At 39.7% G+C, this 144,179-nt stretch overlaps 1 protein-coding gene across 9 annotated transcripts; it reads left to right on the top strand.

Moving 5' to 3' along the window:
- The first annotated feature begins 35,647 nt into the window (after positions 1-35,647).
- ELAVL4 (ELAV like RNA binding protein 4) lies at positions 35,648-139,699 on the top strand. Of its 9 annotated transcripts, none has more exons than XM_056122443.1 (8): positions 38,838-39,120; positions 42,781-42,844; positions 82,193-82,433; positions 109,228-109,331; positions 129,671-129,824; positions 131,449-131,674; positions 133,630-133,668; positions 136,700-139,699. In XM_056122443.1, exons 3-8 carry the CDS (start codon positions 82,205-82,207, stop codon positions 137,067-137,069), a joined length of 1,122 nt encoding a protein of 373 aa, XP_055978418.1. In that variant the 5' UTR covers positions 38,838-39,120; positions 42,781-42,844; positions 82,193-82,204; the 3' UTR covers positions 137,070-139,699. The 9 variants fall into 9 exon arrangements, with proteins under 9 accessions (XP_055978414.1, XP_055978415.1, XP_055978412.1 ...); XM_056122444.1 differs by lacking the exon at positions 38,838-39,120 and adding an exon at positions 39,577-39,893; XM_056122439.1 differs by lacking the exons at positions 38,838-39,120; positions 42,781-42,844 and adding an exon at positions 35,648-35,857.
- Positions 139,700-144,179: the final 4,480 nt, after the last annotated feature.

The following is a 144,179-nucleotide window of genomic DNA, read 5'->3' as shown; positions in this document are numbered from 1 at the left end:
AAAGGTTTGGTTTCTCTTAAAATGCTCTCTTTTTAAGCACTACTATAGATGCAAGGAAAAGTGAGTGAAAGGATTTAAGCAGGTAAAAGGCATTTCTCGCAGCTGGAGCGATAGCACAGCGGGTAGGGCGTTCGCCTTACAAGCGGCCAACATGGCCAATCCGAGTTCGATTCCTCCGCCCCTCTCGGAGAGCCTGGCAAGCTACCGAGAGTATTCGATATGCCAGACACAGTAACAACAAAGTCTCCAATGGAGACGTTACTGGGCCCGCTCGAGCAAATCGACGATCAACGGGAGGGCCTTTACCTTTACCTTTGGTGAAGACTTTTATAAAGGATAAAGAGGGGGAAGTGTGAACACTACCTTAGTTCCATCACTTAGGGCCATTGTAGCAAAGTTTTGGGGGTTTGGCAGGTTCCACAGGTGGAGCAGGTACCAACCTGCTATGGACTTTGTGGATCTGATCAGAGTGTATGTAGGCTATGGGGAAGTACTTCAGTTGAGAGAAGGTTGATCATTTTTGCATATTTGAAGCATCCTGGAGACATCCTTTTGTGGGGAAAGGACTGAATAGATCTGGGGTTAGGAGGTGACTCTGGAACTTTTAATGCTCTTGAATAGGGAAAATAAGTTGTGCCATGTAGAGTTAGAGAAAAGAAGAGATTGAGAGTAAGGGGTTGGACTTAAAGTTATGTTTGGATGAAATGCCTAGCTCATAGCACTTTCTTAATAAAACACTTGTTGAATGAATAAAAATACTCATGAAATCTTGGGGGTGGAGTCTATGTTATGAGTGATAAACTTTATAAGTTACTGAATCCCTTTGAGTCTCTGTTCTTCACCAGTAAGATTAAAAAGATGAGAATATTTCCTGTATTAACTAATTAGGGTTCTTCAGAGAAAGAGAGCCAATGGTATGTACATGTATAAAAAGAGACTCACTATAAAGAGTTAACTCGTGCCATTATAAAGGCTGCATTTCTGAAGTCTGCAGTCAACTTGCAGGAGACCAATGGTGTCCTTGTGCTTTCGTTGAATACGAAGGCCTAAGGATTAGGAAAACTAACTAACAATGGTGTTTTAGTACAGATATCATCAGGCTCAAGACCCAGAGGAGATGATGATTGTTCAAGTTTGGAAATAGGAAATCTAAAGGTATCCAGTTCAAGATAGGCAAACAGGAGGAATTCCCTTTCTCTCCCTGGAAAGTGTGTCCTTTTGTTCTTTTCTGACCTTCTACTCATTTAATCTCTTCTGGATCAAATTCCCAGGTACATTGGGAAGGGCAGCTGCTTTACTCATTCCACTGATTCAAATGTTAATCTCATCCAGATACACTGACACAGACACACCAGAATAATGTTTGACCAAACATTTGAACTCACTGAAACTCAGCCAAGTCAGCATATTAATTAACTATCACATTTCCACTGCCTGTTGTGTATTTGCTGTGTAACTTTTGAAATACCGTATAAATGTAAGGAAGTTCCACTATTTTATTCACAGGTAAAAAGTTATTCCTTAATGATAATGCCAAAGATAATGCTAGAGCATTCCATGTGCCAACTGTTCTGTTGTCTTGACCTCTCATTTAATTTTCATGACAGTCTTATCTAACCTTTTGACCCCTTGGAGGGGTCCATGTCTACAGTTGTTGCACATGGATCGCCTGCACTGTGACATGTTGCAGAGAATTGCAGACTCTGGTGCCAGTCTGTAGTGGTTTGAATCACAGCGATGTCACTGATTGCACAACTCTAGGGGCAAGTTTTAACTTCTGTGTTCCCCAGTATTCTTTTACTATTGGAAGAAGTGATAGTGATTCCATAGAGGAAAACACTCATATGCCTTCAGGGACCAGTCAGGAACATCACTGTGTGAAGCAGCAAGGGTAAGTCAATCGAGAGTGGTGGGGTAGAGAACAAGAGTGTCCTTTTTAACTTGGAGGCAGAAACATCAGAATTTTAAAAGACTAGTTGAGCCTCTATCCATTTTCAGTCCCTAGACTGCCATATATTAAGCTGTGTAACTAGTGTTTTGGAAGTAATTCCCAGAGCAATACTACTAACAGGATGGTCCATTAAAGTCATCAAAATCAAAGCTCACTTACCAGATAGTATGAGGAACTGGCACTGAACTAAGGGAACAGTGGCTTGACTCCAGAGCTTTTTTTTGACTTAACTGTATATTTAAGAGACTGCTGGGTGAGTAGAACTATGGCTCTTCAGTCTTTTCTATGGGGTGGCTGTCATCACTGACCCCCTCTGCATATGCTCTCCAGTGATCTGCTTCTTTTGCTTGTATCAGTAACTCAATAGAAAGAGTGAAGCCTTCCCTGTGGTGTCCCTGGAATGGTCCTTTTGACACATCCCACATCCTGTTGACACCATTCTTCTCTATCCTTATGCCTAACCCATGAGCTTCCAATGGTGACTATGCAGGTTTGAGAGTTGTGTCTATTTGTACTGCTCTCTCCATCATCAGTTCAGAAGGTCGGGGTGGATATTATTTATTATTTCACCCCCTGCACCTACTCCACTTATGTCCTTTACTCTGCTAGCTGAGTTCTGATTGTCCCTCTTGTCAGATAGTGAATGTGGCTTTAGTTTACCATCTAAGATACTCAGGTTCTGTGTCTTCAGAATTGGAATAATAGGGGCTGCAGAGATAGCATAGTGAGTAGGGCGCTTGCCTTATACTCTGCTGACCTGGATTTAATCCCTAGCATCTCATTTGGTCCCCTGAGCCCTGCTAGGAGTGATCCCTGAGCACAGAGACAGGAATAATCCCTGAACACAACCCCAAAAATTAAAAAGCAATTAAACAAAAGAGCATAAGCAAAGCAACCCAGAATTGAAATAATAACTGTCAAAGTTGGATTTCCCAAGAGGCTAGTTCTGAGATGTGGACTGGAGTGCAAGAGGGTGTGAGGGTGGGCAGGGGAAAGAAGTAGGGCCTTGAGACAGTCCCAGGAAGACGTCACTGTCCTGTGCCTTTAATGCATCATGTCCTTCAAAGTCTGCTGGTTCAAGGTCAGGGCACCAGGTCTTTGCTATATTTTATGTCAATCAGTCACTGGATATAGGGTATCCCAAGAAGGAAGCATGACCTTGGGAGAAACAATTCTCTTGAGTCAGCTGAGTATTAAGTATTAATTATTAAGGGACTAAATAAAGGTCTGGGTGGCATATCTTAGCCTTTACCATAGTAGCAAGTTCTAAGAGTTACTGGGAATCTGATACATGTAAAATTATGCATCTGTGAAGTGCTAAACAGATGTAAGATTTTTGTTGTTATTTTTATCTTAATAGTAATGTTACTTCACTCAGTAATATTTCTTCATGACTTGAGTCCATTTTCTTAGAACAGGTTATCAGTAAGAATCATGAAGCAGTCTATACCCTTGTTTTTATTCCTCTCACTTCCCCCAAAGACAGCCTTTCCCCTCTTGCTTTTGTTATTAATCTAGTCGTAAAAGTGCTTATGCCATCCTATTTTAAAACCTCTAGGCTTGGTTTGATTTGATTTCCTTTCCACTGAAATGACTGTTCTGAACTCTGACCTTTATCTGGAATGGGTAGAGCAGCTTGAAGCACTTTCTTGACTCTCTATCTATCTTCAAACGTTATATTCTGTATAGGCTCAGAGAAATTCTAATTTCAAGTCTAGTTTTAAAGCATTGCTAACATTAACTATCCCTGTAAGTGAGGTTAATTAGATGCAGTTGAGTGCAAGCTTGGGCATTCCTAACTTTGAACTGACCCTGGAATTTGTTTTGTCAGCTAGTAGGGCTCAGATATGAGAACACCTTGGCAAGAGTCATCATCATGAAAGATGAATGTTTCAGAGATCAAGAATATTGAACAGCTCATTGTGGGGACAAGCTGCTTATAGAAAGAACTGTATTCGATGGGAGTTCAAAGGTATAATGTACTATAGATTACTCTCTCTCGAGCACACACACACACACACACACACTCACACACGCTAACACACGCACAAACATAGAAATACATACTCACACAAGTATTCTGTGAATTTTGTCATCACATATCTATTTCAAATATATATGTATGTATGTTTATATAATATACATACACATAAAGATAAATATAGCACTGTAAAACTGTAGCACTGTCCTCCCATTGTTCATCGATTTGCTTGAGCAGGCCCAGTAATGTCTCCATTGTGAGACTTATTGTTACTGTGTTTGGCATATTGAATACATCACGGTAGCTTGCCAGGCTCTGCTGTGTGGCTGGGATGCTCTCAGTAACTTTCTGGACTCTCCGAGAGGGGCAGAAGAATTAAACTCGGGTTGCCCGGGTCGGTCACATGCAAGGAAAACGCCTTATCCATTGTGCTATCGCTCCAGCCCAATGTAAGTTTAATATAAATATAATACACACAAAATAAAAAATTCAAAATTTTCTTCTCTACCTTGCTGAAATATCTTCTGTGGCTTACTAACATCTGTCATAAAATCTAAAGTCTTAGGAAAACTCTCTGAGTTCCTTGGATATGCCAGGATCTGTGTGTTTAGTACATGTCTTTTTCTTTCCCCAGAAATCCTCCCTGCTTGTGCACCCTTCAGGTCTCAGTTCAAATGTCACCTCCACCAGGAAGCCTTCTTTGGCCTTTCCAGACCCATTTTTGCCGTTCTACCCTGCCTTTCCTTCTAGTGAACTGCCAAATGGGAGGGAAGTTAATTCATGGATCCCTCAGAGAGGTGAGAGGATCAAAGTGAAGGAAGTTTATACAAAGCATTTCTATTTAAAACATCTGTAGAGTCAAAACTCAATTATATGTATTTCAAAATGTGTGACTAATATTATCTGATATTTAATTTTTCTCTTCGTTTTAAGAACAAAGAACTATCTTTTGATCCAAAAATTTCAAGTTTCTAAGGAGAGGCTTCCTGACAGAAGTAAAACTTTCCCCTGACTGCCCTCTTGTGGAGGTGCTGAAAGAACCCAGAGATGAGATTGAAATGTCACAAACCTGTTCCTCTATGTGAAAAACAGCAGTGTTCTGAACTGCCAGTTGTTAGTCAAGCTCCATATATAGGTAACTGCACATTTTTAAGAAGAATTTGGATATGGTGAGACATGCTTCAAAGTGATTTCAGTGAATCGAATGGTTAAGAATGTTGCAATACCCAGAAAGAAGGCTGTAAACATTCTGTGGAGAAAGTCCATTATTTGGTTTGGAGAGATCCATGCTAGATAACATGCCAGATGCATACAGATCTTGTTACTATGTTTTCACAAACTGAGGAGAGCACCTTCAAGAATACTTACATTTTTTTCCCATTGACCCAGTTGAGTTGACAAGAATTGCCTGGTCTGCTGAGCTATGCCAAAATGCTGATTTCTCAGCCTCTCACCTAAATTCTGATTGAGTATATAGGGGCTAAAGCCAGGAATATGCATTTTAATAAGCATTCTAGGATGAGTCTAATGATTTTGACTTTCTGGTAGTGGGAAGAGATTTTATAAAGTCATTTATATATGTTTTCTGGGATGAGGCAACTTTCTGTACAAATCATGATCACAGATATACTAATCCTTATGAGGAACACACATTTTTTAATACCTCATGTCCAGTATTTGGCTTGAAACAATTAGCAACCCATTTTTTATACATGGGTTGCTAATTAGAATTAGGACTTGATTTTTAATTGCAAAATAGACATTTCTTTCTCCTCCTCCATCTTGCTTTTTTTTTTTTTATACCTACCTTCCTGACTACCTGACTCCAATATGCCTTTATACCTACCAGTCTAGGATCAAACTGTGCTCTTTGCCATGTGCCTTATAAACAATATATATCACAGAAAGAGCCAGCCTATTGCAACAGAGGTTGTTACCTTGGGAATTTGGCTTTTTTGGGGGGGGAAATTTTCCTTACCTTGGGAAACTGGTCTTCAAGAGATACAGATCAGAAAGTAATACTAGGTATTGATTTGCGTGAAAAAAATTTTTTGAACATTTCTGGACCCCCCAAAATGACTTACCAAATCATACCAAATAAAAATAGTCTACTATTAGAGACAATTGGAGAAAGGGGGTAGGGGGAAACCTGTACCTATTTCTTTCTCAGTAAAGTAATTCATGGTGAGGAAACTGGAACCTTGGAGAGATTATGCTAATAATTGCTTAAGCTTAATAATCATTTAACTCATGCCTAGTCATGGGGGTTGGGTTATACTTGAGTGCAGGTATGTTTGACTTCAGTGACTCCTGACCCTTCTCTTGGATGAAAGTGCTTCTAGATCTTTGCAGGTAGGCACCAAAATAGTAGAAACTTTCCTTGGTTCACCAGTGAGTTCTCATTAAACATAATACTTTAGGAGAACAATACATTTTCAAGGCAGTAAGCTAACAAATCAAGAATCTCCCCAAAGTCCTACTACTAACTTTTCCCTAGATTCTGGGAAATTAAAAAATCTGTGACATGGAGGTTAAAAGAAAAATGTTTGTTGTGACTTTGGAAGAGGTTTTTGAAGATTTCTGTAGGAGGACTAATCTGACAGCCATGTTTCTTAATTTTTTATTTTGGAGACAACCTGTAGCATTAACACCCATGAAAGGTCAATAACAACTTGTTTGATATTTCAAGTTAATTGTGAATCTCTGCATGTTTGCATAGCTGAACCTTTCTAGCTAAAGGTCCCTTATAAATGTTGCATTGCCCTCAATATTTAGGTCCACAGTGAATGCCTTGTACACCACTGGAATTCAGTTGTTGCATTGGAAAGGCATTTGATTTAACAGAGTGTAATCCATTTTCCTTTAGCCAGTTGAATATTTTAAAATATTTTTTCTTTTGTTATGAAAGAAACATTTATGTTCAAAATTAGAAATATATGAAACAACATAAAGACAATAAATCAGCCTTAATACTTTCATCCAAGAGTAATGGTAGTAATTTAAATTTCTCCTTAAGTAAGGCATCCTTACCATGTGGCATCCACTCTTGTGGAGAGATGACATAATTCTGATTTTATATATTTGATAATGAAGGCTTAGAAAGTTTAAATGACTTTCCTAAGAGTCCTCCTAAGTGGTAAGTAGTGAAGCTGGGTATAGCATTCCTTTTTTTCCTACTTCCACCGCCAGTACTCTTTTTGTACCTCTCCCACATAACCACAGTTAACATTCTAGTATGTTTCTTCCAAGTCTTTTTTTATGCATGTTTTTTCATGGCTGAGATCAGACTGTGAACGCAATTTTCGACCCGCCCGTTTTCACTTAACATAATGGTAACAAGCGGTTTCCTTAGATTATCTGGCTCTGCTTCCTTCTCCACTGCATCTCATACCTTCTTCCGCTTTTCGTGCCACACTCTAGCCACACTGGCCTTCTGTTTGTGCCTGAAATAAGCCTAGAATGGTCTTGCCTTGGGACCTTTGCACTGGCAATCCCCTCTGCTTTAGCCTCTCTTCTCTTATCTCTCAGTGGTTACTTTGTTCTTGTCTTTCAGGCCCAGTTAAATGTACAGGCTTTCTCTGAATGTCTAGTTCATATAGGTCTCTTTCTTAGTCCTTATGGATTTCTTTCACCGTAGTGGTTACAACTTATCATTAGTTTACTTTCCTCTTTTACTTTTTTTTCTTAACATCTTCACCTTCGTAAGTCTAGCTCTTCCTATATATGATTCTGCACTGAAAATTTTTGTCAGAAAAGACTTTCTTTATTATTAGGATGATTATCTAGCAGTTCAAATATTGGGTCAATGTGAAGGAACATTTTTGAGGCTTTTGCTTTGTTTTATTTTAAAACTTTGATACCAGCACCCAAATACACATACATATACACACACACATGTGCATCCACACACAGACAGACAGATAGACACACACACACACACACACATACACACATCCTCTGTGTGAGATTACTGGTCTCACTGCATCCTTGTAATTGATACCAGCACCCAAATATATATATATATATATATATATATATATATATATTCTTTGTGTGAGGTCTTACTGCATTCAATAACATCTGTTAATTAAATTGATAATCACGCCCAAATATTATTTGGCATTTAGTATGTTCACTAATGTGCTTATTTTTTAAGACACTGTAACTTACAAAGTTATTCATAGTTAAATTTTAGGCATACTATGTTCCAGCACCAGTCCCACCACCACCAGTGTCAACTTTTCTCCATCAGTATTGTCAGGTTCCTTCCCACCCCCAACCCCCGCCCTCCAACCTGTCTCGTTGACAGGTTTTGACATTTTTCAGTTTGGTTGCTGTGGTTTTGTTTCAGTTTGGTTCCTGCTTTTATTGTTATTGACTCTGCAGTATATATATATGTGTGTGTGTATATATATATATATATATATATATATATATATATGTAAAGTAAGTAAAGGCCCTCCCGTTGATCATCGATTTGCTCGAGCGGGCCCAGTAACGTCTCCATTGGAGACTTTGTTGTTACTGTGTCTGGCATATCGAATACTCTCGGTAGCTTGCCGGCTCTCCGAGGGGCGGAGGAATCGAACTCGGGTCGGCCATTTTGGCTGCGTGCAAGGCAGACGCCCTACCCGCTGTGCTATCGCTCCAGCCCATATATATATATATATATATATATACTACTCCTCTATACCACTAATGTACTCGAGACCTTTGACCCTGCACCCCCCACCATTACTTTCTGTCTGCCTCTTCTTACTCTCCTCATTGATTTCTTTTCTTCTCCGTCTTTCTCCTCCTTATACTCTGGGGTCAAGGGTGATGTAGGCATCCCCCTTTACTACATTGCATTCCTTCATCCAGTTAATCTATATACCACAGATAAGTGAGATCATCCTTTGTCCTTCTTCTGGCTTACTTCACTTAATGTACTATCTTCCAGTTTCATCCAAGTTGCAGTGATTACATGATTTTATCATTCCATGCAGCTGTGTAGATTCCACATCTTCATAGTCTAGCATCTGTCATTGAACACCTGGGTTGAGACTATATTCTAGCCATTGTACTCAGTGCTGCAATGATAATGGTTTGCTTATGCCCTTTTGAAGGAATGTTTTGCGTCCAGAGGGTAGATACTTACAAGTAGAATTGTTGGGTAATATACCAGCTTATTCTTAGTGTGGACTGGAGCGATAGCACAGCGGTAGGGCATTTGCCTTGCACGCCAACGGCCCGGCCGGCCTGGGTTCAATTCCTCCGCCCATCTCTGAAAGCCCGGCAAGCTACCGAGAGTATCTCGCCTACACGGCAAAGCCTGGCAAGCTACCCATGACGTATTTGATATGCCAAACACAGTAGCAATTGTCACAGTGGAGACGTTACTGGGCCTGCTCAAGTAAATTGATGAGCAATGGGAGGACAGTGACAGTTACAGTTTTTCACTATGTGGTAACCATTACACTGAGTGTTCTGTTTAATTTTTCCAGAGTTACTAAGGAATAATTGACAACTAAGTTTGTAGGATACTTAAAGTACAGACTCTGGTGACTTGTTACACATATATATTATAAAATGATTCCTTCCATCTACGTACTTAGCATATATTTATCTTTTTTTTTTTTTTGAAAAGAACATTTAAGTTCTACTTCCATGCTTTCTATCATCTATTCCTTTGAACAATGTGATCAGAGAGACATTACCGCTCCATTTACAATCAAGGGGACTGATGTACAGAAGCCTCAGGTTCTGAAATTCCAGTTCATCTAGCTTCAAAGTCCATGCAGGGTTTTCTTTGTAAAAATTTTCTTTCTTTTTTCTTCCTTTCTTCCTTTACTTTCTTCTTTTTTTCCTTTCCCTTTCCCTTTCCTGCCACACCTGGAGTTATTCAGGGCTTACTCCTGACTCTGTAGCCTGGCAGCTACCGGTGACGTATTTGATATGCCAAACACAGTAACAACAAGTCTCACAATGGAGACATTACTGGGTCCGCTCGAGCAAATCAATGAACAACGGGAGGACAGTGCTACAGTGCTATTCTTAATGTATTGAAATATGCATTTTAAAAAGTATACTAGATATTTTCTACTTGTTTGTTAACCAGTTGTGAGTCCTCTTTTAAGTTTTGTTTAAGTCTGTTTGATGTTGTTTATTTGAATGGTTAAACATTGTTTATACCCAAGGTAAATATTTTTGAGTGTTTATACCTGAAGTAAATATTTTTTCAGCTTATCTTCCGTATGAATTTTATGTTTTATATTTACTGAAATTTGAATTTGCACCTAGTCAATTTTGTCAATATTTTTCCTTGTTAGTTGCTTTTAAGCTTAGAAAAGCCAGAGATTAGATAAAAGGTTTGTTGTATGTTTTCTTCTTTTATGGCTTGATAAGCGTGTTTTGCTTACAAGTGCTTTTTAATTATATACCAGAACACTGAAATTTTTTCAATTGTAAATACTGGTTCTATATAATAGAGTCCCCAAATCGGTGTGAACTCCTACAATTTGGCATTGAAAAAATAGAGTTAAAAATGAAGTATAGCTAGATGAGCTTTAAAGGTATTTCTTTGTTTAGTTGCTTGGAATCACTCATCTTTTTTTTTTTTTTAATGCTCTCCTTGCTATTTCCTGGAATTGTACGCAGAGGAGCCCTTTAGCATACTAATATAATAAGGATGCTTTTTATGGCTTAAGAGATCTTGGGAATCCTTGGGAAAATTGTTCAGTGACTCTCTACAACAGAATTAATGTTTTGAAGCCAGAATCTGCAATGAGAGATACATTTTCAGAGTTCTGTCTGTGAGCTTGCCTGCCCAACCCCTCTTCTATTATTCTGGGAGCCCCAAAGGCCTCTCTCTTCCCCCCCACCCCTCCACAACCACCCCAACACCACCACCACCATCAATACCTCCCAGATAATTGGATTGTGGCCAGTCTTTCTTTGTTGTTTGTCTGTGCATTATATTCCAGAAGGAGTGGGGGCTGCTGTCGTCTGAGTGCATTGTCCCAGGAGCTCTGCAGATCCAAGGCCAGCCCTTCATTCTGGAATCCTCAAGGCACTCCCTGGCCTTTGTCTGTTCTTCAGCTAGAGGGAGAGATTTCTAAGTGGTACTGATTGTTTTCATTTATTTTTTTTTTCAAATAGAGAATGCAAGTATCAAGGAAATGTACAGGCATAAGTAGACAATCCATTATCTTGTGGGCTTAAAAACTATTTTACCATTTGTTATTTGGTGGTCAGGAGATTAATTTTCTAATCACTGTACTGATTTGGATTCCCACATCAGAACTTTTATGGGCAGAATTGTATCCATTTACAATTCTTATGATAGGGGCCGGAGTGATAGTGTAGTGGGGAGGGCATTTGTCTTGCATGCAACTGACCTGGGTTCGATTCCCGGCATCCCATATGGTTCCACAAGCACTAACAGGAGTAATTCCTGAGTGCAGAGCCAGGACATTGCTGGGTGTGACCTCCCCAAAAAAGCAAAAAATAAATATATAAAAATTAAATTAAAAAATTAAAGGGGCTGGAGCGATAGCACAGCGGTAGGGTGTTCGCCTTACAAGCGGCCAACATGGCCGACCCGAGTTCGATTCCTCCGCCCCTCTCGGAGAGCCCGGCAAGCTACCGAGAGTATTCGATATGCCAGACACAGTAACAACAAAGTCTCCAATGGAGACGTTACTGGGCCCGCTCGAGCAAATCGATGATCAACGGGAGGGCCTTTACCTTTTAATTTAAAAAATTAAAAATAAATAAATAAAATTCTTATGGTATACCTAACCCCCCCCCCCCAGGGTGACTCTAAAAATAGGACATAAAGGGGATGAAATTCATGTTAAATAAGGTTTTATATGTAGAGTCCTAACTCAATAGGATCAGTGGTCTTAAAGGAAGAGTAAGAATGAGCAAGAGCACTCTCTCTGTCTCTGTCTCTCTGTCTCTTTGTACCTCTCTCTCTCTCTGTGTCTCTCTGTGTCTCTGCTCTGTATCTCTGTCTCTCTCTGTTTCTCTCTCTCTCTCTCTCTCTCTCTCTCTCTCTCTCTCTCCCTTTCTCTCTCCCCTGTAAACTTGACACTTGACAGGCAATTGCATCTACAAGTCAGAAAAACCAGCATCATCAGAGCCCCTAGCACTCTGTTCTTGAGCTTTCAGTCTTCAAAATTGTTAGGAAATCAATTTTCTATTGTATAAGTAATGCAGTTTATGGTATTCTATCATGGCAGACAGAGCTAATATAAACCCTATATTGTCTTTTAAAGTTCTGGTTTTTAGATCTAAATTACAAGATCATTAAGATTGTCTATGTTTGAGAAAAGTTTGTGATGCTCTGGGTACCTTTAAAAATAGTTGAAATTGGCGCCATGCCTCCCCAGGAGGGAAAGGGTGTTGCTCCCTTCCGCCCTTCCCCCCCCTCCCCGCAGCAAGGTGGCCACCTCCTCAGAGCTTATTGGAAAGCCAGGTATGAGCCGGTGGTGACGGGGCAACTGCAGTCTCATGGGAATGGGGGTGGTACCGGCTAGTCCTTCATGCCCTACTGAGGTCACAAGTTGCCTCCCATGAGCGGCTCTCCGGCAAGGCCATGGCTCCAGAGGCAAAAGGACTTAATCCAGAGCCCAGCAGCTTGCGGTAGAAAAGTGAATGGACCCTGCGTTAAACTATGACGCCATGCCTCTCCAGGAGGGAAAGGGTGTTGTTCCCTTCCGCCTTTTCTCCCCCCTGGCAGCAAGGTGGCCGCTGCCTCAGAGCTTATAGGAAAGCCAGGTATGAACCAGCGGTGACAGGGCAACTGCAGTCTTATGGGAAGGGGGGCAGTACCGACTCGTCCTTCACGTCCTACTGAGGTCCTGAGTTACCCCCCATGAGCGGCTCTCCGGCACAACCATAACACCAGACGCATAGAAACCAATCTCTAAATTATCTGGCTCTTTGCAGAAATCCAAAATTGCATGGCCACAATAGCGGCCGCGAAACATTATATGATTCTCATAACCAGCTATAGAAAACAAAGTATTTCACAATGCCCTTTCAGCAATTCTGATTGTTGTGGGGGGGAATTCTAAACAATAATGACCCATCATTTGTCGAAATGATGAATGTAATCAATGTAGAGAAGAGTTAAATAGAAATCATCTTCCTCACAGGCATTGGGTGGGGTGGGAGGGGGGGGTATATTGGGGTTCTTGGTGGTGAAAAATGAGTACTGGTAAAGGGAAAGGTGTTTGATCATTGTATGACCGAGACTTAAACCTGAAAGCTTAGTAACTTTTCCCACAGTGATTCAATAAATAAATATAAGATGAAAAATAAGTGAAACTGTGAAAAAAAAAGTAAGGTGGAGTTCATGCTTAATTCAATCAGCTAATCAGTGGCTGAATAAATGGCAGTACTCCTACATAAAAAAATAGTTGTAATGAAAAAAATTACGATAGTTAAGGTAACATTCCAATAGTGTTAATGTTAATAGTTTGGGTGTAGGAAGTTTCTATACCTTCCCTACCACCAAGACCCTCCACTACTTGTCAGTACTTTAGAACACTTGCTTTATTTGGAAGATATAGCTCATTTTTAACTGCAAATTCCCTGGCTAACAAAAGAAACAGGTGGATGGAAACTGGCCTGTCTTCCCCTGAACCATGAGGAGTAATGATGCATTCACATTGGAATGTTACTGCAGCTAGAGATCTTTGTGGGCTGAGAGCTGGCTTCTGGACTCCTTGAAATCAAGTAATTAAAGTGAAATGCACATAAATTGAACATCATTGGTGGCTGTTTTTCCCCTGCTATGCTGAGTTATTATTATCATTTGTGTGGAAGTTCTGAATCAGAATCCTTTTGGGAGGTCATCTAACTCATCCTTTCTCAAGAAAGACCAGCTTTCCACAAGCATCACTAACAAAATTCTGAGTCTGTCATCATCCCCACCACAGAGCCCTTGTACTGATAGATCCAGCCGATGTCAAAATTGGAAACAATTATTTAACAACTATTATTTTTATTTGACTAAGTCAGATCTAAATATGTATCGCCCTATGCCTCTTAAAGTTCTCAAAATAAAAGAAAACTAGTTACTCCTCAGGAACTTTTTAGCAGAGTATTAAGACCAATTGCATAATTTCAGCTACCAAATGTCCTTTACTCCTAGGGTTCCAAGGACAGACAAGCTCCTTGGCTCTTTCATGGACCCTCGAAACCAGAAGCAAGAAAGGACACCCACTCACATAGCCAGTAGCATCTTTCACATCCTCCCACAGATCTTTTCTCCAAATGCTAGATGGTAGAAGTCAGTTAAATGTTCCTGAATGGCAAACATGCTTCAGGTAGTTCCTGAGGCATATGGCTCTTGCTCAAGGTTGGTAGTCATAGTCCAATTTTACACTCTATGATGCTGACCCAAAGCAAGTTTTGAGGGCTACACAGCAAAATAATTTAGCTTTTCTTTGACTATGTCCACCTTAAAAGTGATTCAGCTCAAGAATTCTCTAGCACACTGCCAAGAATTAGATTAAGTGGAGAATAGCCATGGTCCCTGGCTTTGTAGAGCTTTAGACGCGTAGAGGGAATGTAAATTTTGTACATAAATTCTTGCAATGTGAAAAAACTAGAATGGGGGGTATGGTGCCGCCAGCAGGTCAATCTGTTCCTGTGAGGCGAGTGCATCAGCAGCCTGATGGCACCGTCAGGCTTTCAGATACCCCAAAATTTCTGCTGTGCCTTTGGCCAGACCCCAAAAACTTGGGGCCAAGTTTACCAAGAAAGTAAACGGCCAAAAGTTAGGTATGTGGGAGACACACCCACAAACCAGCTCCAGCTCAGCTATATAATTGGAGGCATGGCCTCTCTGGTTCCTGATCGAACTGATTAATAGCCATGATCCCAGAGACTCAGAAACGAATCTCAGAACCCAAAAGCTTTTGGCAGAAATGCTTCCTGTTCCTGCGGTAGGTTACTGGGGCTGAGCCACTCCAGGTGGAAATAGGTTTCGTGCCTTGGCCTGTTCCCCTTGGCAGCATGGTGACTGTCATCCTCCGGAGGCCACAGGACAGTCAGGTTTGGGCCTGCAGTGATGAGACACGTGGGGCCTCACCAGATGGGGGTGAAACTGGCCCATTCCTCCCCATCCCAGCGAGACCTCGAGTCGCCGCTAACAAACGGCTTCTCTTGTTCCTGATCAAGCTGATTAATGGCCATGATCCCAGAGACTCAGAAACAAATTTTGAAACCCCGTGGCTTTTGGCATAAATGCATCTGGACCACATACACGGCCATGGCTCCAGAGAAAAAAGGACTTAATCCAGTGCCCGGCAGCTTGCAGAAGAAAAAGTGAATGGACCATGTGTTAGACTATAGCACCATGCCTCCCCGGGAGGGAAACGGTGTTGCTCCCTTCTGCCTTTTCTCCCCCCCGCAGCAAGGTGGCCACTGCCTCAGAGCTTCTTGGAAAGCCAGGTATAAGCCGGTGGTGACGGGGCAACTGCAGTCTCATGGGAAAGGGGATGGTACTGGCTTGTCCTTCATGCCCTACCGAGGTCACAAGTTGCCCCCACGAGTGGCTCTCTGGCACGGCCATGGCTCTAGAGGCAAAAGGACTTAATCCAGACCCCAGCAGCTTGCGGTAGAAAAGTGAATGGACCATGTGTTAAACTATGGTGCCATGCGTCCCTGGGAGGGAAAGGGTGTTGCTCTTTTCTGCCTTTTCTCCCCCCTGGCAGCAAGGTGGCCGCCGGCTCAGAGCTTATTGGAAAGCCGGGTATGAGCCGGTGGTGACGGGGCAACTGCAGTCTCATGGGAAGGGGGGGGGGACGGTACTGGCTCGTCCTTTACGCCCTACCAAGGTCCTGAGTTGCCCCCTACGAGCAGCTCTCCGGCACAGCCATAACACCAGATGCACAGAAACCAATCTAAATTATCTGGCTCTTTGCAGAAATCCAAAATTGCATGGCCGCAGTAGCGGCCGTGAAGCATTATATGATTCTCATAACCAGCTATAGAAAATGGAGTATTTCACAATGCCTTTTCAGCAATTTTGATTGTTGGGGGGGAACTTCTAAACAATAATGGTGCATCTTTTGTCAAAATGATGAATGTAATCAATGTAGAGAAGAGTTAAGTAGAAATCATCTGCCTCACAGGCATTGGGTGGGGTGGGAGGGTATATTGGGGTTCTTGGTGGTGAAATGTGAGTGCTGGTGAAGGGAAAGGTGTTTGATCATTGTATGACTGAGACTTAAACCTGAAAGCTTAGTAACTTTTCCCACAGTGATTCAATAAATAAATATAAGATAAAAAAAAGAAAATATTATAATGGGGGACAAAAAGCAGAGAAGAGGATATCTATTGTGAGTTATTAAAAACTAGCCAAATTGAGTTAAATTCACAAGACCTGGGGATAGAGAGATAATACTGGGGTTAAGGTGCATGCCTTGCATGCAGTCAACCCTACTTTGATTCATAGCACCCCAGAGCCTCCCTGCTTTCTCAGCATTAATACTAGGCACCACAGCCCACAGCCCAAGTAGTACTATATCCTCAGGCCCTTGCATTGAACCACTGGTCCAGCTGGCTGAGAATAACCAGGAGTGGTCCTCAGTTCCCTGAACACTGCTTGGGAGTAACGCACAAAAAATGATAAGGCTGTGTTATTTTGAAGGTTTTCCTTTTACAATCAAAATCTCCATAGTTTCCAAGAGGAATAAATATCAGAAAACACCAAATTACTGGTAGATTTTTAAAATTTTTTATTTAATTTCTGCATTATCCCATGTGTTGGCTTTTTCAAAACGCCTTTTTTTTTTTTTTTTTACCTTCCCTGTAGTCAGATCAGGGTAGGTGTCTTTTCTTCCCATTCATCAGGAATGGGAAGGAGCTTAGGGGGTTAGGGAGAGCTAGGTATAGGAGAACCTGTAGAAGAACACCTAGATAGGTGAAAGAGAGACTTAGTGTTTATGGGCTCATTTTTTGGTTTTAAGAATCATGTCAAAATTTGGCATTTGACGTCCCAGCTTGAAAATAATAGCAGCAAGGATTTTCAAGTTGATAAGTTTGGGTACCAGAGCAGCAAACAGAGGCTGTTGAACAGGGCTGTGCACCAGAGGCACTTGGAAGTTTCTGGCACAGAAATTACAGTAAAGGAGAGGAGACTGGTCCTTGATAAAACATGGCCTTCCCCGCCTCTCTTTCCTTCCTGTTGCCCTTTCCCATTTTTTTCCAAAACACCCATTTCAGAAACCATTGGGTTATACTAAAAATGCTCTATACAAGTGTGCCACTGAGGCTTCAAGGGAGATGGTGATATAGAAACTGCAGAGACATTTATTCTAGTGTATTACCATTGAGAAAATGGAGGAATAGACTATATATGTCAGAATAGGTGAATTCTCTAGCAAGCAGCCCTTAGATCTTAGAGACGTAGCACAGTCAAGATTATTTATTGTTCATAACACAGTTTGTCATAGGTCTATAGGAGCCTGCTGCATGCAGTCACTTAGGAACTCAGCCAGCCTCACCCTCACCAATCCACTGGCTCTGCTTTCTTTTGGAGTCATGTGCCTTCTGTGACTACTTCTTAGGCAAGCAAAGAAAAAGAGAAAGTGGAACATCAAACTGAAGTTGTCAGGGTATAAGACTTAGTGATCACTCCCACTCCCATCCCAATGGTCAAAACTAAAATCACTTATTCAATTCAGTCTATATGGGTATCCAGGCCCAAAAGGAAACAATTTGGTGGTTCGTGGTAGTCCCTGCACCATGATCAGAGATCACCCCAAACCGGGCAAATTATTGGAAGGTAGTGAATAATTCCCTCCTCTCCAAAGGTTTGTAAGCCCAGTGACCTCTTGTTTTCAGACGTCCTGGGTGAGTCAAGGTGAGGGAACATTCAAGTTAGAAGAATTTAAAGTATGTTTCTCTGTGAGATTCTCTGATTCAGTAAAGCAGCAAATAATTAGATCCAAATTACGCAGCCGAATTTCCGATGCTTAAACTGAGCTCTTGGAGTAGAAATAGAACGTTGAATTCCATTTCATAAATTGTTCTTCCAGCTTGACGTATTGGAGATTTTTAGCACGCACGCTCACACCTGGCTGCCCGCCACCTTCTGCCATTGCAGATACGCTTACAGGAAACCGTAAGTGGATCTGCTTTTGATGCTGGCAGCATCTTACTAAAATGCTTTTGCTGGCATCATGGAACAGGAGCAGAATTCAGCTGGGACCAATAATGAGGCTATTTAGAAAGTTCTTTCCTCTACCCCCTGACAAGGCAGATGTGGTGGGGATTTTTCCACTACCATTCTGTTGACGGTGGCCAAAATTAGTTCAAGGCCATCAAAAATGTTTAGACCTAAACAGTTGAAACCCCAAATCCATGAAGAGGACAAATCCTTTTTCTCCTATCTAGAACCAGAAAAGGAAACCCACTCCAGAGACTCCCAACACAGACTTTTTTTCCCTGCTTATTCTGTCAGTGGACCTATGGGGGGAGGGGTGGTGGTGGGAGGAAGCCATGTTTGGCTTTGAAAAGAAGAAAAATACGGGCTTCCATTAAAAATATCTCCAGGTAGCCAGTCTCACGTGCTGGGGGGGAAAGGCAGCTAGTATAGAGAAGAGACCACGAAGTAAATGATGGTTGGAGGGTTTGCCCGGGATGGTAGATGTGTGCTGAAATTAGACTATGGACCAAACATGATGGCCGCTTAGTACCTGTATTGCAAACCATAACACCCAAAAGGGGAGAGAGAGAGAGAGAGAGTAAGAGGGAATGTGCCTGCCAGAGAGGTAGGGGGTGGGAAGGGGTGGGGGTGGCAGGAGGGATTCTGGGAACACTGGTGGTGGAGAATGGGCACTGGAGAAGGGATGGGTACTTGAACATTGTATGACTGAAACATAATAATGAAAGTTCGAAAGTCTGTAACTGTATCTCATGGTGATTCATTAAAACAAAATAAAATTTTAAAAAATCCTGCAAAAAAAGTATAGGGAAATTTTGGGCAGGACAGATATTACAGAAGTTAGGGGACCCTTGCTCTGCATGCAGCCAACCAGGGTTGCATCCCCAGCATTGTATTTGCTCCCCTGAGCAATACCAAGAGTGACTCCTGAGCACTGCTGGAATGACCCCCAAAACAAAAACAAAGAAAAGTTTAAAAATAAGGAAATTTAGGGGAATAAATAATTAAATTTTTGTCATAAAAATAAAATATCCCCAGATAACTTGTGTGTGTGTGATGAACCTTCCCCTATACCCCACAATCATGTTACTATTTAAAACATTTTCTTCTAAGCATTTTCACTTCTATCATCTTATTTAAAGCTCCCAGTGATCTTTATGTGGGGTAAGGATTTCATTCTTTGTTTCTGTTTAATAGGTTAAACTACTTGAGCTCCAGAGAGATTAAGTGATTTACTTGAGGTATGTGAGATAAAATTTAGGACCCAAATCTCTCCACTTCTAGATTCTTTCACTATATCATATAACATATCTTTTTTGGGGGGGTGGGATGGGGTAGGAGAGTAGGATGAAGTAATCCAGCTCATTCTAATGGACTTCAGTATGTCTCTTGTTATCTCTGCCCACAAAAGTTTTTACAGGTATTGTATTTGAGAAGCAGAGATGAATGAATGAGGTTTTTTGTCTTCAAAAGATTATAGCTTAGAAAAGGGAATAAATTTATAGCTAAATAAATAATGGATACAAGTGAGTATATATATTGGTTGTGATGGGAAGTGTAGGGGAAAGGAGCAGGGTTGAACACGTAGTAAAAGCTTAGTGAATTCTTTCTGGAAGGCCAGGCTAGGGATGATATCACAAAGGACATCGTTTGCTGAAGCTTAATGATCACCAGACATGGAGGTAATGGGCATCTCAGGCAAGAGCATAAAGATTAAAGAAAGATATGAAGAAATATATGAGTCTTATATAAAGATATTCTAGCACATTTGAGGATTTTTGTTGTTTGGCTTTCTGGGCCACACCAGGTGGTGTTTTGTGCTTAACTCTTGGCTCTTTGTTCAGGGATCACACATTTCTGGTGTTAATATGTGGTGCTAGGGATCAAACCTGCAAGCACCTTAAACTCTGTATTATACCTCCCCACACCTTGAGGATGTATTTGAAGTCATGAGCATTTAAAGGACACACAAACAGCATTTCTTCTCTAATGTTAAAGATATTATTCTGTAGAACTAGTATTCATCTTTGTTCCTGCTCGCAAGGTGACATCTCAGTTCTCTGAACTAAGGGAGTATTTTGGTCCTGACCCACACAATGTAGCCATTTTTAATGCGCTCCCCTTGTTCTGTTCTGTCCTTGTTCTCATCGATAAGCCTGCTCTCTGTTCTGATTGTAAATGTTCTAAGATATCGAACCATGTCATATTCTTGCTGAGTCTCCCAACCCATGACTAAGAATAGTATATTACTGGTGCCAAGGAACGGCATGGTGATTTTAAAACACTCAGAAATCAAGCAGTGAGCTCAGGGGAATGTTAGCAGGGTGTGGCATCTCAAGAGGGAAAACACGTGACCTTTAGTTCAGTTAGTCAACTCGGTCCCTTCTGTGCCTATAATGGAGGATGCAAATGAAAATCTCTCTTGCCTTAAAAGAGGTCACAGTATTCAGTGGAGGGTCGATATGGAAGGAGGTAACTAGTTTCATGAACCATGGAGTTATTTAAGGAGCAAGTTCTGTGAATGGCCATATAGGAAATTGTTCATTCTGCCTGGTGGGGTGTGAGGGGGTGGGGCGGGGGTCGTGCATAGAAATTGGGGTACTTTGTTCCCAGTACAGTGTAAACTCCCAAGTCAAGGAATTCATATTTAATTCCAAGTATATGACACATCATATGTGGTTAATAATTACTAAATAAATTTTGGGAAATAAATACTTCAACTTGATTTTGAAGGATAAGGTGATATTCACCAAACAGAAGGAACAAGGGAAATTGTGTTTTAGGAAGGTAGACTACCGTATACAAAGACACAGACTTAAGTGCATGATTTTGTTTATCTAAATATTGTTTCCCTAAGTGTTATTCTAGAGGGTATTATTGTAGAGCGTGGGTATTAATTGGATTTCTGGAAAATGACTTTTCTTTTTTGTTTTTTGACAATGCTCTTCACACATTGCTGAACCAAGTTTCTTAGCAATGATCATACCAGCACATATTAGTCAGGACTTTGTCAGTGAATCTGATTAGTTATCCGATGAGTTCTGTCACAGATAAATGTGACAATGTAACCTGATTTACTTTGGACCGTGCTTCTTTATGCCTGTCACCTTGGTGTAATTGTTAGCAGAATCTTCTTACACTCTCAAAAGTGTCTGGTCTTGATCAAGAGCAGAAGGAGGGTTCCTTCTTTCAAGCATCAGTCAAGGAAAGTAGTTGATGTAGGAAGCCCCACGACCAGATTTCAGGAGCACCAAATTTTAGTTTAAATACCAATTTGTCAGAATTTATATTGAAACCTCATACTAAATCTAATGTATTTGGGGGATACTTTATTTTTTTATTCATTTATTTATTTCATCACCATGAAATTACAAAGTTATACATGATTAGGTTTCAAGCATACAATGGTAACACCATCCCTCCTCTTCCTTTCACCAATGCTCCCTGACCCACAACCCCACTTGCATCCACCAAATAGTCTGCCAGTCTACTATTAGAGGCTCTTTTTGTTGTTGTTGTTGTTATTGTTGTTGTTTTTGTTTGGCTTTTGGGGTCACACCTGGCGATATTCAGGGGTTACTCCTGGCTCTGCACTCAGGAATTACTCCTGGCGGTGCTAAGGGATGCTGAGGATGGAATACTGGGCCAACCATGTTCAAGGCAAATGCCCTACCTGCTATACTATCGCTCCAGCCCCTCTAAAAATACACACACACATACACACACATATGTGTGTGTGTGTGTTTTCACCGTGGTTTACAGTGTTATTGTTGATATGCTTTCTTATGGAACACTTTACCACTTTTCAGCACCACCTCCTCCTTCCGGTTGAATGCTTCCCTCCACCATAGATGTTGCCCCAGTCTGTCCTATCCCCCAGTTCCCTCAAATGGCATGTTTCCTTCTCATTACCAGATCTCATGTTCTTTGTTTCCATTGTCTTCAGTCTACTATTATGTTTCTTTATATCTTGCATATGAGAGTGAGTGAGAGATCATTCTGTGTCAGATTCTAGCCTTCTGAGTAATTTCACTCAGCATGATATTCTCCATCCTTCCATGTATCAGTAAATTTCATGACTTTATCTTTTCTTATGGCTGAGTACTATTCCATACATAACTATGGTATACTATGGTATAAACCATAGTTTATTTATCCAGTCATCTATTTTTGGAATCTTGGGTTTCCAGATTTTGACTATTGTGCATAGTTCTGCAAGGAACATAGAAGTACAAATGTCTTTTCTCCGTTTTTTGGGGGTTTTTTGGTTTTTTTGAACACTTGAGGTATATTCCAAGAAGTGGATTTGCTGGGTCAAATGGAAGCTCAATTAGGAGATTACTTAGGGATGTTCATACTGTTTTCTGCAAAAGCTGGATCAATCAATATTCCCAACAGTAGTGAATGAGAGTCCCTTCCTCTCATCATTCACTCTAGGACTGGTTGTTCTGGGTTTTTTGTTTGTTTGTTTTTAATGTGTTCCAGCCTCTGTCATGTGAGATAATATCTCATTATTGTTTTGTTTTGCACCTTCTTGACGGTTAGTGATGTGCAGAGCCATTTTTTTCATAAGCTTTTTGGCCATTTGTGTTTCTTCTTTGAGGAAGTTTCTGTTCATTTCTTCTCCCCATTTTTTGATGGGGTTGCATGTTTGGTTTGGTTTTGTAAAGATCTACCAGTGCTTTATATGATATCAGATAAGTGTTGGGTAAATAATTTTTTCCATTCCGTGGACTGTCTTTGTATCCTGGTCTTCATTTCCTTTGAGGTGCAGGCTTTTCGTAATTTAATCTCATCCTATTTATTTATCTTTGCTTCTATTTGCTTGGTCAGTGGTGTTTCATCCTTGAATATGCCTTTAGCTTATATGTGATAGACAATTCTGCCTTAATGTTTCTCTATGTACCTCTGGATTCTGCTTTGATATCAAAATCTTTTAATCCATTTTGATTCGACTTTTGTGCATGGCATTAGAAAGAGATCTGAATTTGTTTTGTTCTGTATTGTTGCATTTTTTTTTGTATTGTAGCAGACCAGTTTTCCCAGCACCACTTGATGAAGAGATTTTCCTTATTCCACCTCATTTTTTTTTTTTTGGTTGCGTGCAGCCAGCCCGGCCGAGCCGGGTTTGATTCCTCTGCCCCTCTCAGAGAGCCCGGCAAGCTACCGAGAGTATCTCACCTGCACTGCAAAGCCTGGCAAGCTACCCTGTGACATATTCAATATTCCAAACACAGTAACAACAAGTCTCAAAATGGGGACGTTACTGGGCCCGTTAGAGCAAATCGATGAACAACGGAGGACAGTGTTTGTTTGTTTGTTTGTTTGCTCCTTTATTGAAGATTGGGCTGGAGCGATAACACAATGGGTAGGGCATTTGCCTTGCATGTGACCAACCCTGCCAACCCAGCCGACCTGAGTTCGATTCCTCTGCCCCTCTTGGAGAGCCCGGGAAGCTACTGATAGTATCTCTCCCATATAGCAAGGCCTGGCAAGCTACCCATACATATTCAGTATGCCAAACACAGTAATAACAAAGTCTCACAACGGAGACGTTACTAGGCCTGCTTGAGCAAATTGATGAACAATGGGAGGACAGTGCTACAGTGCAGTGCTATTAAGATTAACTGATCAAATACCTGTGGGTCTGTCTTTTTCTGGGAATCTGTCTATTATAGGATATTATTTCCTGGAAATTCTAAGGAACTCTAAGAATGAGCAGAACATAGCCTCTTGCCCCATTTATTGTAACTATTCTTTTTTGTGAATATTTTCTTAAACCAAAGTAAACATTCTGTAAATGATTCAAGTGAATCAATGTATATTACTTAACCTCTCTCTGACTTACTTGTCTTTATCTGTCAGAGTAGAGATAATAGTAATAATAGATACCTTATAGGGTTATTATAGTATTAAGTATGCAAAGAGCTAAGACCAAAGTCTGATACAGTAAGTGCCATATAGATAGTAGTCATTATGTGAAAGCACTTTGTAAATGAAATAATTGCTTGTAGCTTTCTGCAACTTAAAAATGAGAGAAGCAGTTATTCGGAAGCTTTGGTTAAACAAGATTGCATTTTCAAAATTTATTCCATAATAATTTTTACATATGAGCCAGACCCTCAAGTCTAATAGGAGAAAAAGACTTGGAAAAGAAGAATATGAGCACACATTTATGTTAGAATAATACCTTATAAGATTGTGAGACTGTTAGAGATTTGTTGAAATCCTATCCACAGCCTACTCATTGAAAATCTCAATAGAGGAGGCAGTGGACATTTATTATCAAGGAAGCGATGAGATTAGATTGGAATTTTTAAAAGGTCACTGTGCCTGGTAAATGGGATTCAGTCCAAAATTGGAGGTAAGATATTTTGATGGTAATCACCCAGGAAAGAGATACAGAGACTTGAACTAAGGTAGTAGCAGTATCTATAAGAAAAGTTGAGGAGGGATAATACACTAAGGTAGTTGGCAGGACTCTTGAGAAGCTCACACATCATAGAGAGAAGCTTGCACACAATAATAGATAGAGTTATATCTTAAAGGACAAGATCAAGACACCATGTTTATTTTCTAGTTCTTCTCTTGGTACTCGTGAAATCTGACCTTGAGTGCTTCCACTGCTTTTACTTTGAGTGTTTTACTTTGTGTTTCTATATGTAAAGAATGATTGTCAAGTAGATTGATTACAAAACTTGAAAGTGCATAGAAAGTATGAGAGAAAAAATATGTTATCCTGGTGCTTGGGAAACCTCCGAAGCTGAGGCATTTCATTTGGAATCTTGGATTGATATTTACAAATGTTTTGAATTAAAAGTAATGGACAACTTGGACCAGATGTAGGTGCTTTTGTTTTAGTACCCAAATCTTGACTCTCAATTCAGTTTTTTCTCCTGTGCTATCGTTTAGACTAGATTAGATTGTTTTCCTCTCTGTTTGCTGAGTTCCTCAGTACTCCAAGAACTAAGTGGGTGAGGAATATAAATTAGGTGGATACACCCATCCCCATTTATTTCATTATTTCTGTGTTAGGGATATTCATGGCTTTACTTACAAAGAAGCACAACTGAAAAAAAGTTTGAAGGAATTATAAACTGGATAAATAGCTGATAGTGCAGAACCATTACTTTTTTTATTTACATATATGATGATATAACTACATGCATATACATATTTATGGATTAAATATTAGCTAATGTCACTGATAATATGGTTAACGTTTATATAGGCAGTGACATTAGCTAAATAACATTTATAATATACTTTTAGCTTATTTAATCTAAGTATTTATTTAAGCACTTGCTACGGTTCTAGAGTCCTGGCTGCATAGACCTTTGCTTCTTAACCTGTGGGTCATAATCCCAAAAATAGATCATACAATTGAAGGGAGGGTGCAGAAAACTTGGAAGTACTTAAAAGTTTGTGAATGTATGACCAAAAATTAATCTTAAATCAAACACATAATGAATACCATGTTATATGTCTTGGGTGAAAGAGTGTCTCAAATGGAAAAATTTAACAAGCCCTGGCAAAGAGCATGGAAGTAGGGCAAGTGATGAATTCATACTCAGCCACATCATCAGCAGTGTCCTCTTTGCATACCATCTCCATCCTCCAGGCCCATTGGAGTTCTCTGTGTTGAAGATCTCTCTAGCTGTAGAAGCACAAATTCAGCATGCAAGCCCTCAGATTATGTTTACTAATAAAGGTTGCAGACAGAGTATTCCTTTCGCTAGCAATAAAACAATGTCTCTACTGAAAACCTTATGACTTCAACTTGACAAATATATCTTGAAGAGTGAATTTGGTTTTCAGTCACTTGAATATTTCTAAAGGGTAAAGCCTTCCTTTTGAGGAGAATTATCATGTCAGAAAAAAGATTCTATGAAGGGGTGGATTTCCAAAATTAAAACATTTTTGGTCTCATCGTTAAGATTTATCAATTTACCATATACTTCTAAAAAAACCTATTGTAACTTGCTGTGTGTATATATTACGTTTTCTTTAGCTGTTTTCCAAGCATGTTCCTTTTGCTTTAGATATTTCCAAGCTATTTTACAAGCACACTATACTCATCTGGAGGGACAGAAAGATAGATAAGAATGATCCTTGGGGAGAAAGACAGCCAGACAGATAGACACACACACACACACACACACACACACACACACACACACACAGAGACAGAGAAGAAAAGTGTTTGCCATCGTGTCAGGCAAGGGGGCGGACGGCAGGAGGGAGTGGGGACTATAGGTAGTGGGAAAAGAACACTGGTGAAGGTCTTGGTACTTTGTCTGAGTATATCTGAGTATATCTGAGCATGAAATATAATCATGAACAACTTTGTAAATGTGTTTATCACTCTGATTCAATTTTAAAATATTTTTTAAAAATGATCTTTGGCATGGACCACCTTAAAAACTGCTCAAGGAGACAGCTGTAAACAACAATAGTAATACTCTGCTGCAATTGAGTAGCAGAATTCTGGCATGAATTCTAAGGAGGCAGGAAGAAGGTGCTATTAAAGTTAAAGATTCTGAAACAACTAATATTTTTTAGTGAGGTTGAAGCCTAAAGTATATCTGAGCATGATTTTCCAAGGAGAAAATGCTTCCAAATGGAAAACGCAGTAGGAATAAATGGACTAGAAAAGCTGAGCAATATGGAAGAATAGACGGGCATGTTTAGAGCTGTCTGTATGAAAGGAAGTGTCCCAGAGGAATCAGGATGCTCTCATGAAGACCAGATTGTAAGAAACTTTAAATGTCATCCTGATTAGTTTTAGTTGATATAAGTAGGGAAGGTTTTATGCAGAAAAATTGTGGAACCTAGGTCAAATTACATAAAATTGACAGAATTTAATTGCCTTTGACCTATGTAAACAATTTTATGTATTTTCCCTAATATAAAAAGATACTTAACATTTTGGATACTAAACCAGCATGACATATATTCAGTAACACATATCTTATACGTATCATTTAATTTTCACCACCTTAGGTATTAGTATTGCCCTCACTTTAAATATGATGATACTGAAGTTCAGAGAATATTTTTGACTTGATCTACTTCTAGTCAAAGACTTGATTTGGATTATTTTAACAAAGCATCTCCAATTCTTTATTCTATTAAAATAACTTTGGTAATCAGATTGGTTATTGGAGGACCGTGATACAGTGAGGAATTTGCTCTTCATTTCAGACATATTTTTACTATCTCCTTCAAATGCTTTTTATACCTTTAGCCAGCATTCTTATAACTGTAAAGTCAGTTGAAAATCTGAATTAGCCTTATTGACAATTTTGCTTGTGAATTTAAAACTATTTATGCATAGGCTTTGATATATTAGATCTGGCAAAAACTTCAGAAATAATCTACTTTCATTTATTATTCATTTATTATTAACTCATGATGATTCTAGTTCAAAAAGAAATGACAGACACAAGGTCATAGAATTATTAGTGGTAGAGATGGAATAAGTCTTGAGATCTCTTTTTGTGTCTTCCTTCATGATTTAAAACTGATCTTTCTTATTTTTTGCTTTCTGGGTCACACCTCACCATGCACAGGGGTCACTCCTGGCTCTGCACTCAGGAATTAACCCTGGTGGTGCTTAGGGGACCATAGGGATGCTTGGAATTGAATCCGGGTTAGCTGTGTGCAAGGGAAATGCCTTATCCACTATGCTATTGCTTCAGCCCCTAAAACTGATCTTTCTTTCACAAACATGTTTCAAGCCTGTACTATGTATAAGAACCATTGTTCTAGAAATATTTTTCAGTAATAACTCAAAGGTGGAAATGTGTTAAAACATCATGTCAGGTGGATGGTACAGTTTGGCTGTCTACTGATCCCAAGAAAGAGAGTAGGGGACTGGAGAGAGTATAGAGACAGGGTTTTTGCCTTGCATACAGCTGACTCAGGTTCAATCCCTGGCACTGCAAAGGTTCCATGAGCAACACCAGGATTGATCCCTGAGGACAGTGCCAGGAGTGAGCCCTGAGCATCACTGACTATGGCCCATAAAAATAAAGAGCAGGAAAAAGGTATGTTTTTTAGCTATTATATCTTTAAAGGGCACACATAGATTGGTCTATATAAATTTTAGCAGTGATTAAGTTTAATGAAATGACTGATTTAGGCCTTCATGTGCTTTGTTTACTTATCTCCCTGTGCTAACACTAAAGAACACATTTCAAGCAAAGAGTATGTGTTTTCTGAATGGAATACCTCAGTTTCAAAATTCTTGAAGATGGATATGATAGCCTTTATGAATGTATGATGCAATTTACACCCTAGCACTTTTGAAGACTTGTAAACCCTTTGTAATTATTTCTTATGTCAACAATAAAAACAAATGTGATACTTATTTGCTTATAACATGATTTTTTATTAATAATTGAATCGTAAACTTAGCCTAGTTTGGGACAAAGTTGGAATTTGTTTTGTATTATTCTTTCTACAAAATCTTGGGTCATATGTAACACAGTTTGTAAGTCACAGACATAGATTTATAAAACTGATTTAGTTTTGTTCATTCTTCTCAATAAAAGAGAATCATAAGATCAATATCAACAATCCTTTTGAAAGAATTAAGTTGTAATTTGTATAAGAATCCAGTGTTGATGGTGACTTGAAAAAAATCAGTTACGTGAATAATTGAGAAGTAGGACTTTTCAGGGACTGAATATCTCTGGGGCCCAGCTTCATTACGGTTACCACATAATAGCCTAAAAGAATGTGTGAAGTAGATGTCTGTATCCTATGAGGCTTTGGGGGTTACAATGTTTAAACTTATGTTCAAAAATTTTGCATTAAAAAATACTAATTTTTGTTAAAGATGTGATCCTTTTCAAGGAGGTATTTTGAACTTGAAGCTGCCGTTGCTAAGGAGTTGCTAAGGGAAATGAGCTACTCAGCACTAATGTGTAACTTTACTCTTCCATTTAAAAGTAGTTAAATTATTCCCTCACCTTCAGAATAAGGGGAGAGGAACAAAAAATGGGGTCAAATGGAGAGTTACCTCTTTCCAATAGTTAGATAGCAACTCCTTGTTTTGCTTATTTTTCTTTACTGACCAAAGAGAAGGGAAGCAACCTCCCTTGGCATAAATAGGTTGAAAAGGTAACTAAGTTTCTGAGCAGGGCAAGACTGATAGTGACCGAGGACTGTTCCTGCATGAGACAGACAGAGCCTGAGCATAGAGAGAAATGGCTCTGCTGATGACCATCCCCAAATAAGACTATAATAATCCAACATAAGGATGACCCAATAAAGAAGATTACACAATAAACAACAAATAATTGTACCCTAAGCATTTTGTTTAAAACATTTTCTAAAATATTTGGAATACATGTTCAAGTTGTTTTACTGAGTGCCTCTATATTCCTGCACATAGGTAATTAAAATATAAATTTTCTACCTTGCATGTTCCCAGTATAGTGTGAAAGTAGCGAAGAACTTTATTGTAATCTGTACTGGATTGTGTTTGAAAAGTGTTCAAGTTTAGAGTCATACTCAGTTTGAATTTTTGACAATAAAAATATTTAAATATTTGGAAAGATTAATGACTCGAGGTAATTACTGTCTTAGATTAAGATTAATGTTATAGCAGCTAATTTCATTTGAGGATCAGGCATTCTTTCCTGCACTTCTTGAGATGGATTTAGGAATCTCACACACACAGAACAATAGCTGGCAAAAACGTGACCCTCATGATCCTCCAAGGACCTGGATTCTATCATTACCTGGTAGCAGAATACAGAAATCACAGGCAGAGCTTAGTTGTTTGTTTTTATGTTTTTAATGTCAACCAATGTCAGAATATTGCTCTGAGTTTTTTTGTTTCAATGCATAAAGTAAACCAGAGTTAAATAAATCTTAAACTTCTTTCAATCTATATCTTTCTATGCCATATAGTGAGTAGAATGTAGGCAATGATTGGACATATGTAATTCTGAAACCAAACTTTGCCTCTTACTACCTGTTTGATTTTGAGAAAAAGCATTTAAAGTCCTAATCCTTAGTTTCCTTATTGGAGACTTCAGAGTTTTAGAATCAAATGAGATTTGTAGAAAAAGTATCTAGTGCAATATTTGACATATAGTAGATGCTCAGTAAGTAGTAATCCTATTCCTTTTATAGAAGTACTTACTGATACTAAAAAGTTTGCCCTATCACAGATTTCATAGAATAATATTATTCTTTATACAATTTTTAACATGCAAGATATTAGAATAGATTAAAATAGACCGCAGAAGAGGTCTGGCTAGAATTGCAAACATTTCCGCCTGATGTCCTCTCTTTGATCTGACATGAAATTTCCTGCATTTTTCTATACAGACCCTATCTCCCTTTCCCTGACCCCGAGATTTTTGGCCAGTGGTTCAATATGAGAGCCCAACGTTGTTGTTCTCAGGTCTATTACCCAGCATTGCACATGGTCCTATGTGGTGCTAGGGATTGAACCCAGATGGGTTATGTGCAAGGCAAGCACCCTTGTACTATCTTTCTGGTCCCCGAGGCCATTATTGAACCTTAACCTTAGTTCCAGCATCTCCGGTGGTACCTTTCCCCATGTTGTAGGTGGAAGTCTCACCATCAGCTCCCTTTCAGTATTTAATTTGATTATACCTTTTACACTTTTCCTTACACTATTAGAATTTTTGCATAAAAGGGGCATCTTCTTTCACAGCCAGATTGTAAATTTAAAGTACTAAGTAAATTTTATTACTGGGGGGAAAGTTTTACCTGCAGCAGATATTTTTCATTAGAACCAGAGCGGACAGTTCAGCCTTTTTGATTTATTTATTTTTTCCTTCCCTTCTGTTATTTTCATAAACAGGATCACACATATTTGGTTTTTCCCACCCTTGGTTGTGATGCTCACTGGAGCCCTCACATTTTGTCATAGTACACCAGAAATCACAAACTTTTGAGGGTTTGGGAAATTTAAAAGGCAGTGCCTTCAGCATATCGGGTTGTGCCAGGGATCAAATAGTAAGCCCATGATTCCAAATTAGGTGCTGTACCACTGAGCTATCTCTGGGCTCTCTCTTATCTTAGCCTCTAAGTTGAAAGTTTTTATATTTTCTTTAATAAAATTGAAATATAGCAAAGTATTAATTCATAGTTTTTCCCAATTAGTCACATTTTAATAATAACTAACGGGGCTGGAGCGATAGCACAACGGGTAGGGCGTTCGCCTTACAAGCGGCCAACATGGCCGTCCCGAGTTCAATTCCTCCGCCCCTCTCGGAGAGCCCGGCAAGCTACCGAGAGTATTCGATATGCCAGACACAGTAACAACAAAGTCTCCAATGGAGACGTTACTGGGCCCGCTCGAGCAAATCGACGATCAACGGGAGGGCCTTTACTTTACTTTACTTTACTACTTAAGAGTTCAGTCTCCATCAAGTCAGTCTTAATTCTGGTATCAAGTACTGTGCCCATTTCACAGTTGAAGAAACTGTTTTAGTGACTGTAGCATATCACTTTTCCCAAAAGAGGTGTTCAACAACCTCTAGTGGAATTAAATAAGCTTTGGGATAGTATTTGAGGAGATGCTGAGTGGGATTATTGATCTCTGTTCATTCCTGTAGCTGAGTGCTGAGTGATTCCAGAGTCAGAATCTGTGCTATAAAGGACTAAGGATATAGTTCATCAACTAATGTTTGTTGACCGGCTACTCTACATACAGGTTTTTTTCAGATATAGAGGGTGAAGGAGGACAGGGAAGAAGGAACTCAGGTACTCATCCTGCTTCCTTAGACTTTATAGCTTTAATCATTGGTATCTTTGTTATTACAATTTATAAACTGATCATAATGATAGATTTACAGGAGATACATTTTGGGAACACATCTGATTTAGATGCACATCATAACGTAATCTCTTAGTCAGTTTTACTTGAGAAATAAAAATAGAACAAACCTTCGCTCTTCCTTTTCCTTCCTCCTCCTGTTCTCATCTTTCTGCAAATATTTACTAACTATATTCCTTTAAGAAGGGATGGAGAAAATTCTTCTGAGTAAAACAACTTTCTAAAATACTTGTATATAGTAATTGTTGTTACTGTGGTCTTAGATGTGATTGAGATCATGCATGTCAAATTCCTAACGTGGGCTTTGGTATACAGTAGTCTCCTAGTAAAAAGACAAAAGTCCTTATTTGTACTTTACAAGTCCATTCAATTCTTAATTTCTTTTTCTCCTTAATCCTCCCTCCCCATTACCTTCTCAAGTTCTGTCCCCCCACCCCCACTGTCTTTATCCTTCCACAAATTATCTTTCTTGTCTTACAATTGATCTGTTTCTTCATTTGTAGTTACACATTTGTATATGACTAAAGATTTCAAAGATAACTGTGTTATCATTGGAAGCTGTATTAATCTGGTTAAACACTATATTTTTTTAATGACATAAGTAGCTACTCCATACTTCATCTTACTCAGTGGCTTTTTGATTTGCAGATAATCATATTTATACTAGGGTTTGTTTTTCTTTGTTTTCATTTTTAATTTTTAGTAAAGCTCTTCTGAACTGAAATGAAAAGGCCCTGATCCCATAATGCAGAAATTCTTATAAAAATCTCTGTGTTTGCATGTTTACCCTGCTAGTTTCCTTAGGCTGTAATGAGGATTCTGTCAGTAAAAAGTTCAGACAGGGATTCTACCTAAATTAGATTTCTTGACTCAATATGTATTGCCTTTTTCAGAATTATCTAAGTAAGGCAGTTTTACTATCCTTTACATTTTCTTTCCCAGAAAGACACTCTAGTATTTTAAGAGTGTGGTAGCAGAAAACACATTTGAAAATCCGTACGTGTTTCTGGAAAGAAACCTGCTTTCATAAGAGGAATATGTTAAAATAATGGGAGAAACAAAGGTAAATTGACCTTTAAGTTAACTTACCTACACTCTTGGAAATTTAAGGGTATGCTACATTCCAGAACCCCCCCCCCCCTCACCCCCCACCCCACCCCCACTCCCCGCCCCAGTATTCTTGCTCTTTCCCACAATATCCATTAGATGAAATTACTTAGGAAAGAGAAAGGCATCACAAGGTCAGGTTATATTTCTCTAATGAACAGGGACAGTGATTTCCTGTCCTTCTATTAGTCTCTGTGTCATTCTGGTGTGTCTTTGCTGCCTCTATGGTATGTTTGCATGTTTCTATACAATTTTATTTAATGTTTCTGCAGAGAGTGGGGGGAAGAAAAATCAACACAATTCATCAGTTGAAAATTAGGCTTTAAATTCTTTTTTAAGTCTTCAAATAGAGTATGCCTTTGTCTGGATACTGATTGTATTTTCACTAAAGGAAGAAATGTCAGCTGTTTTGGTTTATTTTTCAAGGGAAAGCGGGGGGATAAAAAGAAATTGAACCATAAGAAAATGTCAGGTCATAGTCACTGATGATACTATTTAAATGGTGTGCCATAATCATATTAGGGCAGAGCACATGGAATTCCCGATTTCTGCATGACAGTGAAAAAGGGCTTGCAATTATCAGTGTGTGTGTGTGTGTGTGTGTGTGTGTGTGTGTGTGTGTGTGTGTGTTTCAGTATCCGTACACTACCTTACCACCTGACTTTGCTAATTCAATTCAGGGGCAAGAAGGGGTAGGTAATCCAGACACCCGGAATTGGGGAAAAGGTCTGCAGCTGTGTTCAGAGGGACTGGTGTGAAGAGAGAGGCTCCGTCTGACTTGGGGTTTTGTGCTATTGCACGTGAATGCTCTGGAAATGCCCTAATCGACTGAAAATGAGCTGGCTACGGTCATATGGACCAGGTCTGTTTAGCCACATCGCTGGGTAGCATGGCAGATGGTAGGCCGTCAATGTGTGGTATTGATTGGCTGGATTTGCCTTAGGGTAACAAGACTATGGGTCCTTAAAAATCTGCTTCATCTTATTTTCCTTTGTGCAGCTACATACAGTTGTGGTTTTCTCTCTCACTACTCCAGCCCCCAATATCTCCTTTTATCCCTTTTAAAATCAAAAGCCTTCTTTGGTAATCAAAATAGAGAGGTTACCTTGAGATAAACACTCTTTAAATTATCACCAAGGCAAGAAAACTCGAGAATATTTTATTTACTAGGCTGATTACATTTTAATGTTTGAAGAAAGTGACATTTTTTAATTAGTGTTTAAGACATATGGTGAGTGTACAAATTAGCTTATTTCATACAACCAGAATTTGATGAGAGCAACTCCTCCTTCTCACTCCCCAGTTAAAAATTGTCACTTGAAACCTAATATATTCTAGGAGGTTAAATGGTATTAAGTGATGCAGCCTTGACTTAAAGATGAAGGAGACAGTCACTGCTGTGTGTGGCTAAATGTTAAAAATACTACTATCGACATTGTATTTGCAAGAGGACGAGAGGACGTGGGAGTTCCAGGTTTAAAATTTTGTCTGACCAAGAAAAAAAAAATACCAGGTAACTGTGTATGTTGGTTTCTCTTTTAGAAATGAGGTGACATAGAACAGTGCATGAAAGCTCTGTAAATAAAATCCTTCTTAAATCAGGCCACATAATAATATAAGGGAGAGGCTTATTTTTCTCCAGGATTGTTCTTTATTATTTTAACATTCTCTCACCCTGAAACCCCTACCCCCCACCCCCACACTCCACTTATGCCATTTGGAACTTTCAGCTTGGGGTATCCTATTTATTTCTCGCAGAAAGGCAGATTAATTGAATACAGTTGTACAAAGGAGATGGTAATTTAACTCTACACCTGAAATAGTATAGAACAAGCATTTTCTACTTCAAGACAGACCTTAGGGAAATAGAATGACACTCCAGAAAAAGATGCGATTGGTTTGCTCTTGTGGTTGTTTATTCCCATAACTGTATTTTTAAAGAAGATATTTATGGGGGTTTTTTTTCCAACATTTTTAAAGTTTGGGGCTATTTTCTGTTTATATTATTTTAAAAAAAAAGTAATGTTAACCTCAGAAGGAAAGTTGTGCCCTTAAACTCTTGCCTCTATTTTGCACAGCTTTATCCATTTGCATACTTTCAAATTGGGTTTGTGCTGGGTGTGTTCATATTTTTGTCTTTTGCAAAAGAAAATATTTCCATGGAGTTTTTGTTTTCCCCCTCCTCTGTTTTGATTGGGTTTGCCTTGTTCATCCTTTGATGAATGAAACAAAGCTTGTTTGTGTTTCATCCTTCACAGTTCTTGTTAGAAGTGGTTATGTTGTTTTATTTTGTTTCCTTGCTCTGTGTCAGGAGGAGGAATTTTATTTATTTATTTTGACAAGATGCGCAAGGTACAATTCAGAGTACCTGCTAGGATGCTGACGATTCTTGTGTCACATTCTACAACCCAAAAGCTATTCCAAGAGGGGAGGGAAGGAAAAAACAACACACAATCTTTTAAGATGGTTCGTTTGAATCTGTGCACTCTACCCACCTGGTGGTTGTATAGTGAACTGTTACTTTAAAGAGTAGTTTAAACACCAGCCATGTTTGGGGCAGGCTGCTCTTGCAAAGAGAGCAGTACATATAACAGGAGTCTACTGTGTGGGAGATAAGGGGAAAATTCAGCTCACTGACTAGAGGTTTTAATGTGCGAACTCTAGGGAAATAATATATTGACTGTTCCGTGGCGTGCAAGAAAATTGAAGAACCCTTTGCAGACGGAGTGCTTTGCAAAGGATTCTATCTGTTTCTCTTAAAACAAAATCTGTGGCAAGATGTTTGAAATCAGCAGGACGCTTAATGCTGCTTTGTTAAATAATGAGGTAATATTTTGTCACTTTTTTCTGGGCAGCATCTGTTTTCCCCCTCCCCATTTCCCCCCTCCCCCTATGTTTATGAGGATTCTTTTTTTCTTCTTTTTCTTTTTCTTCTTCTTCTTCTTTTTTTTTTTTAATGGAAGTCAAGGAAATACAATTCACGCTTCCATTTCTGTTTCTTTCTTTCGGTGCTTTTGCGGAATTTGGTTGTCTTTTTATTTGCACTTTCAGCCGGCTGCTGTTTCCTAGCCCATTGTGCCACGTAAGGCTTCTCCACTGCGCGGAGTAGGTAGTTATTAACGCTGAATTGGCTTCTGGTACAGTCCATCTGGACTCTGTGTGGGAAAGCTGGCTGCCGGCGACTGATGCTGAGATATCTGCAACCTTTGAGATGTGTGCATGGTGGCGAGGGGCTGACTGATATGAGATTACTTCTTTTAAGGGAAATTGTTATTAATGAGTCAAGAAACTGCTCATTTATGGTAAGAAGGATGCAGCGGCGCTGGCAGCCCCACCGCTCTGGGATATCATTTTTAGGTTGCCTTAGCTGCTAGAGTGAGACAAGTTTCTTTCTGTGGTGGTGAAGGATTGTGGCGGAAAAAAATAAAATCATGCATGACTGGGAGACTCGCCTGCCGGATTCTTGAGATAATATATTGAGAATCTGTTGCTTTACAAATGTCACACCACTGATGTAGCGGTCAACCCCTCACTCTGAAAGATGAATGGTACTATTGGAAATGCAATAATAAGGTTGACTTTTCCCAACAATAGGATTCTGCCTTTGTCTTTGGAGAAAAGGCCTCTGAGGACATTTGTTCATTTGTTTGAGGATTCTGTTGAAAGACTTTAGAGTAGAGGTTTTTGGATAAGTGATCAATATACAAAGTGCATGGATTTTTTTTAGCCTAGTAAAACCAGCCTATTTATATGGTAATACGGAGTTAATATTTTGGAAAAGTGGCCAGAATATCTTTTGATATACCGGCTATTAATTTATGGTTCAATAAGTGTGCTGAGATTAGTATGAATAGGAGAAAAGTATTTTAATAAATTCCTTCTCTTATAACCTCTAGAGAAATACAAAGTAAATATTTTGCTCCAAGCTAGCAGTTTTTATTTGTGTGTTTGTCAGCATTATGCTCTTGTTTACTTTTCACAACATTTTGATGTCGGCGAGCTTGCACTCAGAGTTTCTGCTGTTGATTTGGGGCACCTGTCTTTGCCCTGCATCATGTATGTTGAGCTCCACTTAACCTGTGGTTCATCTTTAGTTCAGAAGTCAACAGTAGTACGATAGTGACTCAGGACTCTATACATTTGCTAAAGAAATTGTTTTTAAAGTTTGTTTAATTCAGTATTGTTTAACTTTAAAGGATTACAGTTTTAATATGTCCATCTTTCTCATTCATACATTTTAATTTCTAATAGCTGAATTTACTTACAGTCAAATCTAATTCACATCGCGTATTTAACACATTGTTTTGTAATATGTCTGCCTTTTTAAGAATATGTATTTATATGTGTCTTTATTGTGTATTCATGAATAGTAGCTTGGAGACAATAATTTTAATTTTTTGATGTAAGGGTTATTTTGTGATAATTTTTCAGAGTCCCTTACATAGGTGGACTTTGAAACCCAAGGTATAGCATCATTTTCGGCCATCATTTCTGTTTTGCCCAGCATTCTCTCACTATCAACTTCAGCCAAAGATTTAAAAGTACATTGAATTATGTCTTCGATAAAATCTATTACTTTTATGTGTTTATTAAAAGGCAGATAGATTAAATTTAAACTCAATAAATGCTGATAAATTAGTCTTTCTGATTGAAGTACAGCATAAAATCCTTAGGTGAGACACTTAAAAACCCAAACCCAAACAAAAAACTGTACTGTGGAAGTGTGGAAATGTAGATGTTATAAAACGTATAGGTAGATAAACTGTACACGTCACCCTCTCTTGCCGAAGTTCTCTCTGCAGGTCTTTTAAGAGGCAAAAGAGAAAGACAACCTTTGAAGGAGAGAAACAAAATCACATGTTCGGTTAAGAAAGATGAGCACTCTCCACCAGTCACGAAATGAGGCAGTTGTCAAAAGCATCTTTTACCTTTCTCTATTAGCAGAAGAGGAAGCGAGGAGAGAATGTGCTTTAGTGGTTTTTTAAAAATTCAGATCATGCTCCTATCCAAGTTGAGAAATAAATTCATCTAAATAAATCATTCATCATTCTCTGTTTTGAAAAGCTCAGGCAGAAGGCAGAAAGGTAGAGGCTGACAGCTGCCCCCTCCTCCCTTCAGCTTTTTCCCCCTTTTTTGTTTACTAGGAAACAGTTTTCTGAAGCAAACTTGTATGAACCTAGTTCACTGAGAAAGCACAATTTCAGACTGGTTTTTTTTTTTGGAACCGCTGGTCATGTTAACTTCAAAGATGCATCACTTAGTAAAAATCAGCTATAGTGGAAAATAAGAAAGCTAAAATGTAGACATATTAGCACATTAAAGTGCTTTTGTTGCATCTTAAAGCCTAGAGGCAGATCATTAAATATGCATTTAGCTAGAAAGCAACTGTCGAGAAAGATAAGGTGGCTGAAAATATTCTGTAGGGGAAAAGCCCTCCAGGAGAGGGATGGGGTATGACCCTCCGGACAGGAGAGAAGGAGGATCCTCCCACTGCTAAGATTTGCTAGCTGCTGGTGACCTGCAGTTGTTACAGTACTTTAGAGTTAGGAGGAGGGAAAAGGTAAAAATACAAGTATGGCTGTTGTTGCTTCAGCCTGGCCTTAATTACCAGACACAAGAAGCAGTTCAGAAATCTGGTCTCTGTTGTTGTAGAGGTCACCAAATCATTAACATCGTCAATCTGGCAGTAGCTAATTTAAATAGCACCTGATGTTGCAACGCCTCCCGTCGTCTCCCCAGCCAATCAGGTCCTGGCTTCTGCTGACAGATGGTCCCATAAATGGATGTAAAAAGGGGAAGCTTCGAGCCAATTTCAGTAAGGCTCTGTTCAGTTGTTCTTATCTACATCCTAGAATCGGGGTTTCAGCTCACTGCTCCTTTTCTTTCCTTTTTTTTTTCTTTCTTTGCCCCCAGACCCTCCCTCCGAAATAATAGATTTGCTTTACAATCATCCACACTGTGTTTTGTGGATCCTTAAATATATATAACAATAGTAGTCCTTTTAAATATATATCCTGAAACCTTTGCAAATTTTTAAAGAAGAGTCGAAGCCCTGCGAGACCCAAAATTTGCCAATAAGAATGGTTATGGTAGGTATGACTAGATTTATAATCTGTTGTGTGTGTTGCTGGAGGGAGAAAAGCATCTACACCTTGTCCAGTCTTATGCTTGCACAAGAGTTTAGTTCTCTGCCGCTGTTTGGTTTCTACATTTACTATCTCTTTTGTGTAGAGAGTGTGGGTAGGACCTTTTATTGAAAAGCAGTGGGGGTGTAGATTGTCATTTTTAAACGGTCATTGTCAATTTTCCCTTCAACATAAAGGCAGGGGTGGTGGTGGGGTGGGGGAGGTGGGCTGAAATAATTGCTGGTTTGTTGAAAGAGGTTATATTACATGAAACCATCGTGTTAAAAGAAGGGTTTTCTTTTTGTCAGGAAAAGGGGGTTTATCTGTTTGCCTGGGTTTTGGGGGTTGTGGGTGTATGTATCGGGGTTAGGAATCTCTCCGTCTCCGTGCTGGAAATTTAAACCTCAAGAGGCAGCTCCTGGATGCTGAACGTTGAGATGGGCAGTTGTGTCTGGGGGGGCTGCGCAGTCAAAACGGCAAAGAGAATGATTTATTTGGGCTTCAGTAAATGCTGCATCTTGTATTTCAAAGAGTTTCCTGTCATGACCTCATAAAAAAGAGGAGGCGGCTTGTATGTGTAGCGGTGCCTTGTGTGTTGAGTTGTTGCTTCCTTCTCTGGGCAGCAGCTCTGTAAGAAGGAATGTCAGCTTTTACATAACGTTCCTTTCCGCTTTTGACACACTGTGTGAGGGTCCATCTTCTTCTGATCACAGATGGAGTGGAATGGCTTGAAGATGGTAAGTGAAAAAGGAAGACAGCTTGGAGATTTCAGCCGTGTGTGTGTGTGTGTGTGTGTGTGTGTGTGTGTGTGTGTTAGACTGTGTATTATAAATCACTGTGCAGATCGTTTGTGTGTGTATTAGTATTTCTCTTTTCTGAAAGCCAGAATCCATCTCCCAAGTCTAATGGAACTGCATGCACACAAGGCACACACTGCCTCTTCCATTGAATATATTTTTGTCAAGCAAGGTTGGTGTCTTTTTTTGACAATCACAATGTCACCATTGCTGTTGGCTGGCGTGTCCACAGGCTCCGTGAGCCTTCAGAAGAATTACACCACTGTTCAAGTTAAAGGCACATTTCTTTTTCAGTCTCGTTCTAGGAGTGATGGGGAAGGGTGGGAAAGAGGGGTGGAGAAGGTGAGATTTAATACCAGCAGATGCGATTGAGAAACAGGACTTTGGGATGTGGAAAGGAAAGTGGAAAACCTTTCTGCCGGAGTAGTAAGCCTATTTTTAGCATCATCTTTTTTGGGGGGGTGGGGAGTGGGATAGAGGAGGAAGTAGGGAAACTCCTTGAGTATCGCTCCTGCTGCCTGACGGTGACCCTAAAGATATGGCACAAAATTGAACGATCTGCTGCCACGAGTGCCCACTTTGAATTTTTACCAACAATAGCTTTCTTAGGTTATAAAGCTTGGGGTGTGTGTGTGTGTGTGTGTGTGTGTGTGTGTGTGTATGTTGGGGGGGAGGGTCTAAATTCATATCCATCTCACTTATCTTTCCCTAGAAAAGCCTGGGAGGACTTTTTGCTTTGCATAGATGTTATAACAAAGCTGTGGTCTTTTTCCCATTCTTAGAGGATTGCCTTTGTCTGGCTGCTTGTTTTGATGGGTGTAAAACAAATAAGATTAGACCGAGCAGCCCAACTGAAAGCGATAGCTGGGAGGAAAACCCAATGAAAGGTTGCCGGGGAAACGAACAGAGGAAAAGCCGAGTAGGGAGCAGGTGGCTATCATGAGAACACACTGCAAACAGTGTAAAAAAAAGGGGGGGGGGGTGGAACAGGAACAGGACCTCGATTATCTTTGCTGTTCTTTGTGGCTAGCCCAACTTTAATTATTCCTTATAAATAGGTGTTAATTACATTTCTAACTCATTTGCAGTGATTTTTAGAAATCTATTTTTAAGCATCTGTTCTGTTTCCCTTGTTTTTTTTCTTTTTTGGGGGTTATTTTTTGGCTTTTTTTAAATTTAGAAAACAGAGGAGGGGGAAGGGAGGATAGAAAATCTCTCTCCTCTCTCTCTTTCCCTCTCTCTCTCTCTCTCTCTCATCTCTGCCCTCCCTTCCCTGCTGTGAAATTGTACGTGTGAAAAATTGCAAGGAATCCTGTGAGGCCATTTGAAAAAAAATGTAAATTATATTGAATGAAGTTGATGGAAGCATAATAGTGAACTCCTACAGTTGATAGGTTCTGTAAATGATTTCTTAGAAATTTCCAGCAAATATCCATAGGACAAATTAGGTAGAATAGATTTACCCTAAGCAATGATTTTGTGCTAGGTGATACTGGTATTTGTACTGAATCAGATGTTGATACTACAGTTCCGGGGAGTTTATTGTATCTCTCATCTTATATCCCAAGTAGGAATTACTTTGTAAAAAAATTAATGAGAAACTGTTCTATCCTTTTGCTTCATTCCCTCTCCATACTTCCAGTGACAGGATCTATCGGGTGGTATGCACCTTTGCAAACACTGCCTGCCATTTGACACTTGGTTCTGCTCTGGTCTTGGCATAAATTGAGTGAAAGGCTGGTATTTTTTTCTTAGTGTCTCTGAACATCTGGGACCCGTGCCTGCACTGGGTGACAGGAATTTCTCGCTGCTCCTCCCTGAGTGAGCTTTACTCATAGTCCTTTTCATGAAGGTGGTACCTGAAGGACCAAATGGTATAGTACTTAGGGAAATAGCAGGTAGAGTAAAAACCACTGTAAGGACAATATGCAACTGTCTCCTGCTCAGACACAAATACATGATCAAATAGCTGATTTTAAGCCCCAAAATGAGAATATTAAAAATATTGAACTGTGTATAAGATTAGTAATATAATAGTCTTTATGAAAATGCTCTTAATTTTAACTCTTAATGGCAAATCTTTGCACACACACCCCTTTTTTTTCTTATAGAGTTTCTTCTTTGTCTTCTTATTGGGAAAGTATTTAAAAGATTGCTCTTAAGTATAAATAAACACTTATACACGTGCATTAATATGTCATTATTAAAAATAGATTTTTTTATTATCACTATTGTAGCTTTTTATTTCCACCAACTATTTCTCATCCTCCCTTTTTTTTCAGCTGGGCAAAGTAATTTCCATAAGAACTGTCACTTTAACTTGGGTTAATAAAAAAATGTGATTCTACTGCTGACCTTTCTGACTGCTTTGTCTTAAGCATTGTTAAAATCTCTTATACCTGCTCATGGAGGTATACCTTTATGGAAGCATGAGGCTGAGCATACATTTATTAGGGAAGGAAAATCTGTTTGGAAATATTTCAGGAAAAAAACGAACACCAGACTACATCAGAGTTTTAATGATCAAAAATGTTCATGTATGTCCTAGTAATAAGATGATAAGTCATTTAGTATTTAAAATTTTGAAAAGGCAAAGTGGAATATAGGTGGTAAAATGGCTGAAAATTGTCTGGAGAATCATTGATTTATAGAAAATTTTAATATCTCATCTTAAAAAACAATCCAACAAACAACATAGCCATTCATTTATGATCTTCGTCCCATTCATTCCTGACATTCATTCAAGCCATCATCCTGACCAGTAAAGATGAGCTTGCTTCTGTCTGATAGTTTTCCACAGCCTTAAAACTTTTTTCTTTCTCTATAGCCCTTCTTTGGTCCTTTGAATATTCAAGAATTTTGTTACCAGAGGAAGACCAAATTGGTGTGAGGTAACAAAAGAATATTTTTGTAACCAAAAAAGAAATAAAATGAGTTACAATTTTGTGCTTGAGTTCTAAATTCAGTTTGAAATAGGGTTTGGGACATGTTAGACTTTACTTTAAATTTGTCATTTTTATTGGGAATAACCTATTTGAAATTTTGAATCTCAGAATTATTGTATGAATTGTGCTTTTTACATGTGTTCAGTGTTTCTTTAAAAAATTTTGGTTGAATCAGGGTGATTTTTCTCAAATAAGATTTACCATGAACAATGAAAGGGCTTCTATAGGGCAAGTATTTTTCTTTAACTTCATTCCTTTTTTTTTTTGCACTTATTGTGTATGGCTTCTTTTCTTATATGTGGACCAAATGCTATTCCCTATATGAAGAGATAATCTGCTTCAATTAACCCTTGGCATCTTAATACCCCCCTTTTTAAAAAAAAAATAGGAAGCAAATTATCTGTGTGTATAGCGAGTAAGGAATGGCGGTCTTGATAGAGGTCACTGTACATGGACGGAAATACTATGACCGTCATAAATTTCTTCATCAATTCCAATAATTTGTGGCCATCAGACACTTAATTTATATGCTTGAACACCTAATATGTACATTTATTGGTGAATTGGCCAGCGGATTTTAGATAAATGATTATGTTCTGGAAAATGCTGCAATGCAGTATTTTTTTCCAATGTCATTAAGAATTTGGGGGTTGCAAAAGGACATAAACATTCTCAGAGCTTTTATCTTACTGTTTTCCAGTTGATGGACCATGTAATATAGAATTGGCAAAGTCTCTTTTTGAAAATGTAGTCAACTTTTTTGCCTACCATCCATTTGATAAATATGTGGTAAGTTTGTATATGTGAGAGAGGGAAACTGCGTGTGTACGTGTGTATTAGTGTAAGTATGCATATTTTGGAAACCTACACCTATATGAGGATTTTCCTCACTTGGTATTACCACATGTGTATGTACACTTGCAAGTATATGTGCTTCTAAAAGTGGAAAGTAAACCAAATTGGGCTACTTTGTGGACTTCCACTAGCAACAAAATTTGTGAGCTAGAAAATGTCCTTTCAATCCATAGGTTATATTTAAATTACTGTGTATTGTGTGTGTGTGTGTGTGTGTGTGCGTGTGCACGCGTGCATGTGCGTGTCCTTTCAGTCCATGGTGGATTCAAATTAATGTGTGTGTGCATGTGCATGTGCACATGTGAGTGTGTGTGTGTGTGTGTGTGTGTGTGTAAGGAGGGTTTTCTTCTGAAGCTTTTAATCACTGGAGAAAAGGAAGAGATAGGGTGGTAGTGCTAGCATGCCTTAGTGTGTGTGTGTGTGTGTGTGTGTGTGTGTGTGTGTGTGTGTTTTAGGAGCATCATTGAATTGATTTTTCAATCTCAGCATATTTTAAGGGTGGAGGGCTTTTATAGGTCAGCAGTTTTCTAAGGGTAAAAATAAAGGTGATCTGTGGGTGTGTGGAAGTACCACAGCAGTAATTGTCATAAATCAGCCATCTAGAAATGGAAATGGAAAAATGGCTGCAGGACAAGAGTTGAGAGGGATACCAACATGTGGATCTGCACCTTGCTGGCATAAGAGATAATGAGTGATAAATTTGAACTGGTGCAGTGCGGGATGCCCGATAATTTCTCAGAACCTTGACTTTGCAGGTTCATTACTTCCTTGCTTGCTTGTTCACACCTTTAATTATATCCAGTTTGGGAAGCTTGCTGGGGGCACCAAAGATGAGCCATTTTGTTTGTTGTTTACTTCATTAAATATTCAGACAGTGTGTTCACAATAGCTGTGAAGCATCAGTGTTAGGAATCAAGCACTTTGAAAATGGAATTGTTACAAAAGAGCAAGAAGCAGTCAGTCAGCTCGTTTGCTTTGGATATTCATATCCATTTTGCTTAATGGTACCATTTGTGCTGTTCCTTGTACATCCATTAAGAAATGACTTATACTGTGTCTAGTGCTTAGTAGGCTAGTGTCCTCTCTCTCTCTCTTTCACGCTCTTATGCATATCTATATGTAGATATATCTTTCTCCGTATGCTCTCCGCCTATTAGTAATATTTTGCCTTTCGCTGGACCATTTTAGTACTGCGTCTTTTTGCTTTGGAGAAGATCATCAGGTCCTCATTGGATCTAGCAGCAGAAAACACTTCCGTCTCAATATGACCCCACTCAAGGATCAAGAAATGCCATATAGGAATTCTTAAATAAATTTTGGTTGATAAAGTAGTGAAAATGTTAAGAAAAAATAAGGTCAGTGTAGTTGTTGTACTTGCTTTTTTATTTTTGTGCTGGTTCGGGAAAAGACATATTTAACCACAAAGTAAAATGCAAAACGAGCACAATGTGATTTTTCTGTGTGTGTGATTGTTTTGGCGGGGCCACAAATGGCTGTGTTCAGGGCTTACTCCTAACTCTGTGTTCAGATATCACTCCTAGAGGGGCTTGGGCGGGGGAGCATATATGGTACTCAGAATTCAACCTGTGTTGGCTTCATGCAAGGCAGATACCCCACTTACTCTACTATTACTCTGGTCCCACATGATTTTTTTAATGGAAAAAATGACAAGTCATAGGTTTGACCTGAAATTAATTTCCTTTGGATTCTTGGTTGCAAAAATAACATTTAGATTCAAGTTCAATTTTAACTTACTTGTTTTAAAGCTATAACATTAAATTTATAAATATTTTTCTAGAAGTATAGTTTGTTTTTCAGTATATGAATTAACATATAAACAACTCTAGCCAAAATGGCAAGTTCTGAAAAACACACTTCAGCATTGAAGTTTTCTGTTTTCCCTTTGTGGCATTGAATCTATTTCTGCTGGTCCTATGAATTTGTCACCTTTTATTGTCTAAAAACTAGTCCTATGAATTGTTTTGCCAACTGTGTTCACAGCAAAGACTAGATTATTGAAGACAGAGATATAGAGAGCTGGCTCGCTTTGCATACTGCCAACCCATGTCCAATTCTCAGTATTGCATATAGTCCCTGGCCACTACCAGGAGTGATTACTGAGCATCACAAGGTATTACCACCACCACCACCCCCCAAAACTGACTATCTTATCATTCATAGTTGGATGAAAATATTGCTGAGGATTTACTAAGTGAATTTGTTTGGAATGTGAAATTCAAGGTCACCACTTCCTTTTCTTCTGACACTGATAAAAAGACATAATTTTAGGTTAAATCCCTATAACTGAGTATAAAAATAAGGAAAGAGCTTTCAAGTTAAGTGTTACACCGTAAGACTCATGTCAAATTATGTGAAAAGATCTGTTGGAACATTCAAGTACATAGATGTTTTTCTCTTGTATTTGTAAAAGTCTAGGCATAATTAAAAAGATAGAAATGAAAGATCTCTTTGGTCATTTTTGTTTGTAAGATTCCATACATCCAGATGTCTGCTCTCGGGAAAATTTATGATTTGGGCAATTCGAAGAAAATTGTCTATCCACCGCCCATGGAGCTTAGCTGGAGCTTGTTAATTTTACAGAAATATGAATGCCTTGCTTCTGACAATGATGACTCTTTAAATACTTTTTCTATTTCTCTCTTCTCCCAGTAAGGGTAAAAGAAGATGCCTCTCTTCACATTTTCCTATGCAGATTGGAAGCACACTGACTAGTGGGTCAGAAATCACAGAGCTACTTTGTCATACAGACCTTGATACTGTAAAACTGCTGCACATTCATTTGCATGTAGGGGTTGGGTGGTGGGTGAGAGTGGTGGAGAGAGAGAGAGAGAGAGAGAGAGAGAGTAGTTGTGACCCATAGTGTTCCCTGAGATGTACCACTAATGGTTTCTCAAGTAGTTTGTATATTTTCCTAAGATGACAAACTAAACTCTTTAGAGTTGTGCTTTGTAATTTGTACATGAAAAATAAGAGATCTGAGTTGAACTTTTTTTCCAAGTGTTCCTTTGAAGATGTAGCCATAGTAAATACAGTGTTAATGCTAAACTTTAGCTTTAAGTGCTATTTAAAAGTCTGTAGTGGAAAGCCTGCGAACTTGCAATCTTTACTAATGAACCTTTCATTAGGAAAGTGCTCACTTAAAATGGAGTAAACGACTAAGTTCTTGCAATTTGTGATTTTGACCAGATTTGACTCATCCTTTCTTCTATTACTTTTTGTAAGGCGGCCAACCACACATCTAAAAATTCTGGATATTGTACACATCTTTAATATTAATTATCTCTGTTGACATTGGGTACAGACAGTACAATTCCCAAAAGTCCAGATTCTTACTGTAACATCAAAACAAAGTGATATTTATGAATAATATTGGGAAACTTGACCTCATAGTAACTGTACCCCAACGGAACATTTATATTAAATGTGCATTTGTGATTTAGATTATTTAAAGGGCATCTTTAGCTTTTAGTTTTGAATTTGGGCTAAAATATGTAAATTGGTTTTATTTTTGAGTTCCTCTGTTTTAGGTGACTTTGGGGGAAGATAACTTCCAGCTTGATTATATTTTAATCACCTTTGTAGTAGAGAAGTTTCTATCTTGATAGCAACCTGTTTATTGTTTGTTTGTTTGAGATTCTGGACCACACCTGCTGATGCTCAGAGAGTCCTGTCTGCTCTGGGTGTTTGGGAACCTATGTGGTACTGGTTCCGGGAATTGAACTCACAGCATCCACATCAAAACATGCATACCATCCTGTTGAGACATCTGCCCAATCCCTCAATCTGGTTATTGTGATTAGGACCCAGTATACTGATGAGACTAAAAACATTACATTGACTTGCACACATGTAGAAAACTTAGATGTGTTTCTACTAAACATCACAATTCCCAGAATGGTTTTGTTGGTGGTCCACAGAACTCCAAGGCCACAGAATGCTAAGTCTGCCTCTAGACTCCTCTTGTACCTATGCAAGCAAGCCTTTGGAAAGATGGCTCTTTCTTTTATGAGACCAGGATAGGGAAAGGACTTTAATGTTCAAAAGATGAAGTTAGATTCCTGACTTTTCCATCTGTAATTGTGTGATTTTCATTAGTCATCTTAGGAAAACATACAACTACTTGAGAAACCAGTAGTGGTACATCCCAGGACACACTAAGGGTCATGGCTACAGACTCTTCTGCTTTCTATAGACTTCAACTTTCTACAGACTTCAGCTTTCTGAGCCTCAGTTTCCTCTTTTTTAAAATGGTAATCATTACTTCTAACTTATAGTGTTCCTGTGGGGATCAGATGAGAAACAGAACCAGAAGTCGCCTATCAAATTGAGTCCCTGAAAATTAAAAATGGTTAGAGGACAAAAAGTCTTCTCCATTCTTTCTTTCCTTTCCAAATGTCCTGGGAGAAGTGGCCTCACATGATACCCTCTGTCTCAGTCTCCATTGTTTCCCCAGGACCTCTGGGAATGGAGATGTTACATACACAGTTTTTGCAAAAAAGCCTTTTGCCTTTTTTCTTCCCAAGAATGGTGTGACTTTATCAAGTTTTCTGCATTCTCTTAGGGTTTTGCAAGATTCATCCGTGATTTTCTTTGGAATTAGAATTAATGTGTTATTGAGTTACTAAAAGTGAAAAAGGTGTATATGAAATTAATTTTAATCAGCCAGTGCTATTTTATTTATTTAGAAGGTTCCCAAGCTGTACTCACAGAGTCTAGAGGGACACTCCTGGTGATACAGAGAAAACTAGTCTGATAGTTCAATGCTAGGATTCAAAGATGTGATGCTGCTTGGGTCCTGTGGTGCGGGGGATACCCAGGGCCACTCTGGAGGTGCTTAGAGCACCTTGTGGTATCAGGGATCAAACCAGGTTAGTACACATAGCCCTATACTCTGTCCTTGGCCCTAGTGCTATGTTATCTTTTTATTTACTGAAAAATATTTATTTTTTTCTATTGAAAAATATTTAAAGGGAAATTCAGAAGCCAACAAGAAATAAAGTAAGAGTGAGTTAAAGTTTATTAATATGAATTTCATCTTGAGTATCTTAGTATGTAGTATAATCTATAACTATTTGACTTCCACCCAGGAACCAACCAACTTATTTCAGAACTATTTCTCCCTTTATCAAATTAGATTTTCCCCCCTCTGCTTTCTTGTTTTACCCCTAGGGTGAATTTTGAAGTTCCCTTTCCCAAGGAGTAGTAAAGCGATTAAAGTAAAAAGTGGCTTAATGAGATTTTTCTAACTTGCCATTAGATATTTTTTTGTCCTGCTTGCAGAGGCAGGATGATGGATTGTTTTGGCAGTGCAAACTGCTCTAGAGCGGTCGGATTGACTGAATGAAGAGATGTAGAAGATGTGAGCAGAATGTTGACCCTAAATTTATTAGCCTCTCGTTTGAAGGGGAAAACAAAAATGGAAAATCATCTCAAAGGTCTTGACATAGTTGTTGATCACACACACTTGGGAAGAGATAGTGGGTGGTGTTGGGACTGGTGTTAGGCGAAGACTAATTTTATTCTGTTTTTCCCCAAGGCTCTGAAGGGGATAATGAATAGACACATCAATAAGTTCTCAAATTGTGGGTCAAAACTATAATACAGCAGGTAGTACACTTCCCTTGCATACAAGAGCTAATTCAATCCCTGGCATCCCATATGGTTTTCCAAGCCAGCCAAGAATAATTCCTGAGTGCAGAACATCACTGATGTGGCCCCCAAAACAAAATGAATAAATAAATTCACAAAAATTTAAATTGGGAACTGTTGCTGGTCCCAGGATTTCCTTATCCTGGTAAAGATAAGGAAATAATATGAGTTAGACCCTAATGAGTTCAAGACTTAAGTGAAAAACATAACTTTAGAACACTGTTTTAATCCTGTATTTAGAATACAACCTCATGTAGTAATGGAATTCTTCAACATAATCCTTAAAAGTATGTGAAAGCAATTGGTTTTATTCCAGTGCCATATTTTCTGGCCTTTATGCCTCTGTTAAAGACCCTTATTATGCATACCTGCCTATGTGGAATCCCTGCATCCCCTGAACATGCCCCATCCCTCGAGGTCACCAAGCACCACCAAGATGTCTTGACAGTCCAATCAGCACCACATATTCTGTCCCTAGCATTCAACCGTATGATCCAGTTGTCAGAGACTTGGTAGGAGTAACTCCTGGGTTTCCTGAGCACCATTTGGAAGGCCACCCACACTAAAAAAAATGCCCTTATTGTGAACCAGATTTTTCTCTTTTTGTGTAGGTTTGTTTTAGGGCCTCATCAAGGTTTCTCTAAGAATTTTGTAAGTAGTCTTGTATGTGATATGCAGCTTCTCTGGAAGAATTTGATTTTTAGAATATGTTTGTAGCACTGTAGCACTGTCCTCCCACTGTTCATCGATTTGCTTGAGTGGGCACCAGTAACATCTCCATTGTGAGACTTGTTGTTACTATTTTTGGCATATTGAATACATCACAGGTAGCTTGGCAGGCTTTGCCGTGGGGAAGGGATACTCTCGGTAGCTTGCCAGGCTCTCTGAGAGGGGCGGAGGAATCAAACCCAATTCCCCGGGTTGGCCACGTGCAAGGCCAATGCCCTACCCACTGTGCTATCACTCCGGAATAGAAGGAAGAGGTTTGATTTCATCAAAAGTGTTTTATATAAAATGTTTCTGCATAGATGAGACAAGAAAAAATCTCACTCCTATTAAAGAAGAACCAAAAGAGATGACTGGATGAGTGAACTGAGAAGGGCAGAAAGATGGTGAGAATTTCTTAGGACTTTATTGCTGATAAGTGTTCATATTATTGAAAAAAAACTGCTTCGTATTTAAACCAATACTTGGATTTTACATAGCTCTCTCTTTACCCTCTGAATTAAGTAAAATTCTTAAATCAGTCTCCAGTTAATACAGTTTGGAGACATGAGCTTTCATTTTGTATAATCTTAACAGAACTTATACTGAATTATCAGGTTGAGTCAATTTCCCAACAGCAAAGGAGCAAGTTTGTATTTCTAGAACTTGAACTGTTTGCATTACAGTTCTGCTGAAATTGATCTGTGATCACAGAACATTATTTTTCATATTCATTTTACATTATATAATTTTTGCTCTATCTTGTCAGTTTTGTCTCTTTAATGCTTTTGTATTTACTGTCTTTTCTATAAGAAATGTAGAAAAGTCGCTGCCTTTTGCATGTGTTTAATTACATTAGAAGGCCTAACTCCAGAGTGTTTGGGAATATACCTTCCTTGACCAAAGTTTACATTGGGTACAGTGGGGAGCAATTCCTTTTCTAGACCATGTTTTTTCCACGTGAAATCAGAAAATATAGTTACTTACCTATTGCATAAATACCATATTATAGATGCCTCCTAGAATATCACAGTATTAGAACATAATCTATTGGAATGAGTGTGAACAATGAAGGCAGAATGTGAATTTGTCTTGGCAGAATAGGTGCAATGTACAGAGCAATGAGACATTCATTCTTGGGCAAGAAGACAAGGATTCCTGGTGAAGAACTTGTGTTGAGTAGCTAGAAAGCTGAGTAGGGAAAAAGGGGGGGGGATTGCATTGGCTAGAGGTTATGAGTAAAAGCATGAAGTTGAGGATTTACAGTACTTGCTTAATGAATGACAAGTAATCTGGTGCCGCATAGGATGTGTTGGGATAGAAGTAAAAGAGCGTAGGAAAGTTAGGATATTTTTGACGTAATTTGAATTGGTAGTTGTGAAATGTCTTAGGTCAGAGGACTATAGTTTCATGATTGATTGTTTTTCAAAAGCTGTCTTTATTGAGTCGTGGTTTCTCAGAAGTTGAAGTCACTATAAAGTTGCTTCTAAATTACATCTTGGATATTTAGAGGAAATCAGTTTTATAAGCATTCTTCTGGTCATAGTGTGATGTTAAGATGGTGCTCATTGGTTAAGTCATATTAAGGATTACTTTTAGGGTCACAGCCAGAAAGCAGTAGGAGGAAAAATACCAGCTTGATGTCAGATTGTAAGAAATGAGCGATTAAAAAGTATGCTGCATTTTCTCGCTTATATGTACTGGTGCTTGTTTTATGGAATGATCCATGCCATAGAGAAGGTTGTGATAAGGGAATAAACTTTTTTTATCTAGGATAAATAAGTTCCACATTCAGGATTCCAAGCATATGTTACAGGCATACTTGTGTCCTTGGGTAGTCTATGAGTCCTGCAGTGAAGAGACTATGTCCTCTTACTTCACCATCAAGCATATGATTTTCAGTAAGTGTTTATTGAATTATATTTTTAAAGAGTCTGAATTGCAGAGTTGGAAAAATTTAAAATGTTGTTAAGTTGTGAGAGTCTATTTAGTCTAAGTCATACCTTTCAGAGTTTCAATTTCTTAATATTAAATGTAGAATTAATACAGCTTTATAACTTGATGGGGGAGCTCAATTAACCTATATCCTAGCAGACAGGTTAATAATATTAGTAAATTACTAGTTTCTAGTTTGTCTACAATTATTTTACTGGGTGTTGCCCAAATTAAAAAATTTAAATCTAAGCCAGAGAGATAGTACAGAACACAGAATGTAGGGTGCTTGCTTTGCTCGTGCCCAACCTGAGTTTGATTCCCTGAACCCCATGTAGTCCCCTGAGCACTGCCAGGACTGTTCCCTAAGTGCAGAGCCTGGAATAAGCCCTTAAGCACTGCCAGGTGTGGCCTCCAAAATTAAATAAAATTCGTTGAAAGCTAAAGTTGAGTGAAATAATAAAATATTAGTGAATGCTATTTAGTAAGATATTTCATGAAACTTTTGTTTCAGTTACCTGTATTCTGGGTTGTGATAATGAAGTTGGTGTATTCCATTTGTCTTTTTGGTATTTTTTTATGTTGTTGTATTATAGAAGTAAAGTCAAAGAAACACTGTTATAGAAATAGTGAATTCTGTGTTCTGCAGAGGGTGAAAGCAGTTAATTTTTTTTTCAGTGTTATGCAATGCAGAATCTCTAGTTTCTTCTGAATTAAAGGGTAACACTATCTTAAACAATTATATCTATGATATATATTGGGCTGACGCGATAGCACAGTGGGTTGGGAGTTTGCCTTGCACACAGCCAACATGGCCGACCAGAGTTTGATTCCTCCACCCCTCTTGGAGAGCCCAGCAACCTACCGAGAGTATCTCACCCGCACAGCAAAGCCTGGCAAGCTACCCATGAGGTATTCGATATGCCAAACATAGTAACAAGTCTCATAATGTTACTGGGCCCGCTTGAGCAAAATTGATGAACAACGGGAGGACAGTGACAGTGACAGTGATATATATTGATCTCTCTATTTGACAATGAGAGATCAATAATATCTATGATATGTATTGATATCTATGATATATATTGATCTCTCTATTAATAAAAATATTTATCAGCTAAAAAACCTCATTCCTTTATTGTGCTACCTAGCTGGAGCTACAAAATAGCAATGACAACAAAAAAATGTTAAGTGACCTAAAGAAAAGCTTATAAATAATGAAATATTTTTTTCATTTATTGAGGTCTTGCCTGTGTCTTACACCATTCCTTTAAAGCTTAGAACTTGTTTCAAGGAAAATAAATATTTTAATTGTTAATTAAATTTTTAATTGTTAATTTTCCTATTTTTTAATCAATGAGCTAATATTTTGAAAACGTGAATTAAAGTTTTGCAGTCACTACTTGATTAAACTAGGATTTAGTTTGAACCAAGGTCTCTCTGATTTGGGGGAAGAATTTTAAAGATCTATGCAGTGTTCTACAAAAACCATATTATTGAACCTACTGTGTGTTTTGGGGTCCTCTGCAAAGTGGCTTAGTTGGTCTCTGTCCCTAAAGGTTTATTATTTGTCCCTGAAGTAAGGACACGATTTCATCACAACCAGAGTGCAGGTGTAAACACTTTGGTGCTTTGTAATTTTTTTTACAAGTACCAAGAAAAGTGACTGGCATATAGTAGGATTTGATAAACGGTAATTGAATTACATTGAGATTAGATAGTTCTACTGTAGGGCCTGGGGAGGGAACAGATTACTGGGGAAACTTTGCGAAAGTATGCCTTTTCTGCAGTGTGGCAGATCTTTTCTTTCCTAGCAATTCATTACCTTTAAGAATTCCTGAAAAGGAAAATGAGACAAAAACTCAAGAATAAACTTCAAATTTCATTCAGACAGAAAGAGCCTTTTCCATCTCAATATATAAATAAAATATGGTAGCAGACACAATTGGAAATAATAAATGGAGGGTGAGCATCCTTAAAGGAAAAAAATGATAGCAATTATTGTTATTTTTACTATACAACTTATTAACCTTATAACCTTAAGCAATTCATATTTGCCTCTCTGAGTCTGTGTTCCCACACTAGTAAAATGATGAACAATTCTCAGCATTGCTGTAAGCATTAAATAGATCCAGTTGATAAGTACTTACTAAACACTTACTGATTGGTGGCCTCTAGGGACTTCATCATAAAGGATATCTGTCCCCCAGCCCCTGAAGAAGCTGAGCCTTTGTTGAAACTGCAGTCAGAATGGGGCTTGCTCTTTAAACCCTTGTTCTCCCTTAAACACATATCTCACTTGTCTCTGTCTCTTTGCTTGTGGCCTTTTTTGTTCTGGAGAAGCCTATGTCCTGTCTTGAACACATATTCTTCTCTTTCTTTCCCTTCATATCTTTCTATGGCCATTTTGTTCAATAAAAACTATCTTGCTTCATTAAAAAGAAGAAAAAGAAAGGAAGTGCAGTGAGAATGATATTCAGACTCCCACCACCCACAAACACCATAAACCAAGAGAATGTAGCACCCAGCTTGGAATATTCATGTTCTGGAATATGTCTATTACTTCTGCTTTAAGTTACTTGAGGAAAAAAAGGTGCTGTGATATCCTTTTATTATCATCTCCTCTCTCTTTCCTTGCCTTGCCCATTGTCAGTGTTATCTCACATACAGTCATTGCCCAGTGAATACAGCCCAAGTCAGAAAACACCAAAATTTTTATGGTACTGTAGTAGGAATGGAAGAGTAACATTTGCTGAACAGATTTGAATTTAAGAAGAAAAACAAGGAAAAAATGATGTTAGAGTCCAAAAAGGGGAACAGTATCATGAGACAATGGTAAACTATACTAATGGTAAAATGACTGTGATGTGTTCTAAAAGAAAATTGGAACCCAAAGAAAATTTGGTGGTGAGCCTAAAAGAAAAGTATTATTTCCATTTCTTCAGAGCTATTTTATTTATGTTTCAAGGGGAAGCAATATATTCACTACAGATACAAGTGAGATCTGAAGTAATTATTTAATTGATCTGTGGCTCAGGATCAAGCTCAGCTACCATCACAAGATCCAAAGAGAACTTCCCATGACCTGGCCTCTGTCCTGACCTCTAACCTTTTTTCTTGCCTTCTTTCCTGCAGCTCTCCATCTTTCATTTTTTCTGCACGATGGAACTGCGTAATATTAGTCTTTACCTACGCAAACAGGTTCTTTGGTCTCAAATATCCTGTTTTACCTGACCTGGCTTCATGAGATAAGAGTGCCATCTCGCATCAGAAGCTTTCCTGACTCAGTCTTGGTTAGAGGCTCCTCTTCAGCACTGTAGCTTTCTCTTATCATTGGTCTTCCACAAGTACTTAATCAGTGCTGATTTGTCTTTATTTTTCCACTACTTCAACAATCAGAACTGGGTTTCTCTCTTTACCTGGAAGTTACTAGGTGCTTTGTAATTGTTAACTACTTATAAGGTATTGGTTGCCTTTTTCATAAATGGAGTCCTGTGAGGTTCCTTTGGCCTTTGTCTATGAGGGAGTGTTGGATTCAGAGCTCCTTATCCTGAGAACTGTTTTTGACACTATTGGCACTCTGCAACCAGAGTTCTGTAACTTTGAGTTGAAGATCTAGAGTGTATCTATTTGCATAAATCTTTTCCTTATCACCATGACTCACCTGCGTTTCCTCAGTAATTCTTCTTTATGGCATTTGCTTTCTGTACCACACAGTTAACAATGATGCATCATAAGAGTAGAACCCCTTTATAGTGTGTGTCACACTTACTTAGGTTATCACATTAAACCTCACAACAATTCTAGGACACAGGTTTTTTTACTCCCATTTTGAAGAAAGAATGCCGTGGAGCTTACGTAATATGCACAAGATCACATGGCTGTGAATGTTAGACCTGCAGTTCCATGCCTCATCTGGTTCGGAAATTTATATTTTATCTCCCATTTTGATTACTCACCTCTTAAAGGGGATTTACTAACAAGGCAGTTAGTTTGGTGGTTATTAATACAGAATTTTAATCAAGACTGCCTCATTCTAATACTGACTTTACCAATGCGACCTTGGGAAAATCATTGACCCTCCCTATTCTGCAGTTTCCTTTACCTGTAAACTAGGGCTGTTGTGAGGATTTGAATAAACTTAAAGTAATGCTTTAAAACAGGCAGATAATGAGCATCATCATTACTGTCATAAATATTAATTTTTGTACAATTCTTCAAATATGTTTTAAGGGTCTCCTATATGTCAAACATGATTATAGGTAGATACAGCTATAATCTACCTCTTATAGACTGAGACCAGTGCAGTCTCCTGCCCCTGGCCTGGCTGTTCCTCGCCAGGGTCCCTTGGAGGGGAGCGGGTTGAGCTTTCCTCCCCGCCCCGAACCAAGGCTCCGGCAGCGGAAGACCTCCAGGACCATCCACCACCATGCCGAGACCACTCTCCGCACACATGAAGGTACTGGCAGAGGGACAAAGCCACGCGGGTTCCCGGGCCGAGATCTCCAAGCCTACTCGGATTGGAGTCGAGCATCCTCCACCCAGATCCTCCAGATTCCAGTAGGCGGGGGTCACACCCACCACCTGGCCCCCTGGCTTCGTGTAATCCCATCAGCGGCCAAGACCCAGAGACTATAAAATCCAGCTCCCAGAACCGCGCGGCCGTGCGACATCTTATCAGGACATCTTTTTATGACATCTTATTATCTCATTCCTACTTTGGATAAACTTGCAGGCTATCAAATGTAGCCTGCCCACAGGGCAGAGTCTGGCAAACTCCCCGTGGCGTACCAAATATGCCAAATACCAGTAACAATGATGGGTCTCATTCTCCTAAAGAGCCTTGAATATAATCTCAGGGCTAGGATGAAAGAGACGTTACTGGGGCCTGCTTGAGGCAATCGACGAATAACAGGATGAATGAATGAATGAATGAAAAAAATAGACTGAGATGACTGTGACTGAGATGAATCTCTGTCCTACTAAAGCTTTCATTTTAGACAGAAGATGTAACATAATTAAAAATATATATGTATATATATATATGGTGTGTTTGTGTGTGTGTGTGTGTGTGTGTGTGTGTGGTGTGTTCGGTAATTCTACATGTGAACATTTACTTTTAGAATGCAGTGAAGTGATCTGGGAGGACTTAAGGCACATGCTTTACAGATAGCCATGTATGGCCCCAGAGACCCTTAGGCCCTAGCACTAAACCTACCACCAGATGACCAAGTAAAGGCTGGGATAAGAATGGCACCCTTGCCCCTAAACACTGCTTGGGAAGCCCCCATAATAATAAAATAATAGATTTTCAAAACTAATTTAGTTTTTGTTTGTGGACATGCAGTGAGATCACAATAATTAAGCATTGTCTTGTTTCTAGTGAGTGAGTCATAATAGTAAATGTCCTTTTATGAAATAATGTGCTTCTTATATCCTACGTCTGCCTCTTGGGGTGACATCTTTGTCTGACCTACACTCAAGAGTTTATAATCAGCACTGGGGTAGCAGAAAATTAAGCAGTTGTGTTGACATGCCAATACCTCAGGAAAACCCAACATTGAGATTAGATATAGGCCAAGGGTTCTAGCCTATGAAGGAGAGACTCTGTTCTCTTTTCTTGTAGTTAAGGCTATGAAATGGGATAATAGTCCAGAACAGGTCAGAAGGATGGTATGACCAATAACTTAGCTATAGACAACTGGGCTTTTTGTCAGCAGTGTTTTAAGATCATCCAGTGATCTTTTGTAGGAGTCTGACCTAGAAAATACAGTACTCATGGGCATTATCACAGAAGTCTTCATTTACACAAGAATGTTGTAGTGGTTAATAAACTGGGCTTTAGAATCAGAAATCCAGGGATTTTTCCTTTCCCACTTACCTATTGTGAGATCTTGGCAAAGCCATGAATTTATCTAATCATTTGTTTCATTTTACAATGGAGCTAATCATACCCACTTCATAGAGTTGTTTAGAAGATTTTTTTATTGGTATACATAAAAAATACAGGTTTAGGATCTGGCACATAATAGGCATTTAATAAAGGAGAATTTTAAGAAATAATTCAGAGACAGTATGGGGGTAAGGGACTTACTTGGCACACAGTCTGTTCTGGGTCATTCCCGACACCACACCATGTGAGCATGGCTAAGAAGATCCCTGAGCACAGCCAAGAGTAAGCCCTGAGAATTTCCTGGCACAGCTAGTACCTCTCTCCTAAAAAGGAAAAAATTTTAAATAAAATTTCAGTCCCTTCTAGGGTATGCATTTTAGATATTGGTCATTTATTGCACACATAGGAGACCCTAAAATATGCAAGCTTTTTCTCATCGTATAACCTTCAGAATAGAAAAAGGTCATCTCAACATCCAACAGTAGCCTGGAGAGAATCATGGATGCAAGCAAAAAATAAGATTTGGTTGCTATAGATCATTACCGTAGAGACTGGAGCTGTCAGTCTGTGTGTCAAATTAGTATTGACTCCACTTTTCTGAAACACAGACCCTCAGAGTCTCAGACTCTATAAAGAAAGTTATTTGGTAAAAGGGCTTTGAAGTCTGGAATCTTGAGTTCAATTCTTGGTCTGCTACTTTCTTGTTTTTAGTTAGAGTACTACTTCCAAATGCTCATTTGCATAGGTCAAAAGTATTCATGCAAAGTCTGCCATCCTTACTAGAACCACAAATCAAAATCTTATGTTCCAGGGTAAATCAAATGGAAAGTATTAATTTTAAAATATAAAATATAGGTATAAATGCTTGCATATTTCATTTTCTCTCTTCATTGGTATACTACTGGTGAAATTATTATCCCAAAGTTCTCTTGTTTTCATTAGCTATAAAGTTGCTTTTACAAACATAACCAAGCAAACAAACAAAAATTCTTTCCATTGTTCATGCATTTGGCATCTCACCTTTTGTGCAGAACACTGACTGAAGCTCTAAACATGTTCTTCCTCTATGTTTAGTGATTTTAGTGATTTTGATTCTCTGGAAATTTTATTTATTTATTTATTCTCTGGAAATTTGATCTCCTTGGCTACTACTTCACATTTGTTTTGATCTTGATGGTTGCAACAGCTAAAATAGCACATATGGAAAGTAGATAAAAGGTTTAAGAGAGCAATTTTAGAATATACAATGTTATGTTCCCCATTTGGCTTCCTGAGCACACTGAAGAGCCTGGAGGTGAGGCAGAGCCTGGCTTAGAAGTAAATCTCTAGTATCTCCATGGGCAAACTTTCCTAGCCCCGCTACCTCTGATCACTGATTCCTTTTGCCAACTTGGTTGAAATTTTCCTGTATTCTGCATGTGAAGAACAAAAAGTTAACCAAAATTCAGGCCTTCTTTTAAAAATGTTCCCAGTCAGTGAAGAGCCAGGCAGGTGAATAAATGCCTCAAAAGGAAAGAGAAAGACCTTTGAGGCTATAGTGGTCAAGGAGGCCAGCTCTGACTGAGTTTTGCAAAATAACAGGGTTCAGTGGTAGTGAAAGAAAGCTCTCGGTAGTATGTATTCAAAGACTTGGGATGAACACCATGCCAGAGGCATTTAGAATAAAGCATGACACTTACCTTACCATAGGTTATAATTGTGTTTATTTATAGATACATCTACTAACCCCCCAAGATTAAATATTCTAGGGGACAGAGATCAAAGTCCAAGAATGTCAGTTATCTAACAATAGTAATGCATTTAATATTTGCCACATTCTGTTAACTGGGCTGGAGCGATAGCACAGTGGTAGGGTGTTTGCCTTGCACGCGGCCGACATGGCCGACCCGAGTTCGATTCCTCCGCCCCTCTCAGAGAGCCCGGCAAGCTACCGAGAGTATCTCACCTTAATGGCAGTGCCTGGCAAGCTACCCATGATGTATTCAATATGACAAACGCAGTCACTACAAGTCTCACGACAGAGATGTTACTAGGCCCGCTCGAGCAAATTGATGAACAACGGGAGGACCATGAGGACCGTGATTCTGTTAACTATCATCACTAAGAAAATTGAATCACAGAATAGTTATGTAACATACCTGAGATCACACTGCTGAGCAGGAATTTGAGCCTAGGGAGTCATGCTCCAGTGCCTGTGCTCTCAACCATTATGCTATGCATTATGCTATGTAATTTATACTTAAACAAACTTTTGAGCTTATTTGAAAGTACTTTTTATTTTATTTTTGTTTGAACACATTGAAATTAAGAGGTTGTAGTTTTAATGCTTAGGTCTGAGAGTTGTTGAAGCAAAATACTAAGATTCCCCCAATGACTAACTTTTGCTTATGTGACTTATAGAAACTCTCATAGATGGAAATATTTTGTGGGGTTCTTAACCTCTAGACTTTAGCCACCTATGGAACTGAAGTGAAAATGAAGTAAGTTTAGAACTGAAACAGAGATCAGAGCTAGAAGGAAAGTAAGAATGAAGAAACAGAGGCTATCAAGATAGTCTCACCCAGCAAATGGAAGGTCATTGGCCTTTAAAATATAGTCTGGGGACAGTTTGAAAGTTGAGGAAACCAATCATAAGGAAAACATAGCTTTATAAATGAAAGTGTTTCTGTGTTTGAATAGACTTTGAAATGGAGTTATGAGAGAGGTTTATGATGAAGAAAAATGATGAACAACCAAATAAGTAAAGCAGATTTTACTATGGAGATCAGATGAAGACCTAAAGAGCCATCCATTTATGCAGTTATTCTGCCAACAAGCCAAACCCAGAGATCTCAACTAGTCTCTGGGAATACAGATGAATCAAATATGTTCTTTGTCTTCAAGGAGCTCAGAGTTCAGTGATGGAGAAAGACAGGAAGGTATAGATTCTTGATATGGTGGAACAAATGTCTGTGATGGAGATTTGTAGAAGACAGAAACAGGAAATGAAATGAACTCTTGAGGAAGGGAGCATTAGGGCTGATGGTAAGAGATAGAGGTTCTCCAGGCCAAAAGGAGGTTTGTGCTAGGAGGATGCTGGAGAGAACACAGTGTGGTCTGGTTTGTCATTACAGAAGGGCATATCCCAAAGGAGTTCTGGAACTGGAAATGAGTAAAAAAGAAAGATGGAACCAGTGTTGGGAAAAGCTTACTTCTAATCCTAGCGCTGTACCTTGTATGTCATCATTTGGTTTGTTATCCCTTGTTATTTTGTTTTGTTTTCGGGCCACACCTGGCAGTGCTCAGTGATTTATCAGTAATCACTCCTGGCAGACTCGGGGTACCATACAGGAAGCTGGGGATCGAACCCGGGTCTGTCCTGTGCAAGGCAAGCACCTTATCTGCTGTACTGTCCTCCAGCCTCCAGCTTTGTTATCACTTTGGACTGTTTGTTTGCTCTTCATTGGCTCACTCATGAATGCAAAGGTATTGGAGGAGTCTCCGTGTCCTCATGATGAGGAAATGGAGTAATGGAAGGTGCTTACAAAATCCCTTGAGTCTATTATGTATTTTAATGAATCCTTACCCATGGCTCTCTAAGAATTAATCTCATTTCTGCAGAGATAAAACACTTGCCATGTTTTCTGTTATTCCTGGCATATCATTCTCATAGTACCATGGAAAATCCCTTTGAAGTCCACATGGTCAGTGTAGCTTCTCCTTGGAGATCACAGATAGAAAGGAGATGTCTAAGTGGAGGGAGAACCAAGATCAGTCCCTGCTCTGGCACCTAAACAGGTCCAGGTGCAAAACTAGAAATACTCTCCACTATCAGCATACAGAGTGCTACATTACTGTGGCAATTTCCAGAAATTTTCCATGAAAACAAAGGGTTTTCCTTTTGGCTTATACAAGACCTTAATGATTGTGCTTATTGCATTTGAAGAATCTGACTTTAACCCATTCAAAATGGAGTGTTTCTTAAAAGGTCAAAGCACAAAAGAAATTGTGTGTGTGTTTAAAATATTAGTTTTATTATTGATGTTTTAGAATTTGCTTTAGTCCTTCCCCATTTGCTCTGTATTTTCCTGACTGGAATTAGTGCATGAACTTATTAATGTTTGTGAAGCATTCAGATGATGAAGGAAATAGCTATAAATGTAAGTGATAAATAGTAATGTTTTTAAGGTTTTTTAAATCTCAGATATTAAATACCAAGAATAAATCTTAACCAGCTTTTATATTAGCCGACTTTGCCACCTGCAACATATGTTAGGGGTAACGTAATTTCCAAATGTTACTTTGGACAAAGGGAATAAACATTTACTGAGTGTGTACCACGTTTTGAACTCTGAGCCAAATGCCTTAAATTTACTATATTTAATCTCACAGAAACCCTGCAAGGCAGATAGAATTGTTCACATTTTTCAGATGAGTAGATTTAAATTGCACCTTAGAGAGTCTTTAAGTGGCTATACCAAGGTCAAGGCTGGAGCTGGCTCTCAAACCCAGATCAGATCAACATCAAACTACACGTTCTTTTCATTACACCCGGCAGAATTTTGAAATAGGATCTCTTCTCTAACTTCCATTACATGGTATTTTATTTTGTAAATTTATTTGGTAGTATTTGTCCACTAGTACCTGATACACAACTTGAATCACTTTAATCGGGTTAGATTATTTGTTCTATTTGACTAAGTTGTGTTTTTCAATGTCAGGAACTCTGTTTTTTAGACCATTAGTTTAGAAAAAAGCACAAATTTTGTTTCAGACTTCAGTTCAAGAAATGATTCTGGCTGAGTATTAGTAACCACTGCTCCAAGCTTTTATTTCTTCATCATCTGTAGGATGACTTTACTCCTTCAAGACTCTATTTCCCCAAAGTAAATGGGTAGAATAAAAGTTACCCACTTTTTTAAAGTTGTGGGAGAATTAAGAGAATTAATGTGCATGAATATAGCGGGTAGGGCGTCTGCCTTGCACGCAGCCAACATGGCCGACCCGAGTTCGATTCCTCCGCCCCTCTCGGAGAGCCCGGCAAGCTACTGAGAGTATTCGATATGCCAGACACAGTAACAACAAAGTCTCCAATGGAGACATTACTGGGCCCGCTCGAGCAAATTATGTGCTTATTGTTGGTAGTTTTGGAAAAAGTTAATGGTTTATTGCTTGCCCAGTCTCCCACATTCCCGTTCTCTACTTCTCATGCCCTCCCCTCCCTTTCTTCCCCTTCCAATACCTTCCCTTTCTATTTTTTTTCTTTTTTTGGGGGGAAGGGGGTGGATACCTGCCTTGGTCAGCCCTTACACCTGACTTTGTGCTCAGAAATCATTTTGGGGGTTGTTTGGGGGTTCGTAGTAAAGTCTGCCACATGCAAATTAAGAGCCTTAACCCCTGAACTACCTCTCCAGCCCTTTATCTAATCTTTTTGTCTTGTACCAAGGATCAAACCCAGGGTCTCATGCATGAAAGGTGTGAGCTTTACCACTGTGCCACAACTCCAGCCCTTCTAGACATGTTCTTGTATAATCTGAAGCATTTTAAGATCTGCATTATAATAGAACCTCATGGGGGGGGTTACCCAGCAGTATTCAGGGCTTACTCCTAACTTTGTGCTCATGGATCACTCCTGGTGATGCTCAGGGAACCATGTGTATTGTTAGGAATCAAACCCTAGTTGGCTCCATGCAACATAAGTGCCCAACCCATTGTACTGCTCTAGGTCCAATAGGATCACCTTTTATTTACCCAAGTTCTAGACAGGGACTTGGCTAAGCATTTTATGTGTACTTGTCTATTACTGCTAGAGCTCGAGCGGGCCCAGTAACGTCTCCATTGGAGACTTTGTTGTTACTGTGTTTGGCATATCGAATACGTCATCACGGGGAGCTTGCCAGGCTCTGCCCTGCGGGCGAGATCCTCTCGGTAGCTTGCAGGGCTCTCCGAGAGGGGCGGAGGAATTGAACTCGGGTCGGCCACGTTGGCTGCGTGCAAGGCAAACGCCCTACCGCTGTGCTCGTCTATTACTGCATTTATGATAATTTCTCATTAAATAAATTTACTTTTTTGTAGGCAAATATATTTTGTAGGTAAATAAATTTTACTTTTTTCTCTCCTTATATCTCTGACTCGAGCGATAGCACAGCGGTAGGGCGTTCGCCTTACACGCGGCCAACATGGCCGACCCGAGTTCGATTCCTCCGCCCCTCTCGGAGACCCCGGCAAGCTACCGAGAGTATTGGATATGCCAGACACAGTAACAACAGAGTCTCCAATGGAGACGTTACTGGGCCCGCTCGAGCAAATCGACGATCAACGGGAGGGCCTTTACCTTACCTTTACCTATATCTCTGACATTTACCATAATGGTTTCTGGTTCATCGAGGAAGCTCATTAATATTAAGGAAGTTTGCTTGGCATTGCTCTTTTCAACACTGCCCCTCAAGCCAACAGCTGTAGAGAGTAGGCTGTTCAAATCAGCACTATATTTTCATTATTAAATTGCAAAGCAACATATTATCCATATTAATTTTGAATTATAGTGAACTTTAAAATTACCTGTAACTAAAGTGCCTTGCATGTGTTTGACAACAGCTCATTCTTAGTGATTTTTAGCCTTCTCTTCTTTTTAAATATCAAGGCAGAAATATAGAAAAGCAGGTAGGACACTTGGCTTGCACATGCCTGACTCACGTTCAATCCTTTGGACTATATGTTCCCCCAAGCCATACCAGGAGTGATCCCTGAAGGCAGAGCCAGGAATATGCCCTGAGTACTGCCAGGTGTGATCAAAAAATAAAATAAAGTATACGTCTGGGATAAAAATATTGTGTGAAAAGGATAGAAGTTTTCAAACCAAATTTACTTTGTATCTGTATTTTCAAATGTCATGGTTACCTTCTTCCAAAACTATACTCTTTTCTGTATTTTAGAGTGATCCTCCAAATTCCAGTAGGCAGGGGTCACACCCACCAACTGGCCCTCTGGCGCCATGTAATCCCATCAGCGGCCAAGACTCAGAGACTATAAAACCCAGATCCCAGCATTCGCAGCCGCACGACATCTTATTATGACATCTTATTATCCCATTCCTACTTTGGACAAACTGGCAGGCTACCAAATGTAACCTGCCCACATGGCAGAGTCTGGCAAACTCCCCGTGGTGTACCCAATATGCCAAATACCAGTAACAATGATGGGTCTCATTCTCCGAACTCTGAAAGAGCCTTGAATATGGCACTTTTTTAAAAATCTCAGGGCTAGGACGAAGGAGACGTTACTGGGGCCTGCTCGAGGCAATAGACAAATAACAGGATGGTCGTGATATAAATTATTCTTAGGAATACATTATATTAATCCTTAAGGACCTATATAGAAATTACATGTTATAGTGTAAAGGTAAAAGGTAAAGGCCCTCCCATTGATCATCGATTTGCTCGAGTGGGCCCAGTAACGTCTCCATTGGAGACTTTGTTGTTACTGTGTCTGGCATATTTGAAACCTTATTATGTGTAAAGAAATCTTATTTTTAATTTTTTAAAATACCTATTTGAGTCCTATTGAATAGTGAGGCTTCAAAAGCATATTTTGGATAACACAAAAAATTGTAAACAGCCATAATAGATTAGTTATTACATGTTTAAACCCAAATGTCTTAGTTTTTATGAAACAAATTAAAAACACATCATATATTTTAAAGAATGAGACAGTGGAGGAAGTTTCAGTAAAGGAAAATTAAATTAATATAAACGAATTCAGAGATAACTTATGTGTTCAAAAAATAAGCACATAAGTCCCCAATGCTTTGCAAAGCGTCATGAAGAGGATTTCCACTAACTTACCAAATACAAAGTCCATAAAATGAAAGCAAACCTGTCACACAGAGGCTACAGTTATATCAGTGGTTCATTGTCATAAAACAGTGTTTTCCTCACAGCAGGCATAAATATTCTGATACTTGGTATTTGTGATTTCCTTTTTAGCCCTCTCCACTATGCCTCTTGTTCATGAAAAAAAATTATAAATATGTATTAGGAGAATCTCCTCCATAGGCAAGAAAGAGAAGTTTAAAAGGATGACATGGAATGCTGCTTGACAGTGTCATACATTCACAAGACGTCCTTGAAGATGGAGCACAGAACAGAGATCAGGGAAATTTTGGCAGCTGCACTTGGGAAAATAAATGGCTGTTGTGTGATTGGGCAGATCCTGAAAGCAGGCTCCTGCTCAAACCATGTAATTAAGAAAAGTGGGAGCTTTTGTCCAAGTGCAGAATGTTCATAATATCAGAGTTTGTCAGCGGGAGCTTTTAGTACTTTTCAGTCCCTGATCCAGGGAATGGTTTTCTTATAAATCATCTCTTCTCCTTGCTCTCCTTGTGAAAGTTGCTGCCAGGTGATAAGACAGACTTAGATTGTATTGTAACCTTGCTAATATACAGTGGTTTAGGTGAAGGAGAGATCCAACTAGAGACTGTTTCAAGAAATGTGATTTTTATTCATTTGGATTCCCATGTGTCCTCGAATAGAAGAACAGAGTGTGGCCAAGGAGGCATCCTATCCTGCAGCACTGCTCCAGGAAGGAAATGGAATCATTTTAATACCATGACTCTAAACCTGGTAGGAAGCGCTTGACATTTTTTTCTTTTTTAAAAGATCTTCCTTTCAAATTATAAAATTAATGTTTTCCCTATTTAAAAAATAAAAAACTTGGAAAAGAAAGATGGAATCAAGAATAGCAATCATTAGGATTTTATTACTTAATGTTATCATCTTTTAATTCCCTCTGACTTTGTACATGTTTATACAATGGAAACCATTTTGTGGAACCTTTTTTTTTCTGCACAGATCATACACATTTTCTAACATTATGAAACCCTTTTTAAATATAATTTAATGGTGAATGGTTGCAGAATACTGTATCAGAGAACCATATCATGACTTGTTTAACTATACTCCTTGTTGGACCCTTAGGTTGTTTCTATATCTTACTCTTCTAAATACACGTTTCTTTATATGCCTTACTGCACATACATTTGGTCTACAGAATTTTTGATTCTTTTCAATGAATCATTGAATCAAAGAAGATAAACTTCTGGGAGATTGTGCCAGTGGGTTTATATCACCACCAATAATGATGAGAAACATATTTCACTACACCTTAAAGCTTGACATATGTAAGCCTTGATTCCTTGTGCTCTCTGTAGACATGAAGGCAACAAATAATTCAGGTACTGATTTAGTAAAGACCAGTTTTACGCATAACCATCTGTTTTCCCATATGCTGTCTAGGACAAATGGTAGTGAGAAAGAAAGTTCTAGCAGATCAAAAAGTCATTTTTTTCTAAACTATATAATCAAAGAAGGGAATTCGGCAAAGGAGAAAGTTAACAATAAAATTTCAAGTTGGTAGCACTGTAGCACTGTCCTGCCGTTGTTCATTGATTTGCTCGAGGGGGCCCACTAACGTCTCCATTGTGAGACTTCTTGTTACTGTGTTTGGCATATCGAATAGGTCCCGAGCTTGCCAGGCTCTGCCGAGCGGGCGAGATCCTCTCGGTAGCTTGCCGGGCTCTCCGAGAGGGGCGGAGGAATCGAACTCGGGTCAGCCATGTTGGCTGCGTGCAAGGCAAACGCCCTAACCTGCTGTGCTATCACTCCAGCCCTTCAAGTTGGTAAAGTGATTTTTTAAAATTTAAGAGTATCCATTCAGAAAAAAGTTCAGTAACATTGTACAACTGAACATCTATCTATAGAGGCTGTGTGAGTTGTCTAGTACAATAATTGGCCATGGTCACTGATATGGCCAATGAGGTGCTAGAAAGCATTTTTTTCCATCCAATATCTTTAGCTACTCTACTTTAGCTACTTTAATAACCAAGCTACTCCCTTCACATCTCTTCCCTGTCCCTTTCTCAGCTGTACCAAGGAAAAACTTTTAATTTTCAAAATAAAAATATGTTTTAATGAATATAAGTATTTAATGAGTGTACATAAAACTTAACTCAGAAACCCGACTCAGCACTTTACATCATGATATATAAACACTGTAACAATTTTTATAACTGAATCTCAATGAGTTTTGTGTGTCTTATTTATTATTTCTAAATTTTATTCATTTTGATTTTGTTGAATTTTAATATTTTGTGTTATCTATATATTTTCATACATGTAATCTTTTTTCCTCCTTTTCCCTTTTTTTAAATTCAGTCACCATGAGATACATAGTTACAAAGTTGTTCAGGATTGTATTTCATTCATACAATGCTCCAACACCCATCCCTCCACCAGTGTACATTTCCCACCACTAATGTTCCCAGTTTCCCTCTTGCCATCCCTCACCCCCTAAGCCTGCCTCTATGGCAAGCACTTTTCCTTCTCTCACTCTTTCTCTTTCCTTTTGGATATTATGGTTACAATACAGGTACTGAGAGGTTATCATGTTTGTTCCTTTACCAACTTTCAGCACACAATTCTTATCCAGAATGATCATTTCCACCTGTTATTGTCACAGTGGTCACTTCTCTCTCCCAATTGCCTTCTCTCACTGAAGCAAGCTTCCAACTGTGGAGCAATCCCCCTGGCCCTTGTTTATACTGTCCTTAGGCTTTAGTCTCATACTATGTGTTTAATTTAATTTATTTTTCTCTTATTGAATCACCGTGAGATACAGTTACAGAGCTTTAGTAATCAGGTTTCAGTCATACAATGTTCCAACACCCATCCCTCCATCATGTATATTTCCCACCAATATCCCCTGTATCCCTCCTGCCACCACCCCACACACACATACACACTTTTCCTCTCTCTCTCTCTCTCTCTCTCTCTCTCTCTCTCTCTCTCTCTCTCTCTCTCTCTCTCTCTCCCTCTCTCTTCATTTGGGCAATATGGTTTGCAGTACAGATACTGAGAGATCATTATGTTTGGTCCTTTACCCACTTTCAGCACACTTCTCCCCTCCAGAGCAACCCCTTCCAACAATCATTGTCATAAGATTCCCTTCTCTATCCCAACTGCCCTCTCGCCCAGCCCTTGAGGCAGGCCTCCAGCTGTGGACCATTTGTCCTGGCCGTTGTTCTTCTATGCTTGTGTGTTACTCTCATACTCATATATCCCACAAATGAGTGCAATTGTTCTGTCTGTTCCTCTCCTTCTGTTTCACTCAGCATGATACTCTCTATGTCCATCCATTTATAAGTGAATTTTATGATTTCATTTTTGTCTAATAGCTATATAATAGCTATACAGCATTCCATTTTGTAGATGTACCATAGTTTCTTTAACCAGTCATCTTTTCTCGGGCACTCAGTTTGTTTCCAGATTCTAGCTATTGTGAACAGTGCTGCAATGAACATACAAGTGCAAATGTCATTTCTGATATATGTTTTTGCACTCCGAGGTATATTCCCAGAAGTAGTATTGCTGGGTCTTATGGAGCCTCAATTTCTAGTTTTTTGAAGACTGCCCATATTGTTTTGCAAAAAGGCTGGATCAGTCAGCATTACCACCAGTAATGAATGAGAGTCCATTTCTCCCCACATCCACATCATCACAGGTTGTTCTTATTCCTATGGATGTGTGCCAGTCTCTGGGGTGTAAGGTGATATTTTCTTGTTGTTTTTACTTGCATCTCCCTAATGATTAGCTATGTAGAGCTTTTTATCATGTACCTTTTGGTCATTTGTGTTTCTTCCTTGAGGAAGTTTCTTTTAATTTCTTCTCTCCATTTTTTGATGGGGTTGGAGGCTTTTTCCTTCTAAGGTTCTACCAGTGTCTTATATATCTTAGATATTAACTTCTTATTTGATGGATATTAGGTAAATCATTTTTATATCCTACAAATAAGTGCAGTCATTCTATATCTGTCCCTCTCCTTCTGACTCATTTCACTCAACATTTGCATGTAGTTGTAAATAATAGGTAGTATAATATGCAATATATGTATGTTTACATGGATTGTACCAATGACTATTGTTTAGGCATTTAATCAAAATATAAGTCTGATTGAATCAGTCTCTGGGAAGTTTTGCTAATGGCTCATTAATGTTGTTTGAATGGAAGATAAAAGTAACATATATATCATCACACAGGTTCTCATCTCAATAGAGCCATAGCTTATAATTAGGCATGTAGATATTTTGTTCCACATTAAATATTTTGAGTTTGGGTGGCTTAAATAGATGGACAGAAAATAATTTGTTTGCCAGTTAATTTTTTTTAATTAGAAGAAATACTTTTGCAGGAAACCCTAGAACTTGCCCATGATATTATATTTATATTTTTATAATCTGTTTTTTAAATATGCCTTTAGTAAGTAAAGCTTGCTGAAAATTTGCAGTTGTGTTTATTTATTTGCTGTTTTAGAAAAGAAAATTGAATTATAGTAGGAACAAGGGTGAAGGAAAAATTTCCTTGTCTTTATAATGGCCTGTATGGTTAAACAATCTCTCATATCTGAAAAGCTTGCGATTAAGTCTGCTAAAACCAAAATGTCAGGAGCCAAGGAGACAAACCAAAAATTTGGAGCTCATGCTTTGCATGTGGGATCCCCGGGTTGGCCCCTGGTGCTGTATGGTCCCCTGAGCATCAACAGAATCGGCCCCCAGAGCACCAGACATGAATAGTTGTTGAGTACAGCTTGGTGTAACATAAAAAGAGAATAAACTAGTTTTGCCAGGGGAGGCACACTAAGAAATTGTTTTAGCACAAAGTGAAGTCTTTTTAAAGATGTAAAGGAGGCTGATTTTTTTATTTAGGAGAAGTATGTGTGATGTAGCTGAGGAAAAAGATTAAAAACTTGGGTTTCTGTGAATTTGAGAATAATGCCTAGAGAAATTAATTTTTGATTATTCATGCCCACAATTGCCTACTATTTCAAGTGTTAGTGCCTCATGTTCTCTCCAGTGGCTGCTGGTTTTTAAAAGCCCTGACTACTGCCACTGAACATCTTGAGGCCTGGCTGCTATTTATCCAACAAAGAAGATGGTATTTTAAAAGAAGGAATGCCTCAAGCTTACCTATTTCTTACAAATAGTCATTTATTTATTTAGGCCCCAAACAGGACTGTCAGTTCAATATCAGAATGGCATACGATTAGTCTATGTTTCATTTATGTGTGTTTGGTGAAAAGGGGAAGTTATTAGGGAACTTCTGGAGGGGAATACTTTAAAGAAAGGGATGTATACAGTAATTTTAATTGTTTGTTTTCCTGTTCTTTTCTTCAGTCCTCCCTATTTCATCCCTCTAAGGGAAGGGACCAAAATATTTTTGTTTCTCCAACTCCTAGTGCCTTGTTCTATAATAAATAGCATTCAGTAAACTTGTATTGAATTGAATACACTTGCTTTAAGGATATGCTGAGAATTTATCACCATATAACTTCCTAGAGTAAATAGGTCTTTCAGGTTATTTTGTGCATCTGCCCAAAGGTATTATTAAACTGTCAGCATGTTTTCCTCAGCTAGAATTAAATATTTTTTCTAGAGCTTTCTAGTTACCTTCCAGCAAAATGTACAGAAACTTGGTACAAATGATTTTGAGGGACTTTAGTCCATTGATTTTTGTGATCAGAACATATCATTTGCTGGGGAAAAGGGCATATTCCCAAATTCCCCTTTCCTAGAGTGAGTGGCTAATCAATCTTGTGTCCCATCACTAGCATGTCTCTTTTACTATTGAATCAAAACTAGAAAAGCATTGCAGAAAACCTGATGGGATTGAATTAAATCCTCTTGGATAAGGAGGAGGAAGATTATAGATTTTATGTGATGATGGAAGAAAATTTAAAGAAATATAAAATTAGGGGTTCTAAGGACATTTTTAGTATCTTTCAAGGAGCAAAAAAGAGAAGTGAAGAATTATTCCTAAAAATAATGCCTGTCTTCAGGAACACTGAGCCTGCTGTGTAATTTTCTAACTTTGGGGATTTGTTTTTCAGACTTTGAAAGGTGGGTGAGACAAAATCGTCTGGGCTCTTCCACGAGTCTAACATACTTTGTGTCAGAATTTTATAAGGGTTAAGTAGGAAATGCCTACAAAGAGAATTAGAACTTTTATTTTTGTTCTCATGAATAATTTAAATCTATTTCTTTAATGGTTCGATTCAGTGACTGCCCTCAGTAAACATTATTCTTCATACTCATGGGAGTGCTTGATCTGTTATATAAGGGTTATTAGTCTTTATACATAAATTTCCAAAGTCCTTTCAACATAGTAAAAGTCAGCACCTTTAAATACTTATTTAAATAATGACCACGTAGATGTACATGTCTTCAGTCAGTGCATTCCCTTAGCATCTTGCTAGGTTCTAAGAACGTTAACACTCAGAAAAGTAAAGTAAAGTAAAGGCCCTCCCGTTGATCGTCGATTTGCTCGAGCGGGCCCAGTAACGTCTCCATTGGAGACTTTGTTGTTACTGTGTCTGGCATATCGAATACATTACAGGTGGCTTGCCAGGCTCTGCTGTGCGGGCGAGATACTCTCGGTAGCTTGCCGGGCTCTCCGAGGGGGGCGGAGGAATCGAACTCGGAAACCATATATTTCTATGATCCTCTTAGGTTCTTTTGTTTCTTTTGCCTCAGGTGAGCATCAAGGCTGCCCTTCCATTAGGAAACAGGAACTTGAACGCTGCCAGTTGTTTCCTGGTGGGAGTCCAAGGTCCTTGCTCTTAGGTGATGGATTCCAGCAGTGAGTCCTACAACTGGACAGGTTTCCATAACAGAAAGCGGAACATTTTACCCTGAAATCATTCTGATGTGCAAACATAAGGCTGCATTCATCCTGAGTGCCATTTTTATGGAAAACACTGGAGCACAGACAGGATATGGTGTGATTGAGAGAATTGGTGAAGGGATCATGGTAACACGCCTGATGTAGCTTTCTGGGGCACCTGGACAATGACTCACTCCTCATGTATGAGGAGGAGGATCAGCATTAAAACTCTAGCCTGATTTCTTGCCTCAAACTTGAGCAAATGAAAACCTGCAGAGGGCTGAGGGAAAGGTCAGGAATTCATGAGCAGTTTGTAGGAGTTTACATACATTTTCAGAATAGTACATTTTCTTACTAATACACATCCTGGACTTTGCTTACTTTCTTAGTGTGCTGACTCTCTCCTCTAATACATCGCCCCTTTGGCAATAAATATTTGTTTGGTTAATAAAAGAGTGAGCTCCCAGAGCAAGAAAGTGTGTGAAAAGAGTGATTGGGAAGTAAGGGAAAATTTGATGTTTTATTAAATGCTGCTGTTAGTTTTTTTCGTATCTAACTCCCAACCTGAGTTCTTAGAGTTTTCCTTTCTTCCTGTTTTCTTCTCCCTATGCTATTATCATTTTTGCCCAACATTTGTGGAACACAGTGCTCACTGCCCCATCGATAACACACCATTCAGCCTTCACCCCAGTTCTGTGAGGAAAGCCATCACCATTCTCTTTTTAAAAAAATTCAATGTTTTAAATTGAATCACTGTAAGTTTGAAAGTTATTCATGATTGAGCTTTAGACATGCAATGTTGCAACACCAATCCCATCACCAGTGCCCACTTCCCTCCACCAATGTCCAGTTTCCCTCCTGACCCCACAATTCCACCCCCTCCCCCCACCGCCCAACCACCACCAAACACACAGCCTGTCAAAGACATCAAAAACTGCTGACACAGCAGTTGTATCCACTTATTGATCACCACTTTAGTGGAAAAGAGAGGAAACATGGACAGGCCCAGTAGCAATGGTCACTAAGTGTTTCCAGTATGCTTTATTAAACAGTTCTTTCCCTACCTTATATGGAAAGTGTGGTAAAGGGTGGAGGAGTTGGAAATTCTGGGGTGGGTTAGGGATCTTCTGAACTTTTCTATTCAAAAATAAAGTGTTGGTTTACATAGAGGTGCTCCAAAAATGGCTTGGGTTTTAGTGGTAAGACTTAGTTTGGGAACTTTAATCTAGAAACAATGGATTGACTTCAGTGTATATAAAGTGTTGAGTTTTTCTGGGGAGAAAGGATTCAGACATTCAATAGTTTCTCTAGAGGGATCATGTCAACCAAATGTTCAACCCTCCTGGATTGAATACCTTTTAAAATCTTCATGTAAAATAATATCTGAATGTATGCCTGGCATACATTTAAAGTACTTAATAAGTGTCTGTTCTTTATTACTATACGTGAAATAGAAATGACATTAATACGTCATTGGTGTCTCCTTCACAGGCATCTGGGGAATTGTGCAATCTGCAAGACTTTCATATATTCAAAAGTTCTTCATCTAGAATCTACTAATTGTCAGGCCACGTGCTACATACAGAGAAGAGTCCATAATCAACAAAATACAGTTAGTCTCTGGAGCTTAGAGTTAAAAGTTACCATTTTAAATGGACTGTAAACTGCTATAGTCAGGAAAAATAGGACAGTCAACATGTCTTCACACCTCCATAAAGTGCATTTCTGTGTTGTAACCACCCCTTAACCCCAGAGAAATAAATCATCCATATGTCTGTGACTGCATTGTCACAAGAGCAACTCAGGTGAAATAGTTTAAACACCTGGGCTTAAATTCCATCTGTCTCTAGCTAGCAATGTGACCTTGGGCAAGTCATTTTCCTGCTGTGATCTTGTTTCTTCATCATTAAAATTAAAGGGTAATGTTCTGTGCTCCTGATTTTCTCTGAAGCTGTCAAGTATCCTCAGTGAAGGCTAGCTCCTAGTCTTTATTGTTTCTGTTTCTATATCCTCAGGGCCTGCCATTACAGTGCCTGGCACTCTGGATCTCATTTTTTTTTCCTATTTAAAGTATGTCGATCTAGCCAGAGTGGAAATAGAAATGTTCATATAGCCTGTCATGTCAAGGAAGTAAAATAACAGAAACCTTCAGTGCACAAGAGCAAAATACATGATTGACAGGTGATTGGGGCATTTGGAAGGACCCAGGAGAGTGGAGATGGGCGCGTCATAAAGGACCATAAAGGATTGGCTTTTTTCTCTTAAGCACCCTGAGAAGGAAGTTGGCCCCTCCTCCACTTTTACCTCCTCTCTGCAGAAATAAATGACCCTGAATGATGATCCTGCAGCTGCATGTCTAAGGCCTCCTCTCCCGCTTTTGTTGTATATTTTGCAGAAAAGAGTGGTGGGAGGGGTAAGGTTAATGCGCTGAGTGTGAGTAATTAGTCATTCAAACCATTGACATTTACAATGACAGGATTTGAGTGCCTACGTTATTGTGCACCACTCTCAATAGTTTATCCCTGAAATTTTCTGCCTGTATAATGTTTCTTAAAATATATCACAGGAACATAAAAGATTTAATGCATTGCTTTGTACAATCATTAGAGTTTGAAGTCAACTGAACCTCCTCAACGTTCCGTCTAGGCTGCTGACTATAATTCTGTTTTTAATTGCTGTTCAGAAAAGGGAAGGAGGGCAAGTCAGAGGTTTGGAACCTGGTCAGCTGCAAAGTTGGCTGTGAGATCCACACAGAATGTTTCATTAAAATACATATGCATACTTGAATAACTGATCTATTTAGTTGTGATGAAAATTATGCTGTCTGAATATCAAAGGCCTAGCCTGGGGAAACAAGTGCTCTGATTTTGCTGAGCCAAGCTCTGGGTTTATTGGAGGATTCCCACCAACACACATTCTCCTCTGGTCTCTTTCCTAAGTAAAGATGCTCTGTGTTCTCTCTTAAATCTTAAAATTTTGTAGTTTTGAATTTTGGGATTCAGTATCTTTATGTCTTTGCAACTTCACTTAATTTCCAAGTAAGATTTTTAAATCCTTTTAGTTTACTTGTGTGTCAGATTTGATCCTGACATTTTACATTTCTGAGTCTTTTTTAAGTTTGTCTTGCCTCCTGGAATGCATCATTAAGACCAGTGAGGGGTCTTATTACATGACACATATTAACGTATTTGCAAATGTTTCTCAGCTTTTAGAGTTAGATTTTTATTGAGAAAACTATGAGTCTATGTGTATATTTTCATGAATTCTTTCTGAACACACAAAAGGATAACTGTATTCAGTGAATAGAGCAAAGAGAGAACTCCATCTCCATCAGATGAAAAGAACAAACCAATTTATAGTTTTGGTCAAAAGTTTTGCTGAGTACCTCACTGCTCTTTGTTGGCTTATTTCTTGGGCCCAATTGAAATTTTTTGGCCCTGGTTTCAATGGCAAATGGGGCTCAGTTCCAGGAGTCATCCATGTTAGGAAATCCACATAAGATGTAAGGTGACACTTGAGTGCCCGAGAACAGACGACTGGTTAATGAAATTTTGGTACATCTACACAATGGAGTAGGGCTGGAGCGATAGCACAGCGGTAGGGCGTTTGCCTTGCACGCAGCCAACATGGCCAACCCGAGTTTGATTCCTCCGCCCCTCTCGGAGAGCCCTGCAAGCTACTGAGAGTATCTCGCCCGCAGGGCAAAGCCTGGCAAGCTCCCTGTGATGTATTCGATATGCCAAACACAGTAACAACAAAGTCTCCAATGGAGACTTTACTGGGCCTGCTCCAGCAAATCCATGATCAACGGGAGGGCCTTTACCTTTTTACCTTTTACACAATGGAGTACAATGTAGCTGTTAGAAAAGATGAAGTCATGAAATTTACATACAAGTGGTACCACATGGAAAGTATCATGTTAAGCGAAATGAGTCAGAAAGAGAGGGATAGACATAGAAATACTGCATTCACCTAGGGAACATAAAGTAACAAAATACGAGACTGACACCCAAGAGTGGCCGAGATAAGTACCAGGAGGTTCACTCCATGACTTGGAGGCCAGCCACACATGCTGGGGGAAAAGAGAGCTCAGATAGAGAAGGGAGCACCAAATAAAGGGTGTTGGGAGGATCCTTCCAGGATGGGAGAAGCATGCTGAAAGTAGACTATAGACCAAATATGATTGCCACTCAATGCCTCTTTTGCAAACCACAACACCCAATAAGAGAGAGAGAACAAAAGGGAATGCCCTGCCACAGAGGCAGGGTGGGTTGTGGGGGATGGAGGGTGGGAGGGATACTGGGATCAGTGGTGGTGGAAAATGAGCACTGTGGAGGGATGGGTATTTGATCGTTGTATAAAGCACAAAAATTTGCAAGTCTACAACTGTACCTCACAGTGTTTCACTAATAAAAATTAAAAAAAAAAAGGAAGGCCACCTCAAGGACACAGCCCCATCAATCTCAGGGTCAGGACAGATGACAAGCAATACTGAATTTTCCGGGGCTGGGCTTGGAGCAGTTCAGCACTTGCCTTGCAGATGTAAGGTACGATGTGGGTACGATGCTTAGGAATACCAAATAAGAGAAAACAGAATAAAGTATTTAAAATTCCTTAAAACAACAACAACAAAAAAGATGTAAGGTGACACAGAATGCTGATTGCGGAACTGAAATTACTTAGACTTTGGCCCTCCCGGCCTGATGCTTCCTAGGCCTTTCAGGAGCAGGGAGACCCTGCGTGAGATGTTTGTATGGTAAAGACAGGCTTTTTATAGTGTAGGTCTGAGGTAAGCATCCAGTGAATAGAAGATGAACCCTTCTGTCAGGTGACCTGTAGCCATTGGTCCCATTTGGAATCTCAAGCTCTTGCTTAGGTCTGATTTACTTTCTGTTTTGTATCACATAATTAACACCCAAAAAGCCACCTAAGTGCCTATTTTTTAGGTGTTTGTGGAGGTGCTCTAAGAAAAGTCAAGTGAGAAGGGTGAAGAACAGGGAAGGGAAGGTATGTTCTGCAGATTAAGACTGCATTTTTTTTTTTTGGCTAGGAAAAATAGGATAAAAAAATAGTTGAGCAACTCTGGACCAGTGTTGTGTTTTTCAAGTTTCTTGTTGAGTTGTCAGTGCTCCCTGTTTGTTACCTGGATACCTGACTTGGTGAGGCAGTAAGAAGATGCAGGAAATGGAGGCCCTCACAGATCCAGGAGACCTGACAGCTCAGCTGAACCAAGCCTGCCTGCCAGTCTGGAGTTGTCTGGTGCTCCACGGCATCATCTCCAGCAGTACAACATCTCCTGGCACACATTCTCCCCACTCTCATCCCACCCTTTTTTTTGGGGGGGGACGGTAGTGGGGGGCTGGGGGGCTGGTCTCAAGGGCACAGTAGTGAAAGGTTTCTTTCTGGATGCAGTTTCTCTTAGTGCTAAGAAAGTCTTGAGTTCAGACTATTCTTAGAAGCGTTTGTGCTTTCTCCTGGTTCTCTGGACCAGTCTTCCTGAATATTAGACTTGACCAGAAGCCACTTACGTTGCCTGCCTGATGTGAAAAGAATTTTAGAAGATCCCCACCTTCTTCAATCTACCTTATTTCTCTGACTGCTCTAAGACTTATTTGGAGGGCAGGGGTATTTCCTATCTGATTGCCAGAAGACTAAACAATTTGAGCAACATTCACCTGTTTGTGAGGCATAATGAAAAATAATAGCAATAATACCTCTACTTTGTTTTATATGTTCTATAATACATGTATATAATATATGGATTATATATGAATGTTTATATTTATATATTTATCTCATATTTAAGAAAGCATATACAAAATAATACTACTCTTATTCTCAAGATAACCCTGCTCATTAAGATTTATTCCAATATACAGAGAGCAAAAGATTAGAGTGTGGAAGTAACCTGTTTTAAGATCAAATAGCTAATAAGGCACAGAACTAGAATTTTAAGTCACCTATTGCCATTACTAAAAAAAAAAGTTTCCTTTTTATTACTTATTCCTTTTTCCCATTCAGCTTTAGATGAGAATATATGCACAAAATAAAAGGAAAAATAATCTGAGGAGGTTTACCGATTGAAACTTTCACATTCAGCTGGTAGGATTATAAGTTGGTATAACCACTTAGAAAAACTATAGTATCTACTAAAGCTGAATATAAATATATATATGTACATACACACACATATATATATATACATTCTATGACCTAAAAAATAGACTCCCAAGAATTTCCCAACAGAATTATGTTTGTACACCAAAAGTCATTTACATAATGCTCAGAGCAGCAGCATCTATTATAGCTAAAAACTAGAAACAACAAATGTTCATCTATAGTAGAAGAGAAATAAAATGTGATTTTTCATATAATGCTGTGGAAAAGAACCACCTTCTACTACATCTAACAAAATGGGTGACATCCTAATATAATGTGTTAAAATATATAAGTTCATATGGTGGATCAAGGATATAACAGGCAGGGCACTTCTTGTGCTTGCAAGGAGGTCTGGGTTTCAACCCCCTGGCACATAGTCCCACAAGCACTAAACACTGCCAGGAACAATCTCTGAGCACAAAGCCTGGAGTGACCCCTGAACACCTCTGAGTATGGTTCCAAACAAAAGTGTTTCCATGTAGAGTTCAAAAACAGATGAATTCTAATTTATAGATTAGAAGTTAAAATAGTGGTCATCATTAGATTTGGAATGAATGATGAAAGTTAGTTACACAAGAAAGACTTAGGGGATGCCAGTAGCTTTCCATGCCATGATCTCATGTCTGGAATACAGCTTAGCAGTGGAGTACTTGCCTTACATGTTTGAAATCCTGGGTTCAATCTCTAGTACCACAAAATATATAAATAGATTAAATACTTTATGTAGTCATGGTCTCAAAGACGGTTATTCTGATGTGACTTGTGTTTACTTTGTAAACATTCTGATTTGTATACTTTTATACTACATGTATATTATATTTAAAAAAACTATTTCCCACCACCACTACATACAAATTCTCTGAAAAGCCAATAATGAAAATTACTGCTCATCAGATGTCTTTTAAATCCTGCTTTCTTCATCTATAAAAGGTAGAGAACATAAGAATATGCTTCATTGTTTTGGGGGGAGGAGTCATATAGAAGTCACAACAGGTAAATGACAGAATGGCTAATAAATATCAGCAGTGGTAATTAGTTCTCAGCATTGTGTAGACACTTTATATACGCCAAATCATCAGATTCTTCTTTCCACCTTGCAAAGCAGGTGTCATGAGTCCAGTTTTTTTAAATGAGAAAACCTAAGACTCTTAGAGTTGAAGTTACCCTTGCCCAAGGTCATAGAGCTAGTGAAAGACTGAACATGATTCCATTTCTAAGGAGTTGATCAGTTTCAGAGGAGATGGAAAACATTTATCTTAAAGGACAAGTAAGGAATGATGCTAGAATAGAATGGAAATGTGGAACTGATGGGCTGCATTTGGGGCAGGAAACCTGGGTGCAGGCCCAGACTCTGCCCTACTTTCCTGTGATGACAAAAAAAAAAGTCGCTGAATATCTCTGAAATTCATCTCAAACATGAGAGTTTTGAACTAGATTTTAATTCCCTTAAGTGCCTTTGGTGCTGCAGTTTTGTGACTCACCGTGTTTGTCATTCCATACAGAGCATCTTCATGACCTGACTTCATGAACTAAAATGCATTTTCCACCTAGAATCTTATTGCAGTATTATCTCATCACTTCCCCTCTCTCTACTTTTCTATAGCACTGCACTGTAGCACTGTCTTCCCAACGTTCATTGATTTGATCAAGCGGGCCCAGTAACGTCTCCATTGTGAGACTTGTTACTGTGTTTGCATATCAAATATGTCACGGGGAGCTTGCCAGGGTAGCTTGCCAGGCTTTGCTGTTCAGGCGAGATACTCTCAGTTGCTTGCCAGGCTCTCCGAGAAGGGCGGAGGAATCGAACCCGGTTCCACTGGGCCGGCTGCACTCAAGGCAAACGCCCTAACGCTGTGCTAACGCTCCAGCCCCACAGTGCTACAACCCTGAACGCGCCTGATCTCCTCTGATCTAGGAAGCTAAGCAGGGTCTGGCCTGGTTAGTACTTTTCTATAAGTAGGGCTAATTGCTCTTCTAGTACATGCTATTGTCCTGCAAGCTATTTACCTCAGTGTCCTTTAGAAACTCCTTGAAAGTAGAGATTAAGAGATATTTTTCTCAAACTAGGGAGGAAACTCAAAGGTTAGAGAGTACACTTGATGTTCATGAAACCAGAATTTGATTCCCTGCATCCATTCTCCCTGCTCCTAGCACCAATAACTGCAGCCTTGAAGGCCTGTATAAAAATAAATAAATGAAAAAAGGGGACCACAAGCATAGTATAGGGTTTAAGGCATTTACTTTGCAGGCTGCTGACCCAGGTCCAATCCCTAGCATTCTGTATGATGCCCTGAGCACCACCACTAGTGATCCCTGAGCATGGAGCCAGAAAATACTCCCGAGCACTGCCAGATATGGCCCCAGAACCAAAACAGTCTTACTATAACAACAACAACAACCAAAATCACAGTCAAACCTAACAGAATCCAATAACTGGAATCCATAGATTTTAGTAATTATGTATTTTATTTCATCTCTTTATTCCTTTGTGGGCCCACTCGAGCAAATCGATGAACAATGGAAGGACAGTGCTACAATTAATTTTTACTGTTCTTAAACATATCTATAATTTTTATTATCTTCAAAAATGAAAACAGACAGTGCTACAATTCCTTTGTATGTTCACACATTCATGAAAAATCTTTGGTTGATTAAACATTTAAATCCAAAGAGAATTCTTTTTGAGCTATCTGTATTAGAACTAAGGTAGACACTAGCTAGAACTTCTTCATATATTTTCAGTTTTATAAAGTTCTGGAAAAACAGTAAAAGAGTGTCCAGGGTAGGGAGAAAAATCATTAGATGGCTTTGCTGCTTCCCAGAATGTGCTTATGAAATTTGAAGTTTGATCAGTGATTCAGCACCAGTGAAAATCTAAACCCTTCCCTATATGGATCAGCCCCCGTTTAATTTAGTGTCATTTTTACTTTATGAGATAGTTAATAAACAGGTACTGTATTTGATCTTGTGAGCATAGCCCTCTATATTTAGCTTTTTCAGCTTTAATGGAACTATAATTTTAATCATGATTATTACTTTACATTTTAATTATAATTTGGTGTGGCTTAAGTATACATTTCTGAGAGTGATTGTGTAATGAAAACAGGAATTAGCTTTTCATTAACAAAATAATGGGAGAGTTCCCACTGCATTCTAGTCTGTGTTCAAAATCTATGGGCTGGCCTAAAAATAGCAAGGGGAGTTTAACATTTTGGTTAAAAACATGCTTCTAAATTGGCTGTGTTCACAATCCAGACTCTAATGCTCCATCTTGCTTTATCTTGTTCTCTTTTCTTTCAAAAAGTAAAATAAAATAAAATTATTAAGTGGACTTTAATTGTGTCTTGGAATTTTAAAAGGCTTATTTTTATTTTTTTTATTTTTATTTAGATAATTAGCACCATGGAGCCTCAGGTGTCAAATGGCCCAACATCCAATACAAGCAATGGACCCTCCAGCAACAATAGAAACTGTCCTTCTCCCATGCAGACAGGGGCAGCCACAGATGACAGCAAAACCAACCTCATAGTCAACTATTTACCCCAGAATATGACCCAAGAGGAATTCAGGAGTCTCTTTGGGAGCATTGGTGAAATAGAATCCTGCAAACTTGTGAGAGACAAAATTACAGGTATGCTCTTCAATATTCTAGGTGGGATTCACAGCAGTGTTGTGCTGTTACATATGCAGATCTTAACAGAAATGCACATGCTTGGGAATGCATTTGAGTGTCCATAGCGTCTCTCATACTCAAGGACAACATGGGTACATTGTCATGAACTCACACTATGCAAAACCTTCTAACAGATTAGTAGAATTGGAAAATCAAATATACGTTTTGAAACTTCCTCCTTTTTATTTTATGTGAAATAATCCTTCGGTTTTATCCCCTTTATTCATAATCAGCCACCCTTGCCTTCTTTCCCTTTGTTCTTTAGTTTTCAGTTCTGCCTTGTGATCCACGTTAGTCTGCATAATCTTTGCCTTTCAAACATTTGATTTGTGTGTGTCCAGTCTGACACAGTGTCTTAAAGAGGGCCACGGCACACTTGTGTTTGGGGGATATAGCTGCACATTTTCTCTGGGAGAAGTATTGCTGAAGAATAGCAGATTACTCTGGAATAAAACGACTCTCCAGTAGGAGGGAGGTGCTTGGTGAAGATCTGCATTTAAGTTATTTTATTTTCTTTGCTTTGCTTTAAAGATTAAATTGAGAGATCAGAGACTTATAACTTGATGTGAAACATTTTACTTCAAGATTTGGCTTATAGCTCCAGTATGAAATATTTTTCCTAACCAACAGTCATTCTTTGAGGACCTAAAGTTTACCAGATACTGCTGCTATAGTCCTTTGTGAGAAGTTGTCCTGTAATTTTATTGAAAGTAAGGCTCCTTATTTAGTGGCGTGCTGATGGGCGGGTCACACTGGACAGTGCTCAGAGCTTCCTCCTGACTCAGGAATCACTTATGGGTTGTGCCGGGGAATGAATTTGAATAAGCTGCATGCAAGGCTAGTGAATTACCCTATTTATTATCCCTCTGTCCGGCTATTTTCTGGCTCTCTGCTCAGGAATGAACCCTGGTGGTGCTCAGGGGACCTATGGATTGCTGGATATTGAATCAGGATTAGCCACATGCAAGGCAAGAACCTTAACCCCTGTACTGTCTGTATGCACTGTAGCACTGTCCTCCCTTTGTTCAGCTATTTGCTCGAGCATAACATCTCCATTGCGAGACTTGTTGCTACTGTGTTTGGCATATCGAATACATCACAGTAGCTTGCCAGGCTTTGCCATGTGGGCAAGATACTCTCGATAGCTTGCCAGGCTCTTCGAGAGGGGCAGAGAAATCGAACACGGGTCAGCCGCGTGCAAGGCAAATGTCCTACCCGCTGTGCTATTGCTCCAGCCCACTGTCTATATAAGGCCAGGAAATAAGACTGTTTCCTTAATAATAAAAAAAAAAAATTAGACTGCATCATAATGGCTATGAAGCATGCTCCTAAAATTATTCATATTAACTTCAAATATTTCTTGGTTTTGAATGCTGGCTTTTGTCATTTCTGTGGAAAATTTAGCTGGTAATTTTTTTCCAATAAAGAAAAAAAAAGAAAGTAGGTGGATTCCACTCTGGAATTGTCCACATTCCAAAAAGGAATGTGTAATTTCTTTCTTTCCTTTCTTTCTTTCTTTCTTTCTTTCTTTCTCTTTCTTTCTTTCTTTCTTTCTTTCTTTCTTTCTTTCTTTCTTTCTTTCCTTCCTTCCTTCCTTCCTTCTTTCTTTCTTTCTTTCTCTCCCTTTCTCTTTCTTTTTTGCTTATTTAATTAAAGAACTATGATTTACAAAGTTTTTGATAATTGAGTTTTGGGTTTATATTATTTCAACACGAGTCCCATCACCATGTCAACTTCCCTCCATCAGTGTTCCCGTATTGCCCCCAACTCTGCCCCTTCAGTTTGACAGGCACATTACAGAGTTCCAGTGGTTGCAGCTTTTATTTCATGTTTTCAGTGTTGTTGAATCTATGTTTTGGATATATGGCTATATCACTCACCCTATAATCCTGTAATTCCTTTCTTTTACTTTATAGGTCTCTCCCCGTCTGTCATTTTCCTAAATAAAAAACTATTTACTTCCCTGAAAAAGAAAAGTAAGGAAACTCCTTAAATACCATGGGAGGAACATCATCTTGACTTTAAACCAGAGGATCCAATATATAGTCATATATATACATATAGGTGTATATATATGCATATGTATATATGTGTCTGTGAATGTAGCTTTATATTTAATTTTAATTTATTTGTGAATTTGTCCCCAAATTTTTGAGTGACACTTCAAATTTAAGTACTTTGTGAAGTAGTGAAACTAAAATAACTGTTAAAAAATAAGTCAAATAACTCTCTCAACATAATTTCCTCATCTGTAAAGTTGCTGTCCTTTCTGCAAGAACTTATAGTGAGGATTAAATGGGAGATGGATATAGACTTTTTAGCACAATGTACTGTGGTCTCCAGTAATCAGGTATGTTAGTTCTGGATACAGATGTTTTAAGGAGAGTGCCTTGAACAAAGTACATGAAATTCTTGAAATAGGACCATGACTTCGATGATCTTGCCACAGAGTATTGCACCATCTATCCTTTAGCAGAACTGCCGATGCTCTCAGAAAGTCAATGTTTAGATTCTTGAATAATCTTTATATAATAGTGTGATAATTCAAACCAGATTAAAGCCAGTTAACCATATGATTCTTCCTCCCACTCCTGTATAGAAAGTATATTTTTGGTGTAGCCTTACCTTCTAAATAGGGACTCTGCTAGCTATATTAGTGAATATTATTAATCACCTTTTCAAAAGAGTTTCCTTAGTGCTATAGTGAGATTTTTGAGAAGTACTGATTCATGGTGTTGTTCCTTGTTTTCTAAAGACACATGTTTAAACAAGCAGATTCCTTTACTGAAAGAATGCTAATTTGGTAGTTCACCGAGTAGATTTGAATAGGAGTGACAGCTTCGAAGACAGCCTTTAATTTGGTATACAAAACCAAAATTGTCAACTTTGGTTTGTTTAGCACTCTCTCCAGTACAAGCAGAAGCATACAGTAGCATCTGAGCTTAAAGAATAAGCTTTTGGGTTGAAAGTAGAAATACAATTCAGGCATAAATTTATAATTATGCATTTTTAAAATTCAGGCACAAGAAAAGGATTTTATTTGCAGAGAACTTATGGGAATGAGGCATGAAAATATAGAGAGACCAGAGATATTTGCCCTCATTTGGTAGCAGTGTTTAATAAAAGTAGAACTTGTGGTTGTAAAGAGTGCTTATTAAATTCTTCATTTACACTACCTAATTAATTCTAGCATTTTAAATTAACAGTGAAACTGGTCCCTGCTGTATCATTCCATAGATGCAGCATATTTCCTCCATCCACCCGTTGTTCAGGTTTAATTGGCTACGCTAAAAGTCAGAGAAGGAGGGAGAGATGGGACTTTGGGGAGGTGAGGAAAGAATGGGAATAGCTCCAGTGGAAGATGCGGTGAGGCCTTCTTTTGGGGTTAAGTCATAACACAGACTGGGAGAGGTGAGGTATCACACCAGGCACATTGAAAGGTTGCTAGTGGTTCAGAAGTCAGGGTAAATGACATCATAGGTATTTTTGTTGCCCTGATTTTTAACATCTCAGACCCCCCTCCTCTTTTCCTTTAACACCTCCTACAGATCTTTAATGCATCTGGATCCTGTGAAGTTTACAAGGAGTTCTAAATACCCAGTGGGAGGACTTGGGGGTAGGGAGTGGCAAAGAGATAAGAATCTTAAGATTAAGATTTTTTCAGCCCAAATTGAAAGAAAATGTAATAATATAATAAATTCCCTTTAAAAGTTATGCTTTAAAAAATGAGAAGTGAAGTCCTGACTGGTTTCTTCAATCACACACACACACACACACACACACACACACACACACACACACACTGAGGTGGGTGAAGGAGAAAAAGAGAGAAACTTTGTTGCTGGTATTGTCACTCATGGTCATGGATTGCTGATGAGTCTTCCATTTGAAAGCAGAGGAAATTTCTGGATGGACCAAGGTGTTTGGTGCTGAGGATTTAATTGTCTTCATTTATCAATTATTTTATGCTAGATGTTTGTTGATCTCTGAAAATGCATTATTTTATTTAACACTGAGAACAGCATCTATTTTCTTAGATGAGGATACTGAAGCTTGGTGAGGCTGGCTCACATACCCAGGCAGCACAGTTATTAACAGATGGTGGAGCTAGGATTCACCCTAGGATTTACTCCCAGTTTCCAAAAGCACAATTTTTATAGAAAAGCATATGCAAGGGGCCTGAGTTTAATGAAGATCCTTGCTTAACCCTTAACCCATACCCCATTAAAATGTTATATTCCTGTGAGCAAGGAGATGTTGTTTACTACTATAATTTGGAGAGTCTACCTAAAGCACAATGCCTTAAAAAGACTCTGATATATAATAGGGGGCAGAGATAATATTTTTTTTGTCTACTGGACACACGATTTAGCTTCTCAGAGAGGGGCCAAATTCACAGAAATCATCAGGTTTGATTGATTCACTTCTAGTTCTTTTGAACATCTGTTACTCATCACAGATATTAGGATTGTTGCTTTAGTTTTTTTTTAATTTTTAAAATTTTTTCCTATAATTTCAGTAATGTATGTGGTTTTTTTTTTCTGATTGTGGGATTGGTTTTTTTGTTTTTGTTTCATTTTGTTTATGGTGTGGGAGCACAGTCCAGCAGTGCTCAGGGCTCACTCTTGGATCTATGCTCAGGGATCACTCCTGGCAGGGCTTATTGGACTGACCATATGGAGTGCTAGAGATTAAACACCGGTGAGCCACATGCAAGGCAAGTGCCTTACCCACTATATTATCTCTGTATCCCCTTGGTATACAAAGTTATTACATCCAAACACCACTTTGGTAATAGGATTGTTGGGGGTAGGGGAGTTGTCTGCTTGTTTGTTATTCTAACTGGGAGAAAACACTAGAATAAAGTAGGTACCAGACAGATTAAACGTGTGTCCAGAATTGCATTCATGAGCAGTGATGGGCTGCATGAGCTGTGAACTCTTGATGCCTCTGTCTGCAGCCTCTGCCGCTGGAGAGACAGGAAGTAGCTTTCGGCTCACACGGATATGGACCACCTAGAAACCTGTGCAAAGATCAGATTCCTAGTGGAAATTGTATCATGCCCCTGCACTGCAAAAAACTGAGTGTTTCTTTTCATTTTGTTGCCCTTTTCTTTGTCAGACCTTAAATTGCATTGTTGAGTCCAGGTTCTGAGATGATCAGTATTTTAGGAGAGGAAACATGGCATAGCCAGGGTAGATTTAGGTGGCTCAGTGTATGACTAAAGCTAGTAAGGCCAGAATGCTGCATTGCACTTTTGTTGTTGTATAAGGGCCATACCCAGCAGTGCTCAGGGATTACTCCTGGCTCTGTGCTCAGACTACACTTCTGGTGGGGTAATGGAAATCATAGGTAGGGCCAGGAATTGAATTCAGGTCGGCCACATGCAAAGCAAGCACTTTTCCCAATGTATTATCTCTCCAAAGTAGGATTTAAGTGGATATTGGGGACAAGATATGACTCAGAGAACTAGAGTACATTTATTGCTTGTGGGAGCCCCAGATTTGATCCCACATGGTCCCTAAGCACAGCGAAAAACAACCCCTGAACACCAAGTCAGGAGTAGCTCCTGAGCACCACCAGGTGTGGTCTCAAGCAAAAGCAAACCAGAAGAAAAAAAGGTAGAGGAAATAAAAGTAGAAGCTGAGGATACAGCTTTTTGATATGTCACATGCGTCATACTTGTGAGACCCTGGGTTTACTCCCCAGCATAAGGGGGTACATCAGAAGGTATTAATCCAAAATTTCATTCCAAGTACAAAAGTTTTTCTTACTCCTCCATTTATTGGATAGAGGGAGTAGAGCTGGGCAATGCTTCTTTGGAAGCAGTAATCTAATAAAAAGAGGCATTGCCAAATTAAGCTAATTAAATATACCCAAAAAATTAAGTTGGTTAGACTTGTGCTCCAATTAACAGATATTTCTTAAGTACCACCTTTAATTCTTCTCTTTATTTCCTTCTTTGTAATACATGGCTTGGGTTTATATAATGTTATTATTCAGTGTGGAAAGAGCAAAGCATAAAAGAACTGTTCACTACTGTGGACAGCAGGGTGAATACTTTGCCCTTGTCTTATATCTGAAATCATCTCTAAAGAAACCAACTCAGTTTTGATTGATAATCTTCTGTGTTCCTCTCAGTGGTAAGTGAGGGGTGTGAACTACAACAGTGGGTACTAGACTGTCATCAAGACCAGGAAGCATTATTTGGAATATGGCTTCTTGGGTTGAAGAGGGAGAGGAGAGATAGGGTTGTTGATTGTCTCATATACTTTCAAGGAAGTGGATGTATAGTGATACTGTGGGAATCTGGTTGAGTTTTACTTCTGAAACAGCTGTATCAATCAAAAAGAAAAAAGGCATGAAAAACCCCTAACATATGAATGTACTTTTAGTCAACTCCTAAGATATGAATTTGTCCCTAAGGTGAATTTATTTGGCATAATGCATAGCACCTAGAAGAGACAAATGAAAATAATAGCAGTAGTTTTTGTCCATTTTTCTGTGCCTTATGTATATTCTGGGCACGATATTAGATGTTTCAAATTTCATTTAAATAGTAAACTGAGGGTTTTTTCTGAGATTCATAATACTAGCCAATGTTTAGTGAGCATGTACTCTGTGCTATTAAGAATTTTCATATAATCTCTAAACATTCATTTTATAGAGAAAGAAACCTAGATTGATGAACAATTGATTGCCCAAGTGATTTAGCTTCAAAATAGAGGAATTGGGACTTGAACCCAGAGTTATATACTAATTCTGAGTTCCCTGCTTTATAGTTTATCCCTCGAAGTTTTCTAAAAACTAACTAAACTTGCTAAATTAAATTGACTACTTCCGGGGCTGGAGCAATAGCACAGCGGGTAGGGTGTTGCCTTACATGAAACCAACCCAGGTTCTATTCCCAGCATCCCACATGGTTCCCTGAGCACCGCCAGGGATAATTCTGAGTGCAAAGCCCGGAGTAACCCCTGTGCATCGCCAGATGTGACTCAAAAAGAAAAAAAATGACTTCTTCCCTTTACAAACCAACTCTGTTTATATAACCTAGATAGTAAAAACCATTAGTGCAGTGAAAACAGTAAGAATTCAAAATCTTCTGTTTTAAGAAATAGTATATTATACACTAAATAATGATAATAGCAGGTTTTTTTTTAATTAAACAGTTAAATACATGCCAGAATAAGGAAGAAAAGAGCTGGAGTGATTTTTAGCTTCTAATTTTCTCTCTTCATGAAATTCCCTTTATTTATATTTGCCTTTTCTTTATTGTCAACCATCTTTTTTAAATGTGTGATGCCTTAGTGGACTTAAGCATAGTTAAAACCCAGCCACAGTTATACATATCCAGAAAAATCTTAAGATAATGATTCTTTAAGAGGTCTTTTCAAAGGGATATTTTTTAGTGATGGGAAGGACAGCTTTAATCAGCATAGTTTGCTGCTGATTTTGAACATGTGCTTGGTACAATGAAATGTGTCTTCCAGATTCAGAGGAAAATCAGGCAGATTTGCATCTGTCATTTTATTTATCACTCCCCTGCAGACATCTTTTATATATTCCACAAATAAGAATGAAAGAATAAATTTTTTGTTGATTTTTGGAGAGTTGATTATTATTGGGAGGTAAGTGGAGATTTTTAGGTATGGAGATTTGGTATCTTAATGGTGTTACACAGTTTGTGAATATGAGTCTGGCCTATTAAAGTGGAGTTGGAAAATGTTAATACTTTAAGTGAAAACAGTATTCATGTAATGATTATGCCTCTTCTACATCCATCAAGAGCATTGCGAGGCCTTCTATCATTCCCAATTAAGACAGGTTGGTAACTGAGTGGAGCTGTGAGGGTTAAAGTTTATGCAAGTACCTTCTGCTTCTTTCAACACAGTTTTTTCTTAGGGTAGGTAGCAATATTCAAGATTACAGACCAGGTATGGTTTTCTTTTGCCCTATGGCTGTTTTTTCCTTCATCTTCTGTTCTAAATCATACCGTTCTGCCCTGCTTCCGAACTCAGATAACTGCAGTAAAGTATTCTCATTCCCAAGAGAGATGTCTCAAAGGATTTTTACCTAGGATGTGAATCAGGACTGGGTATTTTAAGGATTTTCTATTTCTGTACTTTAGCTGACTGTTTGGTTGGTAAGACCAATTCCCTGTTCACCGAGGCTCCCCTCCTCCCCACCCCAAAATTTCTCTCTTTCTCTCTCTCTCTCTCTCTCTCTCTCTCTCTCTCTCTCTCTCTCTCTCTCTCTCTCTCACACACACACACACACACACACACACACACACACACACTGAAATTTCCACATATTATCTAAAAATGTAATTCATCAGCTTCCAGGGTAGGAGGAAAGTGCTTTCTGAAATGTGTTAATGGGAAATTCCTTTTTTTCTTGTCTTCTGTGAGATTTAGTAGTGGTGATTTCTTTTTTCAATGTACCCCACCACTCTATATCTCCTTTGTTGCTTTAATTGATAAATCTTTTATCTGCTCTTATTTTTTGGAAGAACTAAAAATTTTAAGTTGCCTTTTTACTTTATTCTCTGTCTCAAATTGAGATTTTAAAAAATATTCTCAGAGGATGCTCCTGATAGTGAAAGGAAAACGCAGTGTTTGGCTCCTGCATGCAAAGTAAACCCCACACCACACCTCACCATCTTTGACTCACCTCCCTGGTCTCTTGAATTAGGCTTTGATGATAAAAGACATTGAAGAAATGATAAAACTCATATATAGGTTATATATTTTATAAGACTTTTTTTTACATTTGAAAAACATTTTCAGTCAACAGTATTTATTTAGTGTCTGCTCTCAGACCAAAAAAGTGTTATTTCCTTACCTTCTTTTAAATTCTATTTAAGAATAAAATAGAATTCTCTGAGGAAGCAGGATAAATATAAAGACCCTACAGCAGCCTGCAGATCTGGAAGAGCCTGAGAACCTGCTTATGAAACATGTCCCTTCACACCCACCTTTGGTTGGTAAGGCTGTTTCATGAGGTCTTTGTGTTTTGCTTCTGCACCAGTGTCCAAATTTATCCCATTGAACTGGAACTATACTTGGCTTATTCATGATTAACAACTAATGAGTAGTTCACTGGAAAGATAGAACAAAAGTATTCATAAGGGGCCTGGAGTGATAGTACAGTGGGGAGGGTGTTTGCCTTGCACACAGCTGACCTGAGTTCAATCCCCAGCATCCCATATGGTCCCCCGAGCAACACCAGGAGTAATTCCTGAGTGCAAAGCCAGGAGTAATCCCTGAGCATCACCAGGTGTGACCCAAAAAGTCAAAAAATATATATTTTTAAAAGTATTCATAATAAAATGAAGTTGTATGGAATGCCAATTGAGTGTCAGTTATATACACATGCTAACTCACTGAAATGTAACAGTTATACATGATTGGTGGTATTATCCCTATTTTACAATAAGGAAGATTTAAAATCAACTAGACTGTAGAGATAGTACAGCAAATAAGGCATGAACATTGTACACGGTCAACCTGGATTCGATCCCTGGTACCACATATGGTCCCCCAAATCCCACCAGGAGTGATCTCTGAGCACAGAGCCATGAGTAAGCCCTAAGCATCACCAAGTGTGGCCCACATTCAAAAATAAATGAACAAATTAAATAAAGCCAACTAGATTGAGATTCCCAAATTTTTTTGGGGGGGAAAGGGGCACATCTGCCTCTACTCAGGTATTATTCCAGGTTCTGCACTCAGAAATTATTCCTGATAGGGCTTGGGGGACCATGTGGGGTTCCAGGGATCAAACCCAGCCATGGGTCAGCCGTGTGCAAGGGAAGTGCCTACCACTGGGGTCACCTGTTTACTGTATTATTGCTCATTCCCTGAAAGTACGGCCGTGTACTGTACTATTAGTACAGCCGTGTACTGTACTATTGCTCATGTATCTTTTTTAATGTCAACTTAACAAACAGAAAGCAACCTCTAATTGCATCTGAGGCTATTCCTGCCCCTCACCTCCCCGGGTCATTTCAGCAACCCCCTGGCAGCACTATTACCCACTCTGGGAAACATGGAACTAGATGGAAACTGAGGTAACAGCTGTCTGACTACAAATTCTCTGATCTTTTGATGCCCTCCCCTGTTCCTGCTCACTGAACACAAAGACAGTATCACCTATGGGTGTTCAAAGGAAAAGAGGATGGGATCTACCAAAGACATTATTAAATAGGAGCGAACCTTGGTAGATATTAGATTGTAGGAAAATGGTACATACACATGAAGCAGCTGGATCAAGAGTCAAAGACTTCTTCAAGGCATAATGAATGAAACAGTCAGGATTTTATTGTGTATGGTACCATTTGTGCCAATGAAATAGCTAAAACTCAAAAAGGTTAAGTCATTCATTCAAGGTCACAGCTAACAAGTGGCAAAACCTAAGTCTGTCAAAATCCAAAGTCCATGTTCCTCTACTTTCATAATAAATAATCTGAACTAACACAAGAAGGTGGACAATTTATATATTTACCATCGAGTTTATGATTTGAGGATCATTTTTTGTGTTGTGTAGGCCAGGTACCTGATATCTCAGTATTCTTTTTCTATCTTCTTCAGTTTCTTGCAGATTTATAAGTTTGATTTTCTGTTTGTAGTTGGGTTTCTGGTGAGATGTGAGGCTGCATCAACACCAAGTGGTTGTAACTAGTTCAGGTAATTACTTTAATTCTTATGGTCTCTAGTGGAATTTCTCATCACAAACATCTTGAATCAGGTTAAGTCATGTTATTGCTTGGTATGAGCACAAAATGTAAAAGTAATTATCTCTAAGCATAATATACTTAATGATTAAGAAATTAGTAATTTCTTAATAATTTGCCTATATCTGAATTTTATCATTTCTTCAGTGTCTTACCATCAAAGTCCAATTCAAAAAAAACCTTAGGTTTTTTTAGGTTTTGTTTTGTGGGTGGCCACACTCAGTGGTTCTTAGGCTATCCCTAGCTTGGTGCTCAGGCTTCTGGTGGTTCTTGGAAAACCATGGATACCAGGGATCAAAAACGGGGTGTCCACATGCCTTTAGCCTGTTGATCAGTCTTCCCTGCTCTGTGTCTGTTTTTGAAAATCCTTTGTTTTTTGTTTTTTGTTTTTTGGCTCACACCCAGTGACGCTCAGGGGTTTTTCTTGGTTCTACACTTAGAAATTACTCCTGACGGTGCTTGGGGGACCATATGGAATACCTGGGACTGAACCTAGGTTGATCGCTTAGAAGGCAAACACCTTACCCTCTGCACTATCTCTTCAGCCCCTTGTAAAATTCTTATGCTCTGTACTTTTTCTGATTCTGCTGAAGCTGCCAATGTATGCCATGACCACAATTACTTAATAGATGAGACCAGCACAGCCAAAAGAAGACTTAAATCAAGAGCTAGTGCTTGGTTTCTCTTTTCTTTTTTCTTTCTTCCTGTTTTTTTTTAAATTATTCTTGGCCTGCTTCCTCTTTCTGTCTCCTTATTTATTTAAATACCATGTGATTTTAAAAAGTTATTTGAATTGACTGATTAGATATGGAAAGATTTAAAATTAAAGTCATCATAGGTTTTCTAAAAGAAAAATGAATGTAGAGTGATAAAAGTAGACAAGAAGAGAAATTAAATGTGGCAAGGTGCTTTGTCTGAAGTTTAAAAGACCACCTAGACTCAGTTTTTTTATATCATGGAAAAATGAATGGTGACAACCTTGAACCATTCTCAAGTGATAACTAGAATCCCAAGTCACCTTCCTTCTGTCACATTCACTACACCCAAGAGCCTTTGATTGTGGTGACAGTTGCCAATACAGAATGACATATAAAGACAGAAATCTATTCCTTTTCTTTTCTCATCCTTTTGACTTGAACCCATGCTCAATTGATTGACTTGGGTCTTTTGTTTCTTTTTTAATGGCGAGAGCAGCAGTGGTACAGAGAAGTCATCTGAATGGAGGAACCTCTTTTCATCAACTTAGGTGTCACCAGTGTGCAAAGGAGGTGTTGTGAAGCCAGCTTTATTGCCCGCTGCCCTGAACTATAACTGGCTTCTGTGCCGCTTTAGTTTTCCCTTTCCACTGAGGATGGGCACTCAGAGACTTTAGTTCTCTCTTCCATCTCCCTGGTGAGGCTTCCTACAATGGCTTCCTGTTGGTTGCTCTTGCTCAGGCCCCTGAACTGGACCACAGATGAGGAAACCAAACATCACTCTCAAAATTGGTTTGATACTGGGAAGTAAAACTGGTTCTCAGCTGCCACCTTTGTCTTCCCAGCACCCCGTACCAGTCAGTGGAAACTTCCCAGTGAGACACACCATTCAAAGTATGAAAGCAATAGAGTTTGTCCCCAAGCTCCACACTCCCTCAAACACACACACACACACACACACACACACACACACACACTACAAGCATGTACTCAACATTTCCTTCTCAAAAATACCGGAGAGTGTAACAAACTAACCAGAAATGAGACAGACTTCACTGAAATTTTTGTACCACTTCCACGCTCCTCCCTCATCTCTTCATGGGTGAATGGGCTTGCATAAATCACTTTATCTTCTGGTACTTCCATTTTCTTAATACACAGTAAGAATATCAGTCTTTATCCCATGTTCTTTGGATGTTACTTTTGACTTCCAACTGGGAGATACACGTGAAGGCACTTGTAAACTAACACAACCTGAAAATGGGAGAAGCACTTTTCCATTTCATTGCTCGTCACTCTCTCAGCCTGGGCTAACAGATGGATTAAGGACAAGAAGGAAGCAAACAGGTATCTGTTCCTAGTTTGGTCCTCTGTTATGTAATTCCAAATAGGTAAAAGGAAACAGCATATTGAGAATCAGAAAACTGGAATAGCAATTGACATTTATTAAGTGCCTGTTAGTATTTTGTATTTGTTATCTTATTTAATCCTGACCACAGTTCTAGGAGATAATAGTGCTCCTGTTTTTTAGATGAGGAAAACAAGACTTACTATGTGACCACATTCCACTGCCAGTTGGGACAAGAGACCTTCACAGGAAGTTCCTCTTGTTCTCTCTGTTTCATCCTAAAGTTGTGAATATGTCTGTATAAGATATATTTCAGGCTGGAGTGATAGCACAGCTGGTAGGGTGTTTGCCTTGCACGCGGCCGACCCTGCCGACCCGGGTTCAATTCCTCCGCCTGGCAAGCTACCTGAGACATCTTTGCAAGCTACCTGAGACATATTCAATATGCCAAACACAGTAACAACAAGTCTCACAATGGAGACGTTACTGGGCCCGCTCGAGCAAATGGATGAACAACGGGAGGACAGTGCTACAGTGCTAAGATATATTCCATTAAGCCTCAGAAATAGCTATAGGAATAATGAACAACAGTTTTAGTGGTTTTGGAAGATTACAAATGAGAGCCTTTAGTTCAATATTTGAAAATGTCAGGATGATTTTCAAGATCGATTTGAAAAATCAGGCCACTTTTATGAATAGCAATATGATAAAATGGAAAATTTTTTCCAAGTTCCCATTTAGCTCTAATTCTGTGGATCAAGCCATTCTGTGCCTCAGGTTGTTGTACTTATAAGAGGACCTTAAGACTGACTCTTTCCACCATACTGTGTGTTGCAAGTCATCACATGAACTGTTAATGTGTTGTCAGTAAGTTGGCAAAGAGCTGTGCTAATTCAGACTATTACTGTGGTCATCTAGAAGATGAGCCATTTTAAACAGAGAATTTCTGAATGTAAAGCAAATACTAAATCCCCTGTGATAAGCCAGTTTGCTCTCTCTTCTGCCTTCCAGATGTTTTGTTCATTTATCTACGTACATCTCCACAAAAGCTGATTAACTCTCTCAGACATCAATGTCTAACTGTTATTAATGCTCAAGCTGATCAAATTATAATGTCACAGATCCTACTTGTGCTGTTAATATTAGATTTTGAATTCCGGTCTGTGATTTATTATTTTTTTCTCCATGCATTAGAAAAACTGGTTAGCAGAGTTCATAAGAAAGTTTAATTAGCAGGCTGTTTGTGAAAATAGCGGGAGTGAGTCATCATTCAGAATGAACTAACATTTCTCAGGGTTGAATTTGTTCTTCTATTCCTTGAGCAGCCAGCCACATAGGATCTTTGTGTCTGGAGAGCTGGTGTCTGCGTGCTGCCCACTTGAACTGCACCATGTAATAAACTAGTGACAAAACAGCAGATTTTTAAGACCAGAGAAGAGGAAGTGTAGGGTGTTTGTGTGTTTGTTTATGTTTGTCCCTGTCCTCCAGTGGAGTAGGGTGGAACTACTATAATCCAGGACTGTGCTCAGCAGTATAGGCTAGTGATTTAAGAGCTAGACTGCCTTTGTTTGTAGCCAAGCCAGACCATTTTCCAGCTTATAAATAGCGAGTTATTACCTTTATCATGCCATAGTTTTCTTCTCCTATGTAAAATAGATATGGATAGGACTCTTGTGAGCAATAGTATATAATACTCAGAATATCACCTGTTATGTAGTATTGTAGTTCTTGTAGCAATTCTGGGAGATGTAGGTATTATTGTCCCAATATACAGGTGAGAAAATAAGCTCAGAAAGGTTAAGTAACTTGTTCAAAGTCACACAACTCCTAAATGGCAGAGCAAAGTTAAACCTATGTCCATTCAACTTCAGAGTCAGGGTGTGTCTTTGTGTGTGTGTGGTATGTAGGATCAAAGCCTCACTTAATTTGAGGCTTGTGCTTTGCCATTAAGCCGTAGTCTTAATATCCCGAAGTCTCTTTGGTCCAAAATCACCATTTTTAATTGCATTAATATACTGCCTCTCAGGGTCATATGCTTAGTTCAATATCGATAATAGCACTGTCCTCCCATTGTTTATTGATTTGCTCGAGCAGCCCCAGTAACATTGTGAAACTTGTTACTGTGTTTGGCATATCAAATACATCACGAGTAGTTTGCCAGGCTTTGCTGTGCGGGCAACATACTCTCTGTAGCTTGCTGGGCTCTCCGAGAGAGGAGGAGAAATTGAACTTGGGTCAGCCGGGTCGGCGGCATGCAAGGCAAACGCTCTACCCGCTGTGCTATCGCTCCAGCCCAATACCGATAATATACATATAATATACACATGTGTACCTCTATGCATGCACCTACAAGTACAAGTATCCATACAACAGCACGTAATTAGGTTTTGTTTTTTTCATGTTTCTCCATGAAACTCCTTGCATGCTGACTTCTGACACACAGTGAACTAAAATTTGTGTGACTTGTGCCAGCATGTGACTTGTGTCTCTAAATGTTTGGCCTTCTCCTCAACACACATCTACCTTGCATCTAGACTACCTCTGACAAAAGTCTATATGATATCTTCTGAGAACCAGAATCATGTATTATCATAGTAACAAAAGATCTTAGAAGTATTCTTTAACTTGAGCTCCTTGCTTTCCTGAAACTGTAACTCAGAGTTGGTCCTTGATTCCAGAACTTGGGATAATATGCTGAAGTGGTTTTTAGCCCTTTCAAAGAGTACTGCTCACTTGGGAGTCCCACCTCAAAGTCTTTCCCCCAAGGTATTTAATAGGTGACGTTTTTGTTATTGTTTTTAAAGAGTTTTGTGACCAAATGAGTTTGGGAAACCAAGTGAACCAAGTTAAAAGGAAGGTTTATTATTATTATTATTATTATTGCTACTTCTCTGAGTCAGTTTAATATGTATATATGGAAAGACAGTCTTATAGGACTTATATAGTATTTGGGCGGAATAATTGGGTAATGGTAGCATTACTCCAACAACATTTTGTATATTGTGTGTTCTAAGTCTGAGAGTACAAATAACCCTTTATTAGGAATAAGTTTAAGGGGGAAAAGAATGAGTGCTGGACACTTCCTACCTGATGGCTTTTATTTCTTTCATTAGAAAGGTCATTGGTTCCTGTACTCTGACTAGTAAAGAGAGAGGCATCCTAGGTCAGTCTCTGTGACTCTCAAGAGGAATAGAAAAAAATACCATTTGGATCCATATTTTTAGCAACAATAGACCTTTTTCTTGAAAATTCCTAACAACTACGCATCTTCTGGATATGATTTAGGTTATGAGTTTCCTGGTTTCCTAATTATCAGGGTGGCATTTCATTTACCATTACCCAAAAGAGCTGAAATATCAGAAGATGTTTACATTTTGTGATTCTCACATACAAGGAGACAGAGTCTTCTTCATTTTACTTTAATTCTGTATCATAAAGCTGGTTACCTTTGCTTGATGCAGCAATTTTGAAGAAGGCCTTAGCTTTGCAAAAAATTAAAACAAACAAACAACACATTAAAGAAGATGACTTTCCTCCTCATTTCCTACACTACCAACCTGTTAAGGTTTGAGGATTTTTGTTTGTTATTAGGTTTTTATTTCTTTCCCTTGCTTTTCACCTACAAGCTAATGGTGATGAAAAGGGAAAACATATTTTTGCTTCTTGTTTCTTATCTTTTGTATAGTTCTCGGGGATTTCTTCCATCAGACTGTGGTTGTAAGCTTCATCTCTGGCACTTGATCAGTGACATCCTGGGTGATGGGAACAGGGTATTCATTTCTGCATTTCACATAACCAGAAGTGTTAAGTTAAAAGCACCTCAAGCCCTTATCTCATATCTGATACGCCAGCAAAGGTTTCCAGACGAAGTCCTTCTCTAGCTTAAATTTGACATCCTGACTTATCTCTGCAGGGGCTGGAGCCATAGCACAGCGGTAGGGCATTTGCCTTGCATGCAGCCAGACTGGCCAAGCCAGGTTCGATTCCTCTGCCCCTCTCGGAGAGCCCGGCAAGCTACCGAGAGTATCTCGCCTGCATGGCAAAGCCTGGCAAGCTACTGGTGACATATTCAATATGCCAAACGCAGTAACAAGTCTCAAAATGGACACTTACTGGGCCCGCTCGAGCAAATCGATGAACAATGGGAGGACAGTGTTTTTGTTTGACTTATCTCTGCATAGAGAAACTATGTATCTCACCTCCTTCATAAAGAGCCATGAATTTTCTTTTACTTTGAATAAAGTCTACTCTAATAGATTTATATATGATTAGTATTATGAAGCTTCTACCTTTGTGCCATTCTCTTTCACATAAGTTATCTCATTTAATCTAAATCCACAGGATATCAGGAACCTCCACAAGCCCTTTATAAGAATAGTGTCTGGTAGGAATTTTAGAAGCCATTGTTTTAGTGCCTACTAAATACAGCAGTTCCTTTCACCCACAGACATTTCACCGACAATCTCATTTTGCCCAAAGGCTAATTACAGTGTATGTAATTAGTATTAACCTGCTAACTTTTTATACTCTTCTTCTGTTGCTAAACTGTCTTGTAACATCAGCTGCATTTCTGGAATCACCTGTTGGTTTTATCCATTCTAGGTGAAGAATCTTGACTCTATGACAACCAGATCATTGTTTCATGTAAGAGTAAGCTAACTAAGAATTAAAAATTCTGGTTCATTTCTCAGACTCACTGGGAGTTTGCCAAAATCTTCCTTTTTGTTTCAGTCCTTGTTAAAAATATTTTTAAATGTGTGACTATTCTTTGCTGTCTGCAAGAATATTCTGAACATAATTTAATTTAATGCTGCTTCAATTAGGGATCTTTCCTTGCCCCAGGGTCGTCAGTCTGAACCTTTCTTTGTGTGTGTTAAATGCTGAAGGTGAGACAGTTGTCACTGAGGCTTCTTTTGTCCCTGGTATATTACCTAGCATTTTTTTTTCCTTTAGGATTTTCTTTTAAATGAAGAACTTGATACTAGCTTTTTATCTTATGAATTGCCTTTCTTTCCAGAACAGACAGAAAGAAAATAGGGTTTAGATTGGCTCAGCTTTTACATTTATTGTGGTTTATTATCGAAATATATTTTTGAAGAAAAGTCTTTTGGGGAAACTAATTTTATAGGAAAAGCCAGAAGAGGTTAAAGAGAAGAAAAATTCCTTTGAGAATTCGTTTTTAGACTTTCTTTATGGAGTCATGTAGCTTTGTGAATGATCCTTACTGCTTTAGGGACTGTTCAGAATCACTGTTCATGCTCTGAATTTCCATGTGCCTTAGCTCAATAACAGAGGTTCTATTTTATTTCAACTTAAACAATTTGGCTGATCTCTTCTGAAATCAGTAAACTATTAAAAACTTAGGAGAGATAGTACAACGGGTAAGGGGTTTTGCTTTGCACACTGCCAACCTGGATTCAATCCCCAGCACCTCTGAGCCCACCAGGAGTGATCCCTGAGCACAGTCAGAAGTAAGCCCTGAGCACAGTCAAAAGTAAGCCCTGAGTGCTGCCAGATGTGATCCTAAAACAAAAAGTAGGTTCAGTAGTTTATCTTTGGCCCCAACAATGGTACAGTGAGGTAAGGCACTTGCCTTTTACATGGTTGCTGGCCCAAGTTCGATCTCTTGCTCTAAATACGGTTCCCCTGAGCATCATCAGGAGTGACTCCTGAGTACAGAGTCAGGAGTAAGCCCTGAATCCTCCAGGTGTGGCAGGAAAGGGAAAGGAAAAGGAAAAGAAGAAGAAGAAAGGAAAGGAAGAAAGGAAGAAAGAAGAAAAGAAAAATTTTAAAAGGAAAACTCTGTATGGACTTTGAAGCTAGATGAACTGGAGTTTCAGAACCTGAGGCTTCTGTACATCAGTCCCCTTGATTGTAAACGGAGCCGTAATGTCTCTCTGATCACATTGTTCAAAGGAATAGATGATAGAAAGCATGGAAGTAGAACTCAAATGTTCTTTCCCCCCCAAAAAAGATAAATATATGCTAAGTACATAGATGGAAGGAATCATTTTATGATGTATATGTGTAACAAGTCACCAGAGTCTGTACTTTAAGTATCCTACAATCTTAGTTGTCAATTATTCCTCAGTAACTCTGGAAAAATTAAACAGAACACTCAGTGTAATGGTTACCACATAGTGAAAAGCAAATGATCATTTTCTCTTTTGTCTTTTGTTACTTTTCATTCATATAGTGAATTCATTTACCTGTTTATTCAACATGGATTTATTGGAAACCTACTCTGTGCCAGACTTTGGTTATACTAAGATTCAAAAGATTATCAAGACCCAGCTATTAAGGTCCATTGAGAAATACATTTCATTCAAAAAGCTTATATTAAGTACCCACTTCAAGTGGGCAAAGTGCTGTGTTTGTGGCCATCTTGATGTCACATGATAAATTCTCAGCCTCTGGAAAATTGTATTTACTTAGAAAGCCAGAAAGTAGCCTCTGGACATAACCCAATACTAACTTAATCTAATTTTAAATACTTTAAAAATTCATAATAAGGAGAGCTGAGTCCTACCTGTTTTAGTAGTATTGTTTTGTTGTCAGAGAGTAGACACACTCAAAATTTCAGACGTCTAAATAACTCCTGATTCTTTTCCAGAGGTATGGGAAGATCTCATATGTGCATCTATGAGAATAGATTCAATGTGGAAACAGTCTTGAAACAGTTCAAGTTGATACAGCAACCAGTAGTATTAGGGAGTGTTGTCTGTCAACTGAGTATCAGTTTTCTTTCACCAAGGGATAGACAATCATGCTCTCCCCTTCTGAATCACTCTTGTATGTCTCTCTCAGTCTTTCCAACTTAGGCTCAGTTCAAGCAGTATACCTTCCAGAAAGCTCTTTTCCTTCTCACTAGCATCACACATAATCACATGCTACTATCATTGTTGACTTGACTTTCCCATTAGACCATGAGCTCATGGCTTCTTTTGTGATCTTGAGTTTCCTAATCAGTAAAATGGACTTCAAGATAATTGATAATAAAGTGTTTGCCAAGACTGTCATGCACTAGAATCAGTTGGACAGGCATAGCCATATTAGAAGATGGAGGTGGGAGATACTGGGATGTATATTGTAATTTAATGAAAAAAATAAGGTAGGGATTGGAGCAATAGCACAGTGGGTAGGGCATTTGCCTTGCACACAACTGACCTGGGTTCGATTCCCAGCATCCCATATGGTCCCCTGAGCACTGCCAGGAGTGATTCCTGAGTGCATGAGCCAGGAGTAACCCCTGTGCATCACCGGATGTGACCCAAAAAGGAAAAAAAAAAGAACAAGTTACTTTTGGTACTAAAACTCGAAAACCCAGATTCTTAAAGTCTCTGGCCTGTGTCAGAGCACATGTTTAGCATACAAATAAGAACATTTTTAAGAAATCAGGGCCCAGCAGAAAGTGCATGGGCTCTGGAGCTAGTGGAGTCTAACTGCTTATTCAATTGCCAGGTAACCTCAAACATATTACTTCTCCTTTGGGGGCCTCTGTTTTCCCTTCTACAAAGGCAAGGATAGGAATGCATGCTTTCAAAGGTTTTGAATATCTCAGTAATGATGTATTTTAATACTTAGTCCATAATAGTCTCTTAATAAATATTCTCTATTATTTATGTCTTCTGAATTGGAAATCACTATCAACACATCAGTTGTGAACATTGACTCTAAAATAATAATTTAGAACCTTTGAGTCTTACTTAAACATTAGGAGAAACCGTAAGAATCTGTTTTGAAAATGACTGCAGGATCTCTTGTAAATGTTGCTCTGACCCCTTTGTCTACTTCTAGTCATGGCAGCTGCACCACTTAACAAGGTAGCCAACCTCATTGTAAAGCCATTATTTTGATGTGCTTTTTAAAATCTTCCTACTGTCTTACCCTAATTTTCTTCCTTGGGACCTCACACACCAAATCTCTGCTTGTTTGCCCAGATGGCCCTTCTCACTTCAGATTTCTCCTGCAGATCTTACTGATGTGTCTCATGTTTTCATATCTGATCTATGGATCTGGTTCCATATCCTCTCCCCACAGACTATGGACACTGGTGAAGGCCCTGATATAAACACAGGGATCTTCCTGGTCTCTGTGTTTGGCATAAGGGATAGTAAGGGTGGGTAAGATTAAATATGAATATGAACAAATAATATTCATTAGCACAGTGGTACGGCATTTGCATTGCACGCTGCCCACCTGGTCGAGCCGGGTTTGATTCCTCCACCCCTCTAGGAGAGCCTGGCAAGCTACCGAGAGTATCTTGCCAGCATAGCAACGCCTGGCAAGCTATCCGTGATGTGTTCAACAAGTCTCACAACAGAGACGTTACTGGGCCCACTCGAGCAGATCGATGAACAATGGGAGGACAGTGCTACGGTGCTACTTGATAAATATTTACTAGATTATAGATTTTCTACAGTGTTTTGGACCCTCTGTAGGTTCTGGGGTTATAGAGATGAATCAAGTGTTACGTTGTCCTCTAGCTTTTCTCATTCTGTTCAGAAACAGAGCCAAATTAGGAGATGATTTTGTAAAGATGAGTGTTCACCTGATCTCTAAGGCTGAAGGGAGGGATCAGCATGGTTTTAATTATTCTAGTTTGTTGGTTTTTAATTTAGGGATCATTACTTACAATAATGCTAATATTAGTGTTTTAGGAATACCCTGTCGCTGTCCCACCCCAAATCAAAAGAGCCTGTATCCCTCCACTACTATTTCTAGGTCCGTTCTCATACCCGTATCATCTAGACTCAGATCTATAGACAGACTCGCAGAGTTTGTTATTATTGGCCACTGTTTAGTACCTTAGTATATTTTTTTATATTTGACATATGAGAGAAATCATTTGGAATTTGTCCTCCCTCTATGCACTTAGTTCAGCATGACAACTTTCATTTCCATCCAAGGTGCCGAAACCACAAGCTTTATTCATTTCTTATAGCTAAGTAGTAGCTCATTGTGTATGTCCACCACAGTTTCTTTATGGGGTGGTTTGCCTAAGCCTTATTCAGTCACCCTGTAGAATCAGCTTGACGAAACCAGGGTGCTCCCTTCCTTCTCATTTCTCTGACAGGTATGACACTGATCTGGACTTTCATCCACTGGTCTGTCATTCCATCATGCTAAGCAGGCTCCTGCCTTGCTCAGGAGGCCCCCACTATCCAAAATGCCTTTCCCTCAGGTAGAGAGATATTGGCTACTTTGGGAAGATTATTAAACATTTCCTGTTCTGACTTCGATAGCCCCTCCTTTGATCTGACATAGCCCCACCTTTGATCTGACAATATTCCTTCACACAGAATTGAATTTTTATTTTCATTGTGGTAGCATAGGCAGTATATTTAGCACAGTTCAGGCACAAAGTAGACATTGAATAAATCCTACCTGCTTTTCTTCCCCATGCCAACATAGCTAATCCCCACAGTGATTCTTTGAGTGGGAGAATTATCCCCCATTTTGCTAGATAAGGGAACAGCTGATGAAGTTTAAGTGACTTGCCCAAGATTCTGTAGCAACTTTGGTTTTGAGTTACACACATGTATGTATGCAGAAACAACCACAGATCTCTGGCCTTTGAGCATGTTGCAGCATATTTCAAGGGAGTGGAAAGCAAGGATTGCATCTCAGGACTGAGGAAGGGAGTTCAGGGATTTGAAACGGGCTGTGGTTAACCTAGCAAGTGGATTATTGCCACACAGGTGATCTTGCGGTGACTGGAGATTTCATCATGTGCTTTGAGGACAAAATTTCAGCCTGAGCTAGGGGTTCTAACACCCATAAAATATCCTTACTCAACTCAGAAGTTTTCATTCACAGCAGCTACCCATCTGGCCACCCCCTCGGGCATCATTTGTAGATGAGGGGGGAAGCAGTTAGGTTTGTGGAAAAGACCGTTTTTGAAGAGAAAAAAGAGCAAAAAGTGCAAGTTGGCACTGCAGAAATGCTGAGGCTCCTTCCAGCCAGCACTGCTAGAGGGCCGCTTCTCTGCCACTGCTGTCAACCAGGAGGGATTACCCCAGGAATCACCTCCAGCACCTCCTTGAAAGGTAGAGGAAAACCAGGTCTCTCCAAAATGGAAGGGGAAATGAAGGGTTATATCATGAAGGGTTATATCACCTATGATCTTGATACTTCCTAGAGTTTTAAATGCTTCACACAGGCCAATGAAGATAATTTATCTTTTCTTAAATGATTCCAAACAGCCTGGGAGGTATTTCAGGCTTCATAATGGTCCCATAGCAGTTCAACAGGGTTATGGCAAAATGTACAAAATTTGGAATCAGAAGATCTAGATCAAGGACTCAAGGGATGAATTGAGCCCACTGCCTGTTTTTCTAAATAGTTTCATTGAAACAGATCAAGCAATTCATGTGCTTATTCATTGCCTGTGGCTGCTTTCACACTACAATGGCAAATTTATCATGACAGAGACCACAGGACCTACCAAGCTTAAGCTAGTGATTCTCTCTCCGTAGTTTTCTACCTACCTAAAATACAAATCTGCCAATCTAAAACATCATGCTATATTACCTCCAAAATTAAAGATAAAATTCTTCCCCATTTTACTTTCTTCCTCTCTACTTTAGTTTCTGGAATAAATTAGATTTGGTTTTTCATATTTCTGATCAAGGGAATTTAATCCTCACTCAGCTATTTAAAAGAGAATGCTCAGCTCAATAGATATTTTTGTTATACTTTGCTAAACTCCTGTAACAGCGAGAGGTACATGAAGAAGCCTGATCGTGAACTAGGCTAACCACAGGTAAATTTATTGTGCTGCCAGTTTATCTCGCATCTTTCGATTCACAGGCTGGTCTTTCCACCTTTGTCTTCTTGTTCAAGGCAGTGTTCTGTTTCAGAGTTGGCAGTTCATTATTACATATCAAGGGCAATCTCCACCCATTTCCCCTCTTCTTTTCTGAAACGATGTTCATTTGGTTTTTAGTTTTCCCAAAGGGACCCTCCTTCTTGCTGTTAAATGCATTCTCTTTCTAAACCTAGAACAGATGATGATAACACAGTTGTGCTAATTGCAGTCAAGTACTAAGATGATGGTGGGTTTGGGACCCATACAGCAGGTGGGTGGATATGACACATCTTGCTCAGCCTAAGTCCTTTCTTTCATTTCACCTTCAGAACCTTCTTAGGATGTGTGTGTGTGTGTGTGTGTGTGTGTGTGTGTGTGTGCGCGCGCGTGCATGTGTGTGTATCTCTCAAAAAGAAACAGTCTAAAATATGAAATGATTTTTCTCATGTGTGGAATATAAAGCATAGTAAGAAAAGTACAAATGGCTGGTGGTATCAGATCCTGAGAACAGAACTGACAAAAACTGTTTGCCAAGGGGATCAGTGACGGGAGTGAAGGTGTCTTCAGATATTGGTGGAGGAACACTGGTACTCTGGTGGTAGATGTGATATTAGAGCATTATAGTTCCAGAAACGCTCTTATTAACAGTACTGTAAATCATCATGCCTAAATAAAAATTAAAGGAAGAAAATCTAAACAAAGATAAAGTATACAATATGAAGCTAGTAGCCACTTATTTATTTTATATGTCCATAAACATAGTCAAAAGGCAAGATAGTTTATCAGGAACCATGCAACAAAGTGAGATGATAAATTTCTCCACATATATTCCCTCAGCATGATGATGCACAGATTATTTGGATTTACGTCCTGTGTTCTCAGTCAAGTGGTACATGTTTTTCTTATATTTTATTTTACACAAATATAATTTGATAACTTGACCATTTGACCACTTTCCTAGTCATATGTGAGGTTTATCGTTGAGATAATTTTACTCTAAAAGTGCCCTTCAAAGTAATGCAAGATTTGGTTTTTCATATTTCTGATCAAAGGAATTTAATCCTTTGATGACTGTTTAAAGAAATGATTATAAGAATAGTCTAGGACAGCAATTTTTAAAGCATCTCATATACATGGCAAATAGGACTGATACATTTGCACGATGAAAATGGATTTAATTAGGTGAATTTAGTTAGACTTGATGAAGTAAGGCCAAATTAGGAGAAATTATATTTTTAAACCAATAAAATTTGTCTCTTATATTTTTGGATTTGCAAAGTTTCTTATAACGTGTGATAAGGTCTTATAATACACACACACACACACACACACACACCCCTCATGCTCTCCTACATATGCATATACACACTCTCACACACGACATGTACACGGTGCAATGGAAAAAGAGGGATAGCAGCACCTGGAGTGGACTCTTGTTCTCTCCTCTGCCTTCCCTTACTAATTCTGGCTTCTAAAAGGGAACCTGGCAGAGTTTTCCTCTTCCTATTCTAACCCTGTTATTCTAAAACAAAGAAATATCCTGATGGGAAGGATGGCCATTTGAGGTTTTTGATTTTGAAGACAATGATTATAGTTGAGTTTCATCCTGATTCTCCTTACTTCCGCTTATAAAGGACAACAAAGTCACTCATTTCCTGATCCAGAACCCAACTTGTTTTCCCAGGTTCCCTCCTACAACCAATACAAACACAGACTTGTACCAGCAAAACAGAAGCTGTTGGGAAATTTTTTTGGCTGCTGAAATGGGCTCCTTGTCACCAGGACATGGCAGGCTTTTTGTTGTATTGTCTCCCAGCCCTGGCCCCAGTACTCTAAAGAGAGCTTTATGTAATCAGTCTTCCTGACATGCAGAGTCCTGTCATTTTCCTCCCCTTCGGTTGTGCTGCCGCCTACAAATCAATAACATTGCCTAGGAAGTTCAAGCTGGTTCTGCAGTCACCCAAAGCTCTCTGTTTCTTAAAGGGTATGTCAGAAAATGTAAAGTTTCCTAATGATATTTCTGGCTGATGACACATGGCAGAGCTGATGGACTATTTATAATCAGTGGCACGATCGCAAGCACATTATTTTTATTTCACTTAGGGGGGGAGCCCTGTCACTTGCTACCTCTCTCTGTAGACAAGTTGATGCCTTCTCCACCTAAACTAGCTAAACCCTTCTTGCAGAATGTATTTGCACTCTCTCCTTGTGTTAGGAGCTCCCCAACTCTTCCCAATAGATAATCTTCCCCCCCTTTTATTGTTCTCAGACCAGGAGTGAGGGGAACAACTAATGATTTGTGGCAATTGTTTTAAATTCTGGCCTTGCCTTCACTATAAATGTCTCAGATCTTTGCTATTCAGATGCTACTGTGTTCCTCAAAGTATGGGTGTGGCTGTCAGGACTGAAGCTGCAGACATAGCTATAGCATCCAGCACTCACCCCAATTATCGTAGCATAGCTATCTTCTATTGAGCAGCTACTATGTTCTCAGTCATGTACATGACAGGCATTTTATATGGCACTTTTCATGAAGCCTCTCAAAATTATCTGTGGAAAATGCTGTATCTATAGCAGCTTCCCCCCTGAATTATACCACTAATAGAAAAAGGCCCAGGAATCAAGTTTGGGTCTTTTCTGTCAAATGCAGCTGCCCTCCTTCTACTATACCTTGATCCATCTCTTCTTGAATGTACAGGCACTTGTGTATACTTGGTGTGCATGCGCATGGGGATTTATCTGGGTGGTTCCTATGAGTATAAAGGAGAACCAGCATGAAATAGAAAAACTGAACCCTCTTACCCTGGGGTAAACCCAAGAAAAAAAGAATCAAATGCTAGAGCAGTGTTTCTCAACCTTTTTCTAACCATACCCCACTTCCAACCTGTTTTCTTCCTGTGGGCAGCTTCATTCCTACCAGTTGCCTCCCCAAGCTCATGCTGTGGACCCTCATTTCTGTCATTTTGATTTGTGGCCCCCTTGGAATAACCTGAGGACCCACTGGGGGGCCATATGGCCCCTGGTTGAGAAACACTGGACTAGAGGAGGATTTTAACTCTCTGCAATGCTAAATGTTACCTCTACAAAGATACTGAGCTCTCTTTCTCTCTCTCTTTCTCTCTCTTTCTCTATCACTCTCTCTTTTTTAAAAACTGTTTCCACAGGACAGAGTTTAGGGTATGGATTCGTTAACTATATTGATCCAAAGGATGCAGAGAAAGCCATCAACACTTTAAATGGACTCAGACTCCAGACCAAAACCATAAAGGTAAGAGGTGATACACTGACTCCTGATTCAGGAGGCTTTGGTTAAATTTTATCCCTTTTATCTAATCGCTGTAGGCAGTGAGGGAGCTGAAAGTGATATTCTTTATCTAGTCAAAGGACATTGCTGTCCACTTTAGTATGTAGGGGACACAGACCATTAGAAAAGAGTGAGGTGGGGCCTCAATAGGAGGAAAGGACCCAAGCAGTAGTGTCTCCCATGCATAGGGCAGAAGAGGCATCAGGGGTGACTCTTCCACCGAGAAGGACTCTGAGCCTGAGTCTATAGAGATAGCCAGCGCCAAGCCCCAGGAAGAAGCAGGCAGAGGACACAAAACACACACACACACACACACACACACACAAAGTTGTGTGTAAACTGCTCCTGGAGAACAGCATAGAAACAAGTACGACCCGAGTTAGGATGGGGAAATGATGACAAGATAAGGCAGAGAGGTGTGCCAAAGTGAGCAACTTGGTGTTAGTCATAGATGAAGAGACCCCTCCAAGCTAAGATTTGGAAAGGTAAAAGTAAGTTCTAAATAAATACCTGTGTCTAGTAGAGAGGGGTACTATTAAATTAAGAGATGCATAGGAAAGGGGACAAGAAAGAAAGCAACATTTCAGCAGCCTGAAAATAATCAGACTGATAGGTAATATTTCATGTGGGTGTTTTTAAGTTTAAAAGAGAAAACAGTCACCCACAGCCTGCCCACTCTCCTCCTCCCCTAGGTGGAGGTGGTGTGGCTCAGAAGGCACCCTCCTGACACCAACTTCTGAAAGAGGTGGTGCTGGCTTTGACGCTCCCATTGGGCAGCAAGGATGGTCTCCTGGATGGAGCTTGTCTCCTCCTCGACCTGCCTTCCTCTTCTTCCCTCACCTCCAGCCAGCGTCCTGTTTGGGGGCAGTTGCCAGCCAATTAATGAGTCCCATCCTTCATAGCCTATTAAACCAGGGAGGTGTCTCCTGGGTGCTCTTATCCTCTTGACAGCATGTCTGATGTAAAGTAGGACAAAAGAGAAGCCTCTCCAGAATGGAAATCTATAGATGGCACCAGATCTCAGTGCCTACAAGCACAAATCCAGGACATTTTAGTCCAGCTGAGTTACTTTTCCAGCATCCAGACTGACAGAGGCGACCACTGGCATAAGATAATCTTAGCTAGGAGATACTTTGAGCCAAAACAAAACAAAGCAAAGGCCTTCTCGTTTTGGTACATAGTACATAATTTTCTTTTCTTTTTATCTTTCTTTTCTTTTTTTCTTTTTCTTTCATTTTTAAAGGCAGCTTTGCTTTCACATTTGAATTTAGCTTACTTCTTGAAGATGATTGCTTTCCTTGATCTCATGCAGTCTGTGGTCTACAAAGATGCCAAAACGGGTCGGATTTAGGTTGCCTTGGTCTCAGCAGAATTAACTCCTCTGAGCTCACTAAGGGAGAAATAATAATCAAGAGTTGTTTAATCCTGAGGTAGTCCTTCAGGAGGTGAGAGGATTAATTTCATTCAAAGGAAAAAACACACCTATTTTCCTGCTCTAAATAAAGATGGAATGCTCATGTCACCAGATTCTTAGATGAGGTTGAGAGCTGTTTGTGGGTTTGATTGATTTTTCTATGCTATCCAGTTCAGCATTAGACTGTCAGATACTTTTCCCTTGATAGACATCCTGACCTTGAACTGAGGAAGGTGCTTTTCTTTCTTCTACAGGAAATTCAGACTTCCCCCCAAGAGTTTAGGATCGAATCACTGCCATCATTCTGCTTTTTTGTTAGTTTGAGTATCCTGAGGAAACCATTGGGGGCTCCCAAAAGACTGAGAGGAGCTGGCTTTTCTGATCTCAGAATGCACCCCCTGGCCCCTCAGAAGCCCTGCTTTGTCTAAGTGGATCTTAGAGACAAGGAACATTGATTAGTTAATTTCTGTGAAGAGCCAATCTGCCGCCTTTCCTTTTCTATATCTTTTTCTCCACCCCCTCACCCACCCTGCGCTCACCCTACATCAAAATGCTGCCAACACATTTGCAACCAGCAGTAACGTGAGCTTCGGAGGCACTCTAGGATTGAAAATGCATGATGCCACAGCTGAATCAATAATTTCCATTCTCCTCTACGAATGAAAATTTAATGTGCAAACCTGGGGATTTCAGCCCTTTCATTAAAGCAGTTTATTTGCTATACAAAAAATTAAGTTTGAGTGATAGGTTCCTTTATTAACTTTTCTTCCCTTTCCTAAAGGGACACAGTGTTTAAGGTAAAAATCATATTAAAGGAGAGAAAGAAAAGAACAACCCCTTTTCATGTGATGTTAATAGTCTCATCATTTATTAATTTTTAAAAAATTGTTTTTCTGCCTTTCAGGCAACTATTTACTTCGGCTTCAGTTTGCTTTGATAAGTGAAAGGAGTTTTATCTCTTTGCTCTAACTCCCATGAAGGAATGATAACTTGTCTGTATGTGGGGGGGAGGGGGGACACCTTCTTTAGAAGCATGCATTACAGAGATCTTCTTCGAATCATTTGGCCTTATTTGTATATTTTGGTTAAGTTTGTCCCTCCTTCTCATGTTTTTAATGTTTTCAGATGTTTCTTTTTTCTTTTTTTTTGTATTGTATAGGGGTGGGGCACCCAGGGAGTCCAAGAGCCACGCCCAGGTATTCTCAATTCTGGGCCAACCTACTTGTAGTTCAGTGGATCTAGTACTGCTTAGGCCTATTGCCAGGGCCACCAATGCATTGGGGGCTTCCAGGGATACTCCCTGTGATGCTTGGTGGTGCAGGGTTCCCCAGGACTGCACTTGGAAATGATCGGTGGTCTCTGTGGTGCCCAAGAGCCATTTAGGGTCAGCTGCGTGCAAAGCATGTGCCTTAATCCCTGTACTAATCTCTCCAGCCCCCACCTTTTAGTGTTCTGTTTTTTCGGGAGTTAAGAGGTTTGGGGGAGGGGGGGTTGCTTGTTTGTTTGTCTGTCTGTTTGACCACACCTGATCAGTTGCTCCTGATGTTGCCCTGGGAGATTGAGCTCAAGCATGCAAAGCATGTGTTCCAGCCTTCTAGGCTATCTTCTTGGCCCTTTCTAAAGCATTTCTGCATTTTCTCATGCAAAACACATGACTTTGGGTGTAACACACAATATAGATTTTGCAGGCAAAGAGTTAATTACTAAGCTTTAAAACGTAATGATTAATAACTAGATCCAGGGCAAGTTAAAGCCCCAGGGAATAGTGGAGACTATAGTGAACCGGAGGGCAGTGAAAAGGGCAGCTCTTCCTCAGCTGCTGCTGATTGTTTAAGCCTAAATTATCGCCAGATCTTCCATTTGTTCAATAGCAATCTAAACTGAGATTTTTTTTTAATGCCAAATCTTCCAGATTTTAAAGTTTGGAAGCCAACTGAGAAATGTTAAAGCATTGTGTAGGCAAACCAAACAAAACTTAATGGTTGACCTGTGGTAAAGTAGCCTGCAGCCTCTAAACTCAAATTTTAAACTACATTTTTGGTGATTGAGTGTGAATAACTCATTGCGGAGCTGTTAGGTGAAGGTGATTATGGTGGTGGTTCCCTGACAGCCAGCATTCGTGTCTCCTATATTAAAGGGAATGCAGTATGGCTGTGTGTGAATATGGAGGGTACGTGTTGGACATGGCCATATCTCTGTTCTTAAGGAGACTACAGTCTAATTGTAGACTCAGTGTCACAGTTGACAAAGAGCCTGATTTTGCAAGCGATTTTGAATCCCTAGGAACAGAGTGAATGACTGCAGATAAGTTGCCTATCTGGAATCAAATAAGAATCTTCTTGGAAGCGTGTATTACAGTTTCCCTAGTTCAGCTTACAGACATGTGACTACGTAGAAATTAGTGTCTGTATAATCAGTTGTTTAGTGCAAGACAGTGGTCACTTAGAGAAGGAAGTGACTTGTTGAAAGCCACACAAGTAACTATAAATTGAATGAGTTAGCAGCCAAAGCCTGCAAAAGAGGATCCTCTGATGAGTCGCTTAGTATGTGAGCTTAAAAGGAAAATATAACAATTAATGATGGAAATATTATCTTACATTGAGTACTGTTAATCACACTCTTTTACTGCTTTTTCATACATGATATTTCTTAATTTCTTAAAACATCCCTAAGGGTCACTGTTTTATACATATTTGCTCCAATTCTTAAAATAGCCCTGTAAGGAGGTACCATTGTCTCCTTTATACCAATGAGGAAACTGAGACCAAAGGAGATTGAAGAGACCTACCCAGCATCACACTGTAACTAAATGAGATTCGGAGGTTAAAAAAAAAAAAAAGGTTTTTTATACGACCTCTGGCAGGAGGTCGTAAATGTTAAAATGTCCTGCTGCCTCTTTGTTCAGCAGCATGTGCATTCTACAATAATGTGGGGTGTCTATTTGGCTCTGTACGTGCGTGCATGCACACACATGCACACACACAGACACACACACGCGCGCGCGCGCAGAGAAAGATTATACCCCCTAGTATTGGAAGAAAATATAAAAAGAAACAAATAAATTGAATGGTTGTTCCAGCCTTCAGTAAACAGACTTGTGGCTCAAGGCTACTGCATTAACCTCCAAAAATGAAACTTAAGGTTATTGTTCCAGGTTCTGTTCTAGGCCCTGTGGATTGGGAACTCAGTGGCAGACAGCAATGCACTGAAAGCCTCCCATACCTGCGTCCGAGGAGCATGGGATATAGGCCATGCACTTAACTCAGTTTGCCTGTCAAGTAGCCTGTTCCCCACCTGGGAAACTGGGTCTTTTTTCAGTATTTGATTCCTGAATCCCAATGATTTGCCTTATGTAAAGCTCTGGTAGCTTGTTTAGCTACCACCACCACCACCACCATGGCACACAACACACACACACACACACACACACACACACACACCACATATACACCTGCTGTCTCCAACACAGATCACTTTCAACTTAGGGAAGCATTGGGCGACAATGACCATGAATTCTGGAAAGTGGTTCTTGTTACTCCTTGACCCCACGCTGGACACCAGTCTCAGTTCCCAACCTCTAAGTGGGTTATAAAAGAGCAACTTCGAATGTATGTTGAATTCTCAGCCTCTTACAAGACACTCTCAGATGAAGCCCATAGCGGCAGTCTAGCTCCTTTTCCTGTTAATGGGGAATGAAGAATGTTAGATGGCTCTGCAAGTGGGCTCAAAAGAGGAGCATGTTTACCAAGCGTTGGGATTGATATTCATGTTACCTTGAGAACCTTTTGTAAAAAGTGACCCAATATGGAATTGGATGTGGGGGCAAGATGGGACTCCCTAGCCTTCCCAGAACAATGGGACACACAGTGGGACACACAGTGGATTTTAACCTAAGTGAGAGGGCGCAGGTTTCAAACAGCATTCCCCACGGGGCATCAGAAGCTCCAGTCCACTGGGCTGACAGACCTACAGTGGGGGAACTGTGCTGAGAGGGGCCTGAGGCTGTGCAGCGCTTGTCAGTAGATAGATCTGGTCAAAATAAAGTTTAAAGTGGCTGTGGTGTGTCACTTGGAGTGTTTGATACATGAAACCACTAGTTAGTAGGCTGCCATGGTAGGTTTCTGTCAGCTGTAGATGATGGCTTTTATTACTTCTCTTAGTAGATTTTTTCCCATTCATTTGAAAAACACTGTCACTGTCACTGTTCTCCTGTTATTCATCGATTTGCTCAAGTGGGCCCAGTAACATTGTGAGACTTGTTACTGTTTTTGGCATGTTGAATATGTCATGGGGAGCTTGTCAGGCAGGCTCTCCGAGAGGGGCGAAGGAATTGAACTTGGGTTGATCAGATTGGCCACATGCAAGGCAAACGCCCTACCACGGTGCTATCACTTCAGCTTTTTGGAAGCCAGCCACACATGCTAGTGGAAAAGGCAGCTCAGGTAGAGAAAGGAGCACCAAATAAAGGGTGTTGGGAGGATCCTCCCAGGATGGGAGATGCATGCTGAAAGTAGACTATAGACCGAACATGATTACCACTCAATGCCTCTTTTGCAAACCACAACACCCAAAAGGAGAGAGAGAACAAAAGGGAATGCCCTGCCACAGAGGCAGGGTGGGATGGGGGGGATGATGGGGTGGGAGGGATACTGGTATCAGTGGTGGTGGAAAATGGGCACTGGTGGAGGGATGGGTACTCGATCATTGTATAACTGAAACCCGAGCACAAAAATTAGTAAGTTTACAACTGTACCTCATGGTATTTCACTAATAAAAATTTAAAAAAAAGACTACTTCCTAAAAAAAATAATACCAGTGCACAGATTACTAGTATGATACAAACAAATTTTATGTACACCAGGAAATCAAAATATGCATCTGACTTTATAGGGATATTTGCTTTATTACAGTGGTCTAAAGCTGACCCCACACTATTTCTGAGGTTTGCCTATATTTTAGTTTATTATTCCTAGAGGTACTCGGATATTATGTAACTCAAGAGATTTATATTTTATTTGCAGCTAAACTTTCATTATGTTTACATTGATGGCAATAAATAACTGTTATGGAAGGATTTGTTCCTTCCATATTCAGCAACCCCCCAAAAAAGTGCCTTTTCATTAATAATTTAGGAAATGCATAATTTAATGAAAACAGTGTAGCCTTTCCCACGTCGGTGAGTTAATGTTTGTGTATGTTTTTTCTTCCTTTTCCCAGATCCATACATATTTACAAATGAGTCTGTGTCTTGTCTTTTTCTGGTAATTGTATTAAGCTATTTTTCAAATTATAAAATGTGATTTTCAAGAAAGCCTTGCCAGAGCACAGTTCTTGTACAAACCAGAGGTGTGAGTGATTTTAGGATAATGTCTGGGATGAAGGGACCCCAAGGACCACTCTGCCACTCTGAGTGAACCCAAGAGGCTGCGTGCACTCGGCCAGGAGAGGTGTGTGAGAGGAAGTGGCATCATGAGGCAGCAACCTGGTTGGTGCTGGTGCCAAAAGTAGCAGAAAAGAGCAGGGGACAGTATTTGAGTGGAGGCTTCTCAGAAGGAGAAACCTCTGCTTTCCCAGGAAGGAATGCAGGCCCCTTCATTCCAGCCTCTGTGATGCTGTTGAGCCCGGTTCTATTTCCACTTTACTTTGCTAATAGCACTCTCAGTGCCTCTGGGGATCTCTCCACTCTCATGTTTGGCAGAGTCCAGTTTTGTCCTCCTGATTCTTTTTCTTGCCAGGGGTCATCAGGGAGCTGAGCCTCCCTCCCACCTTCTGCAGTCCACCTGCCTTGCTAAAGGCCTCCATTCCGCTGAGACATCTCTATTTTGCACTCGGCATAAGCAATTATTTCTCCTATCACTGCTCTTAATGCTTCCTGGAGAGTAAGCGGATCATTTTTTGCTGACGGATATCACCCCACCCAGAGAGGATAGATTGCCTCCCTCGGTCTTGCTAATCATAAAGTGGCATTTTCCCCTTCTCCCCCATTCTGCCTTTAAACCAAAGCCATTCTGGAGTGCTTCACTGCCAAGGGCAACTGGGGCCATTGGATCACTGGATCCACATGGAACCAAGAGAGGACACGTGGCAGCATCAGTGGAAACTGGACACCTTGTTCTCCACTTGTACTCTGTGTACCCCTGGGGGATTCTGCTTTCCAGTGCGCTCTTAGCTTCCTTTGCCTGGCAATGTCAGATGCTCAGGAGAGGAGTTCAAAAGAAGGATGTACAGGTCTTTTGCCCTCTGAGTGCAGTGAGGGTGATAGATACAACATCTTCAAGGTCATCACAGAGACCTGGGTCTGAATCACGAAAGGAAAATGGATGGTTGCAGACTGGGAGGACACCTTGGTTGCCTGAGTGTGGGGTCTATGTCTACAACTATAAGAGCAGTCAACAATGCAATATGAACTAGTTTTTAAAAAATTAATTTAGCCCCTTTTGTGGTCTGAGAATTGTAGACTCCAAATCACAAGAAATAGTGGTCCCTTGTCTGCCCTGATAAAGATCCCAGGGCTCTCGTGTCCCATCCTCATTGCACATTTTGAAAAAGGCCTGATTCTCTAAGGCGGTGGTAGAGGAAAATTCTAGAGTCATCAAAGAAGGTACTACACTCAGTCACCCCACAAAGCTTACTTTTTCTTATCTCTCTCTCTCTGTCTCTCTCTCTCTCTCGCGCGCGCGCGCGCGCGCGTGCTCTCTCTCTGTCTTTCTCACTCCCTCTCCCTTGTTTCTTTTTTTTTTTTGAGTGACCATAGCACAGCGGGTAAGGCATTTGCCTTGCATGCGGTCGACCCAGCTGACCTGGGTTCGATTCCTCTGCCCCTCTCGGAGAGCCCGGCAAGATGCCAAGAATATCCCGCCCACACAGCAAAGCTTGGCAAGCTACCCGTGATGTATTCGATATGCCAAACACAGTAACAAATCTCACAATGGAGACGTTACTGGGCCCGCTCGAGCAAATCGATGAACAATGGGAGGACAGTGCTACAGTGCTGCAGAGTGACCACATGTGCCAGTATTCAAGGGTTACTTCTGGCTCTGTGCTCAAGGGTTACTCTTGGCTCTGTGCTCAGGAGTGACCCCTAGTCATGCACGGGGAACCTATGTGGTTCAAACTCAGGTTGGTCACATGCAAGGGAAGCTCCTTACCTCTTGTACTACCTCTCTGGCCCTTAGTGTTTCTTTTAAGGCAGCGGGTTTGAGCCAAACCCTGTAATGCTCAGGGATTACTCCCTGGCTTTGTGCTCAGGGATCAACTCTGGTAGGGCGCTATGCAGAGCCAGAGATCAAACTGGGGTTATCTATATGCAATGCAAGGGCCTTAACCCCTGGACTATCTTGCTTTTTTTACACTTCTCTAGGAAAGGCAACTCTGCATTGACTCTAAATATGAATCTTACATTTAAGTCTTAGGCAATTTTCAGAGTGAAATAATTGCTATGGGTGTCTGTGAGTCCTGCTCCTCAGAGACATTTAAACAGTTACCAGAAATGAGGTAGACTAGAATTTGTCTGTGTGATCCTAACAGTCCTTTCTAGCTCCAAGATCTTGTGACCTTGTATTGTTTCTGGGCTCTGGGCTATACTATTTGTTGTCAGAGCTCTTAGACACATATGATGAATTTATATTCAAATTTAAGTTAACTAAAATTTAATAAAATGAAGATTTGGTTCCCCGGTCACACTGGGAACACTTGAAGTGCACAGTAGGTCACATGCCGCTTAATGGCTACCATTTCAAACAGCATAGATCAGGAATATTCCCACGATCCCAGAAAGTTATATTGGACAAAGGTGGCTGAGAATGCCAGGGATTTTAGGGAATAAAGAATCATTTCTCCATAGTTATGCAGCCCCTGGTCTGATCAGCAGTCTCCTTACGATCAACAAAGTCACATCCCATTTTCCCTTCCCACTGTTGTCAATCAATCAAGAGTTCTCAGTAAAGATGGAGAGTCAAGGTGCTATCTCTGTGGGAGAATAACCTTTGACAGAGAATAACCTTGAGCAAGGTACTTGCATTCTGGAGACTTATTTTCTTACCTATAGAATGGTTGCTTCCAGCTCTCACAGTCCAGCTAATAAAATATGATAGCCTGATCTTTCCAGTTTGGTAGCTCTCCAGGGGAAGCAGCGGCTATGCCAATCACACAGCTTTTCTTTCACTGCCCAGGTTCACTGTCCTCCCATTGTTCATTGATTTGCTCGAGCGGGCCCAGTAAGTCTCCATTTTGAGACTTGTTGTTACTTTGTTTGGCATATTGAATACATCACAGGTAGCTTGCCAGGTTTTGCTGTGCAGGCAAGATACTCTCAGTAGCTTGCCAGGCTCTCCAAGAGGGGCGTAGGAATTGAACCCCGATCAGTCGGGTCTGCCGCATGCAAGGCAAATGCCCTACCACTGTGCTATTGCTCCAGCCCACCTACCCAGGTTAGTGTGTCATAATGGAAAGATGCCAGCACTTCAAGTTACATCTGTCTTTGTCTCTTAGTTCATCTGTGTGACTTTGGACAAGTACTTGACCTCACTGAGCTAGAGTTCCTCACCTCGAGGAACTAATAATATCTCACGGTCACGGTCACGGTCCTCCCGTTGTTCATCGATTTGCTCGAGCGGGCCCAGTAATGTCTCCATCATGAGACTTGTTGTTACTGTGTATGGCATATTGAGTACGTCACGGGTAGCTTGCCAGGCTCTGCTGTGCCGGCGAGATACTCTCGGTAGCTTGCCGGGCTCTCCGAGAGGGCCGGAGGAATCGAACTCAGGTTGGCCATGTTGGCCGCTTGTAAGACAAACGCGCTGCCGCTGTGCTATAGTTCCAGCCGCACAGGTATTGAAGACACACTGAGAAACCCTCCTTCAAAGTCTGCTGCTGCTGCTGCTGACTAGGGTTACCTCCTAGGTGAAAATTGTAGGCAGTAAGGGGAAGACTTTTCTCTAGCTTCATGCCTCTGAGACACATAGGAAGGTAAAGACTGAGTCTTACTAATCCGTAGGTAGCAGATGTAAAAGGCTTTGTATAGCAGAAAGTATTACACAGATCCCAAGGGGCCACAGCAACTTTAATCTCAGAGTCGTTCCTGAAGCTGGAGTTAAGAACTGCAATTCAGTGGGGAGACTGAGTGTCTGTAGTCCGGAGTTTAAAACCAGTCCTTATGGGACCACTGGACAGACAGCAAGAACCTCTTAAGCTCCTTTGCACATTTTATGACATTTTAAAGAATTTGTGAGGAATTTGAATCTTTTACTACACTATTTTTTTTCAAAATTATGTTTTATTAAAGCACTGTGAAATACAAAGTTATTCTCATTGGGTTTTTCACATACAGTATTCTATCACCAATCCCACCACCACCGTCCTCAGATTTTCGTACCCGCCCACCCACCCAAGGCCCAGCCTGCCATCTTGATAAGCACCTTTTAAGTTTGGTTAACATAGTTTGAGTCTCACAATTTCAATTTTGACTCTGTGATTTGGATATTTGGTTCCTTAACATTCCTTAAAATCATCAGTTTGCCTGTGACTCCTACCCCCATTACTTCTCATCTCTCTTCTCCCCTTTCCCTTCACTCTGTTTCTTTCCTTCTCCTCCCTTACTTTGGGACCACAGATGATCCAGGCATCCTCCGTTCAAACTATTGCATTTCCTCTTCCAGTTACTCTAAGTATCACTATATATAAATGATATTACCTTGTCTTTGTCCTTTACCGGCTTACTTCCAATTCCATCTGTGTTGTAGCAAATTGCAGGATTTCATCATTCCTTGCAGCTGTGTAGTATTCCATTGTACTACACTATTTTTTAAATACCTACCCAGCCTACTGTGTGCCGCATACTCTTACCATAGTCTTGGAAAGTTTTCAACTTATGGTACACTCTAGCTCCTTCTCCATATCACAGTCAACTACTGAAAGGAACTACTGAAAAGTCATCACACACAGTCTGCTCCACATGAAGTTTCAACCATATAACATTTACTTGTCCTGATCTACCTTAGGCCAGATGACACAGGAGGTCTAGAGAGACACCCCTCTCCACCACCCCAGAATGCTAAGACTATTGGAGCAAATGAGGCTTAGCAGAGATGGCTGGGGTAGGAGGCAGAATGTGATAGCTGCTACTATGAAAATATGTAGAGTTCAAGGTGAAAGCTATCATTTATGTCTAGGCCTCAAAGAGGAGGCAGCACTCAAGCCAGGCCTGGAAGGATGGGCAGGATTTCATGGGGCTGTGATAATAAACAAATACAAAAAAAGAAACTTCGGTGCATATTTGTAAAGCTAACTTTTTGGGGGGAGGGGGAACTGAGGTATTGGGTACCTGGGAGGGTTAGTAGGAGATGAGAGTTGGACTTGATTCCAAGGTCCTTGAATGCTGAGGTCAGAGATTTGAACTTCAGTGCAGAGAATCCTGAAGGATTTTGAGGAGAGAGCAGTGGCACCATAAGAATGCATTAACAATGTTACCATCAGGTTTTTCCTGATAAAACCACATCGTGTTGCAGATGATAGATGGATGAAGTATCAGGAGTGGGACCTTGAAGGTGAACACCTGTCCTGTTTGTATGCAGAGCTGCAGCCACAGACATGGCAGCAAACCAGTTCTTGCAAGTGAAGCTGCTGATTGCAGGAGCCAGCTGGCTTCTCTCCTGACCCTGGGAGGCTTTGCTCCTCGAAGCCTTGGCAGCTCTGGAGTCAGTTCCCTGCTACCACGCCCTTGGTCTCTGCAATCACTATCCCCAGAGATCTGAGTTCTCTTAGGAGTTTGTACTCCCTTGAAGAGGAGGGTGTTAGGACGGATTTGGGGAAGTCTGAGCCTGATCTTCTGAAAGGATTGTCTATATGTGTGTCCTTCTGCCTACCTAATAGTCCTAGTTATCAAGAACTCTTGTAGTCATTCAACCCAATATCTAGCATTAAACCTGCTTACGAAGGAATTATATCAACCACTGTTTATTGAGCACTTACTATAAGCAAGCATTGTGCCTAGGAATCAAAAATTAATTTTTCAGCCCTCAAATTTCTATGAAATGGCATCTATATTACTCAAGTAATGCAGAGTTCCCCTAATGATTAGGGACCATCAAGTCCACACCCAGGAGTGGTCAGGCACATGGTTTCAGGGATTGAATTTAGAGACACACACACACACACACACAACTCAAACGTATGGTTTTCCACTTTGAGCTGCCACCCCATCCCAGTAGTCAAAATTTAAATCATATATCTCCAACCCCAAATTCCTTTCTTTTAAGGAATGTCCAATTTTAGAGCACGTATCCAATTTTAGTTAAAGTAAGATGACTGAGAACTTCTTGTCTCAAAACAGTTGGATGTTACACTGACTATCACCTATTAGTAAGATGAAGGCCAATGAGGGTCTTCCTTGTATGGAGTTAAGAATAGAAGTAGAAGAATGTGACCTGTGCGGGAGAAGGTACCGAGGGTGAGGCACTTAACCTGCATGTGAAAGATCCTGTTTCAATCCCCAGTATTGCATATAGTCCCATGAGCACTGTCAGGAGTGATCCCTGAGCACAGAGTTAGGAATAAACCCTAAGGACTACTGGGTATGGTCCAGTGCCTTCCCCCATAAAAAGATAAAACCAGAAGGATAGAAACTATGGATTTGAATCTGTATAAGAAATAACTTTCGCATCTCCAGGGATGCCAATGATGGGCAACAGTCTCAAGGTTGTGAGTTTATTGTCCTTGGAAATATGCCCTGGATTCTAAGGTTTCCCCAATATGAGGGCAAAGCCTGCTCCTCTGGAACTCAAAGCCAGGAACAAAAGATTTGCTTCCACTGCTTTTGGCTCTCAGAAGGGAGCCAGCGAAGTCAGGGGTTTAGAGGCCTATTTCTTTTATTGAATGGGTCCTATTCAGAATGGTCATTCCACTTTGCCTAGAGAAAAAAATAGGGTGACCGTGTGGAGAAAAGTTCTACCCTACTCCCTGCTCCATCTCGCCCTAAAACCCCCCTTTTATCTCTATCCTCTCTTTTCAATTTTTTATCCTGTCTATGTCCTTTATAGTATTTCTCTGCCTTCTTAAAATTTTAGAATTTTCCTGAGAAGTGGGCTGTATTATTTGTCTGCATCTTCTGAGAGTAGGGGGGGAAAGATGATGATCCTGGACTCTTGTACTAGACTTTCTTCTACAAGGAAATTCAGGGAATAGGAGGTGAGATCCCTCTGCTTAGAGCAGCCCTCTGGATTATGCTACCCATTTGTTCACTTACTTTCCTCACCAGGCTATGGGTCCTTGAAAGAGAGGCACTCTCAGCACTTGAACAGACACACAGCAAGTTTTCAGAAAGGAGGAATGAATGAAGTCTCATCTTCTTTAGGGAGAAGTAGGATGCCTTATCCTTTCCTCTCATTTCCCTTCTTCTCACCCAGCCATGAACCTGTATAATGCCTTCCGCATCCTCTCCATTTTCTACATCACAGGGCTGGAGTGAGAGCACAGCGGTAAGGTGTTTGCCTTGCACAGAGTCAGCCCTGCCGAGCTGGGTTCGATTCCTCCGCCCCTCTTGGAGAGCCCAGCAAGCTACCGAGAATATCTCACCCGCATGGGAGAGCCTGGCAAGCTACACGTGACATATTCAATTTGCCAAACACAGTAACAACAAGTCTCAAAAAAATGGAGATGTTACTGGGTCCCCTCGAGCAAATCGATGAACAACGGGAGGACAGTGACAGGGTGTCACACAAGGGGCAAAGTCTAACTAGATGATTCAAAAAGTCAAAGCTTTTCACCATTTCAATCAGGCCAAACCCTGACTGTGAACAGATGCAGGCATCTGTGAGTACAATGGGGAAATGGGCAACCCCCACCCATCCTTGGTCCTGCTGCCTCATTTGTGATGAATGACCATAACTGGATCTCTGCCTTTGTCAGATCAGAGAGGCTGGGAGGAACAGTGGAGCACTTGACCTTGCTTGGTAAGGTTCTGAGTTTAGTCCCTGGCACTACAAAAGACAAAGGAATTGCTGAGAGCAACATTGTGAAGTCACCTTGGAAAAATGGAAAGCACTTTATAGATGTAAGAATGTGAGAAGAAAGTCATGGTTGTGATATGGGTAAGGAGTGGCCCAGAATCCACTGGACTGAGAATAGTGCCTTTTTCAGGACAGGTTACCTACCTCTCTCAAGATAGGTTACCTACCTATTGGTTCTGGTAGTGTCTAGATTTTTGTTTGGTAGAATTAGAAAAGTCCAATATGATCTAGATTTCTAGGCTGGCCCACAGAAGCTTTCAGACTTATCATATAGTATTCATTTGAATATCTGCTGGATCTAAATGCTATGATCTCAACTCCACAATGACTCATCAAGGGATAATTTTCACCTCCTTTCTGTCAGCAAAGAAACTGAAACTTGGGGCCTCGAGATAGTAGTACAGTTAAGGCACATCCAAAATCAATCCCACAGCATATGGTTACCTGAGCATTCCCGGGTATGGCTGTGGAGGGTCACCACTCAGATGACCCAGGTAATCCTCAATACTGCAGGGCCTATTTGATCTAGAATTGCCAGTGGGACTCTGTGGCCTCCTCAACACAGCTTGGGAGCCCCACTCCTTCACCTCAAAAGAAACTAAGACTATCAAGGTTACATTACTTGCCCAGAGTTACGCAGTAGCTTGGTAAGAAAAGTCCTAGTCAGGGCTCTCTTGTGCCTGGTTGTAGTGCCATGTTTGCACAGGGCTCTTGGAGTCAGCCAGGATGGGGTTTAGAGGAACTGCGTGTCTTCCATCAAGATCATCTGTGAGGCAGCTGTTCATGATCACCTGCCTTTGAGTCACCTTGAGAAGTAAAGGAGTAGCCTCTACTCCAGGCATTTTCTGGGCTTTCGACTAAGATCACAGCTGACCTAGAAATCCCAATCTTGCCTTCAGAAATTCTGGGTGAAGCAAGCAGGATCCTTATTGTCAAAGGCACTAGGTTCTCTCAGTGCATACCAAGTTGAAGCTCTCAGCTAGATGCCACTGGCTCAGTGGGATTAGCAAACCAATAACTCCTGGCTCTGTGCAGAGACTGAAAATTGGTGATTTCTAAAGGAATATTTCAGCATATTAATGTCAGGCACCTGTAGTCAGTCACTCAGTTCACTTGATCACTTGACTTCCCGTTAATTGTTGATTTGCTCAAGCGGGTGCCAGTAACGTCTCCATTTGTCCCTGTCGCATGCTAGTGTAGCCCAATGGCGTCTGTTCGCTCTAGGAACACGAAGAGCCTCAAACCGATTGTTCAGGATCTTGATGAAGAAGTCTGACCATCTGGTAGGTGGACAGCCACGCGGTCTTTTGACATCCCGTGGAATCCAGTCGGTAACAGCTCTAGTCCAGCGGTCATCTTTAAATCTCATTACATGACCAGCCCATCTGATTTTTGACACCTTGGCAAACGAGACAGCATCCCTGATTCTTGATCTTCAACGGAGGTTGGAACTCCGGATTCTCTCTCTCGTTTGAGTGAAATGTGATATTCCAAGCATAGCTCTTTCAATTCCTCTTTGGGAGACCCAAATAGCGTTCTCATCCTGTTTGCGTAGGGCCCAGGTCTCTGAGGCATATGTTAATGCAGGAAGAACAGTGGAATCAAAGAGATGTGCCCGGAGCCGGAGGTTCTTCGTCCTCTTAGCTATTTCTTCGATGCTCTTGAAGGCATTCCAAGCCGCTGTCTTCCTCCTGTGCAGCTCGGGTGCCAGGTTATTTGTCATGTTGATTTCTCGACCTAGGTACACATAGCTGTTGCATTCAGAGATGGTCATTTCGTTGAGAGCAAATGGGGCATCAGAAATGAGGCTGTTTCTCATAAACATTGTCTTCGTAAGATTCACCTGTAGTCCGACCTTTCCACACTCACGGTCAAAGTCGGCCAGCATTTGTGCTGCTTGGCTAATGTTTGGTGTGTTTAAAACAATGTCATCAGCAAAGCAGAGGTGGTGTAGTTGCCGACCATCTATCTTCACTCCCATTCCTTCCCATTCCAGTCGCTGCATGATGTTCTCGAGGGTGGCACTGAAGAGTTTTAGTGAAATGGTATCACCCTGCTGAACCCCTCTCTTGACATCAATGATTACTTCTTTGTAGAATGGTGAGATCCTGGTAGTGAATCCGTAATACAGTTCACGGAGGATCTTGATGTATTGAGATTGTATGCCCTGATTGGCTAGGGCTCCAATGACCGCTTCTGTCTCAACAGAATCAAAGGCCTTCTTTAAATCAATGAATGTTAGACAGATTGGCATCTTGAACTCCCAAGAAACCTCAATGAGCTTGGTTAATCGTGTGGATATGGTCGATGGTGCTGAATCCTTTGCGGAACCCGGCTTGCTCACATGGTTGTCCTTCATGTAGTGTTCTGCCAATCCTATTTAGGATGACTCGAGTGAACAGCTTGTAGATGACAGACAATAGGCAGATCGGGCGATAGTTGCCAATGTCCTGGATATCTCCCTTCTTGAACAGTAGTACAGTCCTGCTGGTTTTCCGTTGGGACGGAACCTTGCATTCAGACAGGTAGCGTGTGAAGAGCCGAGCCAGTGTATTGATGAGTACTGACGGCAGGTTCTTCAGGTGTTCAGGTGTGACCTGGGCCGGGTGCTGTTCGTTTCTTTACTGATGAAATGGCGTGTCGGATTTCGGAAGGGAGAACATTGGGAACGACATATCCATCCTGTGGAATTTGGTACGTCGGCAAGTGGACATGGCTATCATGGCTACCAAGAGTATTCCGCCCGCACGGCAGAGCCTCGCAAGCTATCCGCTGTGTCACTCAGTTAGGATGCAATAAATATATTAAGAAAGTTGAAAAGTCTACACCAGGATGAGCATTTTGGTATTGAGTATGGATAGATTTCTTTTCTGTCATTTTCCCCACGACTTCTACAAGTATCCTGGACAAGGAACTAAGAAAATGGTAGATTTAAGCTTCTGGTTAGAATAGAAAAATTAATCAGGAAATTTTCTTGAGTGAGAGGCTTTGCAGAGAATGATCAAGGTGCTGTTCACCTTTGGGACTGATTGATATTCTCTGACCAAGGTCTGTTTCAGTGGTTATCAATGTCATCTTTGGGGAAGATTACTTTGGTTGTATCATTGACTTTCCTTTGAAGCTCCTTTTCCCCAGGTGGTCTGTCCTCTGCTCTGGCTGCCCAGAACAGATGGATTCAAGAACATTACTGTCCGTAGTGAATTTATTGGATGCCAAGCAGGCACTGAGTTTAGCCCTTGGATTTCATCATCTCTGCTAAGAACAGAGAAAGGCCATCATCAGGGCACCTTTCCCTGACCCTGCCACACACTGTCAAACCATCTGTCTTACCAGTAGTCTCACCTGAGCTCTGTATCCTTCCTGGCTCCATTAACCTTAAGCGAAAAGGACAATAGTCTCTCTCTTAGTTTTGTTCCAGTTGCACCTCTACATCACCCTGAAAGAGTGCACATCTTGTGGCATTGTGATAATGTTTGTTTCTCACATTTGACTGATAGTTTTTGAGTACCTGTTGGTTTTATCACTGTCCTCTTTGAACCTAGAATTTCTTTAGAGCAAGAATGTAAGCCTGATTTTTTTTGTTCTTTATCTCCAAAATACTGTGCCTGACTCATAGTAGAACCTCATGAAATTCTTGCTGAGAGAAGATCTTGAAGTGATGTCTAATCCTAGAACAAACTTATTTCATTCCTTCCCACCCCATACAATGAAGCAAGCAGCAGTTAGCCCCAAAGACTCATGAATGTCAGTCATTTATTAGGACCTGTATTTGTTTATCCTTTTAGTAGATATTGAACACTCTCCAGGCAGTAGGCTCTGTGCTGGAGCCACAGAGGTGAGTGAGATGCAGATACACAGTTCATTTTCCCGAAGAGCTCAGAATAGTGGATGTAGAGAAGGTGAATAAAGGTTCCATGCCGAGAGTACTAAGGTATGAAGAGGGACTTTAGAAGGAGGTAAGATCCGGGGAAGATGTCTAGCAAAGATAGCATTTGAACTGAGCCTCAAGGAGAATAGGATTTGGACCTGAGAAAGTAAGTGGGAGACTTTCACCATGAGCAAAGGCACAGAAGTGGAAAGGTATGTTTTCAGAAACCCAAAGCCCTAATTGTCATTGATGAGGCAAGAGTAAGCCTCATTACCTTGGGCATATCATTATGATATTTTTAATTTGCTTCTTCCTAGCACTCCCTCTTCATGTGCCAAATATACTTCTCCTAGAATCTAGCCTTAAGGACTTTGTTTCTTAAAAGACAGAGGTAGGAGAGTCTTGTTTGGAGTAACGTCCTGCATAGTGAGTTACATGGGGTTCTTGGTCATTCAGTCCCCAGCCCCAAAATCCAGGTACTCTGCCTGGAGACTTCCCAGGACTTTCTAGAGAAGATGGAATACTCAGGTGAGCTGCCTTTCTCTACTGGCTGGAGGATGCCACAAGGCAAATTAGTCACTCACGTCGTTCTATCTGTTGACTCAACATCTATTTTTACAAATGTTGCCCATAAAGGGACCTGGCATCCCTGTCACGAAAAGGAAGATGGGGCCTTGGGTGAGGGAAGCTGCACACCCTCCGTGTCTAGGCCTTCTGCTAGGCCCTTTCCCACACTCAAGGTTCACTTTACTACTGGAGGTTCAGTTCTTACCTCAAAGGTCCTATTTTTAACATAGTTTCTTTTGCATTCATACATTTGTACATTGCATACACACTCACCCCTCACCCCTTTTGACTTCCCAGAATTTGTGAAATGGTTATATAGATGAAATAAAACTGGTTGGAAAATACGGAGGCATATAGGTCCCTTCCTGTCCAATGTTGTCAGATGTGCTCTGAAATAACTGTTTTCATCATCTATTCTGAGCCATAACTGCCCCAGAAATAGCTTTAGCAGGAAAGTGCTTTTGTTAGACTAGCTGTAAATTATATTTCAAATGTCTGATGTTGTTTTCTTAAAAAATAAATAAATAAGTAAATGAAAGTCTAAAATTAATGATTGCTGGGGTTTGCTTTGCTTATGTGTACTGCTACAGATTTGGCTTCTTGCAGATGGAATTTCAGATCTGTTTACACTTCTGTGTTAGCTTTTTTGGGGGGGAAGCAGTTGAGCGAGCTGAGAGGACAAATTTACAAAGTCGAACTTATTATAACGATCAGTGAGGCTTGCTTCTCTCTCCCACTCTCTTCTCCCTTCTATCTCCTGTGCCCTCGTTTTTTTTATTATGCATTTATCTGCTCCATCTCCAAGTTAGAAGGCAACCGGTTCTTGCAGATGTTATGACAAGGTCAAACATTCAGTTTGTTTCACAGACAGATGTTCATTCAGCCCCATTTCACCAGCACTTTGTCATTCACTGAGCAGACCTTGTGGGAATAGATTGAACACAAAAGATGGGATATTTGTAAAAAAAAAAAAATTCTTTCAGAGAACCTGATCACTTTTCTGTTTTCAGGAAGGGGATGGGAAGGGAGAGGGTGGTAAGAAGAGAAGTATGCAGAGCAGAATTTCATGAGAGATTTTTTTTTGGTTTATTCAAAAATTATTATGTGTTGGATACAGTAAATCATCTTATACACCCACATCCTGGAGGTAAATCTTCAGAACTCTGTGCGTGGGTAGTTCTGCATTTAACAGCTGCCATACAGTAACTATTTTGTTCTGCACTTAGAGACCCTTATCTATGCATTTGTTTTAAGTTATTGTCAACTCTCCTTTTGTTCCTCTATTGCTAATTCTCGTGGTTCTCATTATAACTAAAACTCTGATTACTGAGTGATTAAACAGACTCCCTGAGTTAGGAGGATAGACGGGTGTGTCACCTTGGTGGTTGGCTCAGTCTCTCCTTGAGGATGATTGCCTGTAATGGATGCAGCTCCTCTTGCCTTTTCCTAGGTCTCATATGCCCGTCCAAGCTCTGCCTCAATCAGGGATGCTAACCTCTACGTTAGCGGCCTTCCCAAAACCATGACCCAGAAGGAACTGGAGCAGCTTTTCTCACAATATGGCCGTATCATCACCTCGAGAATCCTGGTTGATCAAGTCACAGGTTAAGTGTTTCTTTGTCCTTTTTTCCTTAGTGCTCAGTGTCACCAGCCAGTGCCCTGTGACCCTGAGGAACAGAGTGCTAATGGTTACTAAAGGGAAAGGTTGTGGATCATGTGTTAATAGATTTTTGTCTTCAGAGAAAGATTTCTTTGCAGTCAACCCACTAAGTGTAAAATGGGCCATCTTGGGAGGCAGGAGATCTGCATCATGGGAACTGTTCCAGCAGCAGCAAGACTACTTGGCAAGGTTGTAAAGAGGATTCAGGCATCAGGTTGAGAGTGGGACTGTGTGACCTTCAAAGTCAACTCCAACCCGACCAAATAACATTTCTTTTGCAAGTGAAAAGAACCTATGTGTATAGCTCCAGTGATAGTATTATAGAATTAAACGGTACATTAACTGCCTCATTCGTACATAAGGGGAAAAAGATCAAAAGTGGGGAATCTGACTTCCATCTGGTGAGTTTGTAGCAGAGCAGGGATAGTTGTCAAGTTCTCGCACTACAGCACTTTGTCCAAAATGAAGAAAGGCAATCATGACCTCATTAAGAAATATAAGGCAGCTCCAGTTGCATTTTTAATGAAAAATGCTTTGACCTAGTCCAAATTTATTCCAATTTAAAACACCCCTTAAGAGTAGGTTAACATGTGTTTATCATTTGACTCATGGCAAAAACCCTCACTGCCAGCTCTGCCCCAGACACTGTATAGAGAGATCCCAGGATTCAGGGAGGAAGGATGCACCATCCCCACCCTTACAAGATTCTAGTATGATGAGCTCCCAGCTGCCCAGCATCTTATGAGAAGACGAGGAAGGCACACTATGCCTGCTGGGGATTGCTGGGAAGGCTCCATTGAGGAGGTGATGTTTGAATAAGGTTAGGGGAGGATGCTTCTTACCTAGAAAGATGCTATCCACCTAGCTTCTTACCTAGAAAGTTGCTATTCACCTAGCTAATAGGGAGATAGGACTTATCCTAAGGATGGGAAGCAAGGAGGAATACAGCCTGCTCAAATGATATCTGGCAGTTTGGTGAGTCTGACCTGAGGCTCAATAGACCACCTGAAGTCCAATTGTCAGGGGCATTAGATGCTGTGTGAAGAATCTGGACGTCATCTGCAGTGGGACCTTGAAAGAGCATTTGTGGGTTTTGTATCTTTTTTTAATTTGCTGGAATCACATACAAGGTACAAAGTTGAAAAGGTATAGAAGATATTTTAAAGGGTATGATATGGTCAGTTTGCTTTTCAAATAGATTATTTAGTTGCTAGTTAGAGGACATGGAGGATCATCACTGAACTGTGGGTGATAAATTATAGAAACTCAAAGAGATAGAGGATGGAGTGGGGCTATGGTTAAGGGCGGGAAGAAACAGGTGTGGGAGATGGATACCTGGTTCCATGAGTGGGAATCATCTGCTATAAGCTGTGATGGCAGACAAACCAGGAAAATGTGTTTGGATGCATGAGAGAGATTCCCAGAGTCAGACGCAACCCCGGCCCCACTTATGGGTTGACTCCCCATAGAATGTCCGTGAGGCCCAGCCCATATCTTTCCAGAGACATATACCAGTTTAACCAAACTGGTTTATCCACTCCTCATGAAGCTTCTTTCTCTTACTCCAGGAGTGTCCAGAGGAGTGGGATTCATCCGCTTTGACAAGAGGATTGAGGCTGAAGAAGCCATCAAAGGGCTGAATGGCCAGAAGCCTAGCGGTGCTACGGAACCGATTACTGTGAAGTTTGCCAACAACCCCAGCCAGAAGTCCAGCCAGGCCCTGCTCTCCCAGCTCTACCAGTCCCCCAACCGGCGCTACCCTGGCCCACTTCACCACCAGGCTCAGAGGTTCAGGTAGGCATGCCCATAGGGTTCTGCTGCAAAGTATGGAGCTGGGTTAGGGCCAGGGAACTCCAGAGCCCTAAAGGATGGACCAAGGGTAAGAATCTCCACCTCCAGGAATCACTGTGAAAAATTCCCCCTGAGCCTCAGTTTCCACTCTAACAAAACCAACTGCTTGGACCAGATGTTCTCCCAAACCCCACTTCCAACTACCATGGTGACAGTGTGGTTAAACTCAGATTTTTTGTTTGAAACAAAATTTCTGCACCTAACCAAACAAAGGGGTTGTTTCAGCCAAAGTTAAAGCACAGATAAAATGACTGTATTCAGCAGCTTAAACTTAAGTCTGTCAGTGTCTGCTACCAAAATCAGAGGAAAGAGTACAAGAGGCTGATGCTTACCAGTGGGAATGGTTTGAGCTGTCTTCCTTTCTTCTGTAGCTAACTTTTTGGCTTGATTATTCTTTCTGTGGGTTCAGAGGCCTCCCCAGCAGAGTTTGGGGCAGCCAGGAACTACATCCATGGATTCTTGGGGCAGAGGGGTAGACTGGAGGGGCATGTGGTGCCTAGGATCAAACTCAGAATTCTGCACGTGCCAGGCATATGCCTGACTCCTTTGAGCTAGCACTGGCTACTCCCTTTTGTGTTAACTTGACTCCATCTGTTAAGTCATAAGACTTTGAGGACACAGGGAGGATAGTTTTGTGCAAACCTTGTTAGTGTTTCCTTTTGGTACCAAATCCCAGGAAATTCCTGGTGTAATGGAGACTTCCCATCTCCAAGGACACTTCTGAAATGCAGATTTCTCTCCACGAAGCTAGTCCAGCCTTGAATAGCCTCTGCTGTGAAAAAAAGAAAAGATAGTATCCTTGCCCTACCTATAATAATTCAAATAATTATCTTCTTCCACCCATGTCCCAATTTCCATTTAATGAAAGGGTTTTTCTCCTTTTCAAAAGAAGAAAGGAAGACCTTCTGTCTTGCTACAGTGAGGAGAAAAATCACCCTTTTTAGTGTCCTCCTGTGCCCCTAAATTTGAAATGGTTAATGATTTCAACAAGAGTCCAAGTCATCTAATTTTTATTTTGTGTAAGAGCACATGCAGTATTTATATAAAAAGCCTTTCCAGCAGGCTTCTAATGGCGGAAACTATGGTTACTACTGCCCCGTAGTGTGAATAGCTTGTCCCTAAGTAAAGTACTGAAAATAAGAGAGATTATAACATAATGGCTTTTTCCTGAGAATTTCTTTCAGGTTGTAAATAGTAAAGTAATTTTTTTAATCTTAGTCCCCAGGCCCTCATTTCTCCCAACCACCCAACCCAAATGTGTGTGGTAAGAAGATTTAGCTAATGTAGCTAGGTTATAGGGAAAGATTTATTCTAATATGTGGGGTATGTGTGTGTGTGAGTGTGTGTGTATGCTATTAATCTGTATCTACATACTTTATTCAGAAGTTTAATTTATAGTAAAATGCGATAAACTTTAAACGTCTCATCTTTTTAACCTTTTTTACCTTATACAACATAAGGTAAAATCCTGGGCCAGGAAGATAGTTCAAAGGACTGGAGTTCATGTTTTGCATGCTGGAGTCTGGGTTTGAATTCCAGCACCACATGGTCCCCTTAGCAATGCCAGGAATGATCCCCAAAGTACCACCAAGTTGGTCCAGAAAACAAAAAATAAAATACATATAAATGTTTTGAGAGGTGGGGGAAAATGGGATTAATTCAAACTTTAATATAAAAGATTAATTAGACACTGACTTTAAACTCTAACATTGACCTGAACTTGAATTACTGGTAGTTGGAGGCAGGAAAGGGGGAAACTACTGGTGGATAGACTCCTAGCACTGGGGAAAGTTGTTGAGTTTTTCTTCTTTGAAAATGGAGCATTCTTATTAATAGTTCCATTGAGCGATCTTGCCATCTGTGAGGCATTAACCCAGAGACCCTCCTTCTCTTTGCAGGCTGGACAATTTGCTTAATATGGCCTATGGCGTAAAGAGGTAATTAAAACTCCACAGATTGCCAGATGTCCGTGTTGGCACAGACTGGGGCTAGAATTTTTTTTTTAATTCACTAACTTTACTTTTTTTTAAATTCTTCTTTTTCTTCCACCAGCATGTCAAATTCTTAATTTTAATTTTGGACCTCAGTTGGTTTTGTTTCTTTTAGGGCACACAAAGTGTGTTTGTGTGTTTCACTTTTTTCTTTCATTTGCAGGTGGGCTTCTCCTACGGTTCAGGTGCCACAGCTACCAAGCCCTTGATAATCTGGTCCTGAAAGGCTCCCCTCAGGGGGAAGGCGCCAACTCTTTGCCAACTGATTTTGCAAACTTGCAGAGCAACTGTTTTGCATTATCAATGCCAAGATTCAGTTAAGAGGGCAGATTCCAGCAAATCAAAATTAGAACATTTTACTAATCGTGGTTGACAGTCTTATGATGGTCAGTGGAAAAATTTGATTTTGTACTACCAGCCCTGGCTAAAGCATGAATTAAATGCGTGGATGACCTGACTCCTGCCTGCACCTTAGTGCATTTCAGGGCACGGCCTGAGAATGAAGGGTATCTGTGTGCACCTCAACCAGGGGTTTCTTTTGTTACAGGTTTTAACGGTTAATATAAATCCTCCCTGAGTTGTATTTGTATGTATGTTTTTAACTTGCTGTTTCTTTCAATTGGAGCCCTTTTGTGGGGTTGGGGATGCAAGTAGGGTCAAGGCTTTTTTTTTGGGGGGGGGGTCTCTGAATGCAGTTTCAAAAGTAATTCCAGACCCATTCTGAAAGCTGAATCTCAGCAAGTTAAGTGCCTAGTGTCAATGTGTCCACAGATTCCCATATGTGCTTTTGATAAGCTCCACTGAGCTCCTAGGGACATGGCATCTTCATCATCCTGCTCAGTAGAGCTGCACACTTTAATTCCCCTTCCTACAGTCAAGGGAAAGAGACGTGGTCTTAAATCATGCACGTCCTACTCCCAGTTCGAGGCAGTTCTTTCACCACTTTGCCATGCCTGGTAAGTACTCCAGCTCTGGAAACTGGCACACAGTGGAGGAAGTAATTGGACTATGGACTTCACTCTTCGAGCTCCAGACTCTGGAAGCTCCCCCCACCCCTGTCCCCCAGTGGAGATAACTGTGAACTACCTCCACCTCTCTAACATACTGATTACCTGTTTCCAATTACTTTTAATCGTCTTTCCCAGCTGTCTCATCCCTTTGCTCCTCTCTGGCTTTGGTGAGGTTCAGTTGAATAAATCTTTATACATGTGAGGTCAGAGAGACAGCTGCAACACGTGGCTGTGACTTCCTCTCGTTTCCATTACAAGTTGACACAAGCAGCAACTCCTTTCCTGGTAAAACTAGATCCGGACCCAGTAACAACGCGCCCTAGGTAGCCTTTACTAGTAAGAGTTGACACTTCTTTGCTGGCCCTGAATATGGTTCTCTGCCTATAAACAAACCGAAGGGGGTTAAATTATGAAGGTAAATGAGGTTGAGAAGACAGACGTCCGAGATAATGCAAATAACAGTTAGACAGGGATTTGCCCTTCTAGGAACCCATGCCATGTTGGTTGGGGCTTTATTTTGGTTTTGTTGTTGACTTAACTCAGCAATACCAAAAGTAATATCTCTGAGTTATATTTCACCTATTTATTTGATTATCTCCTTAGCTAAAAAACTATTCTTTTATCGGACTTGCACATTTCCAGGAATAGTACATATTTTTAAGACAGTCCTAGATCATATGTACTCCAGTTTTTGCTACCTCTCTCCTTAGCCTTACCTTCAGGAAATAAATAAATAAATAATTTAAAAAGTGAAAAATGTTAAATATATATGCTCCTATATATGTTCAGTATGAAACAAACTGTTAATAAATACTGTTCTGCTCTAAGTGCTGGTAACCCAGTTTTATTATCTGGTACAGTCATCATGAATTGAACTTGAATATATTTTACTAGATAGTGCATAGAATCTGAAGGATTGTTTTGCTTTTCAAGATTACATGGAAACTGAGGCTTTAGAAAACTAATACAAAGGTAGTTGTATTTAAGCAAATAACAGTTTTCTGCTTTTCTAATTGCGAATAATTTTAAAATATATAAATGCACAAACCACTTGAAATCTCATTCCGGTGACACTTAGAAATGAATTCCAGATAACATAATATCAAGGAGTGAAATACTTTTTTTTATTGAATCGCTGTGAATTCCAAAGTTACAAAGATATTTATAATTGAGTTTCATGCATACAATGTTCCAACACTGGTCTCTTTACCAGTGTCTCCTACTCTTCACCAGTGTCCCCATTTCCTTTCTGGCCCCCAGCCTGCCTCTGTAGGTGGCACTTTTCTTCTCTATCACTAACCTATTATTATTGTATGTGATTTTTGGAACTCTTGAACAAATGCTGAACAATATTAGTCACCTCTGATTGATGACAAGAATGTATGTTCAGTCTTACGTATCTGCATCCTCAGTAACTTTGAGATCATGAAGAACATAAGTCAAGTGATTGCAAAGATGGTAGACTTGAACACTCCTAAGGCCATCTCCCAATCTGCCTTAAAAAATAAAATTTCCCAAGTATTGGTATTTACCAATGTTATTCACTTAACAGTCAATAATCATTTAATGAGTGTTTTCTACGTGTCACTATGTTGTGAGATTCCCATATGTGCTCCACTGAATAAATAATGGAAAGAGTGAATAGAGAAATAACATCCCTTCCTTAATGAGCTTGCTGTCTTTTGTGGGAAGAGTATTAGGTTCAAAGTGGGATACCCTATGAACACAACCGTGCTAGAGCTATATGATAAAGTACTACTCCTAGAGTCCTTTTCGGTTCTTTTTCTTAGCCCTTCTCTTGGCGTATATGTGTTGTGTAGCCAGTTGAGCTAATCTTATCAGAAGAAATGCCAGAGACGTTAGTTTTTGCATTTTGGTTTTTAAACCATGAAGACTCTCCTGCAAACACTCACTCAGCCCTCTGCCCCATGTCTGTGTCTGTGCATCTGTGTGTCATCCATGGTCAGACTGATGTCTGGACCAGTCCCCCCTTCTGCTTGTCCCCCTAGGTTCTCCCCAATCACCATTGATGGCATGACAAGCCTTGTCGGAATGAACATCCCTGGTCACACAGGAACAGGCTGGTGCATCTTTGTCTACAATCTGTCCCCTGATTCTGACGAGAGTGTCCTCTGGCAGCTCTTCGGCCCCTTCGGTGCAGTGAACAACGTCAAGGTCATCCGTGACTTCAACACCAACAAGTGCAAGGGATTTGGTTTTGTCACCATGACCAACTATGATGAGGCAGCCATGGCCATCGCCAGCCTCAACGGGTACCGCCTGGGAGACCGAGTGTTGCAAGTTTCCTTTAAAACCAACAAAGCCCACAAGTCCTGAATTTTCCATTCTTACTTATTAAAATATATATATATAAATATATATGAACAAAACACACACATACACACACAAACACACACACACACAAAAGAGAGAGAAACAAACTTTTCAAGGCTTATATTCAACCATGGACTTTATAAGCCAGTGTTGCCTAAGTATTAAAACATTGGATTATCCTGACGTGTACCAGGAAAGGATTTTATAATGCTTAGAAAAAAAGAAAAAAATACAAAAAAAAATATACCTTTGATGCATTGAATGTTCTTTCATAGCTGTCGTTGTTGAATATAATATACATAGATAGCAATGTGCAGGGATTTTTACCCAGCCAGCTAACTTTACTACCTTCCTTGAAGGTGGGTCTTTTTAAGATGACCATTCGCTCATTTGAAGAAGAAAAACAAAAAACAAAAAAAAATTAAAAAAATAAAACAATTTTTACAACGTAATGGGATTCAAAGAAAGAAAAAAAGATTTTTCTTTTTTGTCAAAATGTTGATCCAATCAGATTGGTAAAAAACAAAAAAATGAAAAAAAAATACAAAAACCCACACAAATTAAAGAGGAATAATAAAAATTGCAAAAATGAAAAAAAACTTTTGCAAATTTTTTTATTTTTCCTTTTTTCTTTTATATCATGTGACTAAAAAGTCTTCTGTTAGGGGATGGGGGCCAGGGGGATACCTGATGACATTAACAATTTAATAACATTAACATTGTTGCCAAAGAGGTGGTCTCTTTGCTGAAAATGGGTTTCAAGAAAAATCTATTTTTATAAAATATAAAGAATTTTTACAAGAGAATCTGGATTTGAGAAAAAAATATTTTGACTGGCTAATTTAGGGGAAATTGACAACTTTGTCGCGTTCATACTGCACTGGTAACTTTTTAGAGATCAAGATGTGTGTTTTAAACTGGATTCGTAGACTGTTTTTTGAAGGATGGGCTATAAACAGATGATCTTCATATCTTTTCATAGCATGTAATAATAATAAAAAACCAATTATTAATTACTAGGGGAAAGGAGTGTTCGTTCTACCCAGGGTACCACAGTTCCCCACAGTCAAAACCCAAAAGCAAGGAGATGAGTTGAAAGACAGTTTTTCTTTAAGTCATCAGTATGGGATGTCAGCAGAACAAAAATTAAAAAGATTAATTTTCCTTTTGATCTAAAACTTTCTTAGTTTGAGCAGTAGGTGCTATGAAATTATTTACATATCTTAGTATCATAGTTAAATGTAATGTGTTTAGGAGAGGAAAACAAAAGATACATTTGCTTTAAATTCATTAAGGAATTTTCAAAATCACTTTGTAGCCCATGCTGATAGAATTGGGCTCTGTTGGTACATTTGAAACACTGTTTATGTTGCTTGAAACACTTATTTATTTAATTGCAGATGTGATGATGCCTATGGCCGAGATCAAATATAGCTAGATTGGCTAGACTACTTATTTGTTTACTTAAACTATGGGAAGAAGCATATTATTGTGTCATTATGTTGTGTGTGTATGTGTATATACAATATAAATATATATATATAAAGTTATTTTTTCTTTGGGTTAATTTATTATAAGTTGTAACTCTTGGCTAGTTTTGTTTGTATATGTCTTAAAATGTTTTCTTATGATATTTAAGTGACAGTTAAAGAGGTATCAAGGTAACTTGTGTAGAACTATTGTTTGATATATTGTCATGTTTGTTGTGAATATTTTTTCTTACTGCACAGTAGAAAAATAAAACAACTGGGTCATATTTTAATGTAATTCAGATTGGGGAAAAATACAGAGCTAAGGGAACAAAATGACTGAGGGAGCATTCTCCCACGTCCAGTGCACTGATCATTTTAGTATGTTTGTGCTTTGTATGGTTATATATTTAAAACAAAAAAACAAAAAAATACAAGGGTTCACGCTCTTCCCTGGGTAATAGAAACAGTTACTCGCTATGCATAATCTAGTTGATAGTTAAATTTGCTATTGCTTTTCTTGTCTTGTTACATAAAATCTTTTCAATACAAGTTTAGTCTTAATGGTAATAAAACGTTATGGTTATTTATAACTTGTGCTTATTTTGTGCATTTTTTCCCATGCTGAACCCACTAAGTGCATGTAGACAGAATTGTTGTTTTCACACTGAAGAAACAAACTCTGTAGTAGTAGTCGTAGTGGTAGACAGCGAAAACCAAGGCTGCATCATAGACTCCTCCTTTAAATTTTTTTTCTGTTTTTTTTTCCTCTTTTCAGTTTTGAAAGAAAAAAACAAAAACAAAACCAGATTTCAGTTCAGAGAACACTCGTTCAACATTCAGGGAAACCTTTTTACATCACCTGCTATGAATGAACGTAGTTTGCTGGCAAAGTTTTGATGCATTTGCTAAGCATTAGTGGGAAAGGCATGCCAAAATTTCTTCTCTATAATGTGTTCACTCTTGGGGGAAAAAAAAAGGAAAAAAAATCTTAGGACCAGGCAGTTGTATACTTTAGTTTTAATGAATGACTTCATGTTAATCTTGCTAGTTTAGATGATTTCTGAGGGAAAGTATTGTAAATGTTTTTTTTTCATACTCTGTTGTGTTTGAATTATTTGTACTTTATCTGTCCAGACAATAAATGAAAGTGTGTAGAATGGATTTGAGCTTCCCCGATTTTTGAATGTGTTCATTCAAACTTATTTTCCTGTAGCATCTTCAAATTTCCCCCGCTATTTTTATCATTAAACCAACAAATGAAAAAGAGTAAAATTCTGTTTTGCAAGTTAGCCCTTTCCCTCAAAGTCAATTCAGTCCTCAAAAGTCATTGCCCTAGTTCCATGCTCCTAAAAGTGCAGCCTTCACCCAGCAGTCTCAGCGTCATCTGGGAGCTTGTTAAAATGCAGACTCTCCTGAACACAAATCTATATTTAACTCACATCCAGGTGAGTCACTGGCTCTGGAACATGTGAGGTACACTGCCCTGGTTGGTCACAGACCGGCACATTTTGCATTTTGTTTGGCATCCCACTACATTTGTGTCTGTTACTCACTTATAAGCAGATCTTATCTGAGACGTTCAGAGGGAAGGAAGTCACCATTTGCAGAGCATCTAAGATGTGTCAGGCAGGCTGTGTTGTGTCCTCTGTATTCTCTCACTTTGTCCTCCGGCAATCTGGGAGGAGGAGATAGTACTATCCTCATTTCACAGATGACATGACTGAGGCTCAGTGACATTTAGTCACTTGAAGCCGCTAGCGAGATTTCACTAGGGATTTGAATCTGCTTTGGATTCTGCTGCACAGCACTCAGGATTGAGATTATAGAATCTAAGCACTATTAAGGAAACAGACTATTTGTGTTGCAAGTGACAGCTAAACGAGAAAGGTCACCTTTTTCTTCTATCACACACTTTGGCTTAGAAGTGGCAAATATTTGACTTTCCTAATTTTGACTAGAAACCTTAAGCACAGGGTGGGGAAGCGGAGGGCCTACAGGGTAATACCTGAGGTATGAATTCATATTAAAATATGCCCTGAACTTTACCGATGAGTTTTATAGTGATTCCTTCATAGGATCATTCATTGATGAGCTACTCTTGCATTTTCATTTTCTCCCTAATTGAAAATGCATAATACCCCATAAGACATCACATGAAGAAGAAATGACACTTGAAGAAATGCCCCCTTTGAACTAGTTAAAGGAATAGTGAGATTCTCTTCCATTTCTCATTAACCCTTTATTATTATCTTAGAATACCTCAGTGGTTGGATAATTAAATCTAGGGCAAAGAATGGGATTTAATTAACCAAGCTAAACTCCTGGCCCTGAACTGAATAACTGAATCTTAAAGTCCTTATTTTACTTTATTTTAGAGACAAACTTCTAATTTGTCTTTAAAGGCAAGTTTCAATTCAAACTAAAAGTTTTCCCCTGGAATTACAGTTTCACAAACATGTATATGACATATTGCTGCCAAATCTCTCTGATTACCAGTTACCAGCCCTTCTCCTTAAAGGTGTGATTTTAATACACTATATACAAATGGGTACGTTATTTTCAAATATTGGATGACGGTGAAATCCTTCCAGTTTATATAGCTCATTGCCCAGACTCCAGCAAATTTATCCAATGACTACTTCAGAAATAACTATAGGTATTTAAATTGGTCTTTTAAATATCCAGAGAAGGACATTCTTTGTACACTCACTAGGCAATCCTTCCCAATCTGAGCACTCCATGTCTGCTAACAGCTAATAGAAATTCATCTTGCTGGTAATATTACCTTAAATCTATAGGAAAACATATAGTTTCTGTAGTTGTTTGTGGAAAAGGTCTAACAAATCACAAGAAGGCTAACGTTACTAAATTTCCTTTAGGTCCTGGGTATATTATACCCCGGATGAAAAACCTCATGCCATAGAAAGCTGATGGCATTTACTTACTGTTATTTCTATCAAAGTGATGAGAAGAGAGTGCAAAACACACCTGCTTGTGTCCATAACCATCCCAAATCATCACAACCCACATCACAGCTACGTACATTATTATCAAGGTCACCACAGACCAACAGATGGTTACCCAGAATTTTTTTCAAATTAGGTCCTGTTTTTTAAATCTCTTATCAAGATCAAGCATTAGTTTCTCACTTGTAAATATAATCTTTGAATCTAATAAACAACATTTAATAGTAGATTTGAGGGGCTGGAGCGATAGCACAGCAGGTAGGGTGTTTGCCTTACACGCGACTGACCCAGGTTCAATTCCCAGTGTCCCATGTGGTCCCCTGAGCACCGCTAGGAGTAATTCCTGAGTTCAGAGCCAGGAGCAACCTCTGTGCATTGCCGGGTGTGACCAAAACACAAACAAAAGTAGATTTGAATATCAGTCTTCTGGAGTCCATACTTAGTACCTTAATCTTGTCAAAATTCTGCACATAATCTATACCTTTTGCCATAGAAGATTCTATAAACTCCTAGTAAAAGTAAGTAAAGTAAAGGCCCTCCTGTTGATCGTCGATTTGCTCGAGCGGGCCCAGTAACGTCTCCATTGGAGACTTTGTTGTTACTGTGTCTGGCATATCGAATACTCTCGGTAGCTTGCCGGGCTCTCCGAGAGGGGTGGAGGAATCGAACTCGGGTCGGCCATGTTGGCTGCTTGTAAGGCGAACGCCCTACCCGCTGTGCTATCACTCCAGCCCTCTACAAACTCCTAATTCTAAGAATTGTTTTGCCCTTATTTTCTGTAGACATTATGCATTTGTTCCTTAATGGTCATGCATTTGCAGACATATAGCAAGTACAATTCTATACGAAATGAGGTTTGTTTGCTTTCACCTGCAGATATGGAAATCATACCTGACAAGATAGCATTAATGGCAAGAGTATGTTTTCTAAATGGAAGAGTCATTAAAATCTTAATTCGAGACCGTTCTGATGAATCCCTTCCACCGCCTTTGTAAGAGTTCCTGGAACACAGCTATATAATCTCTTTACATCCTTTACTGCCTTTGTTCTATCTGGGAAAGAAAATAATAAAATGAAATTACATTTTATTTCCATGAGCTAAAATCAAGTTTTAATATTGTCCAAAAATGATTTGTACCATTCCTTTATCTTATTAGCTCTTTTGGCATATTAGGTAATAAGATAATTTCTCATAGTACAGTATTTATGTAAGAATCATATTTCTCCCTGAGCAGATCACTTACAGAAGTGTCTGTTAACAGGAGAGAATGATGCATAATCGGCACTTAAGATTAAAATAGACCTGAGAACATAAAAGTGTTCTTTCAATTAAAGAAATAGCATTTCTCCAGTCTCTTTTTGTTGTTCCTGCAGCATGATGAAAACTGGTTTAAAATCACCTAATCCCATGTTAATTATCAAAAGGCTGTCCTATGCAAGTCAAACTTCATCTGCGAGTGGATCAAATGCAAAATGAACTAACATACCACTCCAGGATGCCAGTTAATTATTTTAAACAACTTCCAGCAAAGTTCTTGAGGTTTAAGAAATAGTTTGTAGAAAGAACATTAACATTTATTAACTTTTTTAATGTATCAGTCACTAAACATGCATTTAGCTCCTCTGCCAACTCAGCAAGGGGTATTATCCTTACCCCTTTACAAAATGAAAAGGTCTCCAGGTATCCTGTGCAAGTAGAAGGCAAAAATAGAACTCACATGAGGTCTGTTTAAACCCAAAACCTCCTGTTACACTCACCTGGCTACGCACCTACTCTATTAGAATTATAATCTAACCAATTACCAAGTGGTTCTTATTTTTTTTTTCAATAAAATATGGAGATAAATCCTATTATATAAGGAACAAAGGAAAATTCACTAATACACTGCGCCCCACCTCTGTCATTACTGGAAAATAAGATCCAGTAACACTGCTTTAAAGCAACTTGACATTAAAAAAAAAAAACCTTAAAAATCATCATTCTTAAACAGCAAACTGAGAGATTATTGTCATGTGTTTAAACAACCAAAAACTCACTGAAGTAAAAAGAGGCATTGGACCAAAAGCCAAGACTGTAACAGCCAACTTAGTATCCTGAAACCTGATCAATGAGTCTCCTAAGAGACTGACAAAACCAATGTCACCTTGGTGAATTCGTTCACTCTCTATATTGTCCCCAAATACTCAGAACAATTAAGGAAGCACATTATATATATATATATATATATATATATATATATATATGTGTGTGTGTGTGTGTGTGTGTGTGTGTATGTTGTCAAGGTCAAGTACAAGTTACAATAGTAAAGGTACTTGCCTAGCTAAGTAAAAAGGAAAAAATGCCCTGACACTGAGGCATTATAACAGGGATATGAAGAATGATAAAATTGTGGTTCATCCTTGGCAGAGGAGAAATGACATGTGCAAAGGGCCAGAGGTAAAAAGGAACGAGACTCAAAGGTGAAAGGGCAATAATCAGTCAATAGTGAGATGGGAATAGAGCTGGGCTGTGCCTTATGGTGTTTCACTAATAAAATATTTTTTAAAAAAAAAGAATGTAGAATGGGGGGGTGTAGAAGGAACCTGATCACCAGAATACTAAAGACCACAGAAAGACTTTGATCTTTGCCTAAAGAATAGCAGGAAAAACCTACAGTCCAACCTATAGATAATCT

This window comes from Sorex fumeus, unplaced genomic scaffold (genome assembly GCF_029834395.1).
Source record: "Sorex fumeus unplaced genomic scaffold, SorFum_2.1 ptg000045l, whole genome shotgun sequence".
NCBI lineage: Eukaryota > Metazoa > Chordata > Mammalia > Eulipotyphla > Soricidae > Sorex > Sorex fumeus.
Note: the sequence above shows the minus strand (reverse complement) of the source record. Positions and strands in the feature narration are given on the sequence as shown.

Coding starts and splice junctions, on each gene's coding strand:
- ELAVL4 (XM_056122436.1), top strand. CDS start 36,217: ATGCTGAGATATCTGCAACCTTTGAGATGTGTGCATGGTGGCGAGGGG. Junction 129,825..131,448: donor CCTGGTTGATCAAGTCACAG/GTTAAGTGTTTC, acceptor CTCTTACTCCAG/GAGTGTCCAGAGGAGTGGGA. Junction 131,675..133,629: donor CACCAGGCTCAGAGGTTCAG/GTAGGCATGCCC, acceptor TTCTCTTTGCAG/GCTGGACAATTTGCTTAATA.